The sequence below is a fragment of the Gorilla gorilla genome, chromosome 8, assembly GCF_029281585.2.
Source record: "Gorilla gorilla gorilla isolate KB3781 chromosome 8, NHGRI_mGorGor1-v2.1_pri, whole genome shotgun sequence".
NCBI lineage: Eukaryota > Metazoa > Chordata > Mammalia > Primates > Hominidae > Gorilla > Gorilla gorilla.
The window spans coordinates 99,790,441-99,934,619 of NC_073232.2; the positions used below are offsets into that span (position 1 = coordinate 99,790,441).

The 144,179-nt window shown below is 38.2% G+C and overlaps 1 protein-coding gene and 2 long non-coding RNA genes across 7 annotated transcripts; 2 read left to right on the plus strand and 1 right to left on the minus strand.

Annotated features, from left to right (window-relative positions):
- Positions 1-26,813: 26,813 nt before the first annotated feature.
- On the plus strand, positions 26,814-28,902 carry LOC134759225 (uncharacterized). The gene is made up of 2 exons (XR_010135258.1): positions 26,814-26,927; positions 27,185-28,902. It is a non-coding gene; the product is annotated as an uncharacterized lncRNA (long non-coding RNA).
- Positions 28,903-32,469: 3,567 nt separating this feature from the next.
- On the minus strand, positions 32,470-39,874 carry LOC134759226 (uncharacterized). Its single transcript, XR_010135259.1, has 2 exons — positions 39,336-39,874; positions 32,470-35,820 (listed from the first exon to the last, which is right to left on the minus strand). It is a non-coding gene; the product is annotated as an uncharacterized lncRNA (long non-coding RNA).
- On the plus strand, positions 37,708-96,007 carry MINPP1 (multiple inositol-polyphosphate phosphatase 1). 5 transcript variants are annotated; one of them, XM_055353211.2, is made up of 6 exons: positions 39,905-41,321; positions 43,132-43,241; positions 43,339-43,536; positions 48,137-48,234; positions 56,051-56,184; positions 87,112-88,418. In XM_055353211.2, the coding sequence occupies exons 2-6, from the start codon at positions 43,208-43,210 to the stop codon at positions 87,506-87,508; spliced, it is 861 nt and encodes a 286-aa protein (XP_055209186.1). In that variant the 5' UTR covers positions 39,905-41,321; positions 43,132-43,207; the 3' UTR covers positions 87,509-88,418. The 5 variants fall into 5 exon arrangements, with proteins under 5 accessions (XP_055209184.2, XP_004049779.3, XP_004049780.3 ...); XM_055353209.2 differs by lacking the exons at positions 43,132-43,241; positions 87,112-88,418 and adding an exon at positions 92,367-96,007 and having other exon boundaries at positions 37,708-40,553; XM_004049731.5 differs by lacking the exon at positions 43,132-43,241 and having other exon boundaries at positions 37,708-40,553.
- Positions 96,008-144,179: the final 48,172 nt, after the last annotated feature.

Below are 144,179 nucleotides of genomic sequence, written 5' to 3' on the forward strand. Positions count from 1 at the left end.
ATTCTACTGCAATTTTCTTAGTTTTCTTTCCTCTTAACTGGTGTTACCTATAAATGCTGGATTTCTCTGTTTTACGTGCAACAAATCTACAATCGACTATTTCTGGAACACCACTTCATCTTAACAACAAGGACCCATAAATATTTTAAAAATTCAAAATGTTATATATAAAACTTTAAATGATACACATAATACATTTCTAAGTAGTAATTATGATTATGCCCATAATTATACCCATAATTTAAAAATATGTTACCTGAAGTAAATTATTATACATTTTATGTTGGAAGTGTTCATTTATCTTTGATCTCTGTTAACACATTGTACTATGTGGTAATAATATAAACTGCCTTACTGGATAGTGATGTATCTTTGGTTTCATATTGTTACTGGACTAATATTCCAACACTATAGATAGTGAAATTTAACATTGAAACAATTTGATGATGCCATCAGTGAATCCAGTTTTTAAGAATGGGATCCATTTTCTAAAATTGAGTATATAGATACTTCATGAGATATCTTATCATGCATCCTAAACCAAACCAACCTCTTCCCCGACTGTCTTACAGTGTATTATTATTATTTCATCCACCGCAGCAACTAGTACATTTTTCAGAACCTAGTAGATATTCAGTCATTGTCTATGGAATACATGAACACATTCTGAATTTGGACAGTCATCATTCTTGGTGTTTTAAAACAAACACTTCCTGAATTGCATCCACTATTTTCTAAGAAGCCCTAGGAATTCATTGAAGGAGGGTATGGGTGAGTTGGGGGTGAAACTGTAAAGATGTAGGCCCTCCTCCCAAAACTTCTTCAGCGTATCTTCATTGCTGTTTGTTTGTTTGCTTGCTTGCTTATTTTAAAAGAGATCTAGATATAGTCTAATAAGAATTGCATAAATGTGATGTTCCACAATGATTCTAACTTACATGGTGCAAAATAATAAAATATTACATTCTAGCTGTTTGTAGAAAACCATGGATACTGTAAAGGATCTAGATTTTCTCTCTCCTTTCCTCCTAAGATTTATTCACTCAGCAAAGACTTACCTGGTGACTACTTAGTGCTAGACACTGTTTTAGATACTTGGGCTATAACAGTGAAAAGAACAGTAATTGAATTAACGAAAAGTTCATTTTAATTAGCTGTACGGTAAAATAGGAAACTAACAAAAATAAAATATAACATGTCAAATGGCAATGACTGCTCTGAGAAAAATAAAGGAGAATAAGAGGTTCTAAATTATTATATATGGCCAATATTACCAACATATTATAGAAAGAAATGAGTTCATAATGTTTATCAGAGAATTCCATGAAAATCGCTAAATTTTTCTAGAAAGCCAGGCACTGATAAGAGAATAAACAAACAGACAACCGATTTTAATTTGATCTTCTCTTACAGGTGCAGCTATGATCTGCCATTGTATATAATATAAAATTAAAAATTGTTTATATTTCATTCACGTTAGCATATAATGTTCTCACTTTTTTTTTTTTTTTTTTTTGAGACGGAGTCTTGCTCTGTCACCTAGGCTGAAGCACAGTGGCACAGTCTCAGCTCACTACAACCTCCACTTCCCGGGTTCAAGTGATTCTCCTGCTCCAGCCTCCCAAGTAGCTGGGACTACAGGCAGGCAACACCACGCCTGGCCAATTTTTGTATTTTATTAGAGACGGGGTTTCACCAAATTGGCCAGGCTGGTTTTGAACTCCTGACCTCAGATGATCCGCCTGTGCCTCGGACTCCAATAGTGCTGGGATTACAGGCGTGAGCCACAGTGCCCGGCCAACGTTTTTACATTTAAATATCAGACATCTATCAGATTCCTTTCTCCCTACTACAAACATTGTATGCTTTTCGATAGGCATAAGATTTTGTTTTCGTTCAGGTTGGATTCAACAAGTATTACTTAGCAGTTCATTGCATCTATCCATTTGGTAATAGAGGAAGTATACAAGATACAAATGAATAAAGTGTAATAATTCTTATACCATTTGCCCTTATGGCATGTAACTGCTCCATGTTTGTATTCCGAAAACCTAACTGGGAGGGACAACTCAGAAAAATAGAGTAAAAAGTATTATATATCTCATACATCCTCGTTTTAGAATATTCTAGGGGTACAGATCAGTATAAATAAAATACTCTGGTAAGTGCCCACCACATCATCTGTTTGTCATTCTTCGACCCAGAGTATGCCATTCTTTTAAGAAAGAAAACTTGCTACTGTACCTCCTACCCAGTAACATACATATCACATATCATATATATCATAACATATATCATATATCATATGTACACATATCATATATCTCATATATATAACATATTTGCTACTGGTTAGGAGTAACACTCAGAAAAATCACACTTAATCATGTAGTACAATTAGGTATAAATTCACTTAGTATTTTTAAATTTTACGTATATTCCTATTTATATGAATGGTCATTTAAAATCACATCTGCTGATCCTGATAGCATTAAAGGCATAAGAGGTACTGAGGATATTAATTTAATTTTGTTTACAGCTATGCACAGATATTTTTAGTTCACTCAGATTTAATCCAGTAGTCTATTATTTGATTAATTGTACAGCTATCAAATCATTCAGGACTCCCACTGTTTCAACAACGAGTGGAAAAATATTTTTTCGTTTATGTTTATATGCAGCTATTTGTAGTCTAAATTAATATCCTAGCAATTGATGGTGAAATTAAAATTATTTCTGTCAGATATGGTAATTTGATGACAGTGGATAAGCATGGGAGTAAAAGAAAGTTTTGAGGAAGAGGGGACAGTTTTTGTTTACTTAATGATTATTCCAAAGATGTTAAGTAAACATTCTATAGAATGCTACAGATAGTGGAATACAGCATTGAAACAATTTAATAATGTAGTCAATGAATCCAGTTTTTAGAAATGGGATCCATTTTCTAAAACTGAGCATACAGACACTTCATGAGATGCTTTATCACGCATCCTAAACCAAACCAACCCCTTCCCTTGACTGTCTTGCAGTGCATAGGGCATCTCTACACTCTAGGAAAGAAATTATCAATCTGTTTATATGCCACTTATAAAATCATACTTAATGTACGATTAGGCATAAATTTACTTGCATTTTAAAATTTTGTAAAATGTTAACGGTAAGTGTTCTTGAAAAATATTTCTGAGAATATTTTCCAAAAAATGAACAAATTTTAATACATAAGGGACAATATCTTTGTAGTGAATTGATTATCAGAGTGTAATGTGGTATGTTCTGATTATGTTACATAATATTCTGATTAGCAGAAAATTTTGAATAAGTGAATTTAGCAAAATGTTTAGAGGTCAAGAAAACTGTTTTAGACTGACTATGTTTTCTGACCCAAATGTAAGAAAGAACCCAATAAAAAGAGGCAGCCAGATAATGCTGTTGTTTGCAAACTTAAACAGAAGCTTGCATGTAATTTATGACTCAAAGAAAAATAAAAATAGAAGTTATACTTTATTTAGAACTTAATGACGGTGAAAAATTACACGTAAAAAGGAAGACTGTTGAATACAGCAAAAGCTGGAATTATATAAGAAATATAAACATAAGCACACAAAATAAGTGTAAATTATAATGAAGTAAAAATATATCAAAGAGAAAGAAGGAAGTAGTACAATAAAAAATAAAGTTGATTCTTTAAAAACCATAGTTAAATAGACAAATTTCCAGCCAGATTGTTTACCAAGTAAAGACAAAAAGAAGGAGATAGATCAAAAGACACAAGATGATGATGAAAAGAGGGTCAGCACTTATAAACATAGTAGAAATTTAAGCCATAATGAGCACAAGAAAACATTATCAACTTACTTTTGAATATATAAAATAAAGACACTTTAAAAAACTGAACAAAAATGACTTACTAGTTTTAAAAGAAAAAAAAAACATCAAACATCTATCCTTCCAAAAGTATAGACTTCAAAAGTATAGTCCCAGATGGGTGAACATAAACCACACTTTAAGCAAGAACTCTCCATTATAACTGCTTGCAATTTTACAGGATACCAGCCACACTCCTGAACCAGAGCTTGGCACTGGCTATTCCCTCTGGAACACCCTTTTATTTCCTTCTCTAAGCAAAGACATGGAATCAACCTAAATGCCCATCAGTGGTCTGCTGGATAAAGAAAATGTGGTATATAAACACCATGGAATACTATGCAGCCATAAAAAAGAACAAGATTTGTTCTTTGCAGGGATGTGGATCTAGTTAGAGACCATTATCCTTAGCAAACTAACACAGGAACAGAAGATCAAACACTGCATGTTCCCACTCATAGGTGGGAGCTAAATGATGAGAACACACGGACACATAGAGTGGGAACAACACACACTGGGGCTTTTTGGAGGGTGGAGAATTGGAGGAGGGAGAAGATAAAAAAGAATAACTAGTGGTTACTAGGCTTAATACTGGGGTGATGAAATAATCTGTACAACAAACCACCATGATACACTATGAACCTGCACTTGTAATGAACCTGCACTTGTACCCCTGAAGTTAAAAGTTAAAAATGAATGAAGCCTGTCAGAACCACCCATTTAGCAGTCTAACATTTTCCCTAGTATTCCCAAACCCCTTTGCCTAGCCAACATTTTCCACAGCACTTTTTGTCTTCAAACTACTGGCCTGAAGCAATCTGGCTTAGCTTTCTGAGTAGCTGGAATTGCAGGTGTACCAGTGTGCCCAGCCACAGTTTTTTCAAGACCTGTTTAAGATAACAGGTTAGAGAAAATCAAGATAATATTTTGAGGGGGAAGAAGGTAAAATCAATTAAGACAGGGTGCACAGAGTACTTGAATGGTACAGATAATGTTCATCCTTTGTACTAAATGGTGTGTATGTGGGAACTGGTTATATTATTTTGAGTGTTTGTAGTCATATTATATACATATGTGTATAAATAAAAATAAAAGAAAAAATATAAGTTAAATTTATAGATATATTAATTTTATTTAAATATAACAAAGATATGCCAGTATTCAAATGTCTGCAATGATTCTTAAAATGCACAGAACCTGTGTTTAGGTACAGTATCACTGTTCATCCAGCCTTCATTCACTCGAATCTACTCTTATCTAAAATTTGTACTGTAAGTAAAATTACATTCTGTACGACAGAAAGCAAATTACAATATTAGAACAACATTATGGAAAATTGGCATAACATTGTACAATCATCCATTACTTTATTATTTATCATTTTGCAACTTTTTATTATATTAGTAAAAAAAGTCTAACTGTACTTAATAGCTAATACATATATTATTTGATATTTTTAAAAACCATTATTAAAATAATAATAATTTGGGGGTGAGAAGGCCTATTGAAAAATGACCAACGTGGAAATCATAAATAAGTTTGATGCCACAAATATTTGTGAGTCTTATAGTTAAAAATGTAAAAATTCATTATAAACAAAGCTAAAAGACAATAATATGCATTGGGAAATATTTGCAACATTTACTTCAAGGGTTGATGTCCTTAAGAGAATTTTTACAAATTAATAAACATTTAAAAAGGTGAGGAATGGCAATAGCTATGAGAGACAATTTACAAAAACATAAAAAATATGAAAACTGTTTAATCTGTAAGTACATCAATAAAAATTTTATTATAGTAGTTATTTTATCTATTAAATTAGGAAAGGTCAATACAATTGGTAATCTTCCAAGCAAATATAGGGGAGAAGGGCTTTCTCATACACTTATAAGAATATTATTTTGTTAGAATGCAGTTAAATAAACACTTGGTAAAAATCTATATCCTTTGTCCAAACAATTTCAGTTCTAGACCTCTAGAATCCACATATACATATACATATATGCATACATATACACACACATTCACACCTATATATTAACAACTCAAATCCAACTCCAACTCTTTTGTAAGTAGCATTTTGTCCAACAAATAAATTTATCTCAAATTCTTCTTGACTTTTCTCCATTATAGAGCCAGCAATTCTACGTGTAACTCTACCTCTAATTCCTTTATTTGCATTTATTTCTGCTTTCAAACCCTTATATGAGGCAAGTGGGATTAATTTATTTCATTACCTTAACTAGATTCATTGCTTTACTTTGTCAAACTCTGATTGATTTGCTCAACTCAATCTTATGTGTTCAAGAACTTAATGTGGATTCCTGTTCCACCTTATGAAAGTCTTTTCCAAAAACTTGCTAAATTCTTGACTCAAGATATTCCAGTCAGTAATGCATTTCTCTCCTCAAATACAATGGAACTGTGTTCTAATAAATACTCTTCAACAATATGCAGTTATTTCTCCACAAGTATCAATTCCCCTTTAAGCAGAATTTTACTAAAAATGGCTTTATACTTCTGGGGATAATCAGTAAAATGGCAATTGGTGAGTGAATTAAAAATATATTAAAAGCAGATGGCAGAACATGAGTACAGATTTTTACTACAAAGCTTAGGAAAAGCAAAAGGAACTTGAATAGAGAAAATGCAGAAAAGCCCTCCTTTGGCTATTAGGACGGAGAGAGCAGAAGTATGTTTAGAGCTTCAAAGAGTCTGACTCTTTGCAACTGTTTATCTTAGGACTTTAAGGAAGTAAAAGGAGCAAGTGAAACGCTCTGGATTATAAAATAGAATCTGACACAGAGGATTCAACCCAGTTAATATGCATGTTGCTTACATGGAAATGCTGAGAAATTTTTAGCAAATAGATAGAAAATGACAGATGGTAGGTATATAGAAAATAATTGTAGGAAAAAATGTAAAATGAAGACGTATGGTATTCCTTTTATATTTTATTTTGTTAATATGTTGCCCATATTGCTTTATTTCAAAGAATGCAAAACCAAAAAAGTAGTTCCTTCCTAACTTCCCCTGCAGCCTTGTCTTGTGGAGCTTGTATTTTACTTCATGAGAAATGCCAAGGAGATGTCATTTAAGCTGAAACCTCCAGCAGAATTAGCCACAATATTTGGGAAAAAGATGTTTCCAGAAAAAGAAAGAGCTAGTATAAATGTCCTTAGGCAAGAAGGAGCTCACGATGATTGAGGAACAACAACAAAAAAGATTATTTCACTCAAGAAAAGTGAATTGGGAGTACAGATATAAATGATGAGATCTGAATATGATTCATGGGGCAGGTCACACTAGGGTGTTTGGGTGTGGTCTAAATGAGTGCGCGGCATGAGTTGTTTTAAGGAGAGGAGTGACATGATTTGACAAGTTCTTAAGAGATCCCTTTGATTACTCTGGGGAGAATAGAAATAAAGTAGCAGAAATGAAAGCAAAGGGAGATAGTAGGAAATAATTGCACATTTATAAGCAAGAAATGATGTTGGCTTGGACTCTGGTTATAGCAACAAATAAAGAAAAAAGGAAATACTGAGAAGAGTTGATTGGATTTGCTGACATTCTCAACATAAATGGAAATCAGTATTTTTTTCTAATAAATATAATATGCATAAATATTTTTAAATATTTAATTCTTTTACCACTAATGGGGCACGAGTAGACTTCAGGGAACATGCCAATACAGAACCATATAAATGTGATCATTGGTAGAGATACGAATTAATAGGCATTTGAATGTCTCCCTCAACCTGGAATACCACAAATAAAGCTCTTTGCTTTTCATGTTGCATTGTTATCATACCCTATAGTTTTCTGCCATTTTCAGTTACTTAATATTATGTTTTGCCTCAATAGATTATAGTGCTTTCTCTTGTTGTGTTATATTTGCAGCAATTATTAGTGAAGTTTTAAACTTCAATATCACATCTAAAACAAAACAAAATTGTTGCATACTATTTTCCATTAAAACATGAGACCACTATGAGAAAAAAAGCTAAACGTGTCATGAAATGACTTACATTGGATGAAAGTATATGCAATATATTAAGAAATAATCTCTGACTTTATAGTTTTTATTTGTAGTTTTTACTAGAACATGAAATCAATATGTGAACTCCCCTTTATAAAACCATCAGATCTCATGAGACTTACTCACTATCATGAGAACAGCATGGGAAGAAACCCCCTCCCCATGATTCAATTACCTCCCACTGGGTTCCTCCAAGAACACAAGGGGATTATTACAGTTCAAGGTGAGAGACTTGGGTGGGGACACAGAGCCGAACCAGCTCAGGAGGAACTACACAACAATAAAAACAACAAAAAACGTAACATGTAACCAATAGCAACTTAAATGTTTACGTTTTTGGTGATTATATCAACATCAAAGAAATGCAAATCAAAACCACAATAAGATGCCATCTCACACCAATCAGAATGGCTATTATTACAAAGTCAAAAAATAACAGATGTTGGCAAGGCTGCAGAGAAAAGGGAATACTTATATACTGTTTGTAGGAATGTAAACTAGTTCAGCCACTGTGGAAAGCAATTTGGAGATTTCTCAAAGAATTTAAAATAGAACTACCATTTGACCCAGCAACCTCATTACTGGGTATATACCCAAAGGAAAATAAATAATTTTACACAAAAGAGACATGCACTTGTATGCTAATCACAGCACTATTCACAATAGCAAAAACGTGGAATCAGCCTAGGCGTCCATCAATGGTGGATTGGATAAAGAAAATGTGGTACATATACGCCATGGAATACTATGTAGCCATAAAAAAGAATGACATTATGTCCTTTGTGGCAACATGGATGCAACTGGAGGCCATTATCCTAAGTGAATTAACACAGAAATGGAAAATCAAATACTTCATGTTCTCACTTATAAGTGGGAGCTAAACATTGGGTACACATGGACATAAAGATGGGGAAAATAGATCCTGGCAAATACTAGAGGGAGGAGAGAAGAAGGGGGCAAGGGTTGAAAAACCAACTATTGTGTATTTTTCTCACTACCTGGGTAACGGACTCAACTTCATGAAACATACCCATGTAATAAACCTGCACATGTACCCACTGATTCTAAAATAAAAGTTGAAACTATACATATTTTTTAAAGAAGCTACCTCAGTACTCTTTGTGAAAGGTGACAAGGCAGTGGAAATGGAATGGTAAGGCGATCAGGAATTCAAAAGACGTTTTTAAAGTGTAATCCTCTTGAAACAGAATGAAGAAGAAGACAAGAGGATTGGATACACATACAGGTTGCAAAGAGGGTCTGTAGCACCTCTCTCTTTTGAAATTTATATTTACACTACTGTATACCTAGGGAATGTTTCAGAGAAGAAAGATGGGGAATACAATAAATTGACTAATTACTTGAGATTTTCTCTAGTTTTATCTGGTTTAAAAACAGTATTATAAATATATCCTAATTCAGAGGAAGTCATCAATGACGAATTATCCTATATTCTATCTCTTGTGTATGAGACTATTCCAATATTTCTACTCTGGAGGATGCTAATAGGCTCACCCTGGAATGCCCAACTTCCTCTATACTGACTTACAACTTTGTTCAAATCCCAGGATACATCTATGTAAATAATGCAATCAACTCTTCACATATGCAGAATGAGCTTGGCCTTTAGCAAGATGTAACAACTTAACATTATAGGATGCTCCTATAACTCCTTCATTTATTCTTCCTAAATCAATGTCTTCCATCCTCTGGGTCATTTCTCTTCAATTCTATTTTTGTTATTTTTCTTTGCCTTAGGTTTCACTCACTTTTATGGTAAACACTTTAGGTAATATTTTTCATGAAGGATGGATTATGAAAATAAATGATACATTGTAAGCCATTGACATGTTATACCATTGGGATAAATGATGGTAGGTAATTTTAGAGTTTCAGTTTGATAAAAGGGGCTTCGCCAAATGATAAGGCTTAGCATTAAGGTATTTCAAATTGTTATATATTCAGATTTAATTTTATGAAAGTTAAGATCATGTAATATGCCTCAACCACATAAATTGATAAATTACCTTCATCTCCAGTCAACCATTTACACCATTTTCCAAGAGATGAGTTTTAATGTAATGTGAGGCAGCTTTATTCTCTGAGTCATCTGTAATACTTCTTGTTACTACAGCCAAAGACCTCATCAGCATTTTCATTTTCATTATAAATTCCAAACCATCAATAAAAATTAAAAACTCAACACCAGTTTATGAAACAAGGGGGGGAAGAGAAAAATATGTATATTTTCTTGCATATTTTGGGATCGTGTATAAGAGAAAATGATTTTTTCTGCAAAGACAAGATTGAATTGGGCATTCTGAATACATGTTGTTAAGATAAGCCAAATATTTGGTCCTAGAAGCTGAGAGGATATGGTACTGAATGATTATTTAGCACTAAAAGTTTATCTTCAAAGAGGTCTTGAAATAAGAATATGTAATTAGGCTGGGCACAGTGGCTCACATCTGTAGTCCTAGCACTTTTGGAGGCCAAGGCAGGTGGATCACTTGAGCTCAGGAGTTCAAGACCAGACTGGGCAATATGGCAAAACCTTGTATTTTTGTACAAAAAGTATAAAAATTAGCCAGGTATGGTGGTGTGTGCCTGTAGTCCCAGCTACTCAGAAAGCTGAGGTGGAAAAATTACCTGAGCCTAGTGGGGTCAAGGCTGCAGTGAGCTGTGATCAGGCCACTGCACTCCAGCCTGAGTAACAGAAAGAGTAAGACAAAGAAAAGGAAAAGGAAAAGGAAAGGAAGGAAGAAGAATATATAATTAGTTTCTACTTGAGTCTTACCGGAATGCATTTTACTGAATTTCACTTATGCAAACATATACTAGCTTACAAAAATGTATGCAACATCTTTATGAGGCAGATACTGTGTTATGAAACACAAGAGGCAAACAATGTAGAAGATTCCTCTTTCTGTTAAGTTTATAGTCCAGAGGAGAAGAAATACATTACATATACAACCTCTAATTCATTCATTTATTCTTTTCTTTTCTATTTGTTGAGACAGAGACTTGCTCTGTTACCCAGGCTGGAGTACAGTGGTGCAATCATGGCTCACTGCAGCCTCCACCTCCTGGGCTCAAACAGTCCTCCCACTTCAGCCTCCTGAGTAGCTGGGACCACAGTCATGCACCACCACACATGGCCAATTATTTTATTTTTTGTAGAGATGGGATCTCACTATGTTGTCCAGGCTGGTCTTGAACTCCTGGGTTGAAGCGATCCTCCCGCCTTGGCCTCCCAAAGTGTCGATTACAAGTGTGAGCCACTGCACCCGCCCCTCATTCACTTATTTATTGACAAATGTTTACTGAGGTATTATCATATGTCAGGCATTTTTCTAGGCATTGGGAATATAGCAGTGTATAAACCTGATACTCACTGCCTTGATGGAGCGTAACTTCTGATTGTGGTAAGTACTGCAGAAGAAAATGCAGGCTGCTACAGGAACCCCTTCAACATAAAGAACTGTATGAAAATATTGTACAAAAATATGATTCAAAAATCCTAAATGAAATTCACATTATCATTTACATGTAAGGGCAGAAGAAAATTTTTGAATATGCATGCATTTATAAATATATCCCCATGTACTCTTTTGCAGAAAACTAAAAGAACATAGAACTAGAATTTACACATCAAAATAGAAAAAGATGACCTGAAGATAAAAGAGATGATAGGATTTTTTTTTTTTTTTTTGAGGCAGAGTCTCGCTGTGTCACCCAGGCTTGAGTGCAATGGTGGGATCTTGGCTTATAGCTCACTGCAACCTCTGCCTCCCGGGTTCAAGCAATTCTCCTGCCTCAGCCTCCCAAGTAGCTGGGATTACAGGCATCTGCCACCATGCCTGGCTAATTTTTTGTATTTTTAGTAGAGACAGGGTTTCACCATGTTGACCAGGCTGGTCTTGAACTCCTGACCTCAGGTGATCCACCTGCTTTGGCCTCCCAAAATGCTGGGATTACAGGTGTGAGCCTCCACGCGCAGCCAATGGTAGGAATCTTATAGAGGATATGTTGAGAACAAAAGCAACCTGAAGCCACACAGCTTAAAAAGATTAGGAACTGTTTGGTTGGGCATGGTGGCTCATACCTGTAATCCTAGCACTTTGGGAGGCCAAGGCAGGAAGATTATTTGAGACCAGGAGTTCAAAACCAGCCTTGCCAACATAACAAGAATCTGTCTCTATATAAGAAGATTAAAAATTAGCTGGGCATGGTGGCATGTGCTTGTAGCCTTAGCTACTTGGGAGGCTGAGGTGGAAGGATCACTTGGGCCCAGGCATTCCAGCTTATGATTTCAGTGAGTTATGATCACAACACTGAATTCCAACCTAATGGATGGAGAGTGACTATGTCTCTAAAAATAAAAAATAAAAAGATTAGGAACTGTCTGCACTAAGATGACTTTACTATTCCAAGAAATCCTTGCCTAAGAAAGTAAAGTTGCAAATTACTTTTTTGTCTTGGAAACTTTCCGATCTATGTATCTGTACTCACACAGCCTCATCGGGCTAAACAGCCTTCTTTTCAGAACAGTAGATCACTCAACTGGGTTTTCAAGTGACTGTTTACCTTTCAAGGCTGGCTTTATAGGTCTTGCCTCACTGTATCCAGCAATCCAAACTTTACCCTATCCCAGTCAGGACTGCACACCTCATATTGAAAGACATACCTTAGAACCAGACTCCCCAAACCTTACAAATATCCCACCCTTGACTCCCTTTTCTGAGGCTACTAAGATTATGTGAAGACAGTCATCTTCCTTACTGCAGTGAGCAATAAACTTGGTTTTTGTTCATCAGTAAACCATTTTGGTGGTTTCTGGAGGAGCCAGCAGTTGGCAATGGTTATAAATCTAAATCTAAAAGCCATTTATAAAAGACTGATGAATCTAGTAACCTAAAAATAAACTGCATGATAAATATCATAAACAAAGTCAAAAGACAACTGACAACCAGGTTAAAAACATGCTTTCAACATATATTACAGGAAAAGGGCTAATATTCCTAATATGTAAATAATTGTTAAAAATTAAGAGATCAAGCACCAAGCACCCATTAGAAAAAATGGGAAAAGGGCATCAATAGACAATTCACACACACACACACACACACACACAGAGACACACAAATGGCTTTAACAACTCTATAGAAACAGAAAGCAGGTCATATCTTTGTTCTGTGAAAAGGCTGTGCACACAAAGCTATTCCCAAATGCCGAAGAAGCCCAGAAACCAAAGAAGGAAGTGAACAAATCCAGTTCGTCAGTAATGGGTGATTTATTGAGGAACTTATGGACAGAAGTGTGATCTTGGAGGACTGCAAGACAGGTAGATCTCCACACTGTTATTTCCCAGACCCAAGGTTTGTGTACCGTATGGAAAGGGTACACATGCTCCAGCAAAACGATTAAAGGCAACCCTCCAGAACAGGCGAAAATGCTATGTGTGTCCTAGCCTATAATTTGTGTGATAACGTCAGGGTTGTTTTGATCTTATACTAGGGACAGTAAATAAAGTAGAAACCAGAAGTTATTCATGGGACTGGGTCTAATCAGAAGTCAACATGGTGGATTAGCATCCAAGATGGGGTGGTTTTTGTCTCCACAACCTTAACAAGGCTGTTGAAAAAGTGATCCGTAAATATACATATAATCACATTTCAAAGTCAAGAAACAATAGATGCTGGCGAGGCTGTGGAGAAAAAGGAATGCTTTTACACTGTTGGTGGGAATGTAAATTAGTACAAGCATTGTGGAAGACAGTGTGGTGATTCCCCAAGGATCTAGAACCAGAAATACCATTTGACCCAGCAATCCCATTACTGTGTATATACCAAAAGGAATATAAATCATTCTATTATAAAGATACATGCATGTGTATGTTTACTGCAGCACTATTCACAGGAGCAAGGACATGGAATCAACCCAAATGTCCATCAATGGTAGACTGGATAAAGAAAATGTGGTACATATACACCATGGAATATTATGCAACCATAAAAAGGAATGAGATCATGTCCTTTGCAGGGACACAGATGAAGCTGGAAGCCATCATCCTCAGCAAACTAACACAGGAACAGAAAACCAAGCACCTCATGTTTCTCACTCATAAGTGGGAGCTGAACATTGAGAACACATGGACACAGGGAGGGAAATAACACACACTCGGGCCTGTCAGTGGGTTGGGAAGAGGAAGAGCATCAGGATAAATAGCTAATGCATGCAGGGCTTGATACCTAGGTGACGGGTTAGTAGGTGCAGCAAACCACCGTGGCACACATTTACCTACATAATAAACCTGCATGTCCTGCACATGTACCCCAGAACTTAAAATACAATTTTTTAAAAAGAAAAATACATATATATACCTGTAAAGTGCAAATTCATAACTAGAAAAATGCAGATTAAAAAAATGCTAAGCTATTATTTCTCACCTATCAGATGGGTAAAAATTAAAATAAAATTTTAACTAATAAAATGTAATAAATTAAAATATGACAACACATTTTGTTAGCCAGATCTTAGGAAAATAATCACTCTTTTCATTGCTGTTAAGGAATACAAACTGCTACAACCCTTCTCAAGGGAAACTTGGCAATACCTAATATAACTACGTAAGGAGCCCTATAATCTCACTTATAAAATCTACCCTGAAGATACATATCCAACAATATGAAAAACATATGTACAAGTTTATTCATTGTAAGATTATATATAATTGCTAAATTTAAGAAACAAATTAAATATTCATATATAGGACTGGTTTTTAAATAAGCTCTAATAATTCACACAAGAGAGCACTATGCAGCTATAAAATAAATGAGGAAGAGCTCTATGGATTCATATTCAGAGATTTCCAAGGTATATTTTTATGTGGAAAGCAAAATACAGAAGAATATCTAGAGTATACTACTCTTCATGTAAGAAAGAAGTATATATAAGAAAATATACATATATCCACATATATGAGGAAAAACATACTGGAAAGTTAAACTAGAAACAAATGAGATTCGTCACCTACAGAGGTTAAGTAGGATCAGTGTGGAAAAATTGGGGAATAAAAATGGGTAGAAATGATTAGAGAGATGTGACACACTCAGAGTATTCCTATATGCATAGCTCTAATTCCTATAAATATGGTAATGTTTCACCCCCCCAAAAAATAAATAATTAAAATTAACCAAGATGTTGGGGAAGGGAAGACCCAAAATGGAATATAAGCAGTAACAAATAAGCCCAACTGTATTACAAATAAATGACATAATTATGCTAAATGGGATAAAAAATAAAAGAATTATCTAACATAACCTGGAGAACATTATTTTAACCATATACTAGAAGGCTAAAAACAGAAAGAACTGTATGAAAATATTGTACTTTAGTAAATTTGTTTTTCATAGGGTACAGGTTAGTATTTCTGAAACTACTTTATGTATATACTAGGATTGAGTAATTAAGAAATACACTGTGGATATTGAGAGCCAGTTTTCTGTCAGATAAAAGAGTTAAAATAGAGAAATTGTGAAGTAGCACAAACTCCAGATTGAAATCAGAGCAGGAATATCAGTGTGAACTCATGGATATACATGCAGTGAGATCCCAGTAGCAATGAGCACAACTAGTTTCCAGATCTTGGTTTCTAAATACCATTCTCGATGAAAGGAACCAGAGCTCCTTGGGGAAATGACTGAGTCCAGACTAGAGCAGGAGGAATGCAAGATGAGCTTAGACCATTTAAAGTGCCAGAAAGTAAAGACATGTTCACAAAATAATGGGGGCCAAGTCTACAAGACATCGGAGCCAACTTAAAGGAGCTACTAATGTCCAAATCTGGACAATTCGAACAACATGATCAACTGTGTGAAAGGCAAGTACAGAAGTGTATCTAGAATATATTACTCTTCATGGGGTTGTTTTACAGTTAACTTTTTTTTAATAAGTAGAAGGAGTACACTCTAGAATATTGATCAAAAGTATAGTATAGTAAATACATAAACCAGTAACATAGTCACTTATTATCATTATTAAGTATTATGTACTGTACATAATTGTATGTGCTATGCTTTTACATAGCTGACAGTGCAGTAGGTTTGTCTGCATCGCATCACTATAATCCTGTGAGCAATACGCTGTGTTACCAGGTTATGAAAGCTACCATGTCACTACATGATAGGAAATTTTCAGTTCAATTATAATCTTATGGGACCACCCACTATCATATATGTGGCCTGCCATTGACCTAAATGTAATGATGAGGTGCATGACTATATATAAATATACATATGTTGGACATTCTGATAGGAAAATGCCTGGATATATAAGAAACAATGCGTTTACCTCTGAAAATCTGAATAAGGGAGGCTAGAGAGATAGAAAGAACTGTACTCTTCATATAATCTTTTTAAAAAATAACAAACTTTTAAAAATACTGTCAATATTATCCTAGGAAGCATAGTTTTATTTCCGTTTTCATTCATTAATTTGGACCCAGCATTGATGAAGTAAAGTTTAACTTTTATTTTAGTTTTTCTCTATTGTTGAATGAACATTCTTTCTCCCAGTTTCCAATTATGTTATCTACATTGAGTCACTGCTTGACTCCATTTCCATATTTGTAGTGTTAGTCCCTGGCAAGACAATAAACTTCCTTATAAGCAAATTCAGAAGCAATTATTTAATTCAAGCTTGCACAATTTTCTCGAGTCCAGCACGAGTTGTTGCCACATCTAACAATAGCAAAGTAAAGGTTGCAATGCTTACTAGTGATGATTTCTTGAGGAAGAAAAATAAGTCTTACTTAACAATAGAAACCTTTTTTGTCTTGCTGCCCAAGTCACCAATTTTATACAGGGGAAGTAGTTAAAATTAACTAATTATGACAATTCCAGGGTAAATTAATTTCTTAGAAATGTTTCAGAGAATAATACTTTCTGCCTCGAAAGTATGCATTTATTATGTATCAAATAAAATTTTAAATTTAGAGAACATTGAAGAAATATGAGATCAGAGAAATCAAAGATTATTATTAAATTACATTTCTTTTGGTATCTCCTGAGATTTCTCAATTATGCATTACTTGTATTCATTCATTTATTCATCAAATACAATATTTATCTAAAACCTGCTATGACCAAGACTGGGTGAGGAACTGGAGACATAGCTATTAAAAAAAATAGTATTTATATTTATAAATGTTGAAACAAAAAGAAAAAAAAAGAAGGTGAATTGGTAGGTAAAAAGAGACAATAGACTACCAGCCAATCTCAATGTGTGAACCTTGTTTGTATCCTGATTCAAGAAAAGACGTTAAAAAGATTATCTGAAAGAGATAATTAAAAATCTGAATTCTGCCTGGATAGTTGATGATATTAAAGAGGTATTATTCATTCTTAGGTGTAATAATGACATTGTGGTTATGTTACAAAAAGGAGTCATTTCAGAAACAGACTGAAATATTTACAAATAAAATCATATGTTGTCTGGGACTTACTTCAAAATAATGTGTGAGTGTAGGGAATGGGCAGGGTTGCAGTAGGGACAGGACTGGCCATGGGTTGATGGTTACTGAGGCTGAGCGATGGCATGTGAGGTTTTATTATTTTATTGTTTACTTTCATCTATTTTCAAAAAGTTAAAAGATCAGCCCTCCCTTTGCTGATAAAAGAAAAAAAGAAAAGAAAAACTACAGGTTTTGTCCCTGCCTCATGGAGCTTTCAGTTTCAGAGAGAAAGCAACACTTACTGAGAAACTAAAAGATGATGTGTATTGTAAAATGAGAGTGCAGGGTGACATTGCAATTGAGCAAGCTATCTTGAGGTAGAGAGAGCAGGTAGTCAAAGATTTTGTTGACAGTTTAGTTAGAACTAAAATTGATAGCGCCATTGTACTCCAGTCTGTCACAGACTGAGATATTACCTCTTAAAAAAAAAAATGGCCGGGCTTACTTTGGGAGGCCGAGGCAGGTGGATCACTTGAGCCCAGGAGTTCAAGATCAGCCTGACCAGCACAGTGAAACTCCATCTCTACTAAAAATAGAAAAAATTAGATGGGCATGGCGGCACACACTTGTAATCCCAACCATTCCGGAGGCTGAGGCACGAGAATCGTTTGAATCTGGGAGGTGGTTGTTGCAGTGAGCCAAGATCGTACCACTGCACTCTAGTCTGGGCGACAGAGCAAGAATCTGTCTCAAAAAAAAAAAAAAAAAAAAAAAGCCTATAAACTAAAATTGAGAGATGGGTGGACTTGTGGGAGAGAGAAGATAGGGGCATATGCCAGACAGAAAGCAGCATGTTCAAAGGTCTGAAGCATATGTACATGTATGTAGTTTACATCCCACATAAGTCAAAATTGGATGTAAAGTTTAAAAGTCAGCTGAATATTTTGTTTACATATGTCACAGCGTTTATCTGAAGCTGAGCAGGGTATATCCACATTATTCTTTGCCATGTCATCTCCAATTACATGCAAGTAAATTCAACAAGATTTGTTGTCTGTATGAGGGACGTAAAGTTGAATAACTCATGGTCACTTAAGAACCTTATAGTCCAATGGTAGAGACAGATATATTTGTCTATACCTTAGCAAAGTAAAACATGAAAAGATCTGTACTAATGGAATGAGCTGGATACTGTGAGTGTCTTTAGGAGGAGTGATTAGTTATGCCTTATTAGAACAACAAAAGGCTCAGAGAGGAGCATGCCACTAGAGCTGAGTTTTAAAAGTTAAGTAGGACTTGATCAGGTAGAGAAGGGGAAAGAGAGGCCATTCTAAGCAGAAGGAACAACGTGAGCACAGACTCAGACTCAAAAGTACATATTGTATCCAAGGACCTGCAGGTAAATGATGTGGTTAGAACATAGGCTTAAAATAAAATTAAAAATGGCCTGGCGCGGTGGCTCACGCCTCCAGAACTTTGGGAGGCCGAGGTGGGCAGATCACAAGGTCAGGAGTTCGAGACCAGCCTGGCCAATACGGTGGCCACTATGGTGAAACCCTGTCTCTACTAAAAATACAAAAATTAGCCGGGCATGGTGGCACGTGCATGTAGTCCCAGCTACTCGGGAGGCTGAGGCAGGAGAATCGCTTGAACCTAGGAGGTGGAGGTTTCGGTGAGCCGAGATCGCGCCACTGCACTCCAGCCTGGGCAACAGAGCGAGACTTCGTCTAAATAAATAAATAAATAAATAAATACAATTTAAAACATCTGTCTGTGATAAGATGTCATTTGCATGTTTATATTTTTCTTTTTTTTTTTTTTTTGAGACAGAGTCTCGCTCTGTCGCCCAGGCTGGAGTGCAGTGACGCGATCTCGGCTCACTGCAAACTCCGCCTCCCAGGTTCACACCATTCTCCTGCCTCAGACTCCCGAGTAGCTGGGACTACAGGCGCCCACCACCATGCCCAGCTAATTTTTTTGTATTTTTTTAGTAGAGACGGGGTTTCACTGTGTTAGCCAGGATGGTCTCCATCCCCCGAACTCGTGATCCGCCCACCTCGGCCTCCCAAAGTTCTGAGATTACAGGCATGAGCCACCGCGCCCGGCCATGTTTATATTTTCCAAATGCTTCACAAAGAAATAAATGCTTCCTGGCTTCCATCACAGGCATTTCAGGAAAGGAATTGTCTAACTAGATGACTACAGATAATACAAAGCAGTGAATACAAATAGAAGGCAGTTCAGAATATGTTTCAGCTCTCGATTCTCTAAGAAATTGATGACAGGTACAACTGAGTTAACATCAAAGCATCAAACCAAGCTTTTCATAAGTGAATTCAGCCATCTTCATGGTGCCTGGGCTTCCTTGCTGGCTCCTGTCCTCCTGTTCACCTCTGGATTTGGTAGTTCCTTTAGACTTGGTCCTGATCCTTTTTCTCTTCTCATGTTACTTTTTTTCCATGGCTTTGAATATATACTTATGACTCCATATTTAGCACCAACTCAATCCTCTCTTCTCAACCTCAGATCCAAATACCCAAATGCTTTCAAGGCATTCTTACTTAAATGCCGCACAAATGTAAGATGTCTACAGCTGTACTTGTTCTTTTCCATCAATCCTGCCTCACCTCCAGTCTTCCACATCCTAATGATGCCACCTTCTACTCGGATATTCAAGCCAGAACCTGGATATTATCCCTGACTCCATCTCCCTCCTGTTACACATTCAAACTCTCACTAAGACCATTTGGTTCTACCTAAAATTTTGTCTTGAATCTCTCCATTTCTGCCTTCTTTACTGCTGCCACCCTAGTATAAACTATCATCCTCTCTTGCAACAACTTTCCAAATGGTCATCTACCTTCCACTATTGCCTATGACAATGCATTCTCTATCTTAGAAGATGAAGATTCGGTAATTCCCCTGATTAGAATCCTTTAGTGACTTCCCTCTACTCTTTGATCAAATGCAAAATCCTAACTAAGGCTAGCAGCTTCCTGAAAGATCTGCCCCTATCTCTCCATCATTTCAAATCATTTGTTGCCTGTGTTATTGTCCTATTGGTTTTCAGGTTCTTAAATGTGTCCAGAACCAGCTCACAACCTTCATGCTTGTTTTTTTGTTCTTTCCAGAAGGTTATTTTCCCCTGTCTCTTGGTTGGTTCTCTCTTTTTAGGGGAAGCTTTTGCTGGGACTTAGAAAGTAAAAATCTGTTCCATCACTCATCAAGCTGGATTAATGAACATTGATAAAACTAGCTGCAAAGTTTACGGGAAACTAGTTATCCCAAAGACATGCGATAAAGCTTCATAACAACCCCATTCTTTGAGTGATTACTGTTTTCTTACTTGCTAAGAAACTTCGTTCTTTAAAATTATATGCTATTAGAAAAGAAACTTTGTCATTTGAAATTATATTATTATAACATAAAACATCATAGTGTCTTGGAGACTCTAAAACACTTTGACACAGAGAATCAGCCTCCATTTCCATTCCAGCCACAGAGCTTAAGAAAAGGACTTCTGGACACAATAATCCATATCTGTCTTAACTTTCTAGTTTTCAAGGAAGCAGAACCCTGGATCCTGCCCAGACCTGATGTTGACTCCTGATTTGCTTTGAGTTCATCAAAAGCCACTTAAATGGTTTCATTTAAATCTCACCCAAACTCTACTCTTCCCCCAAATCCTATAATGATTATCTTGTCCTTGTTTGGTGAGTGAGATGCCTCACAGTTCTGTGTGTGATCTCCCTCACTGCAGTGAATCTATAAATATGACTTTGTCGAACTCTAAGTTGTTTCCTTGCGCTTGTAAACTGATTGAGGTAGGACATGCGACTCTTCTTCAAAAAGTCTTCTCTAAAGTTCCCACGACAAAATAGGTCCTCCTAATTCGTTGTATCATCAGCACCTTCTACTTTTCTTTCATAGTATATTATATCCTTCAAGACCCCAAAGGAATTCGATACTTAAGTCAAAATATTTGGTTAAAAATATTAATCAGTTATATCTGCTCCGCTTTGTCGGTAATTGGGTAAAGTGGAAAACAATCCAAATGTCCAATACTTAAAGTTTGAAGCAGGTTAAATATTCCTTACCTCCCATACTACATCTCATGATGTTTGCATGGTGCATAAAAGTTTTGTAAGCCTGTAGTAATTTGAAAGATTAATTTTTGACCAATTTGAAAAAGTTTTTAAGCAAGTTGAAGAACCTTGACAAACAAGCAAAGCAGAACTGATTAACTGAATTAGAAAGAAAAAAAACCTGAAATGGTAAAAAAAAATTATTTAACACATTCTTTTTATTGTTTAGTTTCTTATGTGTATTTTTATGTATTTATTATGGTATTAAACCAAGGAATATCTTATGACAGGAAAGCAAAAACAATACAAAGGACACAATAATTCCACCTAGCTACAAGTAGTAGAACTTAACATCTTTCTTACCTTAACACATTATCTCCCACTGAACACAACAATTTTTTTTATTTTTTTATTTTACTTTTTATTTTATTTTATTTTTTTTGAGACGGAGTCTCACTTTATTGCCCAGGCTGGAGTGCAGTGGCGCCATCTCAGCTCACTGCAAGCTCCACCTCCCGGGTTCACGCCATTCTCCTGCCTCAGCCTCCCAAGGAGCTGGGACTGCAGGTGCCTGCCACCACGCCCGGCTAGTTTTTTGTATTTTTAGTAGAGATGGAGTTTCACCGTGTTAGCCAGCATGGTCTCGATCTCCCGACCTCGTGATCTGTGTGCCTCAGCCTCCCAAAGTGCTGGGATTACACGCATGAGCCACCGTGCCCAGCCCAACCATTTTTTATTTTAAACAGTCTTGTCATTGAAGCTTTAATATTATTAATTTCTAAGCTCCAAAACCTGAGGGAGGAAAGGGAAGGCTGAAGTCTCAAGAAAGAGCAAAGTAGTGAGATGACTGAAATGCAACTTCCTACCTCACAAGTTTGTCTTGGGTTAATTCTAAGGCCTAAAAACTACCAAGTATCCACTCAGTAAATAGCTGTTGAATAAATGAATGAACAGATGTCTCAATAAGCAAAATTGGTTTAATATGTCTATTTAGTGTTCAATTTCTCATAAGGATGTTATTTCCATGTTTAGGATAAAAATTCAAAATAGAGTTTTCAGCTCCTTACATTAGCTAAGGTGGGTGTACATTTATCTCCTGCCTGGTACCTTTCCTTTCCGACAAGTTTCTAGTCTGCTGTATTACACTATCTAAAACAGCCACTCTGAGCTGACTAGCACCTTATCACTTTAGACTTTCCTCACCTCCTCTGGCCCGGTACATCTAATATTTTGTTTAATCCTAAGTACTCCAGTTATTGCTCATGTCAAGAACAGACACATTATCCCTGGAATTCAGGCTGAGGAAGAAACTCTACTGAAGCTTCAGTCTAAACATTAAGAATCAAGGAAGGCCTTTATTTATTTATTTTTCAAATACCAGCCATCCTTCATCTGCACCGCAAATCATCAAATGTTTTTATCAACTCTCTGTAAAAATTTTGAATTTCTTAAAAAACTGAAACAGAGATGATAAATACAAGTAGCCAGTTTTAAGTACCACTGCTTCTTACTTCAAAGAATTTCCTCTAGATTTGCTATTGTTTGCAAAATATATAGCGGTGGCTCACGCCTGTAATCCCAACACTTTGGGAGGCCAAGGTGGGTGGATCACGAGGTCAGGAGATCGAAGCCATCCTGGCTAACACAGTGAAACCCCGTCTCTACTAAAAACACAAAAAATTAGCTGGGCGTGGTGGCACGTGCCTGTAGTCCCAGCTACTCGGGCGGCTGAGGCAGGAGAATCACTTGAACCTGGGAGGCAAAGGTTGCAGTGAGCCAAGATCGCGCCACTTCACTGCAGCCTGGGCGACAGAGTGAGACTCCATCTCAAAAAATAAATAAATAAAATAAATATATATAAAACATATATTAAATATTCCAGTTACAAAAATAACAATTACCAAAAACTCCAACAAATAATATCTGTGCCTAATATACAATGTGGCAATGTTCATTATGAAGTTTTAATACAGAGAACTTTTTTCAGAATTTTTAAGAGAATAAATTTTTCTTTTAAGAATACCTAAGCCTTATGAACATCTGATGTTCAAATACCCAGCAATGGCTGGTCGTATTTTTCTTGCCTAAACTCCATCTGAACAATGGCAAAGCTCTGCTGAACCAACCAACATAAGGAATTGCACATCCCCACATTTCTTTCCATCTTTTTCTTTTCTGTCAGACTTTCACTCTTTTGCTGATAGTAAGTACCCTTAATCTATTAAAAGAAATACAAAAATCACTTCTGACTTGCCTATTCTCTTTCATTACATGCATATTTACATCACCACTGTATGACAAATTATTTCACCTCATAGACCCTGTTTTCTGATCTGTAAAAGTGGTTAATGGTACTTACCTAAAAGGTTGTAAAATGTTTTTAAATAAAGTATGTAAAGCTTTCAGTGCAATGCCTTGTATTTGGCAAGTGCATTGTAAATGGGAGTATTATCTACATCAACATCTTCATCAAGATTACAATACTGCTCTGACTCATTCCTGATTAAGGTCATGCATTACTTAACAAGGATATAGTCTGAAAAATTCATCATGAGGTGATTTCGTCGTTGTGCAAACATCATACAGTGCACTTACACAAACATAGATGGTATAGTCTACAACACATCTAGGCTATATATGGCATTGTCTATTGTTCCTAGGCTGCAAACCTGGACAGCCTATTATTGTACTGAATACTGTAAGCAGTTGTAACATAATGGTCAATATTTATGTACCTAAATGTAGAAAAGGTACAGTAAAAGTAAACTGTAGAAGATATAAAGTGGTACACTTAGGCCAGGCACAGTGGCTCATGCCTGTAATCCCAGCAATTTGGGAGGCAGAGGCAGGAGGATCTCTTGAGCCCAGGAGTTCAAGACCAGCCTGGGCAACATGATGAAACCCTGTCTGTACCAAAAAAAAAAAAAAAATACAAAAATTAGCTGGGTGTGGTGGTGTGTGCCTGTGGTCCCAGCTACTTAGGAGGCTGAGGTGCAAGGATTGCTTGAGCCCAGGAGGTGGAGACTACAGTGAGGTTTTTTCTTTTTCATTTTCTTTCTTTCTTTTTTTTTTTTTTAAGACAGAGTCTCACTCTGTTGTCCAGGCTGTAGTGCAGTGGTGTGATCTTGGCTCACTGCAACCTCTGCCTCCCAAGTTCAAGCAGTTCTCATGCCTCAGCCTCTCGAGCAGCTTAGGACACTGGAGTGTGCCACCATGCCTGGCTAATTTTTGCATTTTTAATAGAGACAGAGTTTCACCATGTGGGCCAGACTGGTCTCAAACTCCTAGCCTCAAGTGATCTGCCTGCCTCAGCCTCCCTAATTGCTGGGATTACAGGTATGAGCCACTGCACACAGCCTATAAGCTTTCTTCTATTTAAAAATTTTTATTTATTTATTTTTTACTTTCAAACTTTTTTGTTTAAAAATGAAGACATAGCCAGGTGCTATGGTGCAAGCCTATAATCCCAGCTACTCAGAAGGCTGAGGTGGGAGGATTGTCCAAGGCCAGGAGTTCGAGGCTGCAGTGCAATATGATTGCACCTGTGAACAGCCACTGCACTCCAGCGTGGGCCAACATAGTGAGGCCTAGTCTCAAAAAAAAACAAAAAACAAAAAGACATAAACACACATTACACGTGAGACTAGGCCTACACAGGGCCAGGGTCTTCAATATCACTGTCTTTCACCTCCTTATCTTCTCCCATTGGAAGGTCTTCAGGAGCAGTAACATGCATGGAGCTGCCATCTCCTATGGTAACTATGCCTTATCTGGAACACCTCCTGAAGGACTGTTTTGCAGTTAACATTTTTTTAAGTATAAAAAAGACACTCTAAAATAATAAGACAAGTGCAATATAGCAAGTACATAAACCAATAACACAGTCGTCTATTATCATTATCAAGTACCATGTACTGTACATATTGTATGTACTATACTTTTATAGGACTGGCAGCACAGTAGGTTCGTTTACACCAGCATCATCACAAATATGTAAGTAATGTGTTGTACTATGATCAGCTCTGACATATCTGGGCAATAAAAATTTTTCAGCTCCACTGTAATCTTAAGGAACTACCACTGTATATGAAGTTTGTCATTGACCAAAAGGTCATTATGTGGTGTGTGACTGTAATATAAAAATAGTTATTGTGATAAAATTATTTTAAGGGAGGGAGACAATGGGTTTGGAAGTAAAATTAGTCATTTTGTTAGTTTTTTATTGCTGCTGTAACAGATTATGACAAACTTAAACATTAAAATAACACAGATTGGCCAGAAACTGTGACTCTCACACTTATAAGCCCAGCACTTTGGGAGGCTGAGGCAGGAGGATTGCTTGAGCCCAGGAGTTGGAGACCAGGGTGGGCAACATAGTGAGACCCCATCTCTACAAAAAATAAAAAACAAAATTAGCCAGGTGTGGTGGCACATGTCTGTAGCTCCACCTACTCAGGAGGCTGAGGCAGGAGGATCATTTGAGCCTGGGAGGTTGAGGCTGTAGTGAGCCCAGACCATGCCACTGCACACTAGCCTGAGTAACAGAGCAAGACCTGTCCCTAAAAAAATAAAAATAAAAAAAACAACACAGATGTATTATTGTATAGATCTGGAGATCAGAAGTTTCAAATGGGTTGGCAAGGCTGCTTTCCTTCTGGAGGCTCTAGGAGGAGAATCCATTTCCCTGTCTGTCTCAGCTTCTAGAGGCTGCCCACATTCCTTGGATCTAGGCCCCACATCACTCTGACCTCTACTTCATCACATCACCTTCTCTCCTTTGTCTCACATTTCCTTTTTTATAAAGATCCTTGTGAGTACATTGGGGACATCAGATAACCCAGGATAATCTCCCAATTTCAAGATCCTTAACTTAATCACATTTGCAAATTCCCTTTTGCCATATAACGTAACAGTGATAGGTTCTGAGGATTTGCATATGGAAATAATGGAGGCCATTATTTCGTTTAACACAGTCATTAAAAGAAAGAAATTGGGGCATTTAACCTTCTAGAAACTGAACTGAAATTTCTCCATAATCAATAGAAAACTTTCTATTTTCTCAACACTAGTGAAACCTGCTTCTCTTTGGTGACACCAGTTGATAAAAATAAAACTATTTCTGATTCAATATGTTGCTTTCCCCTTTGGTTATCAGTAGTTTAATTGAATCATTGACTACAGTTTTATGGCAAATGTGAATTCTGGGTTGAACAAACTAAATTGAGATGCAAATAACAATTTGTAACACTGATCCTGTGGGTGAATTATTTCATAGTCCCAACAAATGTACTTATGTTTACCAACTTGCAATACAAGGTCTTTTTAAAAGTAATTAATTTATTTTTATTTTTATTTTTTTAAAGACAGGGTCTCATTCTGTCTTGCAGGCTGTTGTACAGTGGCCTGATTATAGCTCACTGTAGCCTCGAAATTCTGGGCTGAAATGATCCTCCTGCCTCAGCCTCCAAAGTAGCTGAGACTACAGGTATGTGTCACCACACCCATCTAAATTTTATATATTTTTTCTAGAGACTAGGGTATGTAGCCCAGGTATTTGACCCTCCAAATCTGATGTTGAAATTGGATGCCCAGTGTTGGAGGTGGGGCCTAATGGAAGGTATTTGGGTCATGGGGCAGATCCCTCATGAATAGATTAATGTCCTCCCTGGGTTGCAGGTGAGTGAGTTTTTGGTCTCTTAGTTCCTGTGAGAGCTAGGTTTTATGGAATTTTTTTTTTTTTAGGCTGGTCTTGAACTCTTGGGCTGAAGAGATCCTCCCACCTCAGCCTCCCAAGGTGTTGAGATTACAAGCATAAGCCACCTCACCTGGCCAAGAGCTAGTTGTTAAAAGAGCCTAGCACTACCCCCCTCTTTCTTGTTTCCTCTCTCATCATGTGATCTCCACACACATTGGCTTGCCTTCCCTTTCTGACATGAGTGGAAGCAGCCTGAGGCCCTCACCAGATGTGGATGCCAGTGCCATGCTTCTTGTACAATCTGCAGAATCATCAGCTAAATACACCTCTTTTCTTTATAAATTACCCAGCCTTGGGTATTCCTTTATAGCAACACAAACAGAGAAAGACATATGCAATTTGCCATTTTAATCATTTTTAACTGTACAATTTGGTGGTATTAATTATATTTACAATGTTGTGCAACCGTTACCACCATCTATTACCAAAACCCTTTCATCACTCCAAATAGAAACTGTGCTTATTCAGCAAAAACTCCCATTTTCCTCTCCTTCCAGCCCCTGGTAACCTCTGGCAACCTCTAATCTACCTCCTGTCTCTATGAATTTGCCTATTGTAAATATTTCACATAATGGTATCATACACTATCCTTTTGTGTCTAGCTTATTTCACTTAGCATAATGTTTTCAAGGTTCATCCATCTTTTAGCATGTATCAGTATTCCATTCTTCTTTTCTATGGCTGAATAATAATTGTATGTATATACTGCATCTTGTTTATCCATTTATCTTTTTGTTTGTTTGTTTTTTAAAGACAGGGTTTTACCATGTTGGCCAAGCTAGTCTCGAACTCCTGAACTCAGGTGATCCGCCCACCTTGGCCTCACAAAGTACTGGGATTACAGGCGTGAGCCATCGTGCCTGGGCTATCCATTTCTCTTTTGATAGACATTTTGGTTGTTTCTACCTTTTGTCTATTGTGAATAATGCTGCTATGAACATTAGTGTACAAGTCACTGTTTAAGTTGTTGTTTTCAATTCTTTTGGGTATTAGGCCATTCTTGCATTGATATAAAGAAATACCTGAGACTGGGTAAGTGCCAAAGAAAAAATGGTTTAGTTGGCTCACATTTCTGCAGTCTGTACAGGAAGCATAGCAGCATCTGCTTCCAGGGAGGCTTCAGGAAGCTTCCAATCATGATGGAAGGCAAAGTGGGTGCAGGCATGTCACATGGCAAAAGCCAGAGCAAGAGAGGAAGTGGGGAGGTGCTGCACACTTTTAAACAATCAAATCTTGTGAGAACTCACAATCTTGATGACAGCTAGAGATGGTGAAGCCATTCATGAGAAGCCACTCCCATGATCCAATCACCTCCCACCAGGCCCCAACTCTAACACTGGAGATTAATTACATTTCAACATGAGATTTGCATAGGAACAAACCATCAAACTATATCAGGTATATACTTAAGAGTAGAATTACTGGGTGATAATTCTGTTTTACGTTTTGAGGAATTGCCAAACTATCTTCCTCAGCAGTTAAACCATTTACATTCCCACCAGCAGTATACTAGGTTTCCAATTTCTCCACATGTTCAACAACACTAGTTATTTTTTCTTCTAATTATAGCCATTCTAGTAGGTACAAAGTGGTATCTCATTGTGGTTTTAGCATCTTTTGAGTTGCTTATTGACCATTTACATGTCTTTTTTTTAGAGAAGTGTCTAAGTCTTTTGTCCATTAAAAAATTGAGTTATTTATCTTTTATTTGTTGAGTTGTAGGATTCTTTATGCGTTCAATTCTTTTGGGTATTTTATTAGGCCATTCTTGCATTGCCATAAAGAAATGCCTGAGTATATTAGTTTTTTGTCAGATATATGATTTGCAAACATTTTCTCCAATTTTTTGTGTTATCTTTTCACTCTCTTTATAGTGTCACTTGATACACAATTTTGATGAAGTCCAATTTATCAGTTGTTTCATCACGTGTACTTTTGATGTTATATTTAAGAAACCATTGTCAAACCCAAGGTCATGAAGATTTTTCAGTATGTTTTCCTCTAAGAGTTTTATAGCATTTAATATTTAAGTGTTTTATAGCATTAAATTTTGGTCTTTGATCCATTTTGAGTTAATTTTTGTACATTGTATAAAAGTATAGGTCCAACTTCATTCTTTTGCTTGTGGATATCTAGTTTCCCCAACACCATTTGTTGAAGAGATTGTCCTTTTCCCCACTGAGTGGTCCTGGAACCCTTGCTGAAAATTAATTACCCATAGATGTGAGTGTTAGTTCTGGCCTCTCAATTCTATTCCATTGGTCTATATTGTCTATCTCTGTGCCAAGTCCATGCTATTTCAATTACTATAGCTATGTAGTAAATTTTAATATCAGAAAATGTGAGCCCTACAACTTTGTTCCTCTTCAGATTATTTTGGCTATTTTGGGTTCCTCGAAATTTTATATGAATTTTAGAATAGGTTTTTCCATTTCTGCCAAAAGCGTTGTTGGGATTTTAATAGCGTGATTACATTGACTCTACATATCATTCTGAGTAGCGTTGTCATTTTAACAATATTAAGTCTTCCAGCTTATGAACACAGGATCTCTTTCCATTTATTTAAGTCTACTTTAATTTCTTTCCAGAATGCTTTGTAGTTTTCGGTGTACAAGTCTTCTGCCTTCTTGGTTAAATTGATTTCTAAATATTTTATTCTTTTGGGTACTACTGTAAATAAAAAATTCTTAATTTCCTTTTCAGATTTTTTACTGCTAGTGTGTAGAAACACAACTGATTTTTGTGTGTTGATTTTGTGTTCTGAAGCTTTGCTAAATTTGTTTATTAGCTTTAAGAGGCATTTTTTGTACTCTTTAGGGCTTTCTACACTTATATCACTTGCAAATAGAGATAGTTTTACTTCTTCCTTTCTAATTTGGATTTATTTTATTTCTTTTTCTTGTCTAATGGGTCTGGCTAGAACTGCCAATACTATGTTGAATAGAAGTGGCAAACACAGGCATCCATGGCTTCTGATTTTGGTGGAAAAGCTTGAAATTTTTCCCCATTGAGAATGATGTTAGTCGTGAGTTTTTAATACATGGTCTTTATCATGTTGAGACAGTTCCTTTCTATTCCTGGTTTGTTGAACAGTTCTATCATAAAGGAGGAATGGATTTTCTCAAATGTTCTTCTACATCAATTGAGATGATCATGAGTTTTTCACTCCTTCATTCCATTACTTGGTGTATTACATCGACTGATTTTCATACGTTAAACCACTCTTAAATTTCTGGGATAAATCTCAGTTGGTCATAGTGTAAAATTCTTTTAAGGGCTGCTGAATTTAATTTCCTAGTATTTTGTTGTGGATTTTTGTATCTATAATGCATTCATAGGGGACATTTGGCTATAGTTTTCTTGTATTGTCTGTCTAGCTTTGGTATCAGGGTAATGTTGGCTTCATAGAATGACTCAGAAAGGGTTCTGTTTCTCAACTTTTTGGAGGAGTTCGAGAAGGATTAGTGTTAATTCGTTTCTAAACGTTTGGTAGAATTCACCAGCGAAGTCATCAGTTCCTGGGCTTTTCTTTGTTAGGAGAGTTTTGGTTGCTGATTCAACCAAAATTGAATATCATTACTTTTTATAGATCTATTCAGATTTATTCTTTCTTCTTGAGTCAACTTTGTTGGTTTGTATGTTTCTAGGAATTTGTCTATTTCATCTAGGTTATCCAATTTTTTGACATATAGCTCTTATACGAATTCTCTTACAATCCTTTTTATTCCTATAAATCAGTAGTAGTGTCTTTCATTTCTGATTTTAGTAGTTGAGTATTCTTTTTCCTTAATCTAGTTAAAGCTTTGTCAACTTTGTTGATCTCTTCAAAGAACTAATTTTTTGTTTCATTGATTCTATTGTTTTTCTATTCTCTATTTCATTTATTTTTGCTCTAATCCTTATTATTTCCTTCCTCTTTATGGCTTCAAACTCAATTGAACATAAAGTATTAAGAAATTTGACTTTTTTCTCAAATGTCTAAAATGTAAGAAGAAATATGTCTAGAGTCATCAAAAAGCAGCCTGTTTGTCAGATTTACTGTTTAATCCATGTAAACAGCTTTCATATAATTCATAATAGAATATTACTATGTGCTTTGGAACACACTGAGGAAAGACAAAAGGTCATTGGGCAGAACCACCCTAGATTGACTGTTAAGGCCATCTTCTAGTTTGCAGGACTTGTGGTAGACAGACAGAATAATATCCTGGACCTCTTGGGTTGTATACATGACAAACTGAAATAAACTCTCATTTTTAGATCATAATGTCATCATGAAACATATCAATTCGGTCTATTTCTGAAGAAAGCAAGCACAATGATAAAGTTTGAATGTTTGTCTCCTCCAAATCTCATGTTGACATTTGATCCCCAATGTTGGAGGTGGGGCGCACTGGGAGGTGTTTTGGTTACGGGGGCAGATCCCTCATGAATGGCTTGGTGCTGTCTTCATGGGATTAAGTTCTCACTCCTACTTCCCATGAGATCTTATTGTTAAAAAGAATCTGATATCTTCCTCCCCTCTCTTGCTCTCTTCCTCCCTGATCATGTGACACACGGGTTCCCCTTTGCCTTCCACCATGATGGAGGCTTCCTGAGGCCCTCAACAGAAGCAGATGCTGGCGCCATGCTTCTTGTACAGCCTGCAGAATTGTGTAAGCCAAATAAACCTCTTTTCCTTATATATTACCCAGCCTCAGGTATTTGTTTATAGCAATAAAAACAGACTGAGACACATGATGAAGACCCTTTGATATCCTATAAATATTGATTTCTCTCCCTGAGAGAAGAGCATGAATCTAAGTGATGCCATTACTGTAATGTGAATTCCACAACTCTTCTCAAAGATGTGGCCCATATGTTCCTAATAATGGCTTTCTAAGAATCTGTTCTGAAGGGGTACCTTCTGTCTGATTTTCATTTGCATTTCCTGCTTAGCTTACACACTTCACCTTGCCTACCCACCTGTCCTGACCCCAATAACCTCCATCATCAGACATCTCATCTTACCTACCTACTTTCTACTTTTCCCAGTCCTTCCCGTGCTTCATAAACCATGATCATGAGCTAGAGACACAAGGTCATAGCTAAGGAGTTGGGATCAGAAAATCACCTTCTGTGATTTTCCATTATTCTCAATACGTAACTTCAACAAAATCAAGAAAATCATGAAAGGACATCCTAACGGGTCAGGTGAGGTTGCAGTGGGGTTAGTCGGTCAATAGTTTCTTTATGCCAATTAGGATTTCTGCAGAAAACAATGAAACACTGGTTTAAACAGTAAAAATATTTTAATTCCTTACAGAAGCCCATGGAACATACACTCCAGGTTTAATTCATCAGCTCAATAGCATCATCAACGACTTAGGTTCTTTCCACTTTCTGCTTGTCATCTGTGTTGGCTTTATTTTCAAGCTAGCTCCTCCCTGGTTGCAAGATAATTGCAGCAGGTTTAGTTATCATATTCGGACATGCTAACGCCCAGGGTAGTGATCCCTTCCTTGCATTTCTTTCTCATTTTAAGAACAAAGTGTTTAAAAAATTATACTTAAAATTATTGGCATCTCTGTCAATTGAAAGATGTCAATCTCTTTCATTTTTCCTGATCACTAATAACATCTACTAAAAACAAAATGTCTGTGTAAATAATTTATTTGAATAAAATTAAAGTTGTTGAGTGAGCTCAGCTTTTTAGGAGTGGGAAAGGAGGGGTGCATAGATTAGTGGAAGATGAGAAGCTAGTGGGGCTCAAGTCCAGCAGGAACAGAAGTTTGGAGCCAGGACTTCCTAGCCTCTCAGGGTTTTTTTTTAACTTCCTTACCTGAAATGATTTGTGCTATATAACTTGTCCTGGCTAAACTTTCTTAATCTCAACTGTTTCATTTAATCAATAACAACTACTGCGCCACCTTCATAATATCAATTTTCAGCATTTCATTTACTGAATATCATTTCCTTTCCTTCCAGACTATTTTACTGTGTCAAATTCAATATTCCTTTGACTCAGTAGGATCTCCAATCTAGTGACCCCATTATCTGTTTGTTTATTAGGACAAGAAAAACAAACTTTCCCAGAAACTCCCCAGTAGACTGCTCCCCATATCTCATTGGCTAGAACTGAGTTGTGTGCCCATTCCTAAAACAAAACTGGCAAGAAAGATAGTTACCAAGATTGGTTCAGACCAAATCAGGATTTTTTCCTGAGGAGAGGATAAAGTGAGCTTCATGGGAGGCAAATATTTACACATTCCAAAGATTCCAAAGAAAAAAAGAGAATAAATACTGGGTCGTTAACTAATAGTAAGTGCTACGGTATTACAGGTAAAATTTATCCTTTTAGCCCTAGCAACAAGTGACACCTTCTGAAGCCATTATTTATTTGTCAGGAATAGGGCAAGTATCAGGAAAAGAAACACCGAAATAAACTCCGTTTCCATTTATTGCATTCTAGCACTGGTTCTACCAAATATTTGTTGGATGACTTTAGGTAAAGCATCTAGCCTCTCTGTCTTGATTGCCACATCCACAATATGAGATAAGTATTCTGCATACTTCCTGGGAGAGCTGGGAAGATAAAATCAGATCATTATACCACATAAAGCAAAGCAATAACACTTCCATATTTTAGCTTCCCACACTGCCTATCTGTCTTATTTTCATTTATTCATTTATACTTTTCAACAAACAGTTGCTAGTAGTTTGCTTAATGTAAGATATGGGATGAATATTTTCATGATGGCCCCTGCATCTAAGTTATCATTTAGCAGTACCTGCCTTATCTCTTGTACTGAATCAGATTAGACAGCATAGGAAGAATGAAAAGGTGAGGTGGGATAATAAGGAATGTTGTTTGTGGAAATATAATGGTTGCTTCAATTTGAGTGTAAACTGTCCTTTTTACTGAAGCAATTGCAACCAAGTGTGTGAGTTCACAGGTGCCTACATTGCTTTTTTGGCTTAGGTATTGTTTGGGTTTTAATACTGACTGATATATAATACAGACAAATCAACTCAATCAAAGAAACCAACTCAATCAAAGAAAGATGGGTCTACATACAACAAAACTGAACAAAATCTGCAAGAAGAGTGATTCATACATGGGCTATTGAGGCAACATGAAATGGACATTAATCGACTAAGTAAAAAACAGATTTCTTGAAGAATTAATAAAGAACTTTTGTTTTGGAAGTTCTCTATTGTTCAAAATTAGCCAGATGTGGTGGCCTGCACCTACAGTCCCAGCTACTCAGGAGGCTGAGGTGGAAGGATCACTTGAGCCCAAGAGGCGGAGGTTGCAGTGAGCTGAGACTGTGCCGCTGCACTACAGACAGCCTCCTGCGTGACAGAGCCAGACCCTGTCTCAAAACGTGCGGGGGAAGAAAGTTCTCTATTGTTTGAAATAAGAAGGAAACATTAAAGGCTCTAAAGTCAGCTAACCAATAGTCCCAAAAATAGAATGGCTCAAAAAGATTGTCCAATTTTGGAAAACTAACATTTCAAAAAGTTGTTTCATTTTTTATGAATCCTAAGATTTCCATATCCTAGAAAACTAACATCTCAGAAAAAAAAAAGATGGTAAAACACAATTGCCATCATCTATGCCTGTTCTGGAAAAACACAGAGAAGAAGAGAGTGTTTGGTTTTTTTTAACCAGGATTTGGAAAGCCATTATTTATCTCTGTGATAGAATAACAATATGTTTTGGATGGAGGGTAATTCTAGGGGAAATTATATTTCTGAACAACAGTGTTGGTTTGTGCAGGAAAATCACCAAAGAACATGACTATATAGTGTATAGCTACAGTTTCCCTCTTTTAAATGGGAATAGCAAAACATATAAAGAATATTGATAGGCCGGGTGCGGTGGCTCACGCCTGTAATCCCAGCACTTTGGGAGGCCGAGGCGGGCGGATCAAGAGGTCAGGAGATCGAGACCATCATGGCTAACACGGTGAAACCCCGTCTCTACTAAAAAATACAAAAAATTAGCCGGGCGTGGTGGCAGGCGCCTGTAGTCCCAACTACTCGGGAGGCTGAGGCAGGAAAATGGCGTGAATCCAGGAGGCGGAGCTTGCAGTGAGCCGAGATCACGCCACTGCACTCCAGCCTGGGTGACAGAGCGAGAGACTCTGTCTCAAAAAAAAAAAAAAAAAAAGTATTGATAATTTAAACCTACTACAATTTTGCATCTAGTTTCTCAAGCAGTTCTGTGGATTTAGAACCAACATTTGCTGGGGGGGAAAGAATTACCAACATCAAAGTCCTAGGATGTGTCAGGGCACCAGAAGAGAAGTTTTGTCACTGTAAAATAACTCTCTTGGCAGAGCATGATAGAGACTGTAAACAGCAGGTTACTTCAATGGTTATGTGCGGTTCAGTGAAGATCTCTACATTAATTGAAGTACAACTCAAGCAATTCATTGTAGCTCTGATATGCTGGAGAACAATCTAGCAGTTAGCTATCAGCGGTGGTGTGGTTCCTTTTAAGCAAAGGTAGCTTGTAGTCTTCAGACTTGTGACCTGTGCAGCCTCCACATTCAAGTGAGGTTAAAGGGACTGCTGTTGGAACATGGATCACTCCAGCCCTATCTGTACACATGGACCCCTCTTCTGTTGGCTTCCACTGCAACAAAAAGCCAATAAACACTAAATCAACATCTGGCAACTGTTAAAAGAGGAATGATGCAACAGCAGGGCAGAAAGATAAGAAAGCTCAAACTTTCTTGGCATAGGCACAAAGCTCATTGCTTAATGTAGTTATGAGATAATAAATATCTATGAAAAACTATTTGTCAGTTTATTTAAGAAAGACGTGATAATAAGAAACCCTTTAATTCTGCTTAATAAAAGCAACTGATATTTATTTGGGGGCAGAAACTATATAAAGTCTTTATATAAGCTGTTTTGTTTAATCCTTTCAACAGTCTCATGGCTAGGTGTTATTATCCCCACTTTACAATGAAAAAGAATGGTGGCAAAATAATTTAATTTTTTAAATATTTCACAGGTAATAACAGATGAAGCTGGAATCTGAAAACCAGAAAGTCTAACTTCTGAGACCATGTTCTTAGTATTGTATATGCTTACATAGAGAGCCTTGCTGTTTTCCTACAGAATTTAGCTGTTTCCTTTCCTTTATTGTTTCATCCCCAGAAAACTATCTTAGTAACCTCTTTAAAAGTAAAGTAGATGGCTGTTAACTTAAAATACTATATATGACACCACGTAATCTTTTTTTTTCTTTTTGAGACGGAGTTTTACTCTTGTTGCCCAGGCTGGGGTGCAATGGCGTGATCTCGGCTTACTGCAACCTCCACCTCCCAAGTTCAAGCAATTCTCCTGCCTCAGCCTCCCAAGTAGCTGGTATTACAGGCGTCCACGACCACACCCAGCTAATTTTTTTGTACTTTTAGTAGAGATGGGGTTTCAACATGTTGGCCAGGCTGGTCTCGAACTCCTGACCTCAGGTGATCCATGCACCTCAGCTTCCCGAAGTGCTGAGATTACAGGCATGAGCCACTGTGCCTGGCTGACACCATGCAATCTTAAAAGCTGAATGACTATTTTTGAAATCTTATGGATAATCTGGCAAAAATAATTGAGCTTATCCTTTCGTATAGTGGATTGATTAGAAATGAAGTTCTACTCAAGACCCATTAATGTAGGACCATCAAGTTAAACTTTTTTTCTTTTCCACTCTGAAAAAATACAACAGATAATGTTTGCTTCTAAATAAAATTGCAGAACCACTAGCAATTCATTCTCAGTTGGATCTCCAGAGCTGACCATACAAACTTCTACTTGTTTCTCCCATTCCTCTTAGTTGTCAATCCTTTCCCATTACTTTCCCATTTCTCTCAGTTGCAAATCCAAACCATTTTCACATTTCAAGACTTAATTCCTATTCCCCCATCTTTCAAACTTGTCTCCTATGTTACTGTGGAAACTGAGGCCATCAGGCTTGAATTCTATGAACTCTCTCCTGCCAGATCTACAAATTTATCCCCATGTTCACCCATCATCCTTCTAACATTCTCTTAGAAGATAAGGTCTCATCTCCTTCTGGCCCAAATCAAAATCTCTACCTGTGTTTTTGGTTCTGTCCTCTCCCATCTCTGCAAGGACCATGAGCCATTAATTTTCCTTTCTGCCTCTTGTATTGTGTTAGATTTGCCAAATATATTGCTCCTATACCCACAATTTCTTATGAGGGGAGGTGATGTTCCCATGATCTCTGCAAAGGAATAGCCATGTTTCGCACTATGCAAACTTCTCTGTACTACGTGATTGGACCAAGTGGGCACCTATGTCAAAGGGCATCCAATTTACAGAGTGCCCAGATAATTCAGACATGGTCTGGCATGAAATGAGGAGCACGGCCTGTGACCTTTTTAAATTTTTTCAAAGGCTGCTTAGTGCTCTAAGAACAAGATATCCATTTTAAGTGAGATGAGTGGATTTTTATTATTAGAAAAGTTATGAAATGATCTTTGATGCATGTGTTGCCTGTGAAAGTCATTCACTTTAATGTTCAGTGGGAGTTAAGTGTAATCCATGTAATTGCTAGAAAGCTAGGCATCTTAGCACAGGAATAATTACACTGAACATTAGTAATGATAAAAATATCATTTATAGCGGCCTATTATATGGATTTTAAATACATCATCTCTGTCATGATAATCCCATGATATAGGTTCTAATATTACCAATTTTCAGATAAAAAAAAAACTAAGGCCCAGAGAACTTGGGTCACTCAATTAATAAGCGGCAGAGCTAATTAGAGTCTGGGTCCAAAGCTTAAGCACTCTTCGTCTTCTTTATATTTGGCTTTTTCCTAGCCAAAAACATGGAGGCATTGCTTACTTTTACTTTATCATTGTTATCTTGACATAACATCAAAATAATTAGGAGCTGATATACCTAAGTGTATAAAACAGGATAAAATTAATTGATGAGGAATTAGATAAGGAAAATAAAATCAAACTAGGGGCAAATTTCATGTATAAAAATGTGTACTGTGCCATACATTTTGTAAGTGGAGTCTCTAAAGATTGCTTCATAAGGAAGAAGTGAATAATGACTTTGGGAACACTTGGTAACCCCTAGAACTCAAAAGATTGGGTGTGAGAAGTTATTAATAAGCATATGTATTAGGCAAAATACAGTGAGATGAACCTGGAACAAATGCTCGCTGAATGCACTTAGAAATATTATCAGGCGACTCAGCCTATACAGCATAAGGGTTAGAATGTCTATTTTAAGAAGGAGCGGATATTTACTAAACGCTAATTTGAGCAAAGTTCTACAAAAATATCACTGACCATGAATATTCAGGCATTGACATGCTACAAAATAGCATATCAAAAAGAACATCTGTTGCCCTAAAGATGGTTTCCTGCACAGAACGTCTCCAAATTTTCAGCATTCATAGGCTGGCCCCATTTCTTCTTGGTTAACATTTAGAGGCACGCCTAAACTTAGAAGCACACCTCTCTAAACCAAGGAGACACTTAAAGAGAAAAGGAGTAAAGATGGTGATGGGCTTACAAAGAGCAACGTAATAGTGTCTTTGAAGCAAAAGCTAACTTAACGAAAACGTGGTCCCAATTTCCTTAAATCTGGATCACCGTACGACTTCTGTAATACTTATTATTTCCCCAGCTGGCAAATAAACTGGAGTTCAAGTGGGAAAAAACAAGGTATTGTTCAGATTTATGATTTTTGGGGTCAAAGATTCTGAGCAATAACCTATTAAAAAACCCAGCTTTTGATTTGAGTATTTAAGTACATGGGAGGAACGTATGGATCTGGAGTGGTGGTAAATACAGAGCATGTTTGCTTCGCAAAGCAGATTAGCTCATACTTAATGATAGAGTAAATCTGTTGGGCCATGACTCAATGCACCCAAATTCTCTAGATTGCTATGTCTCTACTCGCTAAGCCTTCGGGAACAACAAGCACAGAACTTTTAGGGTGCTGTCTCACTGATGTCCGCGTTAGTTCTGGTAGTCCAGGTCAAGATTATACCAAAGATTCAGGACTTAAATTTCTGCAGAATGTAAGCCCCTTTCCAAGTTCTCTGCTTTACTGTATCCTGTTTATTTTCAAACTCAAATGGAAAAAAAAACGAAACAAAACCTTGGGCTTCAAGAGGCATCCTGCCGCAAGGCCCAGCGATGTGAATTTTCAACAACCGTCTCAGGCAGATTTCATGCTGATGGTTCAGGCACTAAACTTTGAAAAACACAGTATCACAGAGTAGGGATGGTGATGTAAGAGTCATCTGTAAAAGCTGTGCTGTTTTGGCAGCCTGGGAGGCTAAGGTTTAGTCTGGGCGACTAAGGTTTAGTCCGGGCTGTATTCACACCCAAAACAACTAAAAAAGCGGAGGAGTCTTTGAGTCAATCCCTGAAGCTCCGGCTAAGAGGAAACTCGCCCACGCTCCAGGGCAGCGGCGCCGGCTCCACCTCAGCCACGGCTGTCTCAAGCTTCTCGGGGTTTTCCGCCGGCTCCACCCGAGCCACAAGTCTACAGGGCTCCTCGGAGATTTCCGCCGGGACGCAAGACCCACCGCCAAGGGTTGGTACCTCCTAGAGAACAGCGAAGCGCATCCCGAGGGCCGCCGGCCGGAAGCGCCCTCCAGACCCGCCCCCTGCCCTCCGGAGCCGGAAGCTGGGCATCGGCAGCCGGCTCGGCGCACTCCACTGACCGCCCCGACGATGCTCCGCGCGCCCGGCTGCCTCCTCCGGACCTCCGTAGCGCCTGCCGCGGCCCTGGCTGCGGCGCTGCTCTCGTCGCTTGCGCGCTGCTCTCTTCTAGAGCCGAGGGACCCGGTGGCCTCGTCGCTCAGCCCCTATTTCGGCACCAAGACTCGCTACGAAGATGTCAACCCCGTGCTATTGTCGGGCCCCGAGGCTCCGTGGCGGGACCCTGAGCTGCTGGAGGGGACCTGCACCCCGGTGCAGCTGGTCGCCCTCATTCGCCACGGCACCCGCTACCCCACGGCCAAACAGATCCGCAAGCTGAGGCAGCTGCACGGGTTGCTGCAGGCCCGCGGGTCCAGGGATGGCGGGGCCAGTAGTACCGGCAGCCGCGACCTGGGTGCAGCGCTGGCCGACTGGCCTTTGTGGTACGCGGACTGGATGGACGGGCAGCTAGTAGAGAAGGGACGGCAGGATATGCGACAGCTGGCGCTGCGTCTGGCCTCGCTCTTCCCGGCCCTTTTCAGCCGTGAGAACTACGGCCGCCTGCGGCTCATCACCAGTTCCAAGCACCGCTGCATGGATAGCAGCGCCGCCTTCCTGCAGGGGCTGTGGCAGCACTACCACCCTGGCTTGCCGCCGCCCGACGTCGCAGGTGACCCCCCGGGCGGCCCGTGTGCTGTCCCGGTCCTCCCACCCGCCCTGGATGCTCTCCCGCCTCCCCCAGACCCTGGGCTTTTCCGATGCCCCCAGTTCTCTTTCCTTTTTTCCCAAGCCATCATCCCTCGGGCTACGTCCTCCCTGTCGAGGGATATTACAGACTTGGCTATCTCTTTTTCCCCTTACACGTATGTTCATTTATTAATTCATCAGGTGTAAATTCAGCACCTCGTACTCGCTGCCTGCTTTAGTAGAGTTGGGGATCCAACAGGAAAGGGGACAGACGAGGTCTCCCGCAATTTTTGCGCTCCCGTTCCCAAACTGAATTGCCCCTTCGAGCGCCAACCCATCCCTTCTCCCTTCCCCCTTCCCTGGCGTCTAGCTTCACAATTGGGCGCACGTTTTAAAAAACAGAATCTGGAATTTTCTTCCTCGGGCTTTGCTTCCGATACTAGTTTTTCCTTATTTCTTTTTTTTTTTTTAACTCATCATCTTTTTCAGATGACAGTTTTAGACCTACACCCTGTTTTAGGAACCTGATCTCAAGCCTTTGTGTCCTCCTTTTTTCTTCTGTTTTGTTCATGTTTTTACTGTAGCGTTCCCATCATTGTAGCTGCGGTCCGTGGTCACAAGCAGTAACAACTCATTTATTCCATTAATTACACTTTTTCGAAATTTGAGAAATCATCTAGTAAGGCCCCGTTATTTCACAGGTGAAGAACTCGAGCCCAAGAGTATGCCTTCTTAATTGTCTTTCTCTAAGGTCTAGTATCCAAGTCTTCTGTTTTCCTAGAATGGTTCTTTTTCTCTTAGAAAATGTAATAGTTACAAATAATAATGATAGCATACACCTCATGCCTATTGTATGCCAGGTATGCCTCACATTTATTTTACAAAATCCTTACAACCACAATCTGGAGTTGATAGTATTTTCCCCTTATCTCAAAGATGAGGAAATTGATACACGAACACATTAAATAATTTGCCCATTTGCATACAGCTAGCTGTGGACCCAGGAAATCTGATTCAGAGCTTGCTTTCTTAGCCATTATGCTATACTGCCTCCATTTGTCCAATAACATGCCTAATAAGAATAAAAACATGTAACATTTTTGTACCACAGAGATGAGCAAGCATTAATAGTTTCTTGATCACTTTTAAGGCCAGAATTGAAGTGAGGATTATTGTTTAGCTTCAAAGCCCAAGTGAAAAATTAGAAGTAGGCTGGTTTGTAATTTCTTCTGTAGCTGTTGAACAGTGAAACCATCTGTAAGGGATTTCTCCACTGATTCTGTGTCATGTTGTTGTGGGTAATTCAGTTAGCTGACTTGTGTCTAATTACTTGTTGAACTGTGTTTTTTTAAAAATATATACTTTTTCCATTAGCATGAGTGAAAATTCCTCATAAATCTGTTAAATTAACAGAAAGGTGAAAGCAGAACATATTTTAATATAACACAATATCTATAGCGACTTCCTGGAACAAGTGAATTTTTGTTCTCAGTTGGCATTGCGAAGACTGGCATTTGACTGTCAGTACAGAGCCAGGGATGAAAATACTACAGTTCAGAATAAGCCCACTCCTGACCGTTTTCAGTGTCAGATAGCAAACCCTTTGCCTAGCCACTTTATTATTCTCTATAGACAATAGTTTTGCCTATTATGTACATCTGGTCTTTTGAGGGAGTCTGCTGAATTAGATTTGTAGTTTTGTAGAAACAGAACAATGCCTTTGTTTTTGTTTAAAGACTAGCAATAATTAGATAGTAACAAGGATAAAATACCCAGATGCACTTGGGAAATTATATTTTAGCGTACACAGAAAAAAGGTGACAAAGTTCGCTTATTTTCCTAGTCAAGATATTTTCTTAAGAATTGCAATCCAGTTGACAAAGTGGGCAGAATTATCCATTTCAAGAGAAACAAACATACATACTGATTTTTTTTTTGCATACACATCCAAAGCCCAGATAAAACTATATTAAATTTTCTCATATTTTATGTACAAAAATGATATACTTGGTGTTCTTTTCATGGTAAATTGTTGGAGAAATGATTGAAAAATATGTGTTTTGAATATGACTGAAAAAAACGTAAAGGGCACACCAGTAGTTGAAGCATGATTATGAATGCTTCTCCAATACATATTTGGTGCCCAATTGGGGGCATAATGTAATTTATTAAATTTTAAATAGAAAGTTATCTGGGGCTTCAGTTAAAAGATAAACCAATTCACAGGCCCAGTACAGTGAAGCACAGGAGACCCAAAACATCAGTGCGTTTTGTGCTGCTGTCAGTAGTTTTTGTCCAAAGCAGAATCTTTGTAAAGTAATACAGTGTTGGGAAGGTTAATTGAGAAAATAAAATACTCTGTTTAGACTTTGGCTTAGAGTGAAAAAATAGATTCCATATGTTGAATTCTCTCTCACCTTGTAAGTAGAAACTTTGCTGATTTTTAGTTTGCTTTCTAAAGTTTTCCGTGCCTGACAGAAACAGTACTTATTAATGTATGATGCAGTTTCATTGCGTAGCATCTCTACAACACATTTAATCTTCAATCTCTATTTCTTTAGCCTTTTCTAGCTATTCTCATGCGTTACAGCCATTATAAATGGGGAATAATTTTACCCCAAGAGTTTCCTGATCAATATGTGCTTATTTCAGCTGTGCGGATTAGTAAGATGTTAGTGTTCCTTTTTCACACTTAACATTTTCAATAATTTGAAACTGTCATTTATATCAGTGATTTACAAATATATATAAATTTTTTTCTCTTTCAGATATGGAGTTTGGACCTCCAACAGTTAATGATAAACTAATGAGATTTTTTGATCACTGTAAGAAGTTTTTAACTGAAGTAGAAAAAAATGCTACAGCTCTTTATCATGTGGAAGCCTTCAAAACTGGACCAGAAATGCAGAACATTTTAAAAAAAGTTGCAGCTACTTTGCAAGTGCCAGTAAATGATTTAAATGCAGGTAATATGTCTGTTGTCTTTTATTTGAACTTACAGTTTAAATAATTTTGAACTGTGAAAATGAAAACATAAGGAAACAATCTTTTTTAAAGGCCCATAATTGATTTACATTAAGAAAATAACATGTTCTGGGTCAAAAAAATTGTATACCTTGTGCTTACTATTTACCATTTTTAGATTCATATTCTTCTTTGAGTGTTATTTAAATTAATGTACAAGATTCTAGTTATATTCTGGAGTTTTTTTGAGGGCAGAGTAATATAAAGCCTCAACTGTAGGCATTATTTTTAAAACAAATTATCTTTTCTGAATTTCCCCCTGATAAAGTGATACAAATGGAAAAATCATATAAATTCTTTAGGTTTTGAAGCAGTTCAAAAGTACCTGTTAATGTGTAAGAGGGGTAAGTTTTAGAAAGTGAAAAGCAAAGTACTATGATGTTTTCTGAGTTATATGTAGCCATGCTGAGAAGATGAGCAGTCATGTCTATCATAAGTTATTGCAGTGGATGGGCTGACTATGCAACTTACCATCCAAACTGGTGGGACACTTTCGAAAGTGAAAGGGAACACTATTAATAATTTTGCCAGGAAAGCAGGTGGGAAACCAGGGCACATGGTCACCTAGCAATGGGAGATTAAGAAAATAAGATTTTTTTCTGTTTTCTAGGAATTTATATTCCATAGGGTAGATGTTGACAAAGATACATGCAAAGATTATAGATTACATTATACTCTGAATTAATTTCCAAAAGACTGGAAGTAGATGTTGGGGAAAAAATAGATTAGAATTTATCAGTCACAGGGCCCGGATGCTTTATAAGGATCAAAAAGAAGATGCCTAGACTAGCATTTGAAATTGAATTTTTTGTCTCTCTCCAAACTGGCAGTACACTGGCATCGCCTGTGGAGCTTTAAAAATTATTTACTTTATTGGGAAATAATTCAAACACGAAGATAACAAAAAAGGCTAATGTAGTGAACATCCCTATACCCACAACTTGGTTTTACTAAATTTTAACTTTGTGCTTCAGTTACTTGCCTTAAATAAATTGAGGTCTACTGGTCCCTTTCCTGGATCCCATTCTTCTTCCTTTCTCACCAGTGGTAATTGTTGTCATGAATTGAGCATTTATATTATCCCATGCCAGTTTTATACATAAATGGGATATTGTTTTGCAGATTTTAAAACTTTTAAGAGTGGTATCAAAGTTTATACCAGTCCAAAATTCTATTTTTATGCAACTTTTTGTTTTTGATGTAATGTTTGCAATTCTAGTCCTACATTTTAAATGTATGTATTTCATTCTACATCTATACCAATATCTAGCCATTATTCTGTTAGTAGGCAGTTAGGTTGTTGAAAAAGATTTTTTAAAACTATGTTTAGTCTCTGAATGGGCAAGAATTATGTATTTTACTGATGAAGTAACTGACAGCAACTTCTTTTTGGAAGCAGTATTAAGTATAGTGGTTAAAATAATGGATTCTGGAATTGGACTATTTGCATTTGAATCTTGACTCTACTATCCTATTGAATAACTATGATTTTTGACGTTTATTAATGTCTTTATGCCACAGTTTCCTTTTCTGTAAAATGAACATGGGAATTATTCATGTCTTGTAGGATTATTGCAAAGATTATATAAGATTAATTCATACAAAGCATTTAGTACCTGGCGCAGTAATTGCGCAATAAATACTTTTGCTATTTAAATACCCTTTTGTTTACATAGAGGGGTGATGCTGTATGTATTTTCAGTAACTTACTATTTTTACTTAACAATATATTTGTCTCTAGACAAATATAGAACTGTCTCATTCTTTTAAATCCTGTGTTATTTCATGGGACATATGAATGACTCGATTTGTAAGTCAATGCTAGTTAAATTGTTTAACCCATCATCGAATTTTACTGCTGTAAGAGGCTGTTGCTAATGCAGTCCAAATTCTTTTTATAGAAACCATTTTCCTACTGAAGTTTTTCTTAGTTTTTAACTCTTTCAGGTAATGCTACAGTGAACATTCTTGTAGTCTGTTTTTTACACTTGAGAGTTTATTTGTAAGATAAAATAGGTGAGGCCGGGTGCCGTGGCATAACCTATAATCCCAGCACTTTGGGAGGCCAAGGTGGGTGGATCACTGGAGCCCAGGAGTTCAAGACCAGCCTTGGCAACATGGTGAAACCCTGCCTCTATCAAAGACACAAAAGTTAGCCAGTCTTATAACTTGGTCTCCAAATAAATAAATAGATTTCTAAAAATGTTTTTTAAAGATCAATAGGTGAAATTGCTGGGTTAACACACATGAATATTTTACATCTTGACATATATTTTTAAATTGTTCTCTGAAGGTGTAGTAAAAATTTATATCCACAGTATATGAGAATGTTCATTTTCCCATATCTTCCAACAGTAGATATTATTAGTCATTTTAATTTTCGCCAATTTGATTAATGAAAAATAGTATCTAGCTTTAATTTGCAGTTCTTTGATTACTTCTGAAAGTGAACATATTTTCATGTTTAGTAGCCATTTGCATTTCTTCTAAAAATTACCCCTTCATAATTTTGTTCATTTTCTGTTGGGTTATTTTTGTTTTCTTATGAATCACAAATACCTTTTATGTGTTATGGATATATTAATTATATCTTTTAATTCTGCCTGACAAAGGATTCGCCCTTTGCTTGTTGTATGTTGCTAATATTTTAATTTCTTGCTTATCTCTTAGGTTTGTTGATGGTGCCTTTGATTGCACAGAAGTTTACATCTTTTACATAGCCATATCTGTCTCTTCATTATGGCTTCTGAGTGTTGTATTTTGTCTAGGAATCCTCCCACCCCAAGATTATTATATTTTCCTATTGTCTTCCTTTTTTGTTGTTTTATTTTTTTCTCAGGGGAGTGGAGGGAAAGGGTCTATTTCGTTTTTTAAATATTTAAATTTCTTATCCACCTGAAATATTTTTGAGGTTCTGAAAGATTGACCACGAAATCAGAAGGGTCATAACAGATAAGTCAGAGCTATAACTTAAATAAGATAGTGTATCTAACCTCTTTACTTTGTAAGTGGGGAAATTGACACTAAAGAGAGCTTACCCAGGATAATTAGTGGTAAAGTCAGGTCTCAGCCTGTCTTCATCTGATGCTTTTTCTCCCTGTACTCTGAAGAGTTTTTTGGTGAATTTTTTTTTTTTCTGGTAAACTCTCTTCCGGTTAAAGAATATACCATGTGGACTGACTTCATAGTTTCAGAATTAGAGCTTCGAGTGTAAATAAGCCAGGTCCTTTCATCAAATGTACCTGGTACTTACAAGCCACTATATTGTATCAGGTATTGAGATTATAAAACCTTTTCTTTACATAAGCAAAGTTTTGAATGGCTTTTCTGTATATTCCCAATGAAATACATTTTTTTTTTTGTATTATATACTGCCTCAGGAATTCTTTAAACTCAGAACTAGTGCAAAATGCATGTAATGCCAGTTGATTTTTGGTCCCATTTTCCTTTAGGAAAACAGGAAAGGCAGTAAAATTAAAGAAAAATCAAAGCAATGGAGGCAACCACTGCAGTTGACTTTTTTTTCTCTCTGGCATTAAATATCACCCACTTCTCATTGACTAGAGAGCAGCAGTGTTTTTATTTACTAACAAAGGCTACTTTTTATATAGCCCAAGCATTCATTCCCTTATCACTTCTCTTCAATACCCATATGTATCTCAAAGTAATGTAATCAACAAATTAGCAGTGTAAAAATGCTAGATAACTTATTCTGAAATCCACTTCCAAAATCATTTGAGCAGCTAAGTTTGAAAAACTCATGTTGGTACCAACATTTCTCTCTTTAGTGTGTGATTTTTCCCTTTTTGTGCTTCTCCTCCTTGGCTGTCTCTCCTTTCTCCTTCCCCTTCACTTACCTTGCACTTCCTTCCCTCTCCATCTCTGTAGTCTTCTCTCTCCTTTTATACTTTTCTGTACTTACTGCTGCTTTTTAGTTATAAAATGAATTGTATAATTTAAACTGTTTAATAAATGTACTTTGTTATTTGTAATTTTCAAGTCGGGTACTAAAACCTTTATAACCTTAGATCCCCCCCTCCTTGAACCCTCTAAAATTAACAAAATAATGTTAAGTTTTATATAGCAAGTCCTTGGGTTATACTTTTTGTTGATATTGCTAGGCAAATATGCTCTTAACAAGTAATTGCCTGAGGCAGGAGGATTGCTTGAGCCCAGGAATCTGAGTTTGCAGTGAGCTGTGATCACCACTGCACTCTAGCCTGGACAACAGAGCAAGACCCTGTCCAAAAAAAAAAAAAGGCAGAAAAAAGTTACCAATTACAGAAAATTTCTTAGTTTTATTGGACTGAAATTTATACTTCCTCATGGTTTCTTCCTGATAATTCAGTTCTGCACCCTTAAATTACACAGAGCAAGTCTCTTAATTCTTTGATAGCCAGGAATAAACTAAATTATTTCTTCCCCAAACTGAAGATGTCCATTTTATTGAGCTGTACCACACATGGCATTCTACAGATATTTAGCCTTTGAAAAATTGCAGAAAATAATGACCCACAAAATTTTACCTTTTTTTCCCCCCAGATTTAATTCAAGTAGCCTTTTTCACCTGTTCATTTGACCTGGCAATTAAAGGTGTTAAATCTCCTTGGTGTGATGTTTTTGACATAGATGATGCAAAGGTAAGTATTATTTTTGCAGTTTCTTTGCTTTTTAAAAAAAATTTTTTTTGGCTTGCCTGTTTGCATTTGGTTACTTGAAGCAGCTTTTCAGAAAATGAGTAGTTAGGGAACATAAACTGTTTTGTGACTAACTCCTAATTTTCCTTAAATAAAGAGAGATTAAAGGTTCAAATTGGTCCCACCTACTTGTAAATAGTTAAGGTTCAAAAAACTCTGGACACATTTTTTCCATGATGATTTGATTTCTAAATCATCCCATTTACAGACCTACTTTTAACTCATCATCAAATTTTACTGCTTGGAAGGGATTATAGAGCTGATATAATCCCAGATTCTTCTTATGGGAAGCCAAAGCTCAGAGAGAATAAATGGGTTTCCAAAGTCCTAGCAACTATTTTATAACAGTTTTCATGGGAAATTGTGTTCTGTGTTTTACAGTGAACACTCGTATGTCCTTCGCCTATATTTACCAGTTAACCTTTTTTGCCACATTTCCTTTATCACTCTCTCTACTATATTAGTTTCCTATTGCTGCTCTAACAAGTTACCACAAACTTACTGGCTTAAAACAATATAAGTTTATTATCTTATGGTTCTGGAGGTCAGAAGTTCAAATTGAATCTTACAGGGCTGAAATCAAGGTATCAATAGAGCCGTATTCTTTCAGGGGGCTTTAGGAGAACATCTGTACCCTGCTTTTTCTGATCTCCAGAGGCTGCTTGCATTTCCTATCACTCAGACTTCTGACGGGTACATCTCCAGCTCTAACTGTCCTTCCTGCCTGCCTCTCGTAAGGATACTTGTTGATTACACTGGGCCCACCTAGATAGTCCAGGATTTATCTCTCCATCTCGAGATTCATAAGTTAATCACACTGGCAGATTCCCTTTTATCAGGTAAGGTAACATATTCATAGGATGTCAGGGATTAGAATGTGGACATATGGGAGCTGTTTTTTCTGTCCACCGTGTGTATGTAACCTTTTTTTCCCCGCCCCACCATCAGGATGCTTCACCCTTAAATACTTGGGCATGCATCTAGGACAAGAACATTCTTTTGTATAACCACAATACAGAATACTATAGTTCATATTTATGTATATCATATATATCACAATATTTTCTAATATACAGTCAACTTTCAAATTTTCACGTCTTAAGTCTTTTATAGCTGTTTTTTGTTTGCTTTGTTTTATAAGATTCAGGATCTAATAAGGGATCATTTATTGCATTTGGTTGCATTTCTTTTAGTCTCATTTAACCTGAAAGAGTGCTACAGCCTTTCTTTTGTCCTTTGTACATTGGTGTTTTGGAAGAGTCTAGGCCAGGTTTTTTGCAGAATGTTTTTGGATGTGTCTGATATGTTTTACTCAGGATTAGATTCAGATTAAACATTTTTGACAAGAGCACTACGTAAGTGATATATCCTTCCCAGTGCATCATATCAGAAGGACTGATGTCCGCTTGTCATGTCATTGATTATTATTACTATTTTTTTGAGACAGTGTCTCTCTCTGTTGCCCAGGCTGGAGTGCAGTGGTGCAATCTCAGCTAACTGAAACCTCTGCCTCCCGGATTCAAGTGATTGTCCTGCCTCAGCCTCTCCAGTAGCGGGGATTACAGGCGTGTGCCACCATGCCCAGGTAATTTTTGTATTTTTAGTAGAGATGGGGTTTCACCATGTTAGCCAGGCTGATCTTGAACTCCTGACCTTAGGTGATCTGCCTGCCTGGGCCCCCCAAAGTGCTGGTATTACAGGCATCAGCCACCACTCCTGGCCAGTGATGTTTGATCATTAGATTACAATGGTGCCTGCCTGATTTCTTTATTGTAGAGGTACTTTTTTTCTTGTAAATAAAGAACTTCTTGGCCGGGCGTGGTGGTTCATGCCTGTAATCCCAGCACTTTGGGCGGCCAAGGCGGGTGGATCACCTGAGGTTAGGAGTTTGAGACCAGCCTGGCCAACACGGTGAAACCCCGTCCATACTAAAAATTAAAAAATTAGCCAAGCGTGGTGGTGCACACCTGTGATCCCAGCTACTCGGGAGGCTGAAGCAGGAGAATCGCTTGAACCCAGGAGGTGGAGGTTGCAGTGAGCCAAGATTGTGCCACTGCATTCCAGCCTGGGCGACAAAGCAAGACTCTGTCTCAGAAAAAAAAGGAAAAAAGGAAAAAAAAGAACTTCTAATTTAAATGACTGTGACTTGAAAAATTTAAATACATGTTTATTAAATTAATTGAATAAGAGTTTCTTTTTACATGTGAAAAGAAATTAAATTCTTCTTTTAAAAATATAAGGTTGTCTTTTGATTGAGGTATTTTCTATTATTTACTTCAGCAATTTGATAGAAAATAATTTATCCCTGCTTAGGACTTTCACTGTGAAATAGGTTTATATACTGAAGTATTTACAGGTGAAATAAAATGATACCTGGGATTTGCTTCAAAATAATACAGTGGTGGTGGTAGGAGCAAAGCTGAAATGGGATTGGTTGAATGTTGATTATTGTTGAAGTTGGATGAGTACACAGAGGTTCGTTATACTACTGTTTTATATTTTTTATGTGTTTAAAGTTCTTCGTTAAGAATTTTTTTTTTTTTTCTTTTTTGAGACAGAGTCTTCCTCTGTCGCCCAGGCTGGAGTGCAGTGGCCCAATCTCAGCTCACTGCAACCTCTGCCTCTTGCATTCAAGCAGTCCTCCTGCCTCAGCCTCCCCAGTAGCTGGGATTACAGGCATGTGCCATCATGCCCGGCTAATGTTTGTATTTTTAGTAGAGACGGGGTTTCACCATGTTGGCCAGGCTGGTCTCGAACTCCTGAACTCAAGTGATCCGCCCGCTTCACCCTCCCAAAGTGCTGAGTTTACAGGTGTGAGCCACCGCACCTGGCCAAGAATGTTTTTTACAATTAAAAATTAATAGACATTTATGAAATTCTGAGATAATTAGATATCCTGGACTTTGTGTACCTTCAGCAAGCATTTTTTGAGTTTCCATTCTGTGACAAGCACTTGCTTGGAACTAAAGACACTAACATAAGATAGATATTGTCCTCAAAGAATGCCATAAGGAATGAAAGACATGTAACTAAACCATTGCAAGACAATAGGATGTCTATACAGTGATAGAAGTATACGCAGATGCTCCTTAAGTTATGGTGGGGTTGCATCCAGATAAACCCATGGTAGATTGAATATCTTAAGTTGGAAATACATTTACGATTTACAGTGGATTTATCCAGACATAGCCTCGTTGTAAGTCAAGGAGCGCACTGAAAGTGTATTGCTTTTGAACCATTGTAAAGTTGAAAAATTTTAAGTCAAACCATCATAAGTTGCAGACTGCCCGTGAAAGGTGTAGTGGGGCACAAAGGAGAAAGTTAATTTGTAGGATAGCTTTTTTGCAATTTGTGTCTGCTTTAATAAGTAAATCTAGATTTTCTCTCTCCTGGGATTAGTTTTGGTATTTAATATACCTATAAAAGTCATTTATGTTATCCATTATTTGCTGAATTAAGCAAATATATTTTTTGATTTTAAAAAGTGTTTTCCTTCTCTGAAATTATTTCTCCGTAATTACTTGCGTATTTTTGCTTTCAATTTTTTCTTTATTACAGTAGTTTATTGTTTACTAATTTATTTTTTCCCTAAGAAACAGTTTAGCTTTATCTGTTTTTGAACTTTATAATGATGGAATTACTCAGCGTGTATTTTTTTTCTTTTGGTATCTAGCTCTTGTTCAACATTAAGTTTTTAAGATTTATTTGGGAGCTAAATGGTGAGAACACATGGACAGATAGAGGGGAACAACATACACTGGGGCCTTTCAGAGGGCAGAGGATGGGAAGAGGGAGAGGATCAGGAAAAATAACTAATGGGCACTAGGATTAATAACTGGGTAATGAAGTAATCCATACAACAAACTCCCACGACACAAGTTAAAAAAAAAGCTTCCCATTTATAGATTGCTACTTAGAAGGCAGGGATTTGAACTGGGAGGAATTTAAAATGATCTTGACCTGTTGTGTTGTGAAAAGGTTTACAAATTTCAGGAAAATATACCTCTTCTCAAATGGATTGGGAATTATGAGGTCACAGACATTTCTCAGGATTCCGTAAAACATGTACCTGTAGCAGAGTATTAGAGGAGATTGAAGCAAAGGGGCAAGCGGTAACTACTTGGGGGCGATTAAGTCATTGTATTATCATGGTGGGGGCAGGTTATACAGTTGTTTATATTTGTCAAAAGTCATCAACCTGTATATTTAAATCATGTGTATGTAAATTACAATTTAATAAAGTTTTAAAAATGAAAAAAGATTTATGAGGTTGCATATAGCTACAATTTTTAATTTTCATTACTGTATAATATTCCATTATATGAATATTTTACAGTTTATTCATTATCTTTTCGGTAGACATTGTTTTTAGTTTGGGGCTATTATGAACCTTGTTGCTATGAACATTATTGTATATGTTTATTGGGGTACACGTATACCTGTTTCTGCAGGTGTATGTCTGGTAGAATTGTCGATTCTCGTGCTTCAGCCTCCTGAGTAGCTGGGACCACAGGCATCCGCCACCACACCTGGCTAATTTTTGTATTTTTAGTAGAGATGGGGTTTTGCCATGTTGGCCAGGCTGGTCTTGAACTCTTGACCTCAAGGGAGCCACTTGCCTCAGCCTCCCAAACTGTTGGGATTACAGGTGTGAGCCACCGCACCTGGCCTTTTTTTTTTTTTTTTTTTTTTTGAGACACCGTCTCGCTCTGTCACCCAGGCTGGAGTACAGAGGCGTGATCTCGGCTCACTGCAAGCTCCACCTCCCGGGTTCAAGCCATTCTGCTGCCTCAGCCTCCCTAGCAGCTGGGACTACAGGCACCCGCCACCACACCCGGCTAATTTTTTGTATTTTTAGTAGAGACGGGGTTTCACCCTGTTCGCCAGGATGGTCTCAATCTCCTGACCTCGCGATCCGCCTGTCTCGGCCTCCCAAAGTGCTGGGATTACAGGCGTGAGCCACCGCACCCGGCCCTTTTTTTTTTAAATATAAAGTTTTAGTGGTAAGCACGTGAGAATTTTTTAAATCTCCAATTGCCTCCTTTTTATTTCTAATAGTAGATTTTATTATTTGAATAGATTGAACAGACTATTATCTAATTCCTTTTTAAATTTCTTAGTGTTTACGTCTCTTTGTTAACTTCTTGATTTCATTGCCTTTGTGTAAGGACAAACTCTCTCAAGCCGTGTTTTTCCTCTACTCTCACACCAGCACCACAATCATCAACACAGAAGACTTCTGTGACCAAATGTGTGGGAGCCTTTCCCCTGCACGCCAAGCAGGAGACACCAGCTGGGTGTCCTCCAGTTCAGTTCTGACATTGTCTACCTGGAGGTAGTATTAGATCCCACAGGTTGAGGGCTCAGTCCCCAGGTGCCCCATCGGTACTCTTCTGTTCAACTGGCTTCAAGTTGGCATTCCCATGACCTCTTCTTTGGGTTCAGTTAATTTGCTGTAGCAGCTCACAGAACTCAAGGAAACACTTTTGCTGGTTTATTATAAAGGATGTTACAAAGGATACGGATGAAGAGATGAGTAGGGCGAGATATGGGGGAAGGGGCGTGGAGCTTCCATGTCCTCCCTGGGCATGCCACCCTCCAGGAAGCTCCACATGTTCAGCTATCTGTAAGCTCTCTAAACCCAGTCCTCTTGGGTTTTTATGGAAGTATTCCTTCCCCCCAGGATATGAGGCAGGACCCTTTCAGGGCAGGATCTTAAGACCCCCAGAAAAGCAGGAAGATTAGAGTTCTGCCTCTGCACAGGTGAAAGGGAGGCAGGAGAGAGATTCTGTTTCCTGAGGCCTGCCCTGGAGGCCTAACACACCCAGCATTATACCAAAAGACTACAACAAGGGATATGGGAGTTACAAACCAGGAAGTGTGGACGAAAGCCAATATATACATATCACAATACCACAGGTCAGCCCCTGGTTTTCGCAGAGGGATACCTTACATTCAAAAGAATATATACAATCATTAATAATTAATCCAGTCCATCATCTGGTATGAATGTCTTCCAGGGCAAGGCCACTCAGGTTTGCCAGCTTCCTTTCAATCCTGTCAGGTTCCAAAACCAGGAGTGGTCTTGGCAAATTTATAGCTTCACCCTTTCATGCATCTGTCATACTTGAGCTAAGAGACAGCATCACCTTTTGCTCTGAGCCTCGTTCAAGGCGTTCATGTAATATGTCATTTCCTTCAATTTATAACCCATTTATTCATCCTTTTACCCTCAGCTATTCTCCTTTTCTTCATTAATAAATATCTACACTTCTACCTTTGGAAGGGACACAAGTTGCCGTTGTGCTGTGCTAGTCTAGATTGTAGGCAGCAATGCTAGTGTAGCAAGTAGCTCCTCCTCACCCCTTTAATGTATTTTTTGTTTTGTTTTTATATATGGCACTGACCCACCCCTGCTCTTAAAACTTACTATGACATGCACTTAGTTTCTGTAGGAGCTCTTTTGGGAAGAAAGGTTGGTGACTATTGCAGTCATCTTGAACCTCTTTTGGGTTACATATTTTAGTCCCCTAGTTGTGGTTTTAGCTACAGGTTTTAGTTCTAGATAGAGATTTTAGTTCTCCACTTCTACATGAGCAAATGATCAAATGATATGTAAGTGGAAAATTTAACCCTCAGATAAAGGCTACTTAATTACCAGCTCCCGGTTCCAGACCTTTCAGCAGAGGTTAATAACTGTAATCAGTGATAGGTAGGTTTCAAACCGTTTTCTATACTTTTATAATCTGTATCATTCTTAGAAATATAAAAGGTATAATGTGTGTGTGTGTGTGTGTGTGTGTGTTGGTAATAAATGGTATTATAGGGTATGTAATATTTTTAATGGGTTCTTATTCAATATTGTGTCTTGGAGATTTTTCCATGTCAGTGCATGGAAATCTATAATACAGAACTTTTTGATAACTGCAAAGTATTCTGAAGTATGTGTATACCATAGTTTATTTAACCATCTACCTACTATTGGAATTTAGTTGTTTCTGGGGATTTTTTGGCTTCTATAAGCAGTGCTACTATAAGTCATTCTTGTACATTCTCCCTGGTGTTCCTCTGTGAATATCACTTTATAAGAAATGGAATTAAATGGGTCATAGGGTATGTGTGTTTTCATGGATTTTGCCAGTTTGCCCTCTAGAATGTCTATACCAATACACATTCCTTCCAACAGTACCCATTTCCCCATATCCTTGGTACACTTTTATTATTATTTTTTCACCAAACTGACACATGAACCAAAGTAACTCATTTTCTATTTGACTTCTACCTTCTCAAAATTCTTAAACATTTCTCATCCACCTGTGGTATCTTTCTGTGCTTAAATGAATATTCTTCTTCTTTATTCTTTCTTCTAAATGTATCCTTGACATTTAGAAGAAAGAATAAAGAAGAATATTAATATAATATCATCTTAATATAATGTTAGAAGAAAGGAGAGGTGAGCACATGTCCTTACTCCACTCTCTTGAGCTGTCCTGACCTTGGATGATTGGCTGTGAGCACTTACTGGCTTGCTCTTGCACACCAGCATCTACATTCCCCCAATCCAAATTTGTGATGCAGCATAAATCTCTCTGTGGTATGAACCTTCGGGACCAACTCTTAAATGCTGGAAAGGACAAATACTATATTTTGTGCAGAATGGTAATTAAACACTGTAACCATTTCTTAGAGAATCATTATTAAATCAGGGAATCTGTTATATTTTTGAAAATATATTAGAAATTATTTTTGAATTTTTTAGGTATTAGAATATTTAAATGATCTGAAACAATATTGGAAAAGAGGATATGGGTATACTATTAACAGTCGATCCAGCTGCACCTTGTTTCAGGATATCTTTCAGCACTTGGACAAAGCAGTTGAACAGAAACAAAGGTAAGAACTTTCTAAAAAATTTGAAGTACATTTTGAGTTACTATTAAACTTCTGGAAATTTTTTTATAATGAGTAATTTTAAAAAATAGTTTTTGCTTGTGTTTTAAAAAGTATTTTAATATAATGTGATACAAAAGAATTCAATAACATATATGTAAATTATAAAACATACGAACCTTCCACTCTACCCAAGAACTAGAATATTAATAATAACTTGCATTTGTTTACTTATGTGTTCCTCAACTATTCCATTTTTCTGCCTCCTCTTGCCCTTCCCTTTCCTCCAGAAACTATTCTTTGGAATTTTGTATTTGTCATTCCTTCGCCTCTTTAAAACAGTTTATATTATGAATGTATTGGTGCCCAAAGAATATATTTAGTTTTTCTTGGAATCATACTGCTTATTGTCTTTTGGGACTTGCTTTGTTTCCCCCCTCAACTTTATGTTTTTAATATTCAACATATTATTGCATATAGCTATAGTTCATTTTCACTGTAGTACAATATTCAATAATGTGAATATACCATCTACTCTTGTCAATGGGCATTTAGATAGTTCCTATCTTTTGCTATTATAAATAGTGTAATGATGAACTCTATGTGGCTCCTGCTATGAATGTGCAAAATGTTTTTGTTTTGAAAGAGAAAAAGCTTTTGTTAACATTTATAATCTTCTATTAAAAATAACTTTTCATGACTTGAACCTTTGATAGAACCTCAATTCCAGGCTTGTTTCAAACTTCTGGGCTCAAGGAATCCTCTCCCGTTGGTCTCCCAAAGTGCTGGGATTACAGATTACAGGCATGAGCCACTGCACCCAGCTGAGCACAGAGAACTTTGTAGGTGGTAGAAGTTTTCCCAAACTGGGTTGTGGTGATTACACACACAGCTGTATACATTTGTTAAGATAGCTAACTCTTTAATTAAAACTGATGAATTTCATGGTAGTTATGCTTCAGTAAAACTTAATCTGAGTATTTAACAAAAGTGTAAAAAAAACGGAATGAAATAATTTTTTGGTAAAAGTGGAAAAATTTTTTTTAAAGAAGACTCCATTTTTCTGAATTAGTAAAGTTTTTTTTTGCAAGGCAACACCAAAATGCTTATGACATAATTACTGAAAATGTTTTAAAATTATTAGATCACTTCCCTGCGTTGATGCGCAATATATTGGAAAATAATTGAATTTTTTTAATTAAGGATTTTACAGTGTCATAGGGTCATTATTTTTTAAAACAGTTTGAGAAATAATTCATATATAGGCATGTCTCAAAGATAGTGCAAGTTAAATTCCAGACCACTGCAAAAAAGTGAATATCACAATGAAGGGAGTCACACAATTTTTTTGGTTTCCCGGTGCATATAAAAGTTATGTTTATACTATAATAAGCGTGCAATAGCATTTTGTCTTAAAAAACAATACATACATACCTTAATTTAAAAATGCTTTATTACTAGGAAATGCCCATGATCATCTGAGCCTTCAGAGAGTTGTAATCTTTTTGCAGGTGAAGGGTTTTGCCTCAGGTGTTGATGGCTGCTGACTGATGAGAGTGGTGATTGCTGAAGGCTGGGGTGGCTGTGGCAATTTATTGTAAAAGAAAATATCAATGAGGTTTGCTGCATCAGTTGACTCTTTCTTTCATGAAAGATGTCTCTGTAACACATGATGCCGTTTAATAACATTTTACCCACAGTAGAGCATATTTTAAAATTGGAGTCAGTCCTCTCAAAGCCTGTCACTGCTTTGTCAACTGTCACAATCCTTTGTTGTCATTTCAACAGTATTCATAGTATCTTCACCAGGCGTAGATTTCATCTCAAGAAACCACTTTGTTCATCCATAAGAAGTAACTCCTCAGGTGTTCAAGTTTGATCATGATATTGCAGTAATTCAGTCACATCTTTGGGCACCACTTGTAATTTCTTGCTATTTCCACCACATCTGCAGCTACTTCCTATCATCCATGAGGGTTGGAATCAGCCTCTTCCAAACTCCTGGTAATGTTGATATTTTGACCTCCTCCCATGAATTACAAATATTCTTAATGGCATCTAGAGTGGTGAAACCTTTCTGGGAGGTTTCCAGTTTACATTCCTGAGATCCATTAAAGGCATCACTGTCTATGACAGCTATAGCCTTATGACATTTATTTCTTAAATAAATAATATTTCTCTTTCATATGAAATTTCTGTTTTTTTTTGAGACAGAGTCTTGTTCTCTCACCCAGGCTGGAGTGCAGTGGTGTGATCTCGGCTCATTGCAAGCTCCGCCTCCTGGGTTCACGCCATTCTCCTGCCTCAGCCTCCCGAGTAGCTGGGACTACAGGCACCTGCCACCACACCCAGCTAATTTTTTTTTTTTTTTTTTTGTATTTTTAGTAGAGATGGGGTTTCACCTTGTTAGCCAGGATGGTCTCGATCTCCTGACCTTGTGATCCGCCTGCCTCAGCCTCCCAAGAAATTTATTTCTTAAATAACTTATTTCTTAAATATTTCTTAAATTTATTTCTTAATGAATTTCTTAAAATTTATAATGAAATCAAAATTACTACTTGATCTATGGGATGCAGAATAGATTTTGTTTTAGCAGACATGAAAACAACATTAATTTCCTTGTACATCTCCATCAGAGCTCTTGGATGACCAAGTGTATTGTCAATGAGCAGTAATATTTTGAAAGGAATCTTTCTTTCTGAGCAGGAGGTCTCAATAGTAGGCTTCAAAGAGCCAGTAAACCATGCTATGTAAAAACAGATGTGCTGTCATCCAGGCTTTGTTTTTCTATTTATACAGCACAGGCAGAGTAGATTTAGCCTAATTCTTACGGGCCCTAGAATTTTTGGAATGACCAGTGAGCATTGGCTTCAACTTACAGTCAGGAGCTGCGTTATCTGCTAACAAGAGAGTCATCCTATCCTTTGAAGCCAGACATTGATGTTCTAGATGGTATCTTCTTCCAAAAGAAGGCTGTTTTGTCTACATTGAAAATCTGCTTAGTATAGTGACCTTCAGTTATCTTAGCTAGATCTTCTGGATCACTTGCAGTTTCTACATCAGGACTTGCTGCTTCAACTTAGATTTTTGTGTTATGGAGATTTTTTTCCTTAAACCTCATGAGCTAACCTCTGCCAGCTTCTAACTTTTCTTTTGCAGCTTCCTTACCTCTTAGCTTTTCTAGAATTGAGGAGAGTTAGGGCCTTGCTGTGGATTAGGCTTTGGCTAAGGGGAATGTTGCAGCTGTTTGGATCTTCTACCAGACCACTGAAACTTTCTTCCTATCAGCAATAACATTCTTCCACTTTCTTATCATCCATGTGTTCACTGGAGTAGCACTTTTAATTTCCTCCAAGAACTTTTCCTTTTCATTCATAGCTTGGCTAACTGACCCAAGAGACCTAGCTTTTGGCCTGTTTCAGCTTAGGACATGCCTTCCTCACTAAGCTTAATCATATCTAGCTTTTGAGTTAAAGTGAAAGATGTGTGAGTCTTGCTTTCATTTGAACACTTAGAGGCCATTGTAGGATTATTAATTGGCGTAATTTCAGTATTGTATCTCAGGGAATAGGGAGACTGGAGGAGAGGAAGGAGGATGGAGAATGGCTGGTCGGTGGGGCAGTCAGAACATATACAACATTTATCAGTTAAATTTACCATCTTATATGGGTGGGGTTCATGGCACCCCAAAACAATTACAAAAGTAACATAAAAGATCACTGATCACAGATCACCATAACAGATATAATAATCATAGTAATAATTAAAAAAACTTTGAAATATTGTGTATTACTAAAATGTGATATATTACTAAAATGTGATACACAAAATGAGCACATGCTGTTGGAAAAATTACACAGATGACCTTGCTTAACTCAGGATTGCCACAAACCTTCCATTTGTGGCAAAATGCAGTATCTACGAAGCACAATAAATCAAAGCACAAGATGAGGTAATACCTGTATCATATACAGTTTACCTACTTAAAGTGCACAATTCAGTGTTTTAGTATATTCACAGAGTTGCACGACCATCACTACTGCAACTTTAGAACATTTTCATCGCCTCAAAAAGGAACACTATATGCTGTGCCTTAGCAGTCACTCTCCATTCACCCTCACTCTGCCATCCCCTGGCAACCACTAATATATTTTCTGTCTGCATGGATTGGCATATTCTGGACATTTCATATAAATGGAATGATATAATATGTGGTTCTTTGTGACAGGCTTTTATGATTTAGCATCATATTTTTAAGGTTCTTCTATGTTGTACATGTAGCAGTAGCATGTATCATTCTTTTTCATGGCTGAATAATATTCCTTTGTATTACTATACCATGTTTTTGTTCATCTTATTTTCTTTTTTTGGCCTTTTTTAAAATTATACTTTAAGTTCTAGGGTACATGTGCACAATGTGCAGGTTTGTTACATATGTATATATGTGCCATGCTGGTGTGCTACACCCATTAACTCGTCATTTACGTTAGGTATATCTCCTAATGCTATCCTTTCCCCCTCCCCCTCCCCCACGTCAGGCCCACGCCATGACAGGTGTGTGATGTCCCCCATGCTGTGTCCAAGTGCTCTCATTGTTCAGTTCCCACCTATGAGTGAAAACATACAGTGCTTGGTTTTCTGTCCTTGCGATAGTTTGCTCAGAATGATGGTTTCCAGCTTCATCCATGTCCCTACAAAGGACATGAACTCATCCTTTTTTATGGCTGCATAGTATTCCATGGTGTATGTGTGCCACATTTTCTTAATCCAGTCTATCATTGATGGACATGTGGGTTGGTTCCAAGTCTTTGCTATTGTGAATAGTGCCGCAATAAACATACATGTGCATGTATCTTTATAGCAGCATGATTTATAATCCTTTGGGTATATACCCAGTAATGGGATGGCTGGGTGAAATGGTATTTCTAGTTCTAGATCCTTGAGGAATCACCACACTGTCTTCCACAATGGTTGAACTAGTTTACAGTCCCACCAACAGTGTAAAAGCATTCTCACATCCTCTCCAGCACCTGTTGTTTCCTGACTTTTTAATGATTGCCATTCTAACTGGTGTGAGATGGTATCTCATTGTGGTTTTGGTTTGCATTTCTCTGATGGCCAGTGATGATGAGCATTTTTTCATGTGTCTGTTGGCTGCATAAATGTCTTGTTTTGAGAAGTGTCTGTTCATATCCACCCACTTTTTGATGGGGTTGTTTGATTTTTTCTTGTAAATTTGTTTAAGTTCTTTGTAGATTCTGGATATTAGCCGTTTGTCAGATGGGTAGATTGTAAAAATTTTCTCCCATTCTGTAGGTTGCCTGTTCACTCTGATGGTAGGTTATTTTGCTGTGCAGAAGCTCTTTAGTTTAATTAGATCCCATTTGTCAATTTTGGCTTTTGTTGCCATTGCTTTTGGTGTTTTAATCATGAAGTCCTTGCCCATGCCTATGTCCTGAATAGTACTGCCTAGGTTTTCTTCTAGGGTTTTTATGGTTTTAAGTCTAACTTTTAAGTCTTTAACCCATCTTGAATTAATTTTTGTATAAGGTGTGGGGAAGGGATCCAGTTTCAGCTCTCTACATATGGCTAGCCAGTTTTCCCAGCACCATTTATTAAATAGGGAATCCTTTCCCCATTTCCTGTTTTTGTCAGATTTGTCAAAGATCAGATGGTTGTAGATGTGTGGTATTATTTCTGAGGGCTCTGTTCTGTTCCATTGGTCTATATCTTTGTTTTGGTACCAGTACCATGCTGTTTTGGTTACTGTAGCCTTGTAGTGTAGTTTGAAGTCAGGTAGCATGATGCCTCCAGTTTTGTTCTTTTGGCTTAGGATTGTCTTGGCAATGTGGGCTCTTTTTTGGTTCCATACGAACTTTAAAGTAGTTTTTTGCAATTCTGTGAAAAAAGTCATTGGTAGCTTAATGGGGATGGCATTGAATCTATAAATTACCTTGGGCAGTATGACCATTTTCACTATATTGATTCTTCCTATCCATGAGCATGGAATGTTCTTCCATTTGTTTGTGTTCTCTTTTATTTCCTTGAGCAGTGGTTTGTAGTTCTCCTTGAAGAGGTCCTTCACATCCCTACAATTGTGAATGGGAGTTCACTCATGATTTGGCTCTATGTTGAGTAGGAGTGGTGAGAGAAGGCATCCCTGTCTTGTGCCAGTTTTCAAAGGGAATGCTTCCAGTTTTTGCCCATTCAGTATGATATTGGTTGTGGGTTTGTCATAAATAGCTTTTATTATTTTGAGATATGTCCCATCAATACCTAGGTTTATTGAGAGTTTTTAGCATGAAGGGCTGTTGAATTTTGTCAAAGGCCTTTTCTGCATCTATTGAGATAATCATGTGGTTTTTTTCTTTGGTTCTGTTTATATGATGGATTACTGATTTATTGATTTGAGTATATTGAACCAGCCTTGCATCCCAGGGATGAAGCCAACCTGATCATGGTGGATAAGCTCATCAGGGATATTGGTCTAAAATTCTTTTTTTTTTGTTGTGTCTCTGCCAGGCTTTGGTATAAGGATGATGCTGGCCTCATAAAATGAGTTAGGGAGGATTCCCTCTTTTTCTTTTAACTGGAATAGTTTCAGAAGGAATGGTACCAGCTCGTCTTTGTACCTCTTGTAGAATTTGGCTGTGAATCCGTCTGGTCCTGGACTTTTTTTGGTTGGTAGGCTATTAATTATTGCCTCAATTTCAGAGCCTGTTATTGGTCTGTTCAGGGATTCAGCTTCTTCCTGGTTTAGTCTTGGGAGGGTGTATGTGTCCAGGAATTTGTCCATTTCTTCTAGATTTTCTAGTTTGTTTGCGTAGAGATGTTTATACTATTCTCTGATGATAGTTTATATTTCTGTGGGATTGGTGGTGATATCCCCTTTATCATTTTTTATTGTGTCGAATTGATTCTTCTTTCTTTTCTTCTTTATTAGTCTTGCTAGCAGTCTATCAATTTTGTTGATCTTTTCAAAAACCCACCTCCTAGATTCACTGATTTTTTTTGAAGGGTTTTTTGTGTCTATCTCCTTCAGTTCTGGTCTGATCTTAGCTATATCTTGCCTTCTGCTAGCTTTTGAATGTGTTTGCTCTTGTTTCTCTAGTTCTTTTAATTGTGATGTTAGGGTGTCAATTTTAGATCTTTCCTGCTTTCTTTTGTGGGCATTTAGTGCTATAAATTTCCCTGTACATCTGCTTTAAATGTGTCCCAGAGATTCTGGTATGTTGTGTCTTTGTTCTCATTGGTTTCAAAGAACATCTTTATTTCTGCCTTCATTTCGTTATGTACCCAGTAGTCATTCAGGAGCAGTTTGTTCAGTTTCCATGTAGTTGAGCGGTTTTGAGTGAGTTTCTTAATCCTGAGTTCTAGTTTGATTGCACTGTGGTCTGAGAGACAGTTTGTTATAATTTCTATTCTTTTACATTTGCTGAGGAGTGCTTTACTTCCAACTATGTGGTCAATTTTGGAATAAGTGTGATGTGGTGCTGAAAAGAATGTATATTCTGTTGATTTGGGGTGGAGAGTTCTGTAGATGTCTATTAGGTCTGATTGGTGCAGAGCTGAGTTCAATTCCTGGATATCCTTGTTAACTTTCTGTCTCGTTGATCTGTCTCATGTTGACAGTGGGGTGTTAAAGTCTCCCATTATTATTGTGTGGGAGTCTAAGTCTCTTTGTAGGTCTCTAAGGACTTGCTTTATGAATCTGGGTGCTCCTGTATTGGGTGCATATATATTTAGGATAGTTAGCTCTTCTTGTTGAATTGATCCCTCTACCGTTATGTAATGGCCTTCTTTGTCTCTTTTGATCTTTGCTGGTTTAAAGTCTGTTTTATCAGAGACTAGGATTGCAACCCCTGCTTTTTTTTGTTTTCCATTTGCTTGGTAGATCTTTCACCATCCCTTTATTTTGAGCCTATGTGTGTCTCTGCACATGAGATGTGTCTCCTGAATACAGCACACTGATGGATCTTGACTCTTTATCCAATTTGCCAGTCTGTGTCTTTTAATTGGAGCATTTAGCCCATTTACATTTAAGGTTAATATTGTTATGTGTGAATTTGATCCTGTCATTATGATGTTAGCTGGTTTTTTTGCTCATTAGTTGATGCAGTTTCTTCCTAGCCTCGATGGTCTTTACAATTTGGCTTGTTTTTGCAGTGGCTGGTACCGGTTGTTCCTTTCCATGTTTAGTGCTTCCTTCAGGAGCTCTTGTAAGGCAGGCCTGGTGGTGACAAAATCTTTCAGCATTTGCTTGTCTGTAAAGGATTTTATTTCTCCTTCACTTATGAATCTTAGTTTGGCTGGATATGAAATTCTGGGTTGAAAATTCTTTTCTTTAAGAAGGTAGAATATTGACCCCCACTCTCGTCTGGCTTGTAGAGTTTCTGCCAAGAGATCCGCTGTTAGTCTGATGGGCTTCCCTTTGTGGGTAACCCGACCTTTCTCTCTGGCTGCCCTTAACATTTTTTCCTTCATTTCAACTCTGGTGAATCTGACAATTATGTGTCTTGGAGTTGCTCTTCTCAAGGAGTATCTTTGGGGCGTTCTCTGTATTTCCTGAATTTGAATGTTGGCCTGCCTTGCTAGGTTGGGGAAGTTCTCCTGGATAACATCCTGAATAGTGTTTTCCAACTTGGTTCCATTCTCCCCATCACTTTCAGGTACACCAGTCAGACGTAGATTTGGTCTTTTCACATAGTCCCATATTTCTTGGAGGCTTTGTTCATTTCTTTTTGTTCTTTTTTTCTCTAAACTTCTCTTCTCGCTTCATTTCATTCATTTGATCTTCAATCACTGATACCCTTTCTTGCACTTGATTGAATCGGCTACTGAAGCTTGTGCATGCATCACATAGTTCTCATGCCATGGTTTTCAGCTCCATCAGGTCATTTAAGGTCTTCTCTAAGCTGTTTATTCTAGTTAGCCATTCGTCTAATCTTTTTTCAAGGTTTTTAGCTTCTTTGTGACGGGTTTGAACATCCTCCTTTAGCTCAGAGAAGTTTGTTATTACCGATCGTCTGAAGCCTTCTTCTCTCAACTCGTCAAAGTCATTCTCCATCCAGCTTTGTTCCATTGCTGGTGAGGATCTGTGTTTCTTTGGAGGAGAAGAGGTGCTCTGATTTTTAGAATTTTCAGCTTTTCTGCTCTGGTTTCTCCCCATCTTTGTGGTTTTATCTACCTTTGGTCTTTGATGATGGTGACGTACAGATGGGGTTTTGGTGTGGATGTCCTTTCTGTTTGTTAGTTTTCCTTCTAACAGTCAGGACCCTCAGCTTCAGGTCTGTTGGAGTTTGCTGGAGGTTCACTCCAGACCCTGTTTGCCTGGGTATCACCAGTGGAGGCTGCAGAACAGCAAATATTGCAGAATGGCAAATGTTGCTGCCTGATCCTTCCTCTGGAAGCTTCGTCTCAGAGGGGCACCCAGCCATACGAGGTGTCAGTTGGCCCCTACTGGGAGGTGCCCCCCCAGTTAGGCTACTTGGGGGTCAGGGACCCCCTTGAGGAGGCAGTCTGTCCGTTCTCAGATCTCAAACTCCATGCTGGGAGAACCACTACTCTCTTCAAAGCTGTCAGACAGGGACGTTTAAGTCTGCAGAAGTTTCTGCTGCATTTAGTTCAGCTACGCCCTGCCCCCAGAGGTGGAGTCTACAGAGGCAGGCAGGCAGGCCTCCTTGAGTTGCAGTGGGCTCCTCGCAGTTCGCGCTTCCTGGCGGCTTTGTTTACCTACCCAAGCCTCAGCAATGGCAGACGCCCTTCCCCTAGCCTCGCTGCTGCCTTGCAGTTCGATTTCAGGCTGCTGTGCTAGCAGTGAGTGAGGCTCTGTGGGCATGGGAACCTCCGAGCCATGCGCAGGATATAATCTCCTGGTGTGCCATTTGCTAAGACCATTGGAAAAGTGCAGTATTAGGATGGGAGTGTCCTGATTTTCCAGGTACTGTCTGTCATGGCTTCCTTTGGCTAAGAAAGGGAATTCCCGACCGCTTGCGCTTCCCGGGTGAGGCGATGCCCCGTCCTGCTTCGTCTCATGCTCTGTGGGCTACACCCACTGTCTGACAAGCCCTAGTGGGATGAACCCGCTACCTCAGTTGGAAATGCAGAAATCACCTGTCTTCTGCATGGCTCACACTGGGAGCTGTAGACTGGAGCTGTTCTTGGAACCTCCTCCTCATCATCTTGCTTATTTTCTTATAATTTGCTTATCTCACCTACAAATAAATTACAGAGGGAAAAATGCAACTAATTGAGCACTCCATTTTTGGTAGCTAGTAGCTGATGGTATTTTAATAAACTGAGAAGCTAATGAGGTGAATTTTCATGCATGGCTTGTAGTAGCAGGTGCAGTTCTGTGGTGTAGAGGCAATGTGACATAGTAGGCAGATGCTTGGATTCGGTTTGACTCCTGGTCCTGCTTTATGGATGCTGCAGATTCCTCACTTTGGAAAAGAGGAATGAAGAATGCCTAGCCCTAATTTGAAAATTCAAAATACTCCAAACTCCAAAACTTTTTGAGTGTGGATGTGATGCAGCAAGTCGAAAATTCCACACCTGACCTCCTGTGATGGGTTGTAGTTGAAACTTAAAATTATTTAAAATATTGTATAAAATTACCTTCATGCTATGTATGTAAGGTGTATATGGAACATAAATGAATTTCATGTCTAGACTTGGGTCCCATCCCCAAGATTATATATATGAAAATATTTCAAAATCTGAAAAAATTTGAAATCCAAAAGATTTATGGTCCCGAACATTTTGGATAAGGAATACTCAACCTATACCTCACCTGACTCATGGAATTGTGATAATCAAGTGAGATAATACTTATTAAAGCACTTAGTATAATATGATATACAGACATGGTATTGGTATTATATGTGATAGTTCTCTGGCCCAAACATGTCCTTAATGTCTTTTTCAGATATTCACACACCCTTCCCCTCCACCACCCCTGCCCCCCTTGGCAATTGTCCAAATAATGATAACAAGTGCTTTGTGAGACTTATTCTTTTCAAACTTTATGGCGTCATTTATTAAACTAACTTCCTTTTCATTGCAAGATGGAAAACATTTTTCCTTCTTTTGGATGATTATGCCTTTTCTTGTGGCTTGAAAGGAAAATTCATTCAACAAAGCAGCTACCATGTTTATATGTCAGGCAGTGATGACTGAGGCAAAGTCATTGCACTGTGGCTCTTACAGTCTAGAGAAAATAAAAACATTTTATAAAAGCCATGTATAATGATATAACTGTTTATGTAAGATTGTGAAACAATGTAAGAAGTTGAAAGAGAGAGCTTGACCCTTTAAGACAGGAAATCGTTTTGGCCACTGCCTCTTGTTCTAACTGAAGAGGGAATCAACAAACACTGCTCAGCAGTGAGCGATGATGAAGAAACTGGCAGATGGTTTCCTGGGCCTGGGTATCTCTGTACTAAAAGACTGATGAGGATTTTAAAAGATGCTTATTTTGCTGAATTAAGATTAAACCTTAAAATAGGAAAGGAGAATAAAGTACGGTTTGAGACTTCTGTCAGGTTTCTCTCCTAAAAACAGATTGACTAGTGCTGTGAGAAGCACTTCCAAAGAAAATCAATATACGCTCAGCAAGGAGCAAATAAGTTGTTTTTTGTTTGTTTGTTTTTAATTAATGGACTTTTAAAAGTAATTTTAGGTTCACAGCAAAATTGAGTAGAAAGTACAGAGAGTTCCTACTTACTGCTTTTCTCCACACATTGACAGTCAGGCACCAGTGTGGTAGAATAATAAGCTTTTAATAGAATGTTTATCTTTGTGTTTTTCCTGATCTCTTCTACCAAAACATTAGCCTTTTTTTTTTTTTTGTACATGACTTAAAATCCTTTTTTTAAATTTGGAATTAGAGTTTATAAGTGAGTATTTTGACATTCATATTTTCTGACAAAATGACTTTCACTTTCCCAAGTTCCCAGGCTATTTTTGCTTTCTCCATCCCACCCCTACCCCTTGTTAGAATGTTAATATGTATACAGACTGGGTTTTTTTTAATATTAACATTAAATCAGGGACATTCTTCAGTGCCACTGAATTTTTTTTCAACATAATTTTAATAGCATGGTTTTACTTCATGGAAAAAATGGAAGATTGCAAATTGTTAAATTTTCAGTTAAATATAACCAGCCCTTGAAATTCAGCTCCTTGCATTTTATTAGGAACTTGATTTTTATTTTCCTTTTTGCACCATCACTATAGTAATGGGATTAAAGTTAAAACCAGCAAATTTAAGCAGATATTTCTATTTAAGCAGATATTTCTATTTAAGCAGCTGTGATTAGAAAAGCAGATTGAATTCACTGAAGAAATGAAGTATTTCCAGATTTTATTTTACTGTCTCCTTCCCCATATATCTGTTAATATAATCTTTTTAGATTCGGGGAATTCAACAAGTTACTTCATGTTTTCTCAAAGTAAGATTTATTTTGGGTCTACAATTACTTGCCTCATGAGAGCTTCCATTTTAAGTTAATTACTATAAAAATATTTTTTACTGTTACTAAATACCTCAACTCTCAGTGTTAACCTTTTTTTCTACCTTTTTGTTGGGTTTCAGATCATTGATATTTTCAGATTTCATAGTCTATAAGGTATGGCTTTTTAAAGCTGTGTAGTCCCATATTTTAACGTAAGATGGCAGCATTGAGATAAATGTGTAGTGACACCAAGTGATTTTAGTTATTTGGTCAATTAGCCCATTGTAACAGGGGAAACTTGCTGCTTTAAAGTTCTTAGAAATGTACGCCAATTCTAGGTCTTTTTGCCAACTTTTTGAAGTCACAGTTCCATGGAGTTTAGCCAGGGGTATCAGGAATCTTTTCAGTGCTGGCAATCTCTGTAGTGTTGAAAGATACTGGCTAAATATTTTCTTTCTTTTTTTTTTTTTTTGGAGACAGAGTCTCGCTCTATCCCCCAGGCTGGAGTGCAGTGACATCGTCTCGGCTCACTGCAACCTCTACCTCCCAGGTTCAAGTGATTCTCATGCCTCAGCCTTCCAGGTAGCTGGAATTACAGGCGCCTGCCACCATGCCCAGCTAATTTTTATATTTTTAGTAGAGAGACAGGGTTTCGCCATGTTGGCCAGGCTGGTCTTGAACTCCTAACCTCAGGTGGTCTGCCTGCCTTGGCCTCCCACAGTGCTGGGATTACAGGATTACAGGGGTGAGCCACAGTGCCTGGCCACGTACTGGCTAAATATTAATAAGTAAAAGTTTATGTAACTAGCCTGGCTGTACTCTGAATTCATATTCAAATGTCCAGCTGCCTTTTGAATAGACACTTTTTGACTATCACTAGATTGTAGGTCTACTAAGTAGTTATTCATTATTTATGCACAATTATTTTACCTTTGTACATTTTAAAAACTATTCTTGTTGAATTGTATCCAGTTTTGTAAGAATCACTCTTAAATCTATTGTCATATCTATTCTTGTCATAGTTGGAGAGTATACCTACTCTGTGCTGACCCCAACAGTAGAACCGGGAGGCAAATCTTGTTTCAGTTACTATTTTAAAAAAAGAAACCTCACACACACAAAACCCCACAACTTTTTAATAACTGTTAAATCAGTAGAATAGGCTGTTTTGTGAAGTAGTAAGTTTCCTATTTTAGAAATATGCTAGTTGAATCTGGATAACTGTGTCAGAGATTCTATGGAAGAAATGCTTCTACCACCTAAGAGGTTAGGAAATTATTTCATGGCTCCATAACTAAAGGCTCAGTTCATTTCAATTCAGCAAGCAGTTTTTGAGCACATACAATGTGTGGTCACAATGCTAGGCATTGGGAATACATAAACATGGGTAAGAAGTTATACCCGCTACATCCAAGGGGCTCTCAGTCTAGTAAGGAAGATGTCTTAAGAAAGTAATTTAGTCAAAAGCGAAAGGATGCTTGGGAAAGTAAGTCATCTCTGCAGTTCATGGTAGTTGGAAATGGCTTCTGTGTAGATGTAAGATGTAAGATGAGCCTTAATCATTGACACTGTAGTGTAATGGAATTTGCATTGGCATAGGATTATTAAAATTCAAATCCTTGTTCAGCGTTTCCTAACCAAAATTTTGTCATCTTTAAAATTCAGGTAATACTCATGTTTCAAGATGTTGAGAAGGTTGAGTGGAGTTCTGTGTTCATGTATGTCTGTGTACCACACAAATACATGTAAAGACACATTTATCTTTTACCACTATGCTTTACACAATTAAGTATTTTATTAATTGTTATTAATACCATCATGACAATCATTCCAGGCAAAATTTGGCTAGAGAAGAATAAGGAAGACATCAAGGAAGAAGAGTATTGAGCAAAGGCCTATGTGGGAATGAAAATGTAAAATGCCCAAGTTAAATTTGATGGTTTGAGTTAGACAGTGTTGGGAAATAAGCTGTTAGATAGGGTGTTATCTATGCCAGAGAAAAACAGTATACTTTACCTGTCATCTAGATGCTGATTTAAAAATTTTCCTGGCCGGGCGTGGTGGCTCAGACCTGTAATCCCAGCACTTTGGGAGGCCAAGGCAGGAGGATCGCTTGAGCCCAGGAGTTTGAGACCAGCATGGGCAACAGGGGTAATCCCTACCTCTACAAAAGAAAAAAAAAATTAGCCAGGCGTGGTGGCATGTGCCTGTAGTCCCAGCTACTCACGAGGCTGAGGTGGGAGGATCACCTGAGCGTGGGAGCTCGAGTCTAGGGTGAGCCGTGATCATGCCACTGTACTCCAGCTTAGGCAACAGAGCAAGACCCTGTCTCTAAATAAATTAATAAATAAAATAAGATTGTTCCTATTTCTGCTTTAGTTATTTGTGTTAATTTTAAATAAGTTCCACGTATTCTGAGGTTTACACTTAAACATCTCTCTCCTTAATTAGAACATAGACAAGTAAAGTCTATTGTTATTTTTCAAGAATATTTGGACAAATCTATTGAAATAAATATACAGCGTTTTCCAGGTTATCTTTGATAACCCACTATGTTCAGGTTATTTGGCTGGCAACAGAGGGTATATACAAAGATGAATGCATTGAAATTGTCTCCAAACTCAAAGTTTAGAGAACACTTATAATAGCACTAAAACAGATAAAAACAAAATTACTGAGAGAGAATTAATTTGAACTCTTTGGGGTTTGGTAAAGGCTTTATGAGGAGTCTTTGAAGTAGGCTACCAAAGACTTTTCTTTAACTAATCTCAGCATATCAGCTCTTAGTAATTGTTTTGATGTGTTTTTTAATAACTTGATTGAGGTATAATTCATGTAAACTGTACATACTTAAAGTGTACAGTTTGGTCAGTTTTTACATATATATATACGCCCATGGAACCATCACCATATTCAAGATAAAATATCCATCACATCCAAGTTTCTTTGTGACCCTTTCTAATTCACTTTCTACCCCCATTTTCAGGTAACCACTGATACACTTTCTGTCACTATACATTAAGTTGTATTTTCTAGGATTTTATATAATGGAATCATAGTGAGTTTTTTTTTGTTGGGCTTCTTTCCCTCAGCATAGTGATTGTAAGATTCATCTGTGTTGCTGATGAATCTGATAGTTCATTCCTTTTTAAGACCAAGTAGTGTTCTGTTATATAGATCCACCACCATTTGTTCACCTTTTGATGAACATTTGGTTATTCACAGTTTTAAGGCTATTGCAAATAATGCTTCTGAATATTTGTGATCTTTGTATGTTAAGTTTTGATTTCTTGGGAACCTACCTAATTAGATGGAATGGCTGAGTCTTAAGTAGGTGTATTTTTCACTTTTTTTTTTTTTTGAGACAGAGTCTCACTCTGTTGGCCAGGCTAGAGTGCAGTGGCACGATCTTGGCTCACTTCAGCCTCTGTCTCGTGGGCTCAAGCAGTTCTCCTGGCTCAGCCTCCCAAGAAGCTGGGATTACAGGCATGTGCCACCATGCCCAGATAATTTTTGTATTTTTAGTAGAGATGGGGTTTCATCATGTTGGCCAGACTGGTCTCGAACTCCTGACCTCAGATAATCCACCCACCTCAGCCTCCCAAAGTGCTGGAATTACAGGCATGAGCCACCGTGCCCGGCCGTATTTTTCACTTTTTAAGAAACTGCCAAACTTTTCCCACCAATGTATGAGAGTTTCAGTTGTTCCACATCCTGCCAACGCTTCATATGGCAGGTCTTTTTAATTTTAACCATTCTAATGGGTGTGTAGTAGTACTTTGTTGTGGTTTTAGTTTGCATTTTCATAATGATTAGTGATACTGAGCATCTTTTCATGTGCTTATTTACATCTATATATCTAGTTTGGTGAAGTCTTTATTTTGTCTGCTTTTTAATTGGGTTATCTTTATTACTGTTCTGTGTGTGTGTGTGTGTGTGTGTTGTCTAGGTACAAGTCCTTTGTCAGATTTATGCTCTAGAAATATATTCTCTTAGTCTGTGGTTTGCCTTAAAAAAAATAATATATATTAATGGACTGATTTTGCCCCATTATTGAGGCATTTCACCCTGAGTATTTATATGTACCCTGTGTATTTTGAGGTTTTCCCACTCTGGCTTATGTGAAAACTATTCTGTTTTTTTTTGTGTTAGCTTTGGGAATTTTTTTTTCTTTTTTTAGATGGGGTCTCACTCTGTTACCCAGGCCAAAGGACAGTGGTGCGATCATAGCTCACTACAGCCTCAACCTCCCAGGCTCAGGCAATCCTCCCACCTCAGCCTCCCAAGTGGCTGTGACTACATGCATATACCACCATGCCTGGCTAATCCTTAAAAAATTTTTAATACATGGAACTTATTTTTATTTATTTTTTTATTTTTATTTTTTTCTCACTGTGTTGCCCAGGCTGGTCTCCTGGTGGGCTCAAGCAGTCCTTCCCCTCTGCTTCTGGAGTCACTGGGATTATAGATGGAGTAATCTGTAATTAGCTCAGCTAATTTTTTTTTTTTCTACCTATTCCTTTTCAATGTTTTTTCTCTGGGATTTGGATAGTTTTCTCATATGCATATGCTGTTCAGTGCCAGCTGAAAATTTGAGGGAGCCCCTGCTGGTCTGCAGCACTCTCTTCTCAGGTACTCCTGCTGTGAATTCAGCCAGTGTGGCCTCCCTAAATTCTCACTCCCATCTCAGCTGCTCAGGGCGACTTCCCGAGCTGTTTGGGCATCCCCTCCCTGTGCCATAGTCTGGAAACTCGGCAGTAAGCTGGGGCAGTTGTTGGAGTCACCTCCTTTGCCTTCCTTTTCTTATACTATAACGATTGTTGAGTGTCTGAAACTTTGTATGTTTTGTTCAGCTTTCTGGTACTTTAAGGTAGGACAGTAAATCTGGTCCCTATTACTCCGTCTTGACTGGAAGTGGAAACTGTTTCAGTGTATTTTTGCTTGAGGAAGAAAAATGTCATACTTGAGTCATTTTAGTTCTTGATTTATGTTAAGCTGTTGGATTGGTGCTTCTCCAAATACTCACTGGAACTGATGTTTCAATTAGATGTGGAAGACTTAACAACAAATTTTTTTCTGGTAATTTTCTTCCCAAAGCATCTGGCAGTTCATGTTGCTTATTTGTATACTTACATAAATATGGGAATTATATGAGTTGTGTAAAGCTGTATTTGATATTCCTGGATCATGTTTAAAAACATACTTTGCATAACATCAATTGAGTGTGAAACGTGAATTAAGAGCTTAGAAAGATCTAGCTGAGTACATTTGGGGGGAAGACATGCAATTATTAGTTGTTTTTCTGGTTGAGCTTTTTGAATAACTTGAAGTAGTTGCTTTGTATCCTTTATCTACTTTGAACACACACATAGTTATCAACCCTCATTAAAAGACAGGATTTTAGACTTAAACTTTGTTTTTGGTTGAAGACATAATAAAATCTCCTCACCAATTTCTGTAAGTAAAAGGAGGGGTGTAATTTGGAGAACTGCAGTAATCCTCTTAACCATTTTCATGCTGTTATTCCTAAAATAAGAAGGGTTGACCAGATCTCAAACCTAAAACATTATGATTCTGTATATTTCTATCCAGACATTTATATGGATTACTCATTTGCTTTCATATATTTGTATTAATAGTTTACATTTTCAAGCAAAATATGTATCTTTTCAAGTGGTTTTGTCACTTTTTGGAAAATGCAACATTCCAAGTTTAATGCATTTTTATCAAGGAGAGAGCAGAGTTAAAGGTGTAATTCCTTTTCTTTGGGATACTTCTGCCAAGAGTCTCAAAGAATAGTCATTACAATGACCATTGTAGTCATTACAATGTAATGGGGGATGTAAGTTAATTTGAGAACTATGACTAGTTGGATCAGAATGCAGAACATCTGAATTTTTCTTAATTTGGTGTTAAATATTCATTCTACTTAGACATTTTAAATATAGTATTAGGACAAAATTATCAGACATTTGTGGAATATATATGACTTTGGAGATATAAACCAATATGGGACAGAATTATAGACACATTATTCCTCAGGATGTCACATTGTAATATATAGCACAGGGATTCTTGGGGTATAGAGTCCGAAATCCCAAAACTATATTTAAGTTTTTATGGACCACATGCCTTTCTTTAGTACGAAGTTCCATTTTCTTAGATTCTCAGATGGTTTCATGTCCTTTGTAAAAGTTAAGAACCACAGATGCAGTGAGGATTGAGTGATTGCTTTGGCAGCCCTCCTTTAAAAAACATTTACCTCTTCCTTTATTTTTTGCTTGTTTGTTTGTTTTGAGACAGGGTCTTACTCTGACACCCTGGAGTGCAGTGGCATGATCATGGCTTATTGCACCCTCGACTTCCTGGGCTCAAGTGATCCTCATACCTCAGCCTCCCAAGTAGCTGGGACTACAGGCATGCGCCACAGCGCCTGGCTAATTTTGTGGGGAGTTTTCGTAGACACAAGGTCTCTCCATGTTTCCCAGGCTAGTCTCAAACTCCTGGGCTCAAGCAGTTCTCCCATCTGAGCCTCCTAAAGTGCTGGGATTACAGGCGTGAGCCACCATGCCCAGCTTATTCTTCTGTTAAAGGAAAAACTTGGTCCTTTCTGTCATGGTATCCTGAACCTCACCACTCTGTTTATTGAATGGTAGTGACAAAGCCACATGAGACCATAGATAAAATATAGCAATCTTTATGCTCTTAGCAATCTTATGACAAAATATATGCAAGGGGTTTTATATAAGAAGAGCATAATTATGAGTATAAACTGAGAAGGAATTCGTTTCACATTTGTTGTCTTTTTTGCCCTCCTATACCTACATGCCTATGTTTCTCTCTCTCCTCTCTGTCAGTCTCTCTCCTCTCTCTGTCTCTGTCTCTCTCTCTGTCACACACACACACACACACACACACACACACACACACTTTCTTACTCCTTCATTCAGACATATACACATACTCATACCCATTTATTGTTGCCAGTATTTTGGGCTTGTTCATAGACCAGCTTTGGTTTGTTGGAGAAGGTTGGAAGTGAAACCAGAAAAGTTGTCATACCATCTTTTTGATTTTGGTGTATTCAAGGAGAAACTGGAGATTTGGTTCCTTCAAATAGTGATTGGGCATATACTAACTGGAGTTCCTAGGAGATGGTTTAAGAACCAGATTGGACTCTTTTAAGATTAACTCTAAATTGTGACACAGGGCAAAGAGCAGCATGTTCATAGACTTGGAACCAAATCACTTCTTCATAGAAATTAGTGATTTACTTTATACAGTCCTGGCATATACCTTTAATGGCTTCTGGTAAAAATTGGATCATAAATAAATACTTTTGTGAATTTGTTTTTCGGTGTTTAAAAGTTATAAAAACAAACAAACCCTACTGTATGTGCACACACACAAACTCCACAGCTGTCTCAGCTTCCACCAGTTGAAGGTATCCAAGTCCCCATTTTTGGTGTCTATATATTTGCAATAGAAACATAATTTGTTTTTCCATTTGACACTATGCTACTTAACTTTGTCAAAGAAAATAGAAATGTGAGTAATCCTTATAAATGGGCAAACACAGCTATTTAAGAAGGATTATATATTAGCTCTTTGGAAGCTCTTTTGGTCATAGATAATTACCTGGAGGCAGTTGTTTTTTTATATACCTGAGTTTGATATTTTGCCAGTTGAGTTTCAAACAATGAAGTAGAAATTTGTTTATATATTGCTTAGTCATTATTGTTTATAAGAAGAGCATTCTGAAATTCTTAACTATGAATGGGACCTTCATTTGAACCATATAGTTTAAAATGCCTGAAAAATTATTGGCTAAGTCCTCTTGAATTTTATACCTCATGATTATGAGTTAGATGTTTTACTTATTCCTTCTTTGGGAGTTGTTTGGAAAAAACTCAAACCCTGTTTTTCCTCTGCCTTCACACCAACACGACAGTAGTCAACACAACTTCTGCGTTAGTCCATTCTTGCATTGCTATAAAGAAATGCCTGAGGCTGGGGAAGAGACACTTAATTGGCTCACAGTTCTGCAGGTTGTAAAAGCATGGCTCCAGCATCTGCTTCTGATGAGGGCCTCAGGAAGCTTACAGTCGTGGTGGAAGAGAAAGGGAGCCAGTGTACCACATGGTGAGAGCAGGAGCGAAAGCGAGAGAAGGAAGAGGTCCCAGGCTCCTTTACACAACCAAATCTCATATGAACTAACTGAGCAACAACTGACATGTCACCAAGGGGATAATGCTAAATCATTTGAGAGGGATCCTCCCCCATGTCCCAGTTTCTTCCCACCAGGCCCTACCTCCAATGTTGGGAATCACATTTCAACATGAGATTGGGAGGGGACAAACATCCAAACCATATCATTCCAACCCTGGCCCCCTAAATCTCATATCCCCACATTTCAAAATACAATCATGCCTTCACAATAGTTCCCCAAGTCTTAACTCATTCCAACATTAACTCAGAAGTCCCAAGTCTGAAGTCTACAAAGTCTCATCTGGAGATGAGTTTCTTCCACCTGTGATCCTGTGAGATCAGAAATGAGTTATTTACTCCCAAGATACAGTCAGTGGTAGTACAGACATTTGGTATACCTCCTATTCCAAAAGGGAGAAATCAGCCAAAAGAAAGGGGCGGTAGGCTCCGTGCAAATCTGAAACCCAGCAGGGCAGTTGTTAAATATTTTTTTCTTTTTCTTTTTCTCTCTCTCTCTCTTTTTTTTTTTAAACAGAGTCTCACTCTCTTGGCGCAGGCTGCATGATCACAGCTCACTGCAGCCTTGACCTCTCTGGCACAAGCCATCCTCCCACCTCAGCCTCCCAAGTAGCTAGGACCTCAGGAGTGCACCACCATGCCTGGCTAATTTTTGTATTTTTAGTAGAAACGGGATTCTGCCATGTTGGCCAGGTTGGTCTTAACCTCCTGAGCTCAAGTGATCTGCCCACCTCAGCCTCCCAAAGTGCTAGGATTACAGGTGTGACCCACTGTGCCAAGCCAGTCTTTAAATCTTAAAGCTTCAAAACAGTTTCCTTCTTGCCATGTGAAACCTGCTTCCCCTTTGCCTTCCATCATGATTGTAAGCCTCCTGAGGCCCTCCCCAGAAGCAGATGCTAGAGCCACGCTTCCTCTACAACCTGCAGAACCGTAAGCCAAAATACACTTGGTTTCTTTATAAATTACCCAGTCTCAGGTATTTCTTTATAGCATTGCAGAAACGGACTAACACAAAATTGGTACCAAGGCATGGGGCACTGCTATAAAGATACCTGAAGATGTGGAAGTAGCTTTGGAACTGGGTAAAAGGCAAAGGCTGGAAGAGTTTGGAGGTCAAAGAAGACAGGAAGATGAAGAAAAATTTGGAACTTCTGAGAGACTGGTTAAATGGTTGTGAACAAAATGCTGATAGCGATATGAACAGTGAAGTCTAGGCTGATGAGGTTCCAGATGGAAGTGAGGATGTTATTGGGAACTAGAGCAAATGTTACCCCTGTCGCATCCTAGCAAAGAACCTGGCTGTACTGTGTGCCCTAGGGATACCCTCATCAGTTTTTCCTCATTCAAGATGTGGCCTGGCTGCTTCTAACAGCCTATGATCTAATATGGGAGCAAAGAAATGACTTAAAGTTAGAACTTATATACAAAAGGGAAGCGGAGTGTAAAAGTTTGGAAAATTTTCAGTCAAGCCATGTGGTAGAGAAAGAAAAAGTATTTTCAGGAGAAGAATCCTAGCAGGCTGTGGAGCAACCACCTGAAAAAGAGGTTATCATGGCCAGGGCACAGTAGCTCATGCTTGTTAATTCCAGAACTTTGGGAGGTCAAGGAAGGAGGATCACTTGGGCCCAGGAGTTCAAGACCACCCTGGGCAACAAAGTGAGACCTCATCTCTACAAAAAATAAAATAATTAGCTGGGTGTGGTGGTGCATGCCTGTAGTCCCAGCTACTCGGGGGCAGAGGTGGGAGGACTGTTTGAGTCTGAGGGGTCAAGGTTGCAGTGAGCTATGATCACTAAAATGAGTTTGGTCATTTCTAAGACACTGGATTATAAGACATATTAAAAGAAGATGTTTTAAGTTAGTATTATGTCCAGGTAAGGTTTCTTAAAAATAAATTTTTTAAAAAGAAAACAAAGTTAGTTTTATGAGAGAAGGGGGAGGCCCCAGACTCTTAAACAACCAGATTTCGTATGAACTGAGAAGTCACTCATCACCAAGGGGATGGCACTAAGCCATTCAAGAGGGATCCGTCCCCATGATTCAGTACCTCCCACTAGGTCCTGCCTTCAACATTGGGGATCACTTTTCAGCATGAGATTTGGAGGAGACAAACATCCAAACTATATCAACTTCTGTGACCCAGTGTTGGGGGATGGGGGTTCCCCACCAATAAGCAGCAGACACCAGCTAGGTATCCTCTAATTTTGACACTATCTGCCTGGATGTAGCATCAGATCTCACAAGTTGAGGACTCAATCCCCAAGATTGCCCCCTGCCCTTTTCAGACACCAGTCATAAGTCTGGGCCTCTGGAACACCTGACTGACTGGCTTCAAGTTGGGGTTTTCACAGCCCCCTCTTTGGTTTCACTTAATTTTCAGGAGTGGCTCACAGAGCTCAGGAAAACATGTTTACCAGTTTAGTATAAAAGATATTACAGAGGATACAAGTGACACATAAAATGAGGTATGGGGGAAAGGATATGGAGCTTCCATGCCCTCCCAGGGCCACACCACCCTCCAGGAACCTCCACATTTTCAGCTGTCCATAAGCTCTCCAAACCCTGTCCTCTTGGGTTCTTATGGAGGCCTCATTACTTAGACATGATTAATTAAACTATTGGCCATTGGTGATCAACTTGACCTTCAGCTCCTCTCCCTCTTCCCTGAGGTTGAGGGATGGGCTTGAAAATGCTAACCCTGTAATCGTGCCTTTGCCTTTTTGCTGACCAGCCCCATCCTGAAGCTATCAATCAACATGAGCATACAAAAAGACAGCACTTTGGAGATTTCAAGGATTTTAGGAGTTTTGTACCAGGAAACAGGAACAAAGACCAAATATATATTATATTTCACAATATCATTGGAACCTTAAGAAAGAAGCCTCTCTCCTTTCTTACGGAGCCTAGAGGAATAAAGATAATAATAAAGATTACTTTATTTATGAATAGTAATACTTTACAAAGTAATCTTTATTATCTTTATTCTAGTTTGCCCTTGAACCATTAAAGGTTACTAAGTTGAATTCAGGCTGAGAAAAACAAAATAGCAAAGAAAAACATTTATGTTTGAGATTTTAGTGATTTATATTCTGAGATGTTATGTAATGGAAATACTTTTGAGATAAAGCAAAAAATACTTAACATTCTTTTAGTTGTTGCAGCTTATTTAAGAGTGTGCGTAATTCTTACCCTTGAAACCTCAACCTAGACATTTAGTGAATTCTGTTTTTGAAATGGGAAAATCAAGAATAAAGTCAGATTTTAAAAATTGTATAAAACATGTAGTTGCTAAAATGTAATTTTAAGTCCTCCTTAGGGTTTCAGTTTTATGAACCCTATGTCCTCCTTAAGGTTTCAGGAAACCTCCTTAGGGTTTCATGTTGATAGCATATTATATGAAATATTATGGCAGTTTTTTCTATTTTATAAGTTGTTTTTCTCTGAGATAAAATTTCTCTAAGCGGGATTTTTAATAGTCAAGCTTTCTTGACTTTTTTTTTAAAAAGACATAAACCGAACCAAGTATATTCTTACCTGTATCCAGTAAAGATTTGTGTACATACATTTAGGAGTGATCTATACATATGTCTTGAAGTGATAATTTGTTTTAGGTGATTATATGTTTTATACATGTTTGTGTTATACTTCACCAGTAGTGATATTGTCAAGCAAAAAAATTATGCAGCATCATAAAGTTAACTTTGTTTTCTTTTTAAAAAATTTATTCTTAAGAAACCTTACCTGGACATAATACTAACTTAAAATATCTTCTTTTAATATGTCTTATAATCCAGTGTCTTAGAAATGACCAAATTCATTTTAGTTATATCTAGGAAATCAAAGGTAAAGATGGAGAGATTGATTGGCAAGGAGAGGAGGTTCATGAATTGAGAGTAGAATGTATAAGAAACATGAAATAGATCACATCGAGTCTGGATACAACCTCAGAATCATTCTCAATGCAGTGTTCCAAATAGCTATTAATTACTGATTGGAGATTTGGCTCAGATACTGGTTTTATGACTAAAAATTGTCATTTATTGACATATGCTCTTTCTTCTAAGCAAGAGTAAAAATTTAGATGCATACACCCTTGTCTTTGTTCATCTGCTTAGAGGCTTACATCATTAGTGATCATGTCATGGGGCAAAATTGGGATTCAGCCCCAGAGGCCACATGGTTCTTGGCTTCATGGAGGCAAGAATTCAAGAGTGAGCCAAAAGACTAGAGCAAAAGCAAGTTTATTAAAAAGTGAAGGAATAAAATGGAGGCTGCCACATAGGCAGAGTAGCCTTGAGGGCTGCTGGTTGGCTATTTTTTATGGTTATTTATTAATCGTATGCTAAACAAGGAGTGGATTATTCATGAGTTTTCTGGGAAAGGGTAGGGAATTGTCGGGACCAAGAGTTCCTTCCCTTTTTAGACCTTATAGGGTAACTTCCAGGAGTTGCCATGGCATCTGTAAACTGTCACGGCACAGATGGGAGTGTCTTTTAGCATGCTAATGTATTCTAGTTAGCACATAATGAGCAGTGAGGATCATTGAGGATGAGCAGAGGTCACTGTCTTTGCCCTCTTGATTCTGGCTGGTTGTGGCTGGCTTCTTTACCACATCCTGTTTTATCAGCAGGGTCCTTGTGACCTGTGTCTTGAGAAACACGTTCTGCCGAATTATCTCAATCAGCTTTTTATAGAACTGTGCTTTTCACTGAATATTTTTTTCTTATTGCATGTTCATTTCAGATGAAAAACCTGAGAAATGTGGTCTTCGCCTTTGCGTTGGAAAAGAATTGATGCCTTATTTAAGAAACAATCAGCTAGGTGTGGTGGTTCACACCTATGATCCCAGCACTTTGGGAGGCCGAGGTGAGAGCATCACTTGGGGCCAGGAGTTCAAGACCAGCTTGGGCAACAAGCTAAGACCCCGTTTCTACTAAAAAAAACTTTAAAATGAGTTGGGCATGGTGTGGTGCACTCCTGTGGTCCTAGTGACTTGGGAAGCCTACGTGGGAAGAGTGCTTGAGCCCAGGAGGTCGAGGCTGCAGTGAGCCATGATCACACCACTGTATTCCAGCCTGGGTGACAGAGCGAGCTCCTGTATCTTTAAACAAAAACAAGGAAAAAAATATCATTTTTAAAAAATTTTGCGGGATTTTACATGTGCCTTTGCCAAATTGCATGTTGATGAAGAGTGTTACTAAGCACTGACAACAGAGTCTTCCTCAGTCAGTATGTTGAAATACTGTGTTTCTTCCCACAAATAAGAACTGATTTGATTTTAAATTATTATTATTTTTTTTCCGAGACAGATTCTCGCTCTGTCACCCGGGCTAGAGTGCAGTGACGCGATCTCGGCTCACTGCGACCACTGCCCCCTGGGTCAAGTGATTCTTCTGCCTTGGCCTCCTGAGTAGCTTGGACTACAGTCATGTGCCACCACACCCAGCTAGTTTTTTTGTATATTTGATAGAGATGGGATTTTACTAGGTTGGCCCACCTGTTCTCAAACTCTTGGCCTCAAGAGATCTGCCCATGGCCTCCCTAAGTGCTGGGATTACTTGATTTTAAATGATTTTAATCAGCAATGGTTTGAAAGTAAATTTAAGTGACTAAGAAGTGACTAAGTTCCTAAATTATTTACTCTACTCCTCATAAACAAGTATTTTCTTATAAAAGGCATTAAGGTTTTTCCAAGTAAAATTTTTTGGTATAAATTGTTTCCATACAATTTAATTTATGGTGTACCTGTGGTTTTGCTTTTGCATTTGGATCTTTAGCACTTTTGGATATCTGATGAATTTTAAAATATGCTATTCAGTGAAATGAGTTTGTTACTTGATACCATGTTTACCTTTAGAATAAAGTGTTAGGTACTAATATTTTAGGAGAACTGACTTGAACTCATCTCCTGGATTCTAAACTCAGCACACCACTAATTTGTGTGCTGGGTCACTTCACTGCTAGAACTGCTGTGGCTCTTGCTGCCACTGTGGCTGTTTGCTATCACAGATTGATCGATGGCTCTGTGGCAAACACTACCATAGAGCCATCGATCAATATGTGATAGCAAATATGCGAGTATTTTTCTGTAGCTCAAATCCAACAGCTTTGCAAGGGAAGTAGCTTATCTTCATTCGGCAGGAATGAAGCCTGAGAGAGATTGAGTAATTTGCCCTAAAATTTGCTCATAACCAAGTTATGCCCTCTAGTTTTCAAGCTTCCTAGTTTTTCCCTCTCTAAAAGGGTATGACAGAACCTGTATCATAGGGTAAGCAATCACTTTGCTAAGGCTACACAGAGCAGCATTTCTGTTTTAAGACTTAGTAGTAGTGTATTCATGACCCAGCTCAAACACCACCTCCTCAGCAAAGCGCATTCAATTCTTCCTTAGACAGAAGGATTTGTTCTCTGGGTTTCTCTAACAGACACATGCGAATCTGAAAGAGCCAGAAATGTTTCATTTGTGTTTTTGTTCTTTTATCCCACTATTCTCCCCTCCCCTCCCTCTCCAAGAAGAAGAAACTAGCATGGTGCCTGGCACTCGGCATGAAATGACAGGGCCTGTCACATCTAACAAATTAACCAAATGGGTCTTTTGAAAAGTCTCTTCTTTATTACGTTTTGGAAAACTGAGTGCAGCTAATTTGCCCAGGGCCTTTTGTATGAATATGAGCATCATCAGCTAGCGGCTTTTTCTTGAGTAGCAAGCTATGTTAAGTCACAAAGGGTAAAAGTAGAAAAATAATTATTATGAATGAAATTGTGCTCTTTTTTAATACTTTCCATTATCACAAACTTAAAATATTTATACTTGGTTATTGTAAAAATATATAAATTATAAAAATAAAATTATAAGTGTATTATTCCCTATAGGCACATTTCAATTTCTAAGCAAAATCTTGTTCTTGCTTTTAATGGCTCTACTTTTTTTAAACTATTACCCTTGTCTTATTATTGTTTTACTGTGCATTTAACTAGACCTTTAAGATATTGGGGGTTTTTTGGTGTGTTTCAAATTTGTATAATAGACATTGCTCTATGTAAGAAGATAATCAATACTTATGGACTTTATAAAAAGTTAGCACTTTTCCTTCCTATTGAAAATTGTCTGGAATTCTAAAATACAATTTTAAAACAAATTGGATTCATCAAATGGTAGAAGACAGTAATTTATTTTTGATGGGATGGTTTACTGTGAGAATCTAATATATAAACTTCCTTGATTTCCCATAAAACTTCCAGTAAGCATTTTTAAGTATAATTTTCCTCAAATTTCTTCTGAAGAATTCACTGATTTTAACATATCACTGACAGTAAGGCAGTAAAAAAAGGGGGGAAGATGTTTACTGCCTTTTGTATAAACCCAAGGAACCTTGAAATTTACAACTTAAATTTGAGTCACAGTCTAGATTTCATTTCTTCTGTAGCTTGGATGCAATTAATAGAACTTTGAACTCATAATTTGTGCATAGCTCTTTTGGTCTCTTTCCTTCCCCCAATTTATAGTTTCATGTGTGTGTTTTTGTCTTGTGTCTTTTCTATTTGCTGTTTATTTGATTAACTTTTGAATCTAAGTATGTAAGACTGTCCATACCACTGTCTGTCCTGTGCTCTCCAACACAGTAGCCACCAGCAACATGTGGTTGTTTGGTACTTAAAAAGCGGCTGGTCTGAGCGAAGCTGTCCATAGTGTAAATTATGCACTGGATCTCAGACACTTGGTAGAAAAAAGAATGTAAAGTTTACTAATGGCGTATAAATTACCTGCTGAAATGACAATAGTTTGGATATATTGTCATATCTTGTCCCCAGTTTATTAGAGTTCTTCTGTGGGGGAAAGAGGAGAGAGTTACTGACAGTAAATTCTTCTGGTTAGACAGTGGAGGTGTTGCTGCTGTTGCTGCTATCCTCCCTGACCTGTTTTGTGTGCTAATAGATTCCATGGAGAGCAATAACTGAAAGTTGAATTTAGGATTGCTTCTGGCTTTGAGGTTTCTACCTAATGGCTAAAGGATTTAAAATGTAAACCAGTATATTTATATTACTTGTTTTTCTTTTAACTTGTATCCTTATTAAACTTCATTATTTATATGGTGACAGTAGTGTTAGCTTAGACTTGAATATACTCAGATGTATAAAGGGGCCAGGCAAGTAACAAAGGAATGAATTCATCCTATGTTAGACAATGTGGAATGATACATGTGCTGTGCAACAAGTATATGCCCTCTCTACAGGGTGGGTAACCTTATTCCTGTTTAGCTGATTATGGTCTTAACGGGTATATATGGACTTGTGTTGCCAGATCTTTCATATTTCTAAGAAGAGCAAAAATCTGGATTTTTAAGAATCTTAAACCTCTCAATTTTTAAATACTGATAAGTAATGTAAAATTTAAAAATACTTATGCTGGTCAAACTAAATATGGCTGTGTTCTGAATGCTACTGCTAGGTAACTTCAGACCTAAGAGGTTGCTTCTTGGAAGTAAATACAGGTTTTAGGTATTTTAGATGACCTAATTAAAGTATACCAGTTATGAAGAGAGGCTTGGTAAGCTCCTGTTGATGAATGGCTTTTAAGTTTTACACCTTTTAGAGAATATTAATCTGAAAGTAGTGAATAATTGTCTTTTAGTTTGTTTTGAAATACTGTTAACAGTTTCAGTGTACTTTTTGAGTATATATTTCTAGCGTACTCTTATATATGGAAGTTATTCTGCTCCTTATTTTTTCTTACACGCTTTTCTGTAGTTACTTTAATATGAATTGTTTTCCTGAACATTTAGAAAAAGGTTTGTGTTAGATTGCTTGTCTCATCTCACAGAGCACCCCCATTCTGGTGTGTGTACTGTTCAGAAGTATGATGGGTTGTTTTCTGAGATTTCCTGGCTCTGTTCCCCTCCCCCCACTTTCATCTAGACTTACTTTTTCCTTTATCTCTTCTGTCCCTCTCCTGCTTGGCTGAAATTCCACTCCCAGCAGTTTCTGTAGTGTGAGCCCTGTGTTTGGAGAGTTCACAGGAGCTCCAGGTTTCTCTAGCCCCAGGCCTCACTGTAGGCCTGCCTTGCACTCACCAAGTCCTGGGGAGGACTAAATACTTCCCAATTTGAGCTGCTATATCCAGTTCACACACAGCACTTCCAGTGAACACCTGTGGGCTGTTTGGGATTCTCTTGTTCTCAGATTGCTCAGATGCTCTGTGGCTTCTCTCTGCTTTCTTCAACAGATACTGATAATATCTAGTGCTTGAGGTTGGATGCTACTTGGAGTGGTTCATAGAGAATACTTTTCCACCTAGTTATGTTGTAAATGTTTCCCATGGGTTTTTGGATTTGCTGTCTGCTTGCTGTGTTTGTTTGTGTTGGGGGCAGAGGGAATCAGGAAGGTCTAGAACTGCTGCTTCTATCCTCTCAGAAAATCCAGATGCACTAAATTGATAACCTGATGAGTGGTGGCAAAAAATCAGACAGTCATGTTTGAATAGGTTTACAAATTATATTTAAGAAAAATAGTATTTTTTCTATAAAGGTAGGGAAAAGGCTAAGCAGTCATTCACTGCTTCTTATAAAAATTCTTTACCAGAAAAAAAAATCATAGAAAACTTCAAGAAAAAGAATTGATTCAGCTCAGTGTTGAAAGTGGTTTGTATTCCTGGCACTTTATACTCCCACTCCCAACCAGAGACACATTGTTTCAGCCACAATAGGTTACATCACTAACCTTTTGTCAGTTTTGTAAACCATTGAAGGATTACATGAATTACCATGTAATCCTGTTCAGACTTGATAAGACATTTACTGAATATTGCTTGTTCTTATTCCCTAGATATAAATAAAATAATAACACTTTATTCAAAAGAGCTCCATGGAGTAATATTTACTAAGGGCCAGGTTGCTCAGTTTTATGCACAGAAAGGCAATACAGTGTTGAAATACACATCTGTTTCAAGTTCCCATATCTATAAGACACTTCTCTCTCTTTAAACTTAAAGGAAAATATGTATGCACACTTATATGGATTTACAACAGTACAGTGATCCTGAATTTCGGAACTTAACTTTCAGTATAAAAACTTTAGTTCTCTGCCACATGGAGTTTCAGCCGTATGCTTGTGTAATGTATATAAAGATTTAAAAAAATAGATGGGATTATTTAAACTGAAAAAAGATGTGAAAGTTACTCCTAAGTGTAAATACTATGTTTTATGACATTAATATATATATACCTTATTTTCTGTTAATTTCTGTGTGAAGGTCTCAGCCAATTTCTTCTCCAGTCATCCTCCAGTTTGGTCATGCAGAGACTCTTCTTCCACTGCTTTCTCTCATGGGCTACTTCAAAGACAAGGAACCCCTAACAGCGTACAATTACAAAGAACAAATGCATCGGAAGTTCCGAAGTGGTCTCATTGTACCTTATGCCTCGAACCTGATATTTGTGCTTTACCACTGTGAAAATGCTAAGACTCCTAAAGAACAATTCCGAGTGCAGATGTTATTAAATGAAAAGGTGTTACCTTTGGCTTACTCACAAGAAACTGTTTCATTTTATGAAGATCTGAAGAACCACTACAAGGACATCCTTCAGAGTTGTCAAACCAGTGAAGAATGTGAATTAGCAAGGGCTAACAGTACATCTGATGAACTATGAGTAACCGAAGAACATTTTTAATTCTTTAGGAATCTGCAAGGAGTGATTACATGCTTGTAATAGGTAGGCAGTTCCTTGATGACAGGAAGCTTTTATATTACTTGAGTATTTCTGTCTTTTCACAGAAAAACATTGGGTTTCTCTCTGGGTTTGGACGTGAAATGTAAGAAAAGATTTTTCACTGGAGCAGCTCTCTTAAGGGGAAACAAATCTATTTAGAGAAACAGCTGGCCCTGCAAATGTTTACAGAAATGAAATTCTTCCTACTTATATAAGAAATCTCACACTGAGATAGAATTGTGATTTCATAATAACACTTGAAAAGTGCTGGAGTAACAAAATATCTCAGTTGGACCATCCTTAACTTGATTGAACTGTCTAGGAACTTTACAGATTGTTCTGCAGTTCTCTCTTCTTTTCCTCAGGTAGGACAGCTCTAGCATTTTCTTAATCAGGAATATTGTGGTAAGCTGGGAGTATCACTCTGGAAAAAAGTAACATCTCTAGATGAGAATTTGAAACAAGAAACAGACTGTTGTGAAAGGACACCTTCACTGAAGCAAGTCAGAAAGTACAATGAAAATAAATATTTTTGGTATTTATTTATAAAATATTTGAACATTTTTTCAATAATTCCTTTTTACTTCTAGGAAGTCTCAAAAGACCATCTTAAATTATTATATGTTTGGACAATTAGCAACAAGTCAGATAGTTAGAATCGAAGTTTTTCAAATCCATTGCTTAGCTAACTTTTTCATTCTGTCACTTGGCTTCGATTTTTATATTTTCCTATTATATGAAATGTATCTTTTGGTTGTTTGATTTTTCTTTCTTTCTTTATAAATAGTTCTGAGTTCTGTCAAATGCCATGAAAGTATTTGCTATAATAAAGAAAATTCTTGTGACTTTACCACCAGGACTTTTCTCTTCTCCATGTCAAAATACAATCAATAATTGATGGTAAAATTTTGGAAATTCAAGCAGCTTTGACTCACCTGGCAATTTTTTTTTATTTTTTATTTTTGTTATACTTTTAAGTTCTAGGGTACATGTGCACAACATGCAGGTTTGTTACATATGTATACATGCACCATGTTGGTGTGCTGTACCCATTAACTTGTCATTTACATTAGGTATATCTCCTAATGCTATTCCTCCTCCCTCCCCCACCCCACGACAGGCCCCAATGTGTGATGTTCCCCTTCCTGTGTCCAAGTGTTCTCATTGTTCAATTCCCACCTATGAGTGAAAACATGCGGTGTTTGGTTTTTTGTTCTTGCGATGGTTTGCTGAGAATGATGGTTTCCAGCTTCATCAATGTCCCTACAAAGGACATGAACTCATCCTTTTTTATGGCTGCATAGTGTTCCATGGTGTATATGTGCCACATTTTCTTAATCCAGTCTATCATTGATGGACATTTGGGTTGGTTCCAAGTCTTTGCTATTGTCACCTGGCAATTTAAAGCAATTTTCTTTGAATAGAAATTTCCTCAAATAATGGATTTGTTAATGCATTTTATTTTAATTCATATACACCTTAAAGGTAATATATTTCAAAGGAAAATCTTAGATTTTTCTTAAAAATATGTGGTTACTCTTATTAAACGACATGCAGCAAAATCCCCTACTGGAGTCTCCTCTTACTAGTTTTACAGTACTTTGCTTTCGAGGAGACAGACCATAGGAAAACCAATACATGTTAAGGATATCCATGTGTCTATGTACAGATTATGTACAGATTGTCATATGTGACTTGGATTAGGATATTTTCAAGCCAAACTTCAGTTGATAAAATTGGAAAAATCAGTTTGAGACTTAAAAAAAAATGGCAGTAAGATCTTTTTTATCACCCATAGTCGAAATATTTTCTAGTTAATGCTTAGTCATTTGTTTTTTAGCCAATGAAGTTATCATATGCTAATTTAGAGAAAAGATAAAAAGATTTTTAATGCTTTCTCTATTAGTAAGAAAACCTCATGTTGCTTTTGGTTTGCAAAATATGACCCAGGGACACCTTTAAAATGATATCATATTAACTGTTGGGTTATGTAACCTTGCCAATACCTTTTTGAATAGATCTTCTAAGGTTAAAAAAAAGTAGCACTAATGAGTAAGTAAAAGAAACAAGCTGACAAACATTGGGAGCTGTAAATATAGTATGTGTGCTCTGAAAAAATGAAAAAGGACCGTTTCAACATGGGATTTTCAGAAACTGAATTATTCCCGAATGGATATGATATATAAAATATTCTCCTCAGAACACAAATTCTAGAAGGAAGATATAAATGTTAGAAAGAAAGGATCCTGGGTTGAAGTGACCTTGGGAAACATGGGGTTATCCTATGGAATGTCTCTGGCTTTTAATGTTATATTGTGCGTTATGAATAAAGGAGGCATTATAGTAGATTACATTTTTTTCTATCTTGCTTGACCTGAGTACATTCTCATTTATAGTCATCGTACATTGTAACTCCACAGCAGGAAAAGAGATGTCGTATTCTTCCAATTAAATTTAGATTTATAGTTTGAGTTCCATACTGGAAAACTTGAGCAGAGGTTAACTTTAAAAACTTTAACTATTTTGTCATTACTGAAATAATGTATTTTAAGATGAAAGGATTCTTAATTGTATTCTTTAAACTAGCCTCAATTCAACATCTTCCGTGTACTACATTCTGTGACTCACCACCCTCTAGCCTGAAAGGAACCCAAATGGCATGTGTTAGTTTAATCCAAAATTTTTCAAAGTTTCTCATTTATAATCTATGACAATTTACAATCTATGACAATTGTAAACGAGAATATACTTTGAAAAATTTTGGATTGAACTAACACTGCCATTTGGGTTCCTTTCAGGCTATAGGGTGGTGAGTCATGGAATTAAATACCAGTGGAGGAAAAATTGTACTCAATTGTAAATCTAAGTGTCACAACTGTATATTGAAATTATGAGATGCAGAGATCCCTGATCTTTAGATCAGAGATCTTCAAATGAATGATGTTTTATAAGATAGATGATTAGCTGGTAAATGCTGCTGATGCATTAATACACACTGCTGATTCTGCAAAGTTCTGGTGTTCTCATTTCTTTAAAAAAATGTAAATATGCAGACAAAACAAAATGATGAGCACCCATATACATCCTGTTTTATCAAAATTAACATTATAACATTTGTTTTAGATTTAAACAAGCTGTTTTGAGGACTTTTATATACCTCCATGATTCTATTACCCCTATACCCTGCCTAGAGGTAACCATCAACATAAAATTCAATATTCATCATTGCACTGCATACTTGATTCTGGAAACTTGCAGTATTGTGGGAGTTTTAAATTTTTCTATACAAAGACTTACATTCTCTGTATCATTCTTGAATTAGTAATTATTTTAACTGCTCTGTTTGTTTTTCAAAACTTTTAAAAATCCTGATCATTTGTTGCAAATTAATACCTTCAATTTATCGATGCCTGTTGAGTACTTTTATATAAAAACACTATACATTTAGTCTATGGGCATATAAAGATGAATGAACTTAGGGTTTTGTTTTTTTTTTATTCAAGGAGTTTATCTTAAAAGATCTGAAAACATTTATTGTCTAACACTTAATATTTTGTATCCTTTGAATACTTTTCAAAATATCAAAGACTATGAAAGTTTCATAGGAATTAAATTTCATTGTTCAATAGGACTATATAGTCATCTTTGACTCTATAAAGATGTATTTTAAATATTTCATAGGAAAATACTGGATGGAGGTTAAGCGTGGTCCATTTTTGCTAGTGTTACAGAAGTTGTGATATTATTGTGGTGTTATTTAGGAAATGTCTAAAATGAGAATCTCAAGATAAAAGCTAAAGGTACTATCTAGGATAGGATATGTGAAGAGTTGAACATTGAAAAAAATCTTTGGCTAACAAGAGTTCATTCGTAATAGGTGATCAAATTACTCAGTTTTGCCAAAATTTAACTTTTAATGATTTGACATTTTGGTTGATTAATTTCTATGGACATTAGCCATTTTTTCTGTCTCATCTATAGCTACGTGTGCATTGTACTGTATTTACTGTTTTCTATGGTCATGTCATCATTTTGAAGTTCCTGCTCTCCAACACACACTTACTTGATACTGCTTTTGTCGATGATCTTGATCTTAATTTTAACACTGAAATCAAAACTCAATGTGTAAGGGAAAAAGTAGTTCATTTTTTCCAGGCATATTCCACTGTTATATCTTTATTTGAATGCTTTCCTTTTGTAAACTGCAGAACTGCTAATGCATGCCCTTAGAGATGTGAGAGTTACATATAACCTAACCAGAATATAAACTGTACAGTTTTAGAACACGTTTTTGTCAGATGGTATTTCATGTGGTTCATTAATGATAGTGGGAATTTGGACTGTCTTTTGCCAAATGTAAGCTGAAAATATTTGCATTACTTGCATATACAATTTGCTTATATCTAACTATTACCCTGAACTTAGATCACAGATCACCCAACTCTCTGTTAACTGTTCTTTTTCTCATATTCATTTGTTTCCTTCCGTTCATGTGGCAGCCTCTTTCACTCTTCAGTCTATTTAGCTATGCTTTGTTCTGTGTATGTGTGAGAATAGTAGTATTTTTGACAGAACTCCACATCAGGAAAAGAGATGTCATATTCTTCCAGTTAAAGATATAGTTTGAGTTCCGTACTGGACAACTTGGGAAGAGGTTAATTTTAAAAACTATAACTTTTTTGTCATTACTGAAATTATTTTAAGATAGAAGGATTCTTAATTTTATTCTTTAAACTAGCCTCAATTCAACATCTTCCATGTACTACATTCTCAGATTTTATTTTATTTTTATTTTCAGAGACAGAGTCTTCAGTCTGTGGCCCAGCCTGGAGTGCAGTAGTGCCATCACAGCTCACTGCAGCCTCGAACTCAGCTCAAGTGTTCCTCCCACCTCAGCCTCCCAAGTATCTGGGACTACAGGCACACTCCACCATGCCTGGCTAATTTTTAAGTTTATTGTAGAGATGGGGTCTCTACATCTGTATTGTAGAGATGGGCTCAAGTGGTCCTCCTACATCAGTCTCCCAAAGTGCTGGGATTACAAGTATGAGCCACTGCACCCGGCCCTTTCCCAGATTTTAAACCATTTAGACCCAAGCAATCCATGTTCACACTTTTGTTTGTTGTACTGGGGGAATAAATATTTGTTCATTAAAATGACATCCTTCTGAATTGGGTAATGCTACTGGTAAAGTTGAATTTGGATATTTATTTTACATTATTTCTAAGATGGCTAATGTGGAAAATTAAGTTGGAATGAAAGTATAGATTTTTCTCTGCATTAACAATTTGGGTGCTTTGGGAAACTTTTTCAACAAATATTCTGGAAAAAATACAGTTTTGATGTAAATTAGAGAAGTATATACTGGTGAAATATATCCTTGGATATATACAGATAAGAAAATCTATTTAATTGATAAAAAGGTTGTTAATTGGAAACAGCTAATTTTGCTCCAGCCATAGTTGCTCTTCCTTTGAGAAACCATTAGTTTCTTTTTCTTTTTCCTATTTTTTGTGTTTTTTTTAAATTATTATTTTTTGAGATACAGTCTCTGTCACCCAGGCTGGAGTGCAATGGCACAATCATGGCTCACTGCAGCCTTGACCTCCTGGCCTCAAGTGATCCTCCCACATCAGCCTCCCAAGTAGCTGGTACTACGGATGTTTGACACCATGCCCTGATAATTTTTTTTTATCTTTTGTAGAGACAGGGTCTCAATATGTTGCCCAGGCTGGTCTTGAACTCCTAGGCTCAAGCAATCCTCTCACCGCAACCTCCCAAAGTGCTGGGATTGCAAGTGTGAGCCACCACACCTGTTGGATTCTTTCTCTTAGATATTTTTCTGTCTTTTGCCTTCCTGAGATGAGAAGCCTAGTTTTGGTGAGACAGGGTAGTGTTTTTTTCTCTTCTGTCTGTGCAGCTTTGCTCCCTGAAGCTTTCTGTCAGTATTTGCATTACGAAAATTAGGTTAAGGGCCTGGTTTTCTAATTAGTCTATTTTAGATAGTCACACCACCCAGTGCCATTTATAGTGGGAAGAAACAACTGTCTCAGCTTTTCTTCCTACTTCAGTGCTATGAGACTGAAAAGACTCTGAGAAGAGAAATTGAGATCCTTGGGGCAGGACATAAAAAAGTAAGATAGAAACAACAGCCTTCTCTGCCTTTTCCTTGCTAAGAGATAATACACAAAACTCCCAGATTTAGATATAGGTTCCAGAAGCAGCTAGGATTCTATTAATACATCCCTATTACTCTGGTTGCAAGACTTCAGGTTTTTCTAGTTAGGAAAATGAGGGTAGACCAGCCAACACTGTGGAACTTTTCAAATAGACTGCCAATTTTTGCCTCAGTCACCTGCTGGAGATAGGAAAGTCAGTAATACTCACTTTTCAAGTCTAGTTGCTATCAGCCTAGCTCTTGAAAAATAGCTGGAAGCATGGAAGCATGGCTTTCCTCCAGCCCTGTGGCCTACATGATGTTTCAAAGGATTGTTTAACAGGTCTAAAAACTGATTATGTAAACGAAAAATAAAATTCTAAGCCCCCCAACTGACTGAATGGACCCCTTCTTGGCTAAGGAATTCCAAGAAACCTGAACAACTAGTTCAAGCCATCACAGGATGAAGGGGTTGGACATACCTTGTTACATCCTCCCTTTGAAGTTCAGGAACAACTGACCAGCATTAATGTGAAAATAGAGATCATAACAGTGACAAAACAGACTGTAGCAATAAGATACCAAATTCCAACCTGACTCTGGTACAGGATCACATAACAGCAGGCCCTGAAGGAAATCAAAGCATTTTACCCCAAAATAAATTTCTTTGACATATTTTGAAATGGCCCTGCAAAGCTGTCTCTTGTGGACGAAATCTGCATTCTGTAGAGAATCTCCTTCCCTTGCTAGGTCTTTTCCAGAGTCTGACAAGAGATATTTACCATCTATTCTGTCTGAAGCCTGCTACATGGAGGCTTCATCTACATAAGAATCTTGGCTTCCACAGCCTCCCCCAACTTTAACATTTGTTTATGCTGACTTCAACTCTTCAGTCAAAGCTTAACTCCTTCAACCAATTGCCCAGGTAGGAAATCTTGGAATCCACCTATGACCTGGAAGCCCTCCCACATCAAGATGTCCTGCCTTTCTGGGCTGAATCAGTGTATACCTTCCATGTATCAATTTCTGTCTTTGCTTGTAACTTCTGCCTTCCTAAAATGTATAAAACCAAGAACTGTAACCCAAACACGTTGGGCGCATGTTCTCAAGACCTCTTGAGGCTGTGTCATGGGCGGGGTCCTTAACCTTGGCAAAATAAGCCTAAATCGATTGACATCTGTCTCAGATACTTTTTGGTTTAAATTACAAAGTATTTTATAAGCACTATTATAGACCTGGGTACATGTATTTGTTGGTATTTGTGCAAACACAGGTGAGTAAAGTCCAGTCTTAAAAGAAAATCATCTCATAGAGCATAATGTATCAAAGTACTTTGTAATTCTCAATACTCAGCAATGTACCTGATGTTAAGTAATCTGTAAAATAAATCATGTATTAATAGTTGCCATTAGGTAAGAGAAATAGCTACACTTGCCAAGCACTATAGGTTGTACTTTGTTTTTCTACTTAATCCTCTTTACAGCACTGTGAAGTTGCTAGTATAAAACCCATTTTGCAGATGAGAAAATGAGGTCGTTTCAACTTTGTATTGAAGATCCTGTAGTAGACAGAATAATTGATGAATGATGAATCAAAGAAATGCTAGAAAACGCCAGATGACTCTTGGTAGCTGCTGCCTCTGACCTTTTTTTTTTTTTTTTTTTTTTTGAGAGGGAGTCTAGCTCTATCACCCAGGCTGGAGTGCAGTGGGGCAATCTTGGATCACTGCAACCTCCGCCTCCAGGGTTCAAGCGGTTCTCCTGTCTCAACCTCCCGAGTAGCTGTGATTACAGGCATGTGCCACCACATCCAGCTAATTTTTATATTTTTAGTAGAGATGGGATTTCACCATGTTGGCCAGGCTGGTCTTGAACTCCTGACCTTCAGTGATCCACCTGCTGCCTCAGTCTCCCAAAGTGTGGTATTACAGGCATGAGACACCACACCTAGCCTGGGCATATATTTAAACCTCGTAAGAGAAGAGCCCAAAGTGCAGAGAACTGGCGTCAGCAGTCACATATTATGACAATGTTGAGTTTGACTGATCTTCCTTCTTTGACCTGTTTATACAAGAATAGGGTATATGAAAGAAGAAGGTACCTTTTTTTTTTTTCCGCATAATAAGCACTATTCAAATTTGTTAACAGCAATATCAGTGGTTGAAGTGGAATTTGGACCTAGTTTATTTGGGGTGTTTTGATGTGCACATTGTTCCAGTAACATAGAATGATTGCAACTAATTCTTGATTCTGCACACTACTGCAATAAAAAATGTTTTGAATATGCTTCTACCCTTTGGCCTTCTCTGTAGCCATTGGCCTCTATAATTCTCGGCTTCCATAATTGCTGAGGCTGAGAAGTTGCATGCTTAGCAGGAAATGGAAAGGAAAAGAAAGTGTCAGCCTCTTCTATGACCTTTTCTAAGACAAATCAATTCTGTTTCTCCAGGCTCAGCTGACTGTACTATGCACCTGGTCTAGAAGGCTTTCTTAGTTAACCAGGAGGGTGGGACAAGTTAATTGATTCTTCTGCTGTCCCTTAGAAATGTATTTGTAGAATTTTAAAGCAAAGCACATCTCAGACCTTGTTGGAAATTCAAAGTTGTTTGGATTTCAGAATAATGGGAACTATAGTTATATTGTTTATTTATTTTCCCTTCCATTGCTTTTATAGCCCTTTTGAGCAATAACTACCTAACAGGCATGGGATTAGGGACTGAAGATAAAATATTTTTTGCCCTCAAATATTTTATGTACATGCATAGAGTGTATGTGTTAATTGTTAGTCCTGTTTTAGAAACAATGTCCCTTAGGAAGTCTTCGGTCTTAGGAGGATTCCCAAAAGAAGGATGGTTTCTGTTCTTGAATTAGAATTTTATGTCTGTAGTCTACCCTCCACCCCATCTCTATTTAGTGAAGTAGTTGTAATCTGCATATGCCAGCCCTCATAGGCTCACTCCTGTAACTCAACTATAGAGTCCATAAAGCCAGGCTCATTGCACACACAGCAATGGCAGCTGGCAGATGTTTATCAGATATCTATGATGCAGAATTTTATGGGGGATGAAGAAGGCAAAAATTTGCTGCAGACTTGTCAGAGGCAAGTTGCATATGTTGCCCATGACAATGATCTCTGTCCTACTCCATCTTATAAACTGAGTATGCCACTTTGACTGTCATCACAACAATTTGACAGCAAACACCACATGACCACCAGTTGTTTTTATATCAGTAAAATGTTATTACATACAGACGTTGCTAGAAAATATTTCCCAATCTGAGGACCTGACTATAAAATTTGATCTCCCAGTGATGACCTTGCCACAAATGTGGCATCACCTGGGGACTTGGGAGCCGATATGTGAGCTTTGTTTACATATCTACTTCTAATTCATTTTTCTGAACCTCGGTTTGGGGTGTGTGGCAGGAGGGAGTTGGTCAGGAGGGCTGTTTCTTGTCCTTTCTAAGATCTGATTCAGTTCCCACTCCCATTTGTATCTGGATCTTCCCTTTCCTTTACCCTTTTTGTCCCTGTCCTATTTAATAGGGATTTTTATTCCCAGGGGAGTCTCCTCAAAGCAGGGGTGTATCCTGGAAGGGGACTTCAGCTGGTGAAGTTTGAGAACTCCTAGGGCCCACCAGCTCAAGTCCTTTTATCACTTAAGGTAAACCTATTGTACAACAGCTGTTGTCTGTTGGTCCTCTGCATTTTCAATGAGTACCTTTGGGTGACTTGGAGTTCCTCAGTTCTTAGGTCCATTAGCTACCCAAAGCTTCCTTCTGCTGCTTTCTACAAAGATGATGTTTATGCAGTGGGGGTCTTATAGCCATCAGTGGCTTATCACACACTCTCAGATTTGGAAATTCTTGGGTGTCAGATCCAAGAGAAGTTTCTCTTCAAAAGTTTAGTTTGTTTAGTTTATTTGTTCTCTACTTTCAAGGTCCAACTTCCTTACCCTTGGGCCTCCCTGCTCCTAGTTCCAGTAAACAACTCTCCCGCCAGTCCTTATCCACAGAGCCCAGATCTACTACTCACTCTGTAATTTACCCCTCCCGCTGTGACGGCTCTTCCTGCCAAAGCTGTCTTTCAAGTTAGCCAGTCGGGTTCAGTTTAGATTGTGCGGTCCAACTCCAGCCAACGAAGACAGGACACAGTAGTAGAGACAAGCTGCATTAGGAATAAAAACCCTTCTCTCCTTTGTTCAACGTGCTCTTGCAATCAGACAGATGCAGGCAACACCCTTCTGCAAAAGTAAGTTTGCCTTGCTAAAAAATTTTCTGTCTAAGTGCTGGTTTCTCGTTGCGGCACCAAGCACTTGTTACTAACATTGGGGATAATTTATCACATAGTTTTGTTGTAGATGTTGTCTGTGGGTTTTTTTATTTTATTTAAGACTAGTCAAGTGTAGTAGTGAGAAGAGGGAAGAAATAGAAACAAGGAGTTTGATCTGTGACTGAATGATCAATTGAAACAGCTCCCTTCACGCCAGCCTGTTTTTCTATTTTCTCTCTTTCCTTTTTTTTTTTTTTTTTTTTTGAGATGGAGTCCCTCTGTGTTGCTCCAAATCATCTCAAACTCCTGGGTTCAAGTGATCTTCCCACCTCAGCCTCCCCAGTATCTGTGAGTACAGGCACATATCACTGTACCCATTCGCCACTTTAGTTGCTGTTTTTATGCAGGGTGGGGGTGATGGGTTGGAAAGATTTTTAAAATCATGTCATCACCATCATATGAGAATTTTCCTAAGTCTTTTAGAGGATTGCATGTTGAATATATTTTAATGTACTTATATGTACTTATTCATCATTCATATATCTTCTTTGGTAAAGTGCCTGTTCAAATATTTTGCCCATTTTAAAAGTGTGTTGTATGAGGAAGGATGACTGACTAGATGCATTTTGTACTTGCCTTCTCCACTACGAGAAACCAAAATAGTGAGTAAATAAATCACATTTTAAATAGATCATCTGAGAGAACACTGGAAGTCAACAGAAAAGTGACAGGAAACACCTAAGGCAAGGAAGGAGAGGAAAGTAAGGTAGGCTGCTTGGCTGGGATCAGCTGGGAGCCAGGAGAGACTCCCCAGTGTGGCGAAAGGGTAAGTGAGAAACCCCCAGTAGACCACATTCCCACCACAATATTCTTCTATCTTAGCCCTCCCAGGCCCTGAAACTAACAGAGGGAGCTACCAAGAGACCATGGAATGGCACAGCTCCGAGGATGGAGCTTGCATCGGGTCCCACGTGCCCCCCTCCACCAAACCATAAGCAGCTACAGCAAGGCACCATTTTGAAAGCCCGGCCCCCAACAGGCTACACATTGCCCTGGGGCTCAGCAGCTCCAGGGCTAAGGCACAGGTGAAGCATGGACTGCTGCCATCAGGGCTGAAGCACAAGTAGGGTGATTGTGCCCTATCCTCCCCAGTGGCAGGGCCACAGCATGACTGCTGCCACCTCACTCGAGCATTCCACCAGGGGCCTTGAGATTGCCCCACCACTGCCTACCATGGCAGGCACCTGCACACACCATCAGGTGGCCTGAGGACAAGTCTGCTCAGACTGGCTTGGCCCCCACCCCATGTCAGAGCATGTAATCTAGGGGCTTAGGGATTGCCAAGCCCAGCCCACCACCATTGGCACCTAAGCACTCCTCTAGGGGGCCTGAGATTGATCCTACCCAACCTGCTGCTACCACCACAGCTGGCACCAACCTGCACATGCTACCTGGGGGCCTGGAAACTAGCCTACCCAGGCTATCACAGCCACCACCAATAGCAGCACATACCACTTGGGACCCAGAGAGTCATCCCAGTACTGCTACTGCCATTGCCTAGAACATGCCAACTGCCCAGAGGCCTGAGAACATGCTCACCCCCACAGCTACCATTGCTGCCACTACTGGCATTCAGACAAGCCACCTGGAGGCTCAAGAACTGGCCTGCCTGGACTTGCTGACACTGGTGCCAGCATATGCCACCTTGCGACCCAAGGACAAGCAGGCTTAGCCCACTGGGGTCTGAAGACTGGACCATGAGGGATCTCAGTCCCCAGCAAAACTTCACCACAGTCTCCATTAATAACTGTACCCTAAGCCATCAAGGAAATCATAGATACTACTGATGCTGCTTACAGCCAAAGAAATCATACAGAGACTATCCTACTGCTTGCACCTAGAATTAAAGTCAATGTGTGCTCCCCAACCAAAACCATAGATACATCTTCAGGAAAAAGTCCTCCCATACTAAAGCAAATTCATAAAGTTGAAAGAAATGACTGTTACACAACATGTACAGATATCAATGTAAAAACACAGGAAACATTGAAAATGCAAGAAAATATGACATCTTCAAAGAAACAATAGTTCTCCAGGAACAGATCCCAATCAAAAACAATCCTGGAAAAAGAATTCAAAATATTGATTTTAAAGAAACTCAGTAAGATACAAGAGAATACTGAAAAACAAAGAAATCAGAAAAATTTCAGGATATGAATGAAAAATTGAACAAAGAGACAGATATCATAAAAAAGAACCAAACAAATTCTGGAACTGAGGAATTCAGTGAATGAAATACAAAATGCATTCAAAAGCTTCAACAATAGCCTAGATTAAGCAGAAGAAAGAACATCAGAATTTGAAGATATAAGTCTTTTGAAATAACCCAGTCAGACAAAAATAAAGTAAAAAGTAAAAAAGAGAGAGAGAGAAAAGCCTGTATGACATATGGGACACTATAAAGCAACGAAATATTTAAACTTTTGGAGTCCCAGAAGGAAAAGAGAAAATAAAAATGTTAGAAAACCTATTTAACAAAATAATAGCTAAAAACTTCTCAAGACTAGCAAGAAATGTAGACATCTGGATACTTGAGGCTCTTGAGAACCTCAAGCAAATACAATGCAAAAAGGTCTTCATGGCACATTATAGTCAAACTGTCAAAAGTCAAAGACATAGAGAATTCTAAACACAAGAGTAAAGCATCTTGTCACCTATAAAGGAACCCTCATCAGACTAACAGCTGACTTCTCAGCAGAAACCTTATAGGCCAGGAGAGAATGGGATGATATATTCAAAATGCTGGAAGAAAAGCTGCCAGCAGAAGACATACCCAGAAAAATTATCCTTCATAAATGAAGAACAAATAAAGTCTTTCCCAGATAAGCAAAAGCCGAGGGAATTCATCACCACTAGACTGATCCTGCAAGAATTGCTTAAGAGAGTTCTACACCTGGAAGTGAAAGAATGTTATCTGCCATTATGAAAACACATGAAAATATAACAACTCCTGGTAGAACAAAGACACAAATAAAGGAAAATAAGACTCAACTCTTACCACTAAAGAAAATCACCAAACCACAACAATAGACAAAGAGAACAAAAGGAACAAAGGATATACAAAACAACCAGAAATTATTTAATAAAATGAAAAGAATAAACCTTTACATATCAATAATAACCTTGAATATAAACAGATTAAACTTTACACTTAAAAGAGACTGACCAGCTGAATGGATTAAAAACACATAGGCCAACTATATGCTGACTACAAGAAACTCATCTTACCTGTAAGAGACATAGAAAGTAAAGGGATGAAAAAAGATATTCCATGAAAATTGAAATGAAAAGCAAGCAGAAGTAGCTATGCTTACATCGGATAAAGCAGACTTTAAGTCAAAAACTGTAAAAAAACACAAGGTTACTATATAATGATAAAGGGATAAATTCAGCAAGAGGATATAATAATTCTAAACATATATGCACCCAACACCACAGAAACCAGATATATAAAGCAAATATTATTAGATTTAAAGGGAGAGATAGGGGTCAGGCACAGTGGCTCACACCTTTAATCCCAGCACTTTGGGAGGCCAAGGTGGGAGGATTGCTTGAGCCCAGGAGATAGAGACTACAATGAGCTGTGACTGTGTCTCTGCACTCCAGCCTGGGTGATATAGTTTGGGTGTTTCTCTCTGACCAAATCTCATGTTGAATTGTAATCCCCAATACTGGAAGTGGAGCCTGGTGGAAGGTGTTTTGGTCATGGGAGCAGATTCCTCATGGCTTGGTGCTGTCTTCATGATCATGAGTTCTCATGAAATCTGGTCATTTTAAATGTGTGGCACCAATCCCCTCAATCTCTTTCTTGCTCCTGCTTTCATCATGTGATGTGCCTGCTCCTGCTTCACCTTCTGCCATGAGTAAAAGTTTCCTGAACCCTCCGCAGAAGCTGATGACAGTGCTATTTCCTATACAGCCTGCAGAATTGTAAGCCAATGAAACCTATCTTCTTTATAAATTTTCCAGTCTCGAGTATTTCTTTATAGCAATACAAGAATAGCCTAACACAGAAAATTGGTACCAAGGAGTTGGATGTTGCTATAAAGATACCCGAAGATTGGGAAGCAGATTTAGAACTGGGTAACAGGCAGAAGTTGGGAGACTTTGGAGGGCTCAGAAGAAGATAGGATGATGAGGGAAGGTTTGGAACTTATTAGAGACTGGTTAAATAGTTGTGACCAAAATGCTGATGGTGATATGGACAGTGAAGTCCAGGCTGACAAGATCTCAGATGGAAATGAGGAACTTATTGGGAACTGGAGCAAAGATCATGTGTGTTATGTCTTGGAAAAGAGCTTGGCTGCATTCTGTTTATGCCGTAGAAATCTGTGGAAGTTTGATCTTGAAAGTGATGACCTAGAGGATCTGGCAGAAGAAATTTCCAATCCACGAAGTGTTCAAGAAGTGGTGTGACTGCTTCTAACAGCCTACACTTGGATACAGAACAAAGAAATGAGTTAAAGTTGGAAATTATATTTATACAGCAAGCAGAGTGTAATAGTTTGAAAAATTTGCAGCCTAGTCATGTGGTAGAGAAAAATAAAACTTTTTGGGGAAAGGAATTAAAGCAGACTATAGGAGAACCACTTACTAAAGACGTTTGCATAACTAAAAGGGAGGCAAATGCTAATATACAAGGCGAAAATGCCTCAAAGCCATTTCAAAGACCTTCTGGCAGCCCCTCCCATCACAGGCCTAGAGGCTTATGAGGGAAGAATGGTTTCCTATGCCAGGCCTGGGGCACCATTGCCTTGTGCAGCCTTGGGACATTGCTCTCCACATCCCAGCTGCTCCAGCTCCAGCTCCAGCCCTGGCTTAAAGGCGTCCATGTACAGTTCAAGCTGCCACTTCAGAAAATACAAGCTGTAAGCCTTGGTAGCTTCCATGTGGTGTTAAGCCTGCAGGTGCAAACAATTTAAGAGTTAAGGAGGCTTGGCAGCCTCTGCCTAGATTTCACAAGGTGTATAGGAAAGCCTGAGTGCCCAGACAGAAGCCTGTTGCAGGGGCAGAACCCTCACAGAGAACCTCTACTAGGACAGTGTGGAGGAGAAATATGGGATTGGAGTCCTCACACAGAGTCCCCAATGGGGCACTGACTAGTGGAGCTGTGGGATGGGGCAACTGTCCTTCAGACCCCAGAATGGGCAATCTACCAGCAGCTTGCACCCTGCACCTGGAAAACCTGCATGCATTCAACTCCAACCAATGAGAGCAGCCCTGGGGGTTGAACCATGAAAATCCACAGAGGTAGAGCTGCCACAGACCTTGGGAGCCCACTCCTTTCACCAGTGTGCCCTGGATGTGGGAAATGGAGTCAAAGGAGATTATTTTGTAGCTTTAATATTTAATAACTCTCCTGCTGGGTTTCAAACTTGCATAGGGCCTGTAGCCCCTTTCTTTTGGCCTATTTCCTCCTTTTGGAACAGGAATGTTTATCCAAACCCTATACCCCCATTGTATCTTGAAAGTAACTAAATTGTTTTTATTTTACAGGCTCATAGGTGGAAAGGATTTGCCTTGTCTCTGATGAGACTATGGACTTTTGAGGTAATGCTGGAATGAGTTAAGACTTTGGGGTACTGTTGAGAAAGCATGATTATATTTTGCAATGTGAGAAAGATATGAGATTTGAGAGGGCCTAGGGTTAGAACTATGTAGTTTGGATATTTGTCACCACCCACATCTCATCTTGCATTGTAGTCACCAGTGCTGGAGATGAGGCCTGGTGGGAGATGTTTGGATCATGACAGCAGATCCCTCAGGGCTTGGTGCTGTCTTTGTGATAGTGAGTTCTCACAAGATCTGGTCATTTAAAAGTGTGTGACACCTCCCCCCGCCCCCTGTCTTTCTTGCTTCTGCTATTGTCATGTGCTGTGCCTGCTGCTGCTTTGCCTTCTGCCATAAGTAAAAGCTCCCTGAGGCTTCCCCAGAAGCTGGTGCCAGCACTGTCTCCTGTACAGCCTACAGAACTGTGAGCTAATTAAACGTCTTTTTTTTTTTTTTTAATAAATTACCCAGTCTCAGGTATTTCTTCATGGCAATGCGAGAACTGCCTAATAGATTGGGTGACAGAGTGAGACCCTGTCTCAAAAAGAAAAAAAAGGGGACAGATAGACTCCAATACAATAATAATTGGGACTTCAAGAACCCAATCTCAGCATTAGACAGATCATCTGAACAGAAAATTAACAAACAAACATTGGATTTAAACTGCACATTAGACCAAGTAGACCTAATAGACATTTACAGAACACTTCATCCATCAGCTACAGAATACACATTCGTCTCATCAGCACAGGAAACATCCTCCAAGATACACCATAAGTTAGAAAAAAAACAATTTTAATTCTTAAAAATTAAAATTTCAGATAAGAACATGTTCTGGCAAAAAAAAATTTTTTTTAAATCAAAATCAAAATTATACCCAGTATCTTCTCAGACCACCATAGAATAAAACTAGAAATCAATAACAAGAGGAACTTTGGAAACCACACAAATACATGGCAATTTAACAACATACTCCTGAATGACCATTTGGTCATGGAAAAAATGGATGAAGGAAATAAAAACTTTTCTTGAAACAAATAAAAATCAAAACACAACACGCCAACACCTATGGGATATAGCAAAACAGTGCTAAGAGAAAAGTTTGTAGCCATAAGTCTCTACATCAGAAAAGTTGAAAGATTTCAAATAAACAATCTAACAGTGCACCTCAAGAAACTAGAAAAGCAAGAACAAACCAAATCCAAAATTAGTAGAAGAGAAATAATAAAGACCAGAGCAGAACTAAAACAATGGAGACCCCCCCAAAAAAACAAAAACAAAACAAACAAAAAGCCAACGAACCAAACAAAAAACCCCAAAGGAACAACTAAACAAAAAGTTCGGTTTTTGAAAAGATAAACATTGAAAAACCACTTAATAAACTAACCAAGAAAAAAAAGACCCAAATAAATAAAACAAAAAAGGAAACATTACAACTGATACCATACAAATACAAATGATCATTAGAGACTGTTATGAACAACTATACACCAACAAACTGAAGTGGATGTATTCCTGTATTTATACAACCTACCAAGACTGAATTAGGAAGAAATAAAAAACCTGAACAGATCAATAACAAATAATGAAATTAAAGCAATAATAAGAAGTTCCCCAACAAAGAAAACTCCAAGACCAGCTGGGTTCACTGCTGAATTCTACCAAACTTTCAAAGAAGAACTAATATCAATTCTTTTCAAACTATTGCAAAGGTTTGAAGAGGAGGGAATTCTCCCTAACTCATTCCATGACGCCAGCATTATCCTGACACTCAAACCAGAAAAGGATGCAACAACAAAAAAGAAAACTATAGAATAATATTGCTGATGAATATAGATGCAAATATTCTCCAAAAAATGCAACAAAACTGAATCCAGCAGCACATCCGAAAAATAATACACCATGATTGACATTTTTTCCCAGGGATGCCAGGATGGTTCAACATATGCATATTAATAAACATGATACATCACATCAACAAAATAAAGGACAAAGATGATATGATTCTCTCAACTGTTGCAGAAAAGGATTTGATAAAATTCAACATCCCTTCACAATAAAAACTCTCACAAAACTAGGCATAGAGGAAACATACCACCACATAATACATTTTGTATATGACAAACCTACAGCTAACATCATACTGAATTGGGAAATTTTGAAAGGCTTTCCTCTAAGAACTGGAGCAAGAGAAGGATACTCACTTTCACCACTTCTATTCAACATAGTACCAGAAGTTCTAGCCAGAGCAATCAGGCAAGAGAAATAAATAAAAGGCATCTTAGTTAGAAAAGAGGAAATCAAATTGTCCCTCTCTGCAGATAATATAATCTTACATCTAGAAAAACCTAAAGGCTCCACCAAAAAATTCTTAGATCTGATGAATAAATTCAGTAAAGTTGCAGGATACAAATCAACATACAAATATCAGTGTATAGCATTTCTATACACCAATAATGAGCTAGCTGAGAAATAAATCAAGAGAACAATCCCATTTACAATAGCTACAATAAAATAAATACTTAGAAATAAATCTAACCAAAGTAATGAAAGATGTCTACAAGGAAAACTACAAAGCACTGATGAAAGAAATTGAAGAGGACACAAACGTGGCAAGACAGCACATGCTCATGGATTGGAAGAATTAATATAATTAAAATGACAGTACTACCCACAGCAATCTACAGATTCAATGCAATCCTTATCAAAATACCAATGATATTTGTCACAGGATTAGAAAAAAAATCCTAAAATTTATGCAGAATTAAAACAGAGTGAGATTAGCCAAATCAATCTTCAGCAAAAAGAACAAAGCTGGATGCATCAGACTACATGAGTTCAAAATATATTACAAGGCTATAGTAATCAAAACAGCATGGTATTGGTATAAAATAGACACATAGAGCAATGGGACAGAATAGAAAATGCAAATAAAATCCACATTTTGACATCCAAATGAACTTAACAAAGCTGTCAAGAACATACACTGGGGAGAGGACACCCACTTCAATAAATAGTGCTGGGAAAATTCAATATCCATATGCAGAAAAATGAAATTAGACCCTTGTCTCTCACCATATACAAAAATCAACTCACAATGGATTAAAGACTGAAACTATAAAATGACTAGAAGAAAACATTTCAGGACATTGATCTAGGCAAAGATTTTATGGCTAGAACTCAAAAGCTCAGGCAACTAAAATAAAAATAAACAAAAGGGACTATATTGCCCTAAAATACTTCAGGACAGCAGAGGAAACAATTGACAAAGAGACAACCTGTTGGATGGGAAAAAATATTTGCAAACAACTCATCTGACAAAAGACTGGTATCCAGAATATATAAAGAACTCAAACAACTCAAAAGTAGAAAACAAATAATCCCAGTAAAAAGTGGGCAAAGGGCATGAATAAACATTTCTCAAAAGAAGATGTACAAAAGGCCAACAGGTATATGAAAAAATACTCAACACTTCCCATCATCAGGGAAATGCAAACCAAAAGCACAATGAGATATCATCTTAGCCCAGTTAGAATGGTAATTTTTAAAACAACAACAAAAAGACACTGGCGGCTGGGCACAGTGGCTCATGCCTGTAATCCCAGCACTTTAGGAGGCCGAAGTGGGCAGATCACGATGTCAGGAGTTCGAGACCAGCCTAACCAACATGTGAAACCCCATCACTATTAAAAATACAAAAATTAGCCAGGCGTGGTGGCACGCACCTGTAATCCCAGCTACTCGGGAGACTGAGGCAGGAGAATCACTTGAACTCAGGAGGCAGAAGTTGCAGTGAGCCGAGGTCATGCCACTGCACTCCAGCTGGGGTGACAGAGCAAGACTCCATCTCAAAAAAAAAAAAAAAAGACACTGGCAAATGTGGAGAAAACAAAACTCTTTATACACGATTGATGGGAATATGGATTAGTACAACCACTACAGAAAACAGTTTGGTGATTTATCAAAAAACTAAAGATAGAACTACCATATGATTCAGCAAGGCCACTACTGAGTATTTATCAAAGAAAAGGAAATTGGTATATCACAGGGATACCTACACTTGCATGTTTATTGCAGCCTTATTCATAATAGCAAAGATACAGAATCAACTGAAGTGTTCATCAATGAATGGATAAAGAAAATGTATATATACACAAAGGAATACTATATGCCAATAAAAAGAATGAAATCATGTCATTTGCAGCAATATGGATGGAACTGCAGCTCATTATGCAAGTGAAATAAATGAAGCACAGAAAGACAAATACTGCATGTTCTCATTCATATGTAGGAGCTGAAAAAGTTAATCTTATGCAGGTAGAGAATACAAATGATAGATACCAGAGGCTGGGAACAGTGTGTGAGTGTAAGGGAGCTTAAAGAGATGTTGGTTAATGGGTATAAACATACAATTAGATAGAAGATATAAGTTCTAATGTTCAAAAGCAGAGTAGAATGACTATAGCTGGCAATAATGTGTTGTATATTTCAAGTTAGCTAGAAGAGAAGACTTGAAATGGTCCCAACACATAGAAATGATAAGTAAGGTGATGGATACCCCAAATACCCTGACTTGATCACTACATATTGTATTCATGTAGCAAATACATGTACCCTACAAATATGTAAATATTATGTATCAATTGAAACAAAAAACAAAAAATGGGTTTTCTTCTTATTGAGATGTTAGTGTTTTTTATATATTCTGATATAAATCCTTTATCAGATATGTTTTTCAAATAGTATCTCCCAACCTTTGGTTTCTTTTGATCAACATGGTTTATAAAATTTATTCATGTTGTTTCATGAGACATCATTCATTCATTCTCAGGGTTGTATTATATTTCATTGTATGAATACACCATAATTTCTCTATTCTTTTCTTGATGAACATTAGTGTAATTTAAAACTTTTGGCTATCAGAATAGTGTGGCTATTAACATTCTGTGTCTTTTGGTGAACATATATATGCATTTCTGAACTTATGTATGCAATTTTATTTAGAATGGAATTGCCAGGTCATAAGGTATGTGTATGCTCAGCTTTGGTGTATACTGCTAAAAGGTTTTCCAAAAAAGTTGTACCAGTTTACACTCTCGCCAATGGTATGTGAAAGTGCCATTAGCTGATATTCTACCACCACTTGGTACTATCTGTCATTTTCATTTTATCCATTATTGTGGTGTGTTGAGGTATCTCATAGTAGTTATAATTTGAATTTCTTTGATGACTAATGAAATTAGTCCCCTTTTAAAATTGCCATTATGTAACTTCTTTTGTGAAGTGATTATTTATATCTTTTGCCCATTTTTCTACTGGATTGTCTGCCATTTCTTATATTGATTTGTAGGCTGTGGTAGCTTTTAGGTTTTATACTTTATCCTTAATATTCTGAAATGTAATTACAGAATTGCCCTTATTTAGTATGAGGGGATAGACCTAAAAGTCATATCTTTTCCAAATTCTGGAAACTTCTCAATATTTCTTTCTTTAAATATTATTTCTCAGGCATTTTCTCCATTCTCCTTTCCTAGAACTCCTATTGGATATATTAATATGATGGATTTTTTTCCATCTGTCCACCTTGTAGTCAATTCTCCAAGACTTTTTGCTGCTTTCCTATATTTTTAAACTTTTATCTCTCTGTGCTACTTTTAGCAATTTCCTTACTACTGTTGTCCAGTCTAGAATTAATCCAATCTTTTGATGTTTCTTTAAGAAATTTCTTTACTAATCTTTAAAGATTTCACTGACCACTTAAAAATAATTTCCAATACTTCTAATTGGACCTTTTCCATATTCACCTATTTTATTTCTGCCTGTTTTTACTTTAGCTTTTGTTTTTCTTTTAAAGTTCAAGTTGATCTTCAATATATCTCTTTGACCATTCAAACATTTGAAGTCTTTGTCAGCCTGTTTCAGAAATTAATTTTTTATTTTAATGTTTAATTTTTGTGAGTACATAGTAGGTGTATACATTTATGATGTACATGAGATGTTTTAATACAGGCATGCAATGTGTAATAATCACATCATGTAGAATGGGATATTCATTCCCTCAAGCATTTATCCTTTGTATTACAAACAATCCAATTATACTTTTAGTTATTTTTTTTAATGTACAATTAAGTTATTATTGACTATAGTCACCCTGTTTTGCTATCAAATAGTAGGCCCCTTTGTCAAAAATGAGTTCACTGTTTAAGTGTGTGGATTTGTTTCTGGGCTTTCTATTCTGTTCCATTGCTCTATGTCTGTTTTTATGCCAGGACCATGCCATTTGGGTTACTACAGCTCTGTGGTGTAATTTGAAATCAGGTAATGTGATTCCTCCAGTTTTCTTCTTTTCGCTTAGGAAAGCTTTGGCTATTCTGAATCTTTTGTGGTCCCATATAAATTTTAGGATTTTTTTTCTATTTCTGTGAAGAATGTCATTGGTATTTTGACAGGGATTGCGTTGAATCTGTGGATTGCTTTGGGTAGTATTGATATTTTAATAATATTGAATCTTCCAATCCATGAACATGAAACATCTTTTCATTTTTGGTGTCCTCTTCAATTTCTTTCATCAGTGTTTCAGAGTTTTCATTATAGAGAACTTACACTTCTTTGGTTAATTACTAGGTATTTAATTTTATTTGTGGCTATTGTAAATGGAATTACTTTTTATTTCATTTTCAGATTGTTCACTGTCAGCATATAGAAATGCTACTGATTTTTGTATATTGATTTTGTATCCTGCAACTTCACTGAATTTGTTTATCAGTTCTAATAGTTTTTGGTGGTTTCTTCAGATTTTTTCCAAATATAAGATTATATCATCTGCATACAAGGATAATTCAACTTCTTCCTTTCCAATTTGGATGGCCTTATATTTTCCTCATCTGATTGTTCTACCTAGGAATTTTAGTACTACGTGGAATAACAGCTAACAGTGGTGAAAATGGGCATCCTTGTTGCATTCCAGATCTTAGAAAAATGCCTTTCAGTTTTTTCCCATTCAGCCTGATACTGTGTGTCTACTGTATATGACTTTTATTATGTTGAGGTATGTTCCTTCTATGCCATTTTATTTTTTTGAGGGGTTTTATCATGAAGGGATATTGAATATTATCAAATGATTTTTCTGAGTCAGTTGAAATGATTATATGGTTTTTGTCCTTCATTCTTTTTATATATCACATTGATTAATTTGTGCATGTTGAACTATCCTTACATCCCAGGGAAAAATTCCACTTGGTCATGAAGAATGATCTCTCTAAGGTATTGTTGAATTTAGTTTGCTAATATTTTGTTGAGGATTTTTGCATCAATATTCATCAGAAGTATTGGCCTTTAGTTTTCTTTTTTTGATGTGTCTTTTTCTGGTTTTGGTATCAGGGTAATACTGGCCTTGTAAGATGAGTTTCTAAGTATCCCCTTCTCCTCTATTTTTTGGAATAGTTTGAGTAGGATTGGTATTAGTTCTTCTTTAAATATTTGATAGAATCCAGCTGTGAAGTCATCAAGTCCAAGCCTGGAACCATGGCCCCAAGTGAGAACATGCATTCCTGTTTTCCCATGTGATGTTGCCTTTTCCAAAACCACTCATGTCCCACCCCACCCCCGATCCTATGCCCATAAAAACCCCAGGCTCCACTGACAGAGCAGAGAAGAGGAGAAGCAGCTGGACATAAGAGACTACAGTTTGATGTTGGAGAGGGGCAGCTTGACTTCAGAGGGATGGCTTGACCGCATTGCTTCGGACAGGAGTCTGGCCAGGGATGGCCAAACTCTGTGGGAAGATCACCTTCCTGCTCCATTACCTTTCCACTGAGAGCCACTTTCATCAGCAATAAAATCCTCCACATTTACCACCCTTGAATTCATTCATGTGACCTAATTTTTCCTGGATGCAAACAAGAGCTTGGATGCCACGGGTGTGGACGCTAAAGGCTGTCACACTGACCCTCTGCACTCAATGGTGGAGAGCAACCGCCTCATGCAAAAAGACAGAGGGTCCACTGAACTGTTTAACACTTAAGCTGTCCAAAAACAGCAAAGCTAAAAGAGCACTGTAACAGATGCCCTCTGGGACTTCGGGGGTCATGGGTACCCACCTCTAGATGCTGCTGCAGGGCCTGCATGGAGTTTTGCTCCTGCTGTTCCCCAAAAACACTTGCCCAGCTCCCGTCCCCACTCACCTGCATGCTCCCTCCTGTGAGGGGTTCAGTGCAATGGATTCCAGTGAGTGGAGTTTGCCCCAACTGGCACTTAAATAGCCAGCTATCCCCAGCACCCTCACTCCAGTTCCCACCTGCGAAGGGGTCAGGGGAAATTTCCCGCTTTATAATGACTTGGAACTTGCCCATTTTCACCTCTTGGAATGAGGGGCAGGGGCTGAGGATTTTATCCCATGAGTCAAAATCTAGAATGGCCTTGTGAGAGCAATACTCACTTGGGTCAGAGCCTCCTGACCCTAGCTGTGACAAAACTGAAACCAGGGAGAACACATCCTCTCTTGGTGCCCTCTTTTATTTGCTGGCTGTGGATGCTTAAACTTCCCTTTGCTCCCTCTTCTCCTCTCTTTGACACCCTGCCTGAGGGTGGGTCAGGGTCAAAGACAAAGGCATTAACATGAAGACAGATGGAGTAAAGCTCTGACTGAGTAGGGGGCAGGTTTGAGGTGCAAGGGGTCAAGGACTTGATTCCTCTTTGTGGTTGTAATGAATTTACTTCAATTGGCGTCACCTTGAGGTTTCAGCATTTACAACCAGTGCCTAGCACATAATAGGGGCTCAATAAAATATAGTCTTTGGGGGGGGGGTAGGGGGCTGGGCGTGGTGGCTCACACCTGTAATCCCAACACTTTGGGAGGCCAAGGTGGGTGGATCACAAGGTCAGGAGTTCAAGACCAGCCTGGCCAATATGGTGAAACCCCCTCTCTACTCAAAATACAAAAATTAGCCAGGTATGGTGGTGCACACCTGTAGTCCCAGCTACGTGGGAGGCTGAGGCAGAAGAATCGCTTGAACCCAAGAGGCAGAGGTTGCAGTGAACTGAGATTGTGCCACTGCACTCCAGCTTGGGTGACAGAGAGAGACTGTCTCAAAAAATAAAAAAAAAATAAAAAAATAAAAATATATGTATAGTCGGTCCTCTGTATCTCTAAGTCCTGCATCGGTGCATTCAACCAACAAAAACTGAAAATATTTTTTATATATGCATTTAGGACAAGCACAGTAGCTCACACCTGTAAGCTCAACACTTCGAGATGCTGAGGCAGGAGGATCGCTTGAGCTTACGAGTTTCAGACCAGCCTGGGCAACATAGCAAGACCCTGTCTCTACTAAAAATTAAATTAAAAAAATCAGCAAGACATGGCGGTGCATGCCTATAGCCCAGCTACTCAGAAGGCTGAGGCAGGAGAATTGCTTGAGCTGGGGAGAATGAGGCTGCAGTGAGCTGCAATCATGTCGCTGCACTCCATCCTGGGCGATGGGGTGAGACCCTGTCTCAAAAAAAAAAAAAAAGTGCATTTATCCTGAATATGTACAGACTTTGTTTTCTTGTCATTATTCCCTAAACAATACAGTATAACAATATTTACATAGCATTTACATTGTATTAGGTATTATAAGTAATCTAGTGATGATTTAGAGGATATGGGAGGATGTACATAGGTTATATGCAAATATGGCAGCATCTTATATCAGAGACTTGAGCATCTGGATTTTGTTAGCCATGGGAGGTCCTGGAAGCAATCCCCCATGGATATGAAGGGACAACATATGTGTTGAATGAATTGAAGGAGCTAAAGTTCTGAGCCTGGTAAGATGGTTGCTCCCAGCTCTGTCTTCTGGCTTTTCCTCTCCCTCTGGTGGGCGTATCCAGGCCAGGAGTCCCAAAGCTCTCACTCACCTCCTGAAAATGCCTAGACCAGTGGGGCTATAGGTGAGGCACGCCTGCTGTCTAGAACATGTCACCCCTTTGCTAACTTGCCAGTTATTTCTGGAGTCCCTTTTTTCTTACTGTGAGAGTAGTCAGATCCGAGGAACCAGGATTTGGGCTTTGGGAGGAAGGGGCTGGAAGAACTGCTTTGCTCCTAGGTCCTAGGCCTGCCTTCAGCCATGTGAAAGGGATCTTCCACTTGGTCCTGTTCAGCTCGCCATGGTCTGCACGGGAGTTCAGGTCAAAGTCTTATCGCATGTATTTTCTTGGCTTTGACCTTTGTGCTGTTATTTTTGTTTCTCTCAAGAACCTAAGGAGGGAAGGGGTCCCAGGGAAGGGAAGGAAAAGGAGAGAAGTGTTTGAAATCCTGAGTCCCTGCCATCCCTCCCTCTCTATGTAAATCTCTGCTCCTTTATACTATGACTTGCTTATTCATGGAAATCTGTCTGAGGGAAGGCTGTGGTCAGAAGCTGGAAGATAGTCCATCCGCATGCCAGCTTACTGTCCCATTCATTTCAGTTGCGCTGACAGGCAATAAAGAATAGCAGGAGAAGCTAACAGATCATGTGCTTACTCTGTGCTTGACCTGGTCTACGTCTTTCACTTACAGTCTCAGATCCTCGCAGTAACCCCCGAGGTCGATACTGTTATGATTTCTATTTACAGATGAGGAAATGAGGCTCAGCAAGAAGTACCTTGTCCAAAGTCAGAATCTGCCCAAGTTCTAGGAGACAAAGTCCAGCAATCTGACTCTGGAGCCAGTGTTCCTACCCATTATGCTTGTCTCTCTCCTCCTCACAAGCGTACTGAGGAAAAGCCAACAGCTGCTTACTGTGGCTCAACCCGACTGCTACACACAAGGAATTTGCTCCTGAGGGTGGAAGGAAGTTCATCTGCCTCAAAGAACACACCCACACGGCAGGGCTGGGATGCCACCATCAGCTTTCCTTTTGACTTAAAGCTTGTCCACGTTGTCATCAAGTGACACACCAAACCACATCAGTCATTTCTTCAGCATGAAAGAATAAATTCGATATTTTCCTGGGTAGATTGTTTATATTTTTGTACTTCTGCCTAGAGAGTTCCCATTTGGGCTTAATCGTTATTTGTCTTCATAGATTTATCTATATCTAAGTTTCCCAGTTTGCCAGTTGTTTCTAAAACATTTACTGACCAGTGTAAATAGCAACCTTTTGTAGCATTTATATATCATTTTGGAAACAATCTATTTACCCAATATTTATTTTAATCTAGAAAGTTTTAGCAAGAGAGCTGAAGAAAGTGAACGTGGTAGGACAACTCATAGCCAGAGGGAATAGTATATTTGTTCTCAGTGAAATCATGGTTTGCTGGCACTAAAAATGAGTTTCCAGCCAGAATGATGAGTGGGTCAGCCAAAGGACAAGAATACTATATTTCTTTTCAGTAATTTAATTGGGTGCCCTTGGAAATCACTAGTGTCTGTCTGTGAAGGAGAAAAGACATAGAGAAGCTCTGTATTTGTCAGAATTGTAATGAACTTTTAGATTATTTTTTTTAAAAGTCTCTAGAGTATATTCAAGAAACATTTTAAGGAATAACATCCTTATATGCCAAACACATCTTTAGCATATAAAATGACTTTATTTTTCACACAAATTTGGCTTCTCAAAATAACTGGTTTTAACTTTGTTGAACTAGAAAAGGGAGGCTCAAATTTTCTTCACATCTCCCTCCTTGCCTTCCAGACATTTATGAATGTTTTCTGAAACTAACTCGTTCTCAGGTGCTCCATTCAAGATAATTGGGCAATAACACAAGTTACAACTATGTCAACGGTCACAGCAAACTGGGATCATAAAGAAAATAATTGGTAGGGTGTTTACAAGTTAAATAATGACTTCTGGCTGTATCCATGCTGCTGCAAAAGACATAATTTTTTTCCTTTTTTATGGCTGTGTAGTATTCTATAGTATACCCATACAATAGTTTCTTTATATACTCCACCAGTGATGGGCACCTAGGTTGGTTCCGTGTCTTTGCAATTGTGAACAGTACTGCAACGAACATATGAGTACACATGTCTTTTTGGTAGAATGATTTATTTTCCTTGGAATACATACCCAGTAATGGGATTGCTGAGTCAAATGGTAGTTCTGTTTTAAGTTCTTTGAGAAATGTCCAAACCGTTTTCCACAGTGGCTGAAGTAATTTACACTCCCACCAACAGTGTATAAAGCATTCCCTTTTCACTGCAGCCTTTTCAGCATCTGTTGTTTTTGACTTTTTCATAATAACCATTCTGATTGGTGTGAGATGGTATCTCATTGTGGTTTTGATTTGCGTAACAAATAACTTTTTACTTTTTAAGTTTAAGTATGCCCTAAATATTGCATAGGACATACTTAATAAGTTAAGTGAACTGTAACTCGATAAATTATTGGTAAGATCAGTGATTTTTATGCTGGAGAAGCACTGGCTTGGAAGAAGTTGGAGTTTTGAAACAAAAGAATAAACTCCACAAAGTATGTGGATATGGATGTACATATGTGGGGGCGGGGGGGATGGTGGGAAAGGCAAAGAAAATTAGTTAATGTTAGAAATCCAGAAGTTTATCCAGGATTGATTAACATATTATCTTAAAAAGAATTTTCATGAAGTTGGTTAACAACAACAAAATCAACAAGTTTGTAAGAACCAATTGCTTAAAGCCTGTACCAACAGGATCTGAGTTTGGTACTGTCTTACTCCATTTTCTGTTTATATCAGAATACCTGAAACGGAGCAATTCATAAGAAATGAAATTTATTTCTTACAGTTCTGGAGGCTGGGAAGTCCAGGGTCAAGGGGGTGCAGCCAATGAGAGCCTTCTCTTCTTGTGGGTAGGGATCTTCTGCAGAATCCAGAGGAGGCACAGGACATCACATGGCTGGGAGCTGAGCTTGCTAGCTTAGGTTTCTCTTCCTCTGCTTATAAGGCCACTAGTCTCATGCTCATGATAATTACCATTAACACACTAATTCATTAAGCATGAATAGATTAATGGATTTGTGGATTAATGGGTTATTACAGATTAATCCATTCATGAGGGCAGAGCCTCATGACCCAATTACCTCTTTTTTTTTTTTTTTTTTTTTTTTTTTTTTGAGGCAGTGTCTCATTCTGTCGGCTAGAGTGCAGTGGCACGATCACAGTTCACTGAAGCTCTGACCTCCTTGAGCTCAGGTGATCCTCCCACCTCAGCCTCCCAAATAGCTGGGACCACACGTGTGCACCACCATGCCCAGCTAATTTTTGTATTTTTTGTAGAGATGGGATTTCACCATGTTGCCCATGCTGGTCTCAAACTCCTGGGCTCAAGCGATCTGCCTGCCTCAGCCTCCCAGACTGCTGGGATTATAGGCATGAGCCACCTCGCCTAGCCCCAATCACCTCTTAAAGGCTTCACCTCTCAATACTGCCACATTGGGAATTAAATTTCAACGTGAGTTTTGGAAGGGACATTCAAACCATAGCAGGCACGTTACAACTTTTCAGCACACTGAAATGGTATGGTTCTTGGCTTCTTTTCAAAGTGTAAATCTTTCTTTCAGGCTCCTAATATGTCAGACTCTGCATCTATTCTCTTCTCTCCTAATAGCACTGCCAGGTCTAAGATTCTTTCGCTGGTGGGTGGATGGTACATGCTGGACCAGCTGAAAGGTCGCTGAGTCTGCCACTCTACAGAACACAGTCTCTGCTTGAAACTACAGGGAGGTGTTCAAAAGAAAACATGTCTGACCTTCAAGAGTTTGTGATCCTATTGGAAAAGTCTAGAGAAAAGATGATAGATAATTGTCAAATTGAGTCACTTCATGGAACACATGTTCTATGAAGGCTCAGTTGGTTTCACCACTGTATCCCCAGTACATAGAAGAAGTACCTTGCAAACAGTGGTTGCCCCGTAACTTTTGATGAATGAATAAATCAGTGTCGGCTGCATTCACCAAGGCAGGCTTAATAAAGCAGTTTAGACTGAAATGGGACTTAAAGATCTGGCTGAACAGAAAGTGTCATCATCATCATTGCAGCTGCTATTTACTGTGAAACAGGTTCTGAGCACAGTACTTGATAATAATTATACACATGTTCTAATAACCCTTAAACATTTAGGTCTATCTGGCCCAAAAGCCCATTTTGCTTCTGCAAATCAGCTTTAACATCGTCTCAGGGAGACATTCTCTGACCATCCTATCAAAAAGCATTTCTTCTTGCTATTCTCTATCTCAGCCCACTGTGCTTTAATAGTATTTATGACAACTTAGTGTGAGTTTATTAAATGTTTTTTGGCTGTCTCTATAGTCCATGAGGGCAAGGGGTATGTCTGTCTTATTACTGCTGTGTCTTCAGCACCCATCTGCCAGCTCATTCCCTGACAGTAGGCATCCTATAAATATTTATTGAACAAATGCATTTGGTTTTCAGGCCTGTCTGCACAGAATCATCTCAGCTTAAACAAAAAAACAGAAAACCAAAAAATATAACCATCAAGCTCTTATCCCAGAGATATTCAAAGGTAGATATTTGAAGCCCAGGCATCTTTTTTTCTCTTTTAAAATTCTTTAAGTGAATCTAATACATAGCCAAACACAAGAATTTCAATGAGTGGATGCCACTGTAAGGAAACTATATGGATCCACATTAAAATCTGATGGATACATTTTTTGTCTATGCAATCTTTCAAAGAAAGCTTCATAGAACTTTCTCTAAGAAGCACATTGGCCATGACCTTTGCCTCAATGTAAACTTGTTTCATACCTAATCATACTCATCCTGTTCTCTCTAACTTTAAAAGTAAGAAAATACCAGCATCAGCAGCAAACACTTGAATTAAAATTTGTTGTCTGTGACCCTTAAACATATGAAGAGATGCTCAACCTCATTCAAAATAAGAGACATGAAACTACAACTATACAGAGATATCACTTCTTATCTGTCAGATGGCAAAAATTCAAAAGGATGACAACATATTTTATTTGCAGGACTACAGGGAAACAGCTTCTCTAATACATTGCTGATGGGAATGCAAAAATAAACCAAATGAAGGGAAATTTGTTCATTTCTGGCAATATTATATATGTATATATCTTTTGTCCTAGCAATGCTACTTCTAGAAATCTATCCTAAAGGTGCACTGACATAATGGCATACACTCAAGATTTTCACTGTAGTATTATTATAATAACAAAAGAAAAACACAAATGTCTGTAAGTAGGGAATTTGTTGAATAAACTATGGTACAAACATACGATGGTCTAGGCAGCACCCCCCGCCCCCTTACACAAAAATGAGGAAGCCTTCTATCTACTGGTATGGAGTAATCTCTAGAATATATTTTTAAGTGAAGAAAGCAAGGCGCAGAACAGTATTTAGAATATGCTATTCTTTTTGTCGAAAATGGAGGGAAATCTGAATATATATATATATATAAGCATTTGTCTATATTTTTAAAAATAATAAAAAGATAAGTCAAAAATAAAATATATAAGGGAGCAAAAGGAAAAAAATTAGACTTTTTAAAAATAGTTTTTTATTTAATTAATTATTTTTCTTCAACTTTTAAGTTCCCGGGTTCATGTGCAGAATGTGCAGGTTTATTACATGGGTGAACACGTGCATGTCATGGTGGTTTGCTGCACAGATTAACCCAGCACCCAGGTATTAATCCTAGCATCCATCAGCTATTCTTTCTGAGGCTCTCCCTCCCCCCATCACCCCCAGCAGGCCCCAGTGTGTGTTGCTCCCCTCCATGTGTCCATGTGTTCTTATCATTCAGCTCCCACTTATAAGTGCGGACATGTCGTGTTTGGTTTTCTGTTACTGCATTAGTTTGCTGAGGATAATGGCTTCCAGCTCCATCCATGTTCCTACAAAAGACATGATCTCGTTCCTTTTTATGGCTGCATAGTATTCAATGGTGTATATGTAACACACTTCATTTATCCAGTCTAGCATTGATGGGCATTTATGTTGATTCCATGTCTTTACTATTGTGAATAGTGCTGCAATGAACATATGCATGCATGTATCTTTCTAATAGAATGATTTATATTCGCTTGGGTATATACTCAGTAATTTATTTATTTTTTGAAACAGAGTCTCACTCTGTCGCCCAGGCTTGGGTACAGTGGTGCCATCATAGCTCCCTGCAGACTCAACTTCCCTGGCTCAGGTGATCCTCCCACCCCAGCCTACCCTGGTAGCTGGGACTACAAGTCACACTGCCAAGGCCCGGTATTTTTTTCTAATTTTTGTAGAGACAGGGTCTCACTATGTTGCACAGGCTGGTCTTGAACTCCTGGGCTCAAGTGATCCACTCACCTCGGCCTCCCAGAGTGCTAGGATTATTAGCATGAGCCACCACGCCTGGCCATCTTCCCTAAATATACCTCATTTTTAATTTTCATTTGGTGACTAGGTAAATGTTTTATATAATTAAAAAACAAAACTAAGTCAAAAAAAAAGTAGTAACCACCAAGATGAAAAAAAACACAAACAAAATAACCAGTATATCAGGTTGATGACATAACTACACTGAAAAGAATTATTTCACATTAAAACACTGGATGTTAGGGTATATACTAAGCAAAAAGAAGTGAAACATATTCAATAGTCTTATTTTTTCTCAACCTCCAAACATAGCAAAATCAGTAGTCTTATTAATGATGGTTATACTGTTTTATATTTTGGTACTATTTACATAAAATATGTTGTTAGTAACCTATTTTTTTTAGCTGCAAACCTGAAATCAAAGATATTAAGTAAAACCTTTATAATCTTAACTTAAATTGGAAATACCAGTATAAGCTTGTGATTTTTTTCCTCTCTAAAAAATACGTATTTCATAGCTCTGCCCACTGAAAAGGTTTAAGAACAATGATAACCCAGTAGCAATTTCCAGATGATGTTCTCTAAATACCATTCGCACTAGAAGGAACCAGGACACCTTGAAGAAATGGCTGACTCCTGGTATGGGGCAGGAGTGTACAAAATGACCCTGGCACATTTTTGTGCTGAAAGCAAGAAAATGCTCACAGTCTGATGGGGTCATGTCAAAAGGACTGGAGCCAAACTGCAGGGACTTCTAACTGGTCATAGATGAGACAAATTAAGCACCAAATTTGATGGAAACTCATTGAACATAGAAAAATCTATGAGTTCAAAATAATGCTGAGTACCGAATAATACTATTTGTGAGTTCAAAATAATACTGAAAAATATACATATCCAAAACAAATTAAAGAAATTGTTCACCATCAGAGGTAGCTAGTGCTCTAACAGCATATTTTGAAAATTGGCCACTAAAAGGAAAGAATTAAACATTTACCTTGCTTGGCACCATTGTAGTTTTATTTGTGGAGCTGCCACACAAATCTGGAACTGCCCAACTTTTAAAATATTTTACATGCAAGAGAAACCCTAGGTGTTCGAGTCTCTTTATTGGGGTTTCTGTTATACACAATGGAACCTAATTGTAACTGATACAACATGTAGAAATGGAACTCTATTTTCTTAAGAAATGAGGTTGCTTTCTTCACTGCCAACTGAAATGAAGGCTGTTGAGACAGAAATAACTTGACAAAGATTTATTGGAAGCCAGATTTGATGACTGACCTGGGAAGACACACCAACAAAGTTGGGTGTGTTCCGAAGTCCATTACAAGTTAGAATGTTTTTATCAGAAAGTGTAGAAGGGAGGAAGACTCCTCATTTTGGAGTTGTCCTTTTCATTGCAGGGTACAATGCAGAGATTACAACCGTTGGCTACAGATGACAACATATAGGCTAGAATGTTTTATGCACAAGGTTACCAGTAAAACGGAACGATTCAGAAACAAATTAATGTCCTTTTCAATGTCAGTAGGTTATGTATTAATCAGTATGTCAACACTTTGAGGAACTCATGATAAGACTTGAGTAACCTACAATAAGATTCTTTAGTGAAGGATAGAATGTAGCCATGAGTCATAAGACCTTCCCTAGGTAATTTGGCAGCCTGCCAAATCCTACTTATTATCCCAAACAGCTAGAATCCCTTCAACCTTTGCTCACTGTATAGTTTCTTGCCTTCTGTCAATCCCCCTTATTGAAATAATAATTATAAATCGGGGCACATAATTTCAGCTCAGAAAGCAGATTCCTGGTTCACAAGAATTAAGTACAGTTTTCCATGGCAGCCTTTCCATATGGAAAGATATAAACAACATTTTAAGGATGGTAGGGAGGAAAAGAGAAAGACGATGGGAATTTTGTGAAACAGTGACATTTGAGCAAAAATGGATGAAAGACCACACTCTAGTAGCCATGCTATAAAAAGAACGGGGGTATCAACTTCAGATTCATAATCAACTAATACTTAGTCAAGGATGTTCTGGGCCAGGCCTTTTGCTAAAGGATTTCCCATACATTTTCTGATTTAATCACCACTGATTTGATCTCAGGTCTCTATTTTTTGCCATGGGTTTTTTCTTCCTTCATCAAACTTTTATTAATTATAAATGAGATGTTGACATTTTACCTTTTTTATTGTTGTCATAGAGATGGTGTTTACACTATGTTGCCCAGGCTGGTCTTAAACTCCTGGGCTCAAGCAATCCTCCCACCTCAGCCACCCAGAGTGCTAGGATTACTGTTCATTTTGCCTTTTTTTTTTTTTTTTTTAATCACCACCCTTCCCTGGAGGTGCTAATTAAAAGTAAAGTAGCCAGAAGCCACATTGGAGAAGCCTGTTGTGGATCCCCAACAACGTCTACGGCCCTGAAAGCTGTGAATACTTTAGGTTACTTGGCACAGGAGAATTAAGGTAGAAAATGGAATTAAGCTTGCTAATCAACTGACTTTGAGAGGGGTAGATGAGCCTGGATTATCCAGGTGGGCCCAATGTAATCACAAAAGTCCTTAAACGTGGAAGGGGAGGTAGAAGGAAAGGTCAGCGTGATGTGTTGGGATAGAAACTCCACCAGCAGTCACCGGCTTTGAAGATGGCAGAGGGCCACGTTCCAGGGATGTGCATGGCTTCTGGAAGGAAGAAAGAACAAGAAAACACATTCCTCTCTAGAGCTCCCATAAGAGGTACAGCCCTGCCGACATCTTCATGTTAACCCAGTGAGACCCGTTTCAGACTTCTGGCCTCCAGAACTGTAAGAGAATAAATGTAAATTGTTTTAAGCCAACAAGTTTGTGCTAATGTGTTAGAGTACTAATAGAAAATTAATGCCTCTGGGTATGGCTACAAATTGAAAGAAAAACACTCCACAGATGATCCAGTAGATTCGATGCCTCACAGGTGTGGAGAGCGGAGTTCAATTCAATGGTGGCCTGTTGTACTGAACCCAAAACAATGTAAAGATTTAATGGGGCTGACAACAGCATTGGTGGGAAGCCATTCTTTACAGGGCATAAAGGTAAGGGATGAGCAGGTCAGAGAAGTCTAAGAAGTTATTGGGGACATTGGGTGCAACTCGTGATTCCTAAAACCAGGACATGCTTTGACAAGGAGTTACTATGGTAGATCAAACTTTGACACACATGTTCTTTCTATAATCCTAATCCTCCTTCCAATCCATGATCCCAGCCCCTAAATGAAGGTGAAGAATGTTACATTTTTTTTTTGTGGGTCAAATGTTCTTTATATAGAACACTTTAAAAAATGAACTTTAAAAAAAGTTTCAACGAGATATGTCTAGGTGTTGATATTTTTCCTATGACTTTTCATTTGCTGGGTATATGATGGGCTCTTGAATTCTGCACACTGTGGTACATCTTCATACCAGGAAAGTTTCCTTTTATTATTAATTTATTGCTTTTGTTCTGACCTGTGTTTTAGGAATAAATATTATCTTTTTGTTGACTCTCTAGTGTCTGCCCTTCGTATTTATATTTTCGCCTCCTAGCTTTGGAAATGCTTCTTGGGAGGTCTTCTCAAGGTATTCTCTGAATCACTGCTTCAATTTTCTTCCATCAGTGTGATGACTTAATTGTGTGATTGTATTTATAGTTGTCTTGCAACAACTCCATTATCTCATACAGTTCTTTTGATATCTGATGCCATCTTAGCTCCTTTTTCATGTTTGTTGTCTTCTCCGTATTTCATCTTTTATTTAAAAAGATCCACATCTTTCCAAATCTTTGAGAGTGTAGACGTGTTGTTCTTTAAAATTAATTAGGTTTCCTGTAGAAGTATTTTCCAAACGTGTGTCCTTAGGTACCAGATTCTCTATTTGTATTTTGTAATGTTTCATAGGCTTCCCTCACCACTTTTTAAATAGTACCTTTGAAAAGGGAGAGCTGTATTCAGCTCTGGTCCATGCCTGTGATCATGGGGAAATGGTCAGTGTTTGAGCCTTCCATTTGCATCCTAGAGAGGACTACTGGAGATGCAAAGCAGCAAGCCCATCATTCTGATAACTTGTTGCTTTTTGCTTATTCATCTTTTCACTGGAAGAGATCAATCCCTGGAACTTTGGAGACTGGGCTTCTGAGCTTCAAAATGAACTTCCCCCCACTCCCTAGAGGAGACAAATTGCTAGCAATCTGCAGTTCAACCCATTTTCACCTCTCCCTCACTTAGAGCCCCTCGGTTATGTCTCTGGGCTTCTCAATCCAGGCTTTGGTACATGGACATTCTTCCTGATATCTAGCAGATGGCCTGAGCAGTATCTCTAGTTTCTAATGCCATTATAACTTTTTCATCTCTTTTATTTGGGTCCATGAGTATTTTAATTAAAAGGGGAGGAAGGGAAATCAATATTGCTTGGCTTCTGCCCTCTTGAAGCTTTGGCTGAGAATCAACAGTTGCTTTTCTGCTGGGCTTTCAGAAATTTCCCCTACTTTCTTACTTGCCTCAACTCCAAGATAGTGAACCATCTGCCCAGTGATCCTGGTTTCCCTTTCCCTTTGAAGTGGCCCCCTCATTCCATAGCACATGCTTCATAGAAGTTTCACAGGTTGGGCTCGTGCAAAGCTGACTCTGAGATGGAGACTAGGGTTGCCAGGGAGTGCTTAGACTCAACACCTGCGGAAGGGACTACAGGAAGCAAGATTAGGCAGAAGTCAACTGAGATACAGTCCCAAGGAAGGCCTCAGGCAACCCCATAAGGAGCTCTGGGGCTGGGATGGCCATTTAAATGTCCCGAGCTGGACGAGGGGCCAGGACTTTATATCCTCAAGTGATCATTCTTTGGATATGGGTTGCCTTGGAGGCAGCATGACCTTGAGTGAGGCAGTTTAAACAGGGCTGGTGCTGAGGATTGTCCTCCAGCAGCACTCCCAGCAGCTGAGAAAATAAATCCTTCATTCCTGAAAGGGGATGGGGGTGATATAGCACAATGTTTACATAAGGCAGTCATTGGCTAAGACAGCCCAATACTTTGGCCTCTGGGATCTTCAGCAACTGAGCTGAAATAACACGGAGTGCCACCACTCATGAAGGTACAAGGGCAAGATTATAAACTTCTCATAATAGATTAGAGTAAGATAATAACCACGTGGACTTAAATTAGAACCAGAACTGTTTAGAGTACTTTAGGCTAAAAACATTTTTGATGACAATTGGTGAAGGAATTATAGTCTACCACTAGATAAATATTCTCCAGCAGGAAGTGGTTAAAGCTAATTAGAAGTCACCTGTTTTGAGAGAATAAGAACTAATACAGTCTCCTGGATTTGCAAGGAGAATTTGTGTTGTCTCAATAATCTCCCTACGTGTTATGCCTTCAGGGTCTGAAAGTGAAATGATCACAAACTGTAAGGGCCTATGAACTAGATTTGTATTTTGTTCAACTATGAGTGAATCCTCCACTTATGTACTGTCACTCTGTGATCAGCAAGGCCACCACAAAGGGAAACTATGATTTAGTGCTTGATATAGGCTTCTTTGGACAATTAATGACTAGTGACTGAAACAATTCAAATCAGGGGTTACAAACTCATACACCTGCAGAGGTCAAGGAGCCACATAGGGAGCAGAACAGCCGGTGTCTGCGGTGAACTACAACATGAACACTCTCATTAAGGTGTTTTCCCTCCCCAGCATCAGCTCCCCACTGTGTTGATGTGGGAACACCTGCCTGATCATTGGTTTTGAGGACATGCCACCAAATAATTTTTTAAAATTTTTTTATTATACTCTAAATTCTGGGATACATGTGCAGAACATTCAGGTGTGTTACATAGGTATACATGTGCCATGGTGGTTTGCTGCACCCATCAACTCGTCATCTACATTAGGTATTTCTCCTAATGCTATCCCTCTCCCAGGCCCCTTCCCCCAAAACAGGCCCTGGTGTGTGATGTTACCCTCCCTGTGTCCACGTCTTCTCATTGTTCAACTCCCACGTATGAGTGAGAACATGTGGTGTTTGGTTTTCTGTTCCTGTGTTAGTTTGCTGAGAATGATGATTTCCAGCTTCATCCATGTCCCTGCAAAGGACATGAACTCATCCTTTTTTATGGTTGTATAGTATTCCATGGTATATATGTGCCACATTTTCTTTATCCAGTCTACCCTTGATGGGTATTTGGGTTGGTTCCAGGTCTTTGCTATTGTGAATAGTGCTGCAATAAACATGTGTGCATGTGCCTTGATAGCATAAATCATTTTTAAGAAAAGCTGGAAATCCAGATTTCTATATGAAATTCACAGATTTTTTTTTTAGTACAGGAACCCTGTTCAGATTTCAGAAAATGACAATGCTATATGAACCAAACAATAAATTTCTTAAGGTAGTATCAGGCCTGTGGGCTACCAGATTGTGACCTTTGAGTCAAGGTTTCATCAGAAACCTTTTTGGCAAGGTTAGTCAGAGTTAATATATAAACAGAATGATGCTGAAGTTTATTGCAACAGTGGATTGTTTAAATAGACAGCCAACACCAAGAATATACTCAATATGCATTATAAGGATCATAACTATATATTTCTTTACACTTACCAATAGTCCAGGTCGGCAAAAAACCTTAAGGCTTTAGACTAAAGGCCATTATAAAACATTTAGAGACCAAAAATCTACTGCTGTCTGATCCTCAAAGTCAGTAGTGATATGGACACATACTATTGCATATTACCAGTATCCTCTTTCTATGAGGAATAACACGTTCTTGTTTTAGGGAATTACTCTTCCTCCTCCCCATTCATGTAATTCCATTAGGAGCTGCCATGTTTTTACTTTACCTTGATTTCCTGTTCACTATTGGCTGGTCTGGACCTTGGTGCCTGACCCAAAGCACACAAATCAGAACTCCTTGGGAAAGGGAGTCAGTCCCTCTCTGGTGGTAGGAGCTGGCAGCAGCTATGTGCAAGAAATTAGTCTGCAATGAAAGAAAAAAAAGCTTAGCTCACCTGCAGCTAGTAGAATGGTTATTTCCAAGCCCTTACTGTATCCTTGCCCTACCTTTGGTGTGACTGTTTATGAAAAGATGCTCAATATCTTAGTCATTAATGAAATACAAATCAAAACCACAATGGGATACCATTCACAAACGTTCAGGTGGCTATAATTTAAAAAAAAAGACTATTGTCTTTTTTTTAAAGAGATGAGAATATGGAGAAATCAGAACCTACATTGCTTGTGAGGTTGTAGCATGGTTGCAGCCACTTTGGAAAACAGTTTGGAAATTCCTCAAAGCACAGAGTTACCGTATGACACAGCAACTCCACTCATAGGGGTGTGTGTGTTTGTGTGTGTGTGTGTGTGTATATATGTGTATATATATGTGTATATATGTGTATATATATATGTGTATATATGTGTATATATATGTGTGTATATATGTGTATATATATATGTGTATATATATGTGTATATATATGTGTGTATATATATGTGTGTGTATATATATATGTGTATGTATATATGTGTAGGTATATATATATGTGTATGTGTATATATATATATATATATATATACCCGAGCAAATTGGAAACATGTATATACAAAACTTGTACATGAGTGTTCACAGTAGCAGTACTCATAATAGCCCCAACGTGGAAACAACCCAAACATTTATCTGCTGGTGAATGGACAAATATAATGCAGTAAATTCATACAATGGAGTATTATTCAGCCATAAAAGGAATAAAGTACTCATACATGTTCTACAATGTAGATCAACCTTGAAAGCATTATCTGCTAGTATCTCTTCAATGTTACCTCTTCACTAGTTTTTCTGTTCTCTGCTTGGGGCACTCTATTAAGTACATAGTAAAGTGTCTGGATGTGTCCTCTTCTCTTTGAACTTTTCATTATTATTTTCATTCTCTTTGTCTTTGAGCTGCATTCTGGTTGATAAACTGTTTGACCTTCTCATTTACTCATCCACTCTTTGGCAGTAAAGAAGCTGCTATTAAGAGCTATTAAGAGCTCATCTGTTAATTTTAATAGCTGTGTCTTTTCATTTTAACATTTCTAGTTGGTGCTAGTGTCATAATGCATGTTCTGCTTTCAAACTTCCTCTTGTTTCATGGCTTTTATTCTCACCTAAATACTGTTAGGATTTTAAAAAGATCCTTACTGGGGAGCTTGCCCTCTAGCCCAGTATTCACAGCTACCAAAAAATAAAAGTTTACGAATGGATTAAATCAAAATAAATATCCCAAGAGCTACATGCTTCTAGGGGAGGGAAAAACAGAAATGCTCTCCTCTTTTTATTTTATTTTTTTGAGACACGGTCTTGCTGTGTGACCCAGGCTAGAGTACAGTGATGTGATCTCAGCTCACTGCAACCTCCACCTCCCAGGTTCCAGTGATCCTCCTGCCTCAGCCTCCCAAGTAGCTGGGATTAAAACATGTTCACCACCACACCCAGCTAATTATTGTATTTTTGGTAGAGATGGGGTTTCATCATGTTGGCCAGGCTAGTCTCGAGCTCCTGGTCTCATATGATTCACCTACCTTGGCCTCCCCAAGTGCTGGGATTACAACCGTGAGCCACCATACCCAGACTGCTATTTTTCTATTTCCATCTTTTCAAAGGATAGCACATGGGGGTGACACAGAGCAGTTTCTAAAATGCATTTTACTCAGAAAATATTTGTGAGGAATTATATTCCTCTAGAGAAGAACTAGGAAGTTATTTTCCTTTTTCTCCCTTCAAACTGTGATTTAAAAGCACAAAGGACACATAAACGAAGAACTGTTTGTTGCTCTCAAAAGTTTGTAGATGAAATATTATAACAAAGCAGACTGAGACAAAAACATACGGAACACATTGATCATGACTCTTGGCATCCAGTAGTTTAATCTGAAGCTTAAATCTGTGATGCAAAACCAGTTACCATACATAAGAGAAGACTCTGTCTTTAACAGCTGAAGTCTGAGGTCAATAATCAGAGAGAATCGTACTCTGAATTTGGAAGAGATTTAATTCTCGTTTTCCTTTTAATGGTTCTACTTTGCTACCCAAGCCTCACTGGGACAGTTTCTCAAGGCTGCATTGAGGAGCCACAAGTTTTGCTTTATTGTTGCTCAATATGGAATAAAACAAAACATGAAACAACTGGTTCTGATTAGGTGGAATGAACAGTTGGTCCTGCTAATGTGGAAGCATTCCATTACAGGCCAATTTCAGAGAAAAGCAGATGTACTGTTGCTCTGATAATTTCATCATTGCTAATTCTATTTCCCATTTCTCCTTATGCCCCCTGACATGGTATTTTACTCCATAAAGTTTTTCTTATGATTTGCTTTGTTCCTTCTTTCAGAGATGGAACATTTTGGAATAATCATTGACAAATGAGACTTTAATCTGACACTGTTGAAATAGCATGGAGGGGAAACCGCAGAACTGTTCAATTCCTAGGACTTTCTTAGCTTTTGGCTGTTTGAGTAACCTACCTCCTGAATTACTTTAAGAGTAATGAGTTTTGCTAGTGATAAATTGGCAGTGTTAACTGACAACCTTAAGTAGTTGTTTTTTGTTTTGTTTTCTTCCTTATGGATCTTTTGGAAGAATTGCTCTGTCAAGATTTCCAGAGAAAATGAACTTAAGAAATAGGGAGCTTGCTTCACTTAATAGCCAGAGGCACCATCAGAATATGTTTGTTCACTGGAAAACCTGTATTGCAAGTAGATTTTCATTGTGTTTGGGGGAAATTTTTTATGTCAAATAAATATGCAAAAATATTTGCTAAATCCTGTTGAAACCACAATTGAGGTTTCTAGTGATATTTCAAAAATCCATTTTGTTAGAAAATTTCTTGTGCAGTAAAAATGGATAAAAAATGGATATATGTTCAATGTATTTATACTTTTCATCTATTTAAGTGGGCCACTGTACTATCCAACCCACTGGCCTTATACACCAGCTTAGAACACAGCTTTGCAAAGGTTTATTTTAAAGCCTGGGTGAAATCAAACATACCCATTACCCAACTTTCCCCTTCTAGTATGTGAAGTAAACTGCTTCATTGAAACCTGAATGTTTTGAACTGATCCCCTTATTACACATTTGTTCTAAATGGTTAGTCAGTTTTAGAATTTTCCAAGCGATCATAGAAGTACCTCAAGCTTTCTGAGCACCTTGGATGTCTTTTGATTTGGCTCACAAATCTGGGATTACTCTGGTCTTGAATAGAACCACCAGGCTTGCACTAGAAGACTTAAATGTTCCATTCAATGTATCAAACATGCACCAGACACTGTGCTAAATAAGAGAGATGGTAGGAACAGTCCCTGCCCAAAGTCCACAATAACCTCTCTCAACACTCTTCTTAAAATAGTCTTCCCCTGGTTTTGGCAACATGACAGACTGGGCTAATTCCAGGCAAAAACAAATATTCTTGTATTACATAAATTTCCCAACTACGTGCAAGTAGAGAGGAGCTGCATTATTTTAAAAACAAATACATAACCTATGGGTTTCCATGAGAATTTCCACAAGCAATTATATATGGACATAGTGTAAGGCATGTAATAAGCATATAATAATAATGATTGAATACTAGTTCAGTGCCTTTTTTGCTTTAGAGGCTAGTCATTAGCTATTGCTGTATAATAAAAACTATCTCAAAACTAAGGGCTAAAACAACGACAATTTATTGTGGATCAAGAGTCTATTAATTAAACAAATGGTTCTAATTGTGGCTGGACTCACTCATGTAAGTGCAGTCAGCTGTAGTATATTTGTAAGCAGTTCTTCTGATTTTGAGGTGGGCTCTCTCACAGGTTTGGGAGTCAGCCAGATGGCTATTCTAGGATGGCCATGGATAGAATTCAGCTCTGCTCCATGTGGTCTTTTGGCCAGCGTGGGGTTATTCACATGGCGGTCTCAGGGTTCCAATAGATAGACCAGGAGCAGACAAAGCCTCCCAAAGCCTAAGCTTGGAAATACACGTCATTGCTTCTACAACATCTTGTCCAGAGCAAATCATGAGGCCAACCTATATTCAAGGGAGTGGGGACACAGACTCCACCTCTTCATGGGAGGAGCTACAAAGTCACATTGCAAAGTGCTTGCACACAGGGAAGTTTGTATGATTGGGGCCAGCTTTACAATAAATCTACTATTATGCCTTCAATTAATATGGGAGGATATGTGAAAGTAAGAGTTGATTTATAAGCAGCTAAATAATGATTTTATTTGAGGTTTCCATTTCCATTAAATTTTAGGTTTAAAGTTTGTTCTTTTATTCTTCAATGGCATGCAGTAGAAATTGTAGCTAACAGGCAAATATATATACATACATATATATATATATATAAAATAGGGATGTGAGATGGCTCAGAGAACCTAAGAATGAGCTTCAGCAAGGACAGGAACTCTGAACCATCCAGAATCTAGACAGCAAGAACTCGTAGTCCACTTAGGGTGCTGCCACTGAGATTCAGATTTCCTGGAGAGAGAGTCCAATTGGCCTCTGAGTTAGGTGCCCTGATTTCGACAAGGGAGGACTACGCGCCTTGACTCTAAAGTCTCCCTAAGACTACATGCAAAGCAGCTGAACAGTTCTTGAAAGTAAAATGAAATGCACTGCCAGATGAAGACAATTCAGGACAGTCAAATACAACAATGTCCTCTACAAAATTTAAACAGCTTAATCTTAGAAAAATAAGATAAATCAATCAATGGCTCAAGTCCCCCAGTGGTGTAGGCATGGAGGCCCCTACTGCCATTTCCCTCCTTACACCCCTCCCAATGGGTGACAGTTGGAAAGTAACTAGAGGCAAAGGATACAGATTATGCAAAGAAGGAAGGTAAATTAGATGCGGCTTTCCTCTACCAGTCAGTAGCAGAGACCATTTACTTCCTTAATTTAATTCTTTGTTTGCCCTGGCCTAGTCAAGGCATGCTTATAGAGAGCAGTCTTTGCTCTGCTTCAAAGATCAATGCAACTGTAATACCGAAGACAGTGGGAATGTTTCTTAACAGTTGTATAAGTTAAAAATGCTTCTGGCTGCTGGTGGCTTTACCCATAGGACAGTTAGTGTTACTAAGCAGGAATTCCCTAAGTGGTGGTCCCAGGGTGAGCCCAGCAGCTAACCAAAGTCCTCAAGGACCCCAGCTTCTCCTTTCTGTCCACTCCACTATCTCAGTGTGGCAGGAGTGTCTCCCCTCATGGCTACAAGATGGCTGCTGCTGCTCCCAGCATTATGTCCTCACAGAACGGCATTTCTAGCAGAAAGGAGAGAAAAGGGAAAAAAAAAAGTGTTTGCTTTTCTTGCCTTTCTATGGCTACCACCCTTCAGAAGACTTCCCATTATATCTTATTAGCCAGAACATGAGCATCTTACCCCCATCCCTGTAGAAGGGAAATGAGACTGCCATATGGGCTTATACCAATTTTAGTTCATCCTCTCATGCTGGGTACATTGCTACTTATGTCTACATCCTCGGCACTTCACTCACGTTGGCCTTGTCTCTAATTCTAGCCCCAGCTGGAGTCAGGGTTGGCTTCTTGGGGAATGGGGCCTGTGAAGTTTCACAGGGCCTCTCATTTAGAAGGGCTCTGGGCTTGGTTTAATGTTCTGCTCATGCCGCTTAGAAATTATTATTATTATTTTTTAACAAAGAGCCCTACCTTTTCATTGTGCACTGGGTCCTGCAAATTATCCAGCCAGTCCTGGTTTGGGAGGAGAGTCTCATGTGGGCTTTGTCTCACTTCTCCATGGTAGCCTTTTGCTTTAAGCCTCTTGCTTTCTCTCCTGGGCTTCCCAGAAGCTACAGGCACCACTGGGCACTCAATCAGCTGGTAGACATAGACAGTTTGGAAGGGAAACTTTGACCAGTCAAGATGGGAACTGATGGAGGAGTACTCCTGGGGCCCATCCTTCAAGGGCACGCCACATGATTCTTGGAAGGTCCTGGTGGTATTGAGCTCCAGTGTCCACAGCCGTGACCTTGATAACATACCCTTCTGTTGGCTTTTCTTCCTTCTCTGACCTGTCTCCCTAGTCCCTCATTTCTGGTCCCTGGATCATCTTCCAAATAAACACCCACATACTTGCCTTGCCTCAGGCTTTGCCTTCAGGGGAAGCAAGTCTCAAACGCCATCCAAATGAAACCAGTGTTTCTTCCGAGAAGAAAGGTGTATGGTTATTTGCCCGTTGGATAAGCCACATCAACAGTGTCAGCCACAGTGCTTGTGGGTTCACAAAGAAGCCATCCCAGATCCTGTTTCCCTGACTCCCAAAACAGAAATCTAACATACATACTGTATACCAAACACAGTGGTTATTTTCAGGTATATTTTCTTATTTCACATGTACAACAGCCACTTTCAGTAGTTACTATTATCTCCATGTTACTGATGAGAATACCAGGGATCAGAGAAGTTGAGTGACTTCCCCAAAACCAGGAAGTGGAAGACTAGGAATTTAAACACAGTTATTTGGGTATTCTTTCCACCACATCACCCTTCTGAAAGGAAATACATTTGATCTATAGGCCAACTAGCTGGCACTTTGGGGAAGTGGGTGCAGCTTGGCTTTGGGCTTTGTGGCTTCTCAAAAAATATAAGCACTTCCTAAGCAGAAAAAGCAGACTGGGCATGGTGGCTCATGCTTGTAACACCAGCATTTTGGGAGGCTAAGGCGGGCAGATGGCTTGAGTCCATGAGTTTGAGACCAGTCTGGGCAACATCATGGTGAAACCCCATCTCTACAAAAAAAAAAATTGAAAAATTAGCCAATTGTGGCGGCCATGTACCGCTAGTCCCAGCTACTTGGGAGGCTCAGGTAGGAGGATCACTTGAGCCTGGGAAGTTGAGGCTGCAGTGAGCCATGATTGTGCCATTACACTACAGCCTGGGCAATACAGTGAGAACCTGTCTCAAAAAAAGAACAGCTAGAGATCAGGTAGGTATGCCAGCAAAACTTTCCTCTCAGCTTTTGGTCCCTGTATTGCAGTTTTCACAGTAGGGTTTCAGGAGCAGAGGGTTGTGGCTAGCACAGTTCTCATGTGTTTTCTTTAAACCAGTAGCAACCTGGCAACTATATTTTCCAAGCCTGGCTAGACAGATCATTCTATTCTGCTTTGCTGCATTCAAGGGAGTATCCTGCCCCTTCAGACTCGGGGCTGTGTAGCAGACTACATTTACAGAGTGTTCTGGATAATGAGGTCAGGCAAACATTTGAAGAAACAGATCACAGACTACAGGGACACTACTGTTTTTTTCCAGGGCAAGCTGGGAAAAGAATTGGACACTAGTCCAGACGCCGCCGCAGTATTAGCCGAATTGGTAAAGGGTGCCAATGCCTCGCTGGCAGTCGGGGACATGACTGAAGAAAGAACTGTAACATTATTCTTAAAAGGTGGTATTTTTAGCACATAGTATATACTAAGGTATAACCCTCTTCTGTGGAGCAACACAGAATGGAAATTTGCTCAGTATCAAATTGCTACCACATGATGAAGAATTAAAGTGAGTTAAAAGTCTATAAATTATATATATAACTTTAGAGAATTTTCCAGTAAGTGCCCTCAGATTTATTTTTATTTTCTTTTTTAGAGAGAAAGTCTTAGGTCTGTCACCCGCAGTGGAGTACAAGGGTGTGATCATGGCTCACTGCAGCCTCCAACTCCTGGGCTGAAGTGATTCTTCCACCTCAGCCTTCTGAGTAGCTGGGACTACAGGCATATGCCACCACACCCAGGTATTCTTTATTTTAATCATGTACACAAATTACCTTAGCATTCTTTTTTTGAGATAGGGTCTCACTCCTGTTTCCCAGGGTTGGAGTGCAGTGGTGCAATCACGGCTCACTGCAGCCTCAACTTCCTGGGCTCAGGTGATTTTCCCACCTGAGCCTCCTGAGTAGCTGAGACTACAGGCACATGCCACCATGCATAGCTAACTTTCTGTATTTTTTGCAGACATAGGGTTTCACCCTGTTTCCCAGGCTGGTCTCAAACTCATGGACTCATTTCCTATCTGCTTGCCTTGGCCTCCCAAAGTGCTAAGATTACAGGCATGAGCTACCATGCCTGAACTCCATGCCTCATGTCAGAATTTTTTTTTTTTTTTTTTTTTTTTTTTTTTAGCAGGGTCTCACTCTGTTGCCCAAGCTGGAGGGCAGTGGTTTGATCATGCTCACTGCAGCCTTGACCTCCTGGGCTCAAGCAATCCTTTTGGCTCAACCTCCTGAGTAGCTGGGACTATAAGGAGTGCACCACCAAATCCAGCTAATTTTTTATTTTTTGTAGAGGGGATATCTTGCTATGTTGCCCAGGCTGCTGTTGAATTCCTGGGCTCAAATGATCCTCCTGCCTCAGCCTCCCAAAGTGCTGGGATTACAGGCATGACGCACCACACCTGGCCTCAGTATTCTTAATATAAGATAAAATCTGGGATATCCCCACCTCTTGCTGATTTTCTTACATTAATTTCCCTAAGTTTCTTCCCTGACTGTCATGTAAAATACCTAACAAGAAATGGTCTGAAACTTTTGTTGGTTGCATCCCCCATCAATGAAAACTTTGCACATAGATCTCCAATATATATTTATATATTTACAAATTATCTGTCTGTACTACTACATTAATATTTATGCACAATAAAAAGCCAGAATTAAATTTCAAAGGATAAGATAAAGATTAAACTATCTTAAAATGACATAAAAACTAGTAACAGTGCAAAAGCAACTGCTTTTGCTAATGAGTAATTTGATCAAATGCACTTCTCTCTTTAAAAAAAAAACCATGATTCATCACTCTGTGATACATTGATTCAAAATTTTGGACCAGTTCATTTTATTGCAATATTCTTAAAACATTTTTTAATTGAGGCTTCATTTCAGGGTCTTTTTTAGCATATTCACAAAGTTATGTAAACATCACACTATAATTTTATAATATTTTCATTACCCCAAAAAGAAACCCATATTCATTAACAGTCACTGTTATTCCTCTCTACCCCTACCCCCTGGCAACTACGAATCTATTTTCTGTATCTGTGGGTTTGCCTATGGTGGACATTTCTCATAAATCATGCAATATGTGGCTTTTTGTGCCTGGCTTCCTTCATGTAACAATGTTTTTGAGATTCATCCATGTTGTGGCATATATCAGTACTTTATTTCTTTTTATGGTCAACTACTATTCCACTGTATGGATAGACCACAAGTTCCTTATCTCTGCATTAGTTAACGGACATTTAGGTTGTTTCTACTTTTTAGCTATTGTGAATAATGCTGCTATGAACACTTATGTACAATTATTGTGTGGACATTTGTTTTGATTTCTCTTGAGTATATACCTAGGAAGGGAATTGCTGGGTCATATGCTAACTCTATGTTTAGCCATTTAAGGAACTGCCAGACTGTTTTAGAAAGTGGCTGCACCATTTTACAATTCCAACAGCAATAGATGAGGGTTCTAATTTCTCCATATCCTTGCCATTACTTGTCATTGTCTGTCTGTTTGATTATAGCTATCTTAGTGGATATGAGTGGTATCTCATTGTGGCTTGATTTATATTTCCCTAATTACTTATGATGTTGAACATCTTTTCATGGGCTTATTGAACATTCATGTATCTTCTTGGAGAAATATCTATTCAAATTCTTTGTCTATTTTTAAATTGTTATTTGTCTTTAAATTGTTGAGTAGTATGAGTTCTTTATGTATTCTGGCTTCTAGACCTTATCAGATATATGATTTATAAACATTTTTCCCATTCTGTGGGTTATTTTCACTTTCTTGACAGTGACCTTTGAAGCACAAAAGTTTTCATTTTGATGAAGTCCAATATACGTATTTTTCTTTGGTTGCTTGTGCTACTGGTATCATATCTAAAAAAACAGTGCCTAATTCAAAGTCAGGAAGATTCATATCTACACTTTCTCTTAAGAGTTTTATAGCTTCAGCTCTTACATTTAGATCCCTATCTATTTTGAGTTAATTTTTGTAATGTGGTATGTAGCAGGGGTTCAAATTTATTATTTGAGTGTGGATTGCCAGTTGTCCTGGCACATTTGTTGAAAATACTATTCTTTCCCCCATTGATTTTTTATAATACCCTTGTCAAAAATCAACTGACAATAAATACACGTGTTTATTTTTGGACTTTCACTTTCATTCCATGGGTCTATAGGTTCTAATACTTGGTTTTTAATGTAGTCACAGCTGAAAAGAAACTTAAAAGATTCATAGATCATATACAAAAATGAATCATTGTCTATCTTTACTAATCATTTTCTGTCACTTCCATCAATTCTGGAAATGTTTGGCTGGAGATATGGCTGGCGAGTTGCCACCTTCTATGTTGTCTGAGTTGTTCTTGCAAACCAATAGTATAAGGTATTGCATTTTTTTCTTTGTAACACAAATACAAAACCCGGTAAAGTTTTCCTTTAGAAGATTTTTGAAACAAGTTAGCAAATTCTTTTTTTTTTTTTTCCAGTTTTCAAAAGTGCAACTATGAGAGTTTTTAAAAGGTGTTACATGTTTGTAATTTTAACAAAAAAGACTACAGGACAATGAAAACATTTCCAAACGTTAATTTACAAAATAATCTTTTCATAGCTCAAGTTTGTGTGTTGTTTAAAGAGGACTTAATTTTTTCTGAAAAGCTTGTACTAGGAAGTATTAGAAGTGTCAGCTCGCCGGGCGGGGTGGCTCACGCCTGTAATCCCAGCACTTTGGGAGGCCGAGATGGGCGGATCACGAGGTCAGGAGATCCAGACCATCCTGGCTAATACGGTGAAACCCCATCTCTACTAAAAATACAAAAAATTAGCCGGGCGTGTTGTCGGGTGCCTGTAGTCCCCGCTACTTGGGAGGCTGAGGCAGGAGAATGGTGTGAACCCGGGAGGCGAAGCTTGCAGTGAGCCGAGATTGCGCCACTGCACTCTAGCCTGGGTGACAGAACGAGACTCTGTCTCAAAAAAAAAAAAAAAAGTAAGAAGTGTCAGCTCTTCAGTTTTATTGGTTGTAATGGCTAATACTGAGTGTCAACTTGATTGGATTGAAGGATGCAAAGTGTTGATTCTAGGTGTGTCTGTGAGGGTGTTGCCAAAGGACATTAACATCTGAGTCAGTGGGCTGGGGAAGGCAGACCCACCCTTAATTTGGGTGGGCATCATCTAATCAGCTGCCAGGGCAGCTAGAATATAAGGCAGGCAGAAAAACATGAAAAGACTGGACTGGCCTACCTTCCCAGCCTACATCTTTCTTTTGTGCTGGATGCTACCTGCCCTTGAACATTGGACTCCAAGTTCTTCAGTTTTGGGACTTGGACTGGCTTTGCTTGCTCCTCAGCTTGCAGATGTCTTATTGTGGGACCTGTGATCATGTGAGTTAATACTTAATAAACTCCCCTTTATCATTTTGGTGGTTATTCTTGGAATTTAACATATAGACTTAAAGTATAAATTTGGTGAATACATTTCTCTTTTTAAAAGTACTTTGCCTGGTGCAGTGGTTCACACCTGTAATCCCAGCACTTTGAGAGGATCAGCTGGGAGGATGGCTTGAGCCCAGGAGTTTGAGAACAGCCTGGGCAGCACGACAAGACCAATCTTTACAAAATGTTTAAAAATTCACTGGGTGTGGTGGCATGCAACTGTAGTCACAGCTACTCTGGAGGCTGAACTGAGAGGATCACTGGAGCCCAGGAATTCAAGGCTACAGTGAGCCATGATCATGACACTGCACTCTAGCCTGGGGAACAGAGCAAGACCCTGACTCAAACAAACAAAAAACAAACAAACAAAAAAAACCTTAGAATGCCTGACTCTCAAAACAGCCACCTCTAGGGTATATACTATTATTGTCCAGCCTTTTATTTCTTTCTTACTCTTTTTACCCCTAAAATGAAACATTAATTTATATTTACCATGGGCAATGTTTATGTTATGAACATTTTTCCCATCTACATATATTACTGCTGCTTGGGATTTATTGGGCCTTCTAAACCTGAATCATTCATTAGTCCTAACAAACTTTCAGCCTTTATCTCTTTGAATATTTTGTGTCACTCATTCTCTCCTTTATTTCACTCTGGAAATCTGATAAAACATAAATTGGCCCTTCTCCTGCTACCCTCCCCATCTCACTGTTTTTTTTCTATGTTATCTCATTGTCTCTCTGGGCTGCGTTCTGAGTACTTTTTTCAGATCAGTCTTCTAGCTCACCATTTCTTCACCAGGGAGAGACTGAATGTACAAAGGCCAATGGCCAGACCACACAAAATAGGATTCTGATCCACACGAGAAGCCCCAGCAGCCAAACCACAATCTCTGTAGCAATCTGTCCAGAACAGGCAAGACTTAATCAGTGACGGCCAACTTTACTTTTTTATTTTTATTTTTTTTCTGTTTTGTTTTTTAAGATGGCCTTGCTATGTTGCCTGACCTGGTCATGAACTCCTGGGTTCAAGCAATCCTCTTGCCTCAGACTCCCAAAGTGCTGGGATAACAGGTTTGAGCTACCATGATCAGACCCGATTTTCCTATTTTTTTCTCTGGTCTCCAACTGATCAACCAGAGAAGTCCAGACATCTGCTCCAAACCCATCACATGAAATGCTCACTTCTAGTTAGCCCACCTCTAACTGCCCCAACACCAAAGCCTCCAATCAGAGGACACCCGCAGCCTTCACTTTTTGTCAGTGGAAAGCATTCCCACTCCCCTGCCTGCCTTAGACTTTGCTTACCAAACTCAAGTAGTGGTGGCTGACTCCTTTGTTCCATAGCGAGCTCCAAATATATGGGCTCTGTTTTCATTTGGGTGGTCTCTGTTTCAGTACCAATTAGGGCTATTCTGATCTTTGATGCTTCTATTCCTTTTTTTAGGTCAACCTCTGTATTTTTCAGTTTTAGAAGTTCCATTTGATTCTTTTTTGAAACTGATCATTTGTATAACTTCTTATTCTTTTGTCATCACTTCTATTTCTGCTAGGATATTAAATGTTTTCTCCAGTGATTCTAATATGTGAAGTCCTTATGGGGGTGTTTTTATCATTTGTTCTTTCTGCTGTCTCTCATTTATGGTAGCTGATTTTCTTGAATGTTTTTTGATTATTTTTTTCAAAGTTGTGAGCCCAGATATGTTGTGCTTTCTCTGGGAGTTGCCTGAGGCCTTGTCTGAGGGCACATTGTCTAGGAAATATTTGCATTTGTTTCTCCCGGGCACCTGCGGGCATAAAAAGTTGCTTTAGATGAAGTTTTCCTTGGGAGTTTTTTAATCTACATTGTAAAATGTGCATCTACCACTCTTTGGAGGACACCACATGCGAGTGAGATCTTATGTCATTGTCTTGGTACAAATTTAAGAATCAAGTGTATTAATAATAACGATGGGTTCCAACTGAGTATGTAGATAGACATTGACTATTAGATCCTTCTGAATTCCTAAATAAGAACTTTTAAAAAATACCCTTAATATAAAATAAGTGATTCAAATATAAGAAAAATACGTTTTAACAAACACTGTAGTACTTATTGTCCTTCTTTTGCATACAGAAAGCTAATCTAAGTGACTCCATATTCTTCCCTAATTGTAAAATTACTTTTAAAAAAGACATGGATTGCAGAAATCATGAGTTGAGCTCCAAGAATTTGGACTGTGTGCTGCCTCTTCCAAAACAATTCTTTAAACTGTATCACAGATTTCCTGTGTTATCTCAGAATCCATAATTCTTATAGAAATGTCAGTGACTAGATCTAAATGGTGTCTGTATTGACCTTGCCTTTTTCTTATTCTTGCCAGTATTCTGTATTTCAGAACTCCAGTTCATTCATGACCCTAGTTATTACACTGGATTAGGCTTCCCAGGAATATAAAAATGAGTAAGGCAGGAGCTCACAATCTAGTGAAGAGTAAATAAACAACCGTGAAGGAAAACAGACTTTAACAAGTATTATAGCCCAGCAACAAAGTTGTATGAAGCATAAAGAGAGGAGGAATCATTCAAACTGAGGGTCCCGGAAAGGATCATTTCTCACCCAGCTAGAAAGCTCAGAAGAATTTGACAGGGGCTGGCTTTCCTGACAAAGATGTGGTTTCCTTATTGATCAGGCTTACAAAAGAGTTCTGCCTGTGAGCTGAGAAGTAGTTAGGAATTCAAGAGGCTTTTCACCCACTGGGTGAGTGGGACCTGAGCCAGGAAACATTTGGCTGGATTCAGCTGGCTAAATAGAAGTTTCCAGAACTGAGAAAATTCCAAGATTTACTCTTAAGCTCTATTCCTATGTAATTCATGAAATTACATACCTGCCCATGTTTTGTACACAGATAACCGTTCCTTCCTGTAGTATAATATCGTTCAACGCAATGGATCTAACCATGTGTTACCACTGGGGCCTCCTGCTGAGGAGAGCAAGAAGTCAGCAAAACAGAGGATAAAGGGCATTGTTACTTCCTGCCCCTTCCCTTTCCTCTCCCTACAAGTCTTGGCTGGCAGCAATAGGAGAGACAGTAGAAGCAGATACCTGAGCGTGGCATTTGGCATGAGATTACTGTGCTTTTGAGGAGAGAAGGGTAGTAACTAAGAAATATCTACATTTGAATTTTAATACAAGAGAGTCTGAGAAGAAGGGCTTTTTTGGAAGGAGGGTTGCCAGGCCTGGAACAAGCACATGCCTAGAGGAAAATCCCATACTACATACAAGGAGGAAGCCCAGGCCAGCAGGTAAGCGCAGGAGAAGGCAAATGGACAAAACTTGAGTCCCTGAAAAATTGAAGACAGAAAGAACGAGCCCCCTGAGTTCTAAACGGGCTGATACATCAGCTGATGTCCCTCAAGCAGGAATAGAGGTATGGGTGGGACAACAACAGGAGAGAGTGAGTGGGGAACTACATAGGGTGCCTTGCCTGAAAGTGGGGACAAGGCCATGATGTGATCATAGGCAATAAGCCAGGAGCCCAGTTACCAAGACAGGCATGAATGGCTGGAGATGGTGGGACTGGCTTAGGGCTCTTGAATATCCTGTAGTCACTAACTTTTTTTCATTCTTGCTTGCTTGCTTTTTTTTTTTTTTTTTTTGGAGACAGAGTCTTGCTGTGTCACCCAGGCTAGAGTACACTGGTTATCACAGCTCACTGCAACCTGGACCTCCTGGGCTCAAGTGATACTCCCACCTCAGCCTCCTGAGTAACTGGGACTACAGGCACATATCAACATACCCAGCCAATTTTAAATTTTTTGTAGAGACGAGGTCTTCCTATGTTGCTTAGGCTGGTCTTGATCTTCTGGGCTCAAGTGATCCTCCTGCTTTGGCCTCCCAAAGTGCTGGGATTACAGGCATAAGCCACCATGCCCGGCCTGTAGTCATGATTTTGGGTAAAGCTGAACCCCCAGTAGCAGACTTACTTAGAGGGACAAAGTAGCCCAAGGAGAAGATCCCAGGATAAGAGCAAGGGCTTTCGCATTCGACCTGGCTGTGAATTCTGTGCCACTTGCTGGACTGACAATGATAGGAGTGTTGTCTTCCCTCTGAGAACATAAGGCCCATGAAACTCAATATATAGCCCTGACAGTTTTACCTGCAGTGAATTTTGAAACACATTTCTTGGGGTGTTTTAAGCTGACCTTGCCATCAAGCTAGTGCTCTCATCTGGCCCTTATGTTCCCAAAGAGAGAAGGCAACACTCCCATCATTGTCACATGAGGGAACATAGTTTTATCATCTGTAAAATGAGGATGATTATATTTACTTCATAAAGCTCTTCTAAGAATTACATGAAATAATGTTTTTGAAGCATTTAGTGCATTGCCTGTACACAGCAGGCACTCAGTTGTAATTACTATCATCAATATTACAAGGAAAGGCTGACAAAGAATCAATGTGTGCTGAAAGTGTTCTACACTCTGAAGGATAACCCCTCTAGGTTGTATGATTCAGGATGTATGGGAGAAATTTTAACAACTTTGTAATTTGTAGATAATTGATAACAATGTAATATAATTCCTGTCTGTAGACACAGATTCTGTCTTGTCTGGTAGAGGTTCAATTGACTTCTCTTTATTTTTTTCTTTCCAACTTTTATTTTCGGTTCGGTGGGTACATGTGCAGGTTTGTGACATAGGTAAATTTTGTGTCAACGGGTTTGGTGTGATTATTTCATCACCCAGGTAATAAGCATAGTACCTGATAGGTAGTTTTTCAATCTTCTCCTTCCTCTCACCCAACTTTTCTTTCTTACTCCTTCTGGAAAAAGCAGTTTTGCCTCAACTTGCACACTCATTTCAACATTTCTCATCTATAAGCAAGGACACCTCTGGAAGACGCAAGGCCCGTAAATATTTTTGATATAAACTATTTGATGTACACTTTAAATGGATGAATTGTATGCTATCTGAATTATACTTCAGTGAGGCTGTTAAAAACACTTGTGGTTTTTTTGTTTGTCTTTTTAGTTCCCCGGTACTATTCTAGCAATCCTGGGTCCCTTCTGGCATGATTTCATGAAAGAACCTAGGCAGGAGCAATTCAGGCCACCTCTCTGAAATTGGGCCCAGGCCACAGGCCCCTAGGAAAGCTTCACAGGTTAAGCCCCAGAGCTCCTGGGGCATCTGGTTGACCTCACACATATGGGGCAGAGGGCTGGAGAGCCAGAGATCATTCCACAGAGGAGAAAATGGAGATGTGGCCAAGTGGGTCCCGGTCTGAATTGCAGACTGACAGGGGCTTAGAAAATTTCAAGGATCACTTGGATAAATTGAATATGTTAGGGAAAAAAAAAGAAAAAAAGAATTTCAAGAAAGGTGCTTCAAAGTGGAGGGGGTGGGGAGGCTGGAGAGGAAAGGCTGGGACAGTGGCCCCTCATGCCCTGCTGTAAGGGCAGGTATCACTACAAATAAAATGTTTCTTCAAAAATCCTTGCCATTAGTGTTCATTGAACTCTAATAATATCATTCCTCTCCTGTGGAATGTCTATAAATGCACACTTATTGAACTGGGAAACTGAGTACAGCAGAAATAGAAAGAGATTTTAAATCTAGGCTATAAAATCTTCATATACCCTGATCCTTTGAGTTGTTAACCTCTAGACAACTTTCGCACTCACATTTGTATGCTCTAAGGCCTTCCACATCTGCAAATCCTTTTTCTAGGGTCTTTTACACATGAAACAGATCAAATTTCCCTAGAAGATATGCTTCCTTGCTTGCTTTATTTCCATTTCCAGGAAGTGTTTTACATCTGCATTGCAAAATAGCAGCCGCTGCTGCTTCTCACCTACCAGCCC

Bases quoted from the DNA above. Each gene is read 5' to 3' on its own strand.
- MINPP1 (XM_004049731.5), top strand. From the start codon at position 39,917: ATGCTCCGCGCGCCCGGCTGCCTCCTCCGGACCTCCGTAGCGCCTGCC. The intron at 43,537-48,136 runs GTAATATGTCTG...TTTTCCCCCCAG, and splicing joins AGTAAATGATTTAAATGCAG to ATTTAATTCAAGTAGCCTTT. The intron at 48,235-56,050 runs GTAAGTATTATT...TGAATTTTTTAG, and splicing joins TTGACATAGATGATGCAAAG to GTATTAGAATATTTAAATGA.